The 144,179-nt window shown below is 36.3% G+C and overlaps 4 protein-coding genes across 5 annotated transcripts; all 4 read right to left on the bottom strand.

The window, feature by feature from the left end:
- Window positions 1-29,848: 29,848 nt before the first annotated feature.
- On the bottom strand, window positions 29,849-85,738 carry LOC131063183 (uncharacterized). Of its 2 annotated transcripts, none has more exons than XM_057996973.2 (14): window positions 85,395-85,738; window positions 74,457-74,568; window positions 74,208-74,320; window positions 58,985-59,107; window positions 58,686-58,876; window positions 54,879-54,954; window positions 53,166-53,252; window positions 52,959-53,039; window positions 52,802-52,834; window positions 37,933-37,986; window positions 37,797-37,838; window positions 31,944-32,022; window positions 30,605-30,675; window positions 29,849-30,336 (listed from the first exon to the last, which is right to left on the bottom strand). In XM_057996973.2, the coding sequence occupies exons 1-14, from the start codon at window positions 85,602-85,604 to the stop codon at window positions 30,187-30,189; spliced, it is 1,422 nt and encodes a 473-aa protein (XP_057852956.1). In that variant the 5' UTR covers window positions 85,605-85,738; the 3' UTR covers window positions 29,849-30,186. The 2 variants fall into 2 exon arrangements, with proteins under 2 accessions (XP_057852956.1, XP_057852957.1); XM_057996974.1 differs by lacking the exon at window positions 85,395-85,738 and adding an exon at window positions 76,907-77,815.
- On the bottom strand, window positions 38,001-50,162 carry LOC131063184 (uncharacterized). The gene is made up of 2 exons (XM_057996976.2): window positions 40,441-50,162; window positions 38,001-38,723 (listed from the first exon to the last, which is right to left on the bottom strand). Exon 1 carries the CDS (start codon window positions 45,159-45,161, stop codon window positions 44,208-44,210), a length of 954 nt encoding a protein of 317 aa, XP_057852959.2. The 5' UTR covers window positions 45,162-50,162; the 3' UTR covers window positions 38,001-38,723; window positions 40,441-44,207.
- On the bottom strand, window positions 77,325-77,745 carry LOC131063185 (uncharacterized). The gene is made up of 2 exons (XM_057996977.1): window positions 77,665-77,745; window positions 77,325-77,573 (listed from the first exon to the last, which is right to left on the bottom strand). The coding sequence occupies exons 1-2, from the start codon at window positions 77,743-77,745 to the stop codon at window positions 77,325-77,327; spliced, it is 330 nt and encodes a 109-aa protein (XP_057852960.1).
- Window positions 85,739-117,530: 31,792 nt separating the features above from the next.
- LOC131063127 (LRR receptor kinase SERK2-like) lies at window positions 117,531-118,532 on the bottom strand. The gene is made up of 2 exons (XM_057996892.1): window positions 118,273-118,532; window positions 117,531-118,089 (listed from the first exon to the last, which is right to left on the bottom strand). Exons 1-2 carry the CDS (start codon window positions 118,530-118,532, stop codon window positions 117,531-117,533), a joined length of 819 nt encoding a protein of 272 aa, XP_057852875.1.
- Window positions 118,533-144,179: the final 25,647 nt, after the last annotated feature.

Here is a 144,179-nt window from a genome sequence, read left to right as displayed (position 1 = left end):
AAGATTGGATTCTAAATGAGTTTCAACGGTTAAGACATCAAGGATACCCTCTTTTGTAAAGAATGTAGATAGAAAGATTGAACTAGGAATGCATGTAAAGTAGGAAAGATTCGCTTATAAACAGAGATAGGGATATGGTACGAAGCTGCGGACCTGGAATTAGCAATAAAATGTCGAGACGGTGCTGTTCTGCAAATTTGAGTGAAAGTTGACGGGACGATGGCGCCCGGCATGCACACGGTCCTCCGAAAAATCCGCGAAACGAAGGGGGATCTGTTCGTCTTTGCACAAGGATTCCAGATCTTCAATTACAGCCGCGTACCTGCAACCTACAAACAGAAAAGAGAGGACGATTGGGGGGTTAGGGATGAGGAGTTTGCCTTTAGGTCAAACCCTGGTTTTGGAATTAACCAAGAAATGAGAATGCTGTAAATGTAAATGTTTGTAATGTAAACAAGTATTGATACCTTGTTGTAAGAATGTTTGTATTCTTACATGCGAAGGTGTAATGTATGTAGTATGTTGATTGTTGTATGTGATCTCCTCTTCAATGGTTGAATCCTTGTCTTGAATGCAACACTTAGCCTTGAATGGAGACTTAGAATGCTCAATTGCTTGAAGGAATGCTTGAATGCTTGAATGTTTGAATGTTTGAATATTGCTTCCGCCTCTTGTACACATATGTCCTTCTCTTTCCGACCTCCTCAAATGGGAGAGGAAATGTAGTTTATATACTTGTCAATTAGGGCTGATAGACTGATTTTCCTGACCTTAGGCCGACCAGGAAATATTATTTTCCAATTTGCAAACTTAAAGACCCGATGCCCACAAGAGACCGGGCCCAAAATAGGGCCAGGGACCAGGGCGCTGGGCGCCATGGTCTTGGGGGATCAGGGCGCTGGGCGCCCTAGTCCTGAAGGACCAGGGCGCTGGGCGCCATGGTCCCACCTCCAGGGACAACAGGGTGCAAGGAGGATCAGGCCAGGGTGCTGAAAAATGCAGTTTTTGATGTCATGAACAAGTTTCGGGGTCTCCATTCAGGTTCCGTGTTGCATCGCCATTGTGAAGACCCAAATGCGGTCAAAATTGCAAGTGTCAGAATTTTAGGACGCTACATTTAGCCCCCACTTTAGCGGGAGTATAAGCTTACGCTCATACTTCCGGTAAAGTACAAGGAAACAACATTGAAAAACTTTCACCACGTCAAGGAGGCAAGATACACCAAGCCCCCAGTGGTCTAAGGATCTTACGACTTCGATTGACAAAGTAAAAGGGAAGATCACGAGGGAGAACCATGACTGTCAGTAGTAAGGTTCCCTCATTGAGTCATGCAAGAAAGATATCAAAAATTTTCAAGGCAAAGCTAAATTTGTCAAGAAATTTTCAAGTATCTTGAAAAGATATGGACAGGATGTATGCCCCCCTACGTTAAAGCGATCGCACATGCCTCACCGGGGGTGATTGCTTTAAGGTAGTGATACATATAAGAAATGAGAAAGGAGTACGTTATCACAAGGATTTAGCCCCCAAGTGTGAGATAAGCCCAAGGATAATAGACACAAAACACAAAGGACAAGGTGACGTCGCTTTCCTCGGGGTCAGTATGCTGTATGATAATTCATGTATATCATATGTATGTATGCATAATTGTTCTTCATTCCCCAATCAAGGAAGGTCACCTAGAAGAAGGGAACACATGTGTCTTTTGAGTCAACATGAGAGAGACCAAAAGAGATCTCAATGTTTTGCATCATCCTCAAGTAGACAACACTAAGGACAACAAATAGAAGAATGAGAATAACACATAGAAGAAGTCACAAAAGAGAGGAGGAGAGGGTCTGCTATGCTAATGAACTAGTCTAGCACGTCATCTACCCCCCGATCTTGCTGATCAATATTTCGGGAAGGTAGGAAACACGCTAGAGGAGGAACATCCAACACAGCAGATGGAGCTATCACAAGATCCAAACAAGGGCTATGTTCATGTTCCGAGCCACGTTGTTCTTGTCTAGGAGCTAGGATAAGTGCTTTAGAAAATGCGTTAGATAGATGGTTATTAACATCAACATATTCATATTCACTATCAGAATGAACAGGAGTAACATTTTCATCATGAATAACATTTTCATCTATATCATCATCAAGATTTATAAAAATAGGATCTTTAACTCGCACAGGATCAAGACCATCATGCATCTTATGTTCAGGAGATTTCGGCTCAATCGTCGGCTGAGGAGAAAATGGAATAATACTAGCTGAAGGTGTTTTTGGGGATTGCAAAGTTTGAGAAGCAGCTGCATGAGCTCTAAGACGACGCTTTCGTCGGCATTCACGTGCAGAACAATTTCGTCTAGTCTTAGTAGGAAGTTGAGAAGATTGAGGAGGGGGAATGTTCTCATCCTTATCACTTGGGTGTTTAGGTTGTGGTCTCTTAGGTTGAATAATAGGAGAAGAGGAAGGTCTCTTCTCTCCATAAGAGGAAGGAGGAGGAACTGCTCCATATAAGGGAGGAATATTTGGTTTAGGAAGGAGACCAAGTCCATCATGACGAGGAGGGATAGGTCTACTTTTAGGAAGTTTATTAGATATAGGCATAGTCACATTCATAGGAATGGGTTGGGAATCTTCTTGAGGAAAGACATTAGTTTTATCTTTCAAAGGAAGAACTTCCTTCTCAAGAACGATAGGAATGTCAAGTTTGGGTGTTCTAGGTTCACTTAGAGATAGGATCATATCTTTTTTCCACTTTTGATAAGATTTGAAAAGATGATCACTTCGCGGAGGAAGAGATTGGAATTGTTTAGGCCAAAAGTAATCAATAGGAACGCTAGAAGTTCTTTCAGCTGGTTTAAAGAGGCTATGATTGACAGTAACAACTTCACCATTATGGGGAAATTTCAAACACTTGTGAATAGGAGAAGCAATAGCTTTCATGGAAGATAGCCAAGGATAACCTAGCTTCACACAAAATTGTTCGGATGATGGAATAATAGCAAAGTCCACATCAAGGGATTTGTTATGGACCTCAATAGGTAATGTAATAGAACCAATTGCAAGAGAAGAAAATGCATCAAATAGTTTCACAATCACATTTGTTTCATCATAGATGACTTGATTCAATTGCAAAGTAAAAAGAAATTCTTCAGTAATGATATTAACCATACAAGAAGGATCAATAAGCACTCCACGACAAGGTGTATTCTTGACTTTTGCAACTATATATAAAGGACCATCAGGTGCCCTGATAGTTTCACTGGAATCAAAGGTGATGGAAGGTTCTTTAGGGATTTTCTGCTGCTCTACAAAGTTAATCACATTCGGAGTCATGGACACAAGATCATCAGGTGAGACAGAGGAATCATTAGTATCAATCGCATTAGAGGTATGAGAAGAAAATGGATCAGTAAAAATCTGAAGATTTTGGTTAGAAGGAGCTACAGATGTGTTGCCTTTGTCATTCACACCAGAAACAGAGATAGTATTATTATCAATCAAATCTTGAATTTTACCTTTTAAAGCAAAACATTTTTCAGTATCATGCCCAGGTTGACGATGAAATTGACAAAAAGATTTGTTATCAAAATAGGGTGAATTAATCTTTGCAGGATCTATTTGCCTTATAGGAGGAAGAGTAAGCACATTTTGTTCCAATAACTTATTCATAATACTATGCAATGATTCATTCAAAGGAGTAAACTTTCTTTCTTTCCTGAAAAACGTAGAAATAGGAGGCACACCTGATGCCGCATTCACATTGTTGTTGATGTTTTCATTGAATTTAATGGACTCTCTGTTCGGTTTAAACTTCCCAAATGGTTGTTGACTACTATCACCCTTATCACTCGGAGCCATAGGATTTGCTTGTTCCATTTGACTCACAGTCAATTGATAATTGTGAAGAATTGCGCACAACTGTTGGAAAGAAGTAAACTCAGAAAACAGAAGTTTTTCTCTAATATCTTTTTGTAAATTAGAAATAAAGATTCTTTGAATATCATTGTCAGGCACTGGAAAAGAAATTTGAGCGTACAAATGCTTATATCTACCAATGAAATCAGTCACTTTTTCTTTAACACCTTGTTTACTATGCATTAAATCAATCAAAGTAACTTTAGGACTTATATTGTTTTGAAATTGTTGAATAAAAGCATTTGCAAGTTGTTCGAAAGAAGTAATAGAATAGGAAGGCAACGAGCAATACCATTGTAGGGCTTTATCTCTTAATGTTCTAGTAAACAGTTTTGCAAGCAACCTTTGGTCATAAGCAAAATCAGTACATATTGTTTGAAAGGTCTTAACATGTGTTAGAGGATCACCCTTACCATTATAAAGCTCCAAATGTGGAATTTCAACATGTTTAGGGGGGATAGCTCGAACAATGTCAAGAGAAAGTGGGCTCGCAATATCAAATGTGGGCACACTAAACTTAGATTGATTCATAGAGACAATTTGTTGCTGTAAAGAAGAGACAGTTTGTGCAAGATTTTTAATGGTCGCTTCAGTCAAAGAGTTCATATTAGACGTGTTAGATTGTGATGGAGGTGTTATGTTATTGAAAGAAGGTAGAGAGTAAGGTGGTGGGACACTATGATAGTTAGTCATAGGAGATGATTGGAAAGGAGGAACACTACAAGGAGGAATGGAATGGTTAAATGAATTGCCCCCTTGTGTCATGTTCATTTGTGGAGATATAAGAGGAACACTCATTGAAGGAATGAATGAAGAAGTTGGATTGAATGAAGGAAGAGGGTTGATTGAAGAAGAATGATTGCCCCCATGACTAGTGATCATAGGAGGAATGTCTTGTATTGAAGTAGTCATTATGTTTGATGTAAAAGTAGGTATACTAGCAATAGGAGTTGTCAAAGGAATAGAATGATTAACTTGAGTAGGAGGTTGTGTATAACCTAAGGTTTCGGCACAACTTTTCATCGGCATCACATTCAAATCCACAATGTGTGCAATACCGTGCAAAATATCAATTCCATTCTTATCACTTTGAACCATACGTTTGTAAAGCGGAAAAATCGAACCCTAGTTGTTCTCCCCTCCCCAACTCCAAGGAGAGAGAAAGGGAGAGTCACTAGGGTTGATGGTTTTCACTTAGGAGAGACTTTACATTCAAAATAGGGGTTGAAACCCACAAGATCCAATCCCACGCAATGCAAGATTGGATTCTATATGAGTTTCAAGGGTTAAGACATCAAGGATACCCTCTTTTGTAAAGAAATGTAAATGGAAAGATTGATTGAACTAGGAATGTATGTAGAAGCAAGAAAGATTCACTTGTAAATAGAGATAGGGATATGGGATGAAGCTGCGAACCTGGAATTAGCAGTAAAATGTCGAGACGGTGCTGTTCTGCAAATTTGAGTGAAAGTTGACGGGACGATGGCGCCCGGCGTGCACACGGTCCTCCGAAAAATCTGCGAAACGAAGGTGGATCTGTTCGTCTCTGCACAAGGATTCCAGATCTTCAATTACAGTCACGTACCTGCAACCTACACACAGAAAAGAGAGGACGATTGGGGGGTTAGGGATGAGGGGTTTGCCTTTAGGTCAAACCCCGGTTTTGGAATTAACCAAGAAATGAGATTGCTGTAAATGTAAATGTTTGTAATGTAAATAAGTACTGATACCTTGTTGTAAGAATGTTTGTATTCTTACATGCGAAGGTGTAAATGTTGTTGTATGTTGTATGTTGTATGTGATCTCCTCTTCAATGGTTGAATCCTTGTCTTGAATGCAACACTTAGCCTTGAATGGAGATTTAGAATGATCAATTGCTTGAAGGAATGCTTGAATGCTTGAATGCTTGAATGTTTGAATATCGTTTGCGCCTTTTTTCCATCTATGTCCCCCCCTCAAATGGGAGAGGAAATTTAGTTTATATATTTGTCAATTAGGGTTGAAAGACTGATTTTCCCGACCTTAGGCCGACTAGGAAATATTATTTTCCAACTTGCAAACTTAAAGACCCGAAGCCCCAAAAGAGACCGGGCCCAAAATAGGGCCAGGGACCAGGGCGCTGGGCGCCATGGTCCTGGGGGACTAGGGCGCTGGGCGCCATGGTCCTGGGGGACCAGGGTGCTGGGCGCCCTAGTCCTGAAGGACCAAGGCGCGAGTCACCATGGTCCCACCTCCAGGGACAGCAGGGTGCAAGGAGGATCAGACCAGGGTGCTGAGAAATGCAGTTTTTGGTGTCATGAACAAGTTTCGGGGTCTCCATTCAGGTTCAGTGTTGCGCCGCCATCGTGAAGACCCAAATGCGGTCGAAATTGCAAGTGTCGCAATTTTAGGATGCTACATTTAGCCCCCACTTTAGCAGGAGTATAAGTGTACGCTCATACTTCCGGTAAAGTACAAGGAAACAACATTGAAAAACTTTCACCACGTCAAGGAGGCAAGATACACCAAGCCCCCAGTGGACTAAGGATCTTACGACTTCGATTGACAGAGTAAAAGGGAAGATCACAAGGGAGAACCATGACTGTCAGTAGTAAGGTTCCCTTACTATGAGTCATGCAAGAAAGATATCAAAAATTTTCAAGGCAAAGCTAAATTTGTCAAGAAATTTTCAAGTATCTTGAAAAGATATGAACGGGATGTATGCCCCCCTACGTTAAAGCGATCGCACACGCCTCACCGGGGGTGATTGCTTTAAGGTAGTGATACATATAAGAAATGAGAAAGGAGCATGTTATCACAAGGATTTAGCCCCCAAGTGTGAGATAAGCCCAAGGATAATAGACACAAAACACAAAGCACAAGGTGACTTCGCTTTCCTTGGAGTTAGTATGCTGTATGATTATTCATGTATATCATATGTATGTATGCATAATTGTTCTTCATTCCCCAATCAAGGAAGGTCACCTAGAAGAAGGGAACACATGTGTCTTTTGAGTCAACATGAGAGAGACCAAAAGAGATCTCAATGTTTTGCATCGTCCTCAAGTAGACAACACTAAGGACAACAAATAGAAGAATGAGAATAACACATAGAACAAGTGACAAAAGGGAGGAGAGAATCTGCTATGCTAATGAACTAGTCTAGCACGTCATCTACCCCCCGATCTTGCTGATCAATATTTTGGGAAGGTAGGAAACACGCTAGAGGAGGAACATCCAACACAGCAGATGGAGCTATCACAAGATCCAAACAAGGGCTATGTTCATACCCCAAGCCATGGTGTTCTTGTCTAGGAGCTAGGATAAGTGCTTTAGAAAATTCATTGGATAAATGGTTATTAACATCAACATATTCATATTCACTATCAGAATGAACAGGAGTAACATTTTCATCTATATCATCATCAAGATTTATAAAAATAGGATCTTTAACTCGCACAAGATCAAAACCATCATGCATCTTATGTTTAGGAGATTTCGGCTCAATCGTCGGCTGAGGAGAAAATGGAATAATACTGGCTGAAGGTGTTTTTGGGGATTGCAAAGTTTGAGAAGCAGCTGCCTGAGCTCTAAGACAACGCTTTCGTCGGCGTTCACGTGCAGAACGATTTCGTCTAGTCTTAGTAGGAAGTTGAGAAGATTGAGGAGGAGGAATGTTCTCATCCTTATCACTTGGGTGTTTAGGTTGTGGTCTCTTAGGTTGGATAATAGGAGAAGAGGAAGGTCTCTTCTCTCCATAAGAGGAAGGAGGAGGAACTGCTCCATATAAGGGAGGAATATTTGGTTTAGGAAGGAGACCAAGTCCATCATGACGAGGAGGTATAGGTCTACTTTTAGGAAGTTTATTAGATATAGACATAGTCACATCCATAGGGATGGGTTGGGAATCTTCTTGAGGAAAGACATTAGTTTTATCTTTCAAGGGAAGAACTTCCTTCTCAAGAACGATAGGAATGTCAAGTTTGGGTGTTCTAGGTTCACTTAGAGATAGGATCATGTCTTTTTTCCACTTTTGATAAGATTTGAAAAGATGATCACTTCGCGGAGGAAGAGGTTGAAATTGTTTAGGCCAAAAGTAATCAATAGGAACGCTAGAAGTTCTTTCAGCTGGTTTAAAGAGACTATGATTGACAGTAACAACTTCACCATTATGGGGAAATTTCAAACACTTGTGAATAGGAGAAGCAATAGCTTTCATGGAAGATAGCCAAGGATAGCCTAGCTTCACACGAAATTGTTCGGATGATGGAATAATAGCAAAGTCCCCATCAAGGGATTTGTTATGGACCTCAATAGGTAATGTAATAGAACCAATTGCAGGAGAAGAAAATGCATCAAATAATTTCACAACCACATTTGTTTCGTCATAGATCACTTGATTTAATTGCAAAGTAAAAAGAAATTCTTCAGTAATGATATTAACCATACAAGAAGGATCAATAAGCACTCCACGGCAAGGTGTATTCTTGACTTTTGCAACTATATATAAAGGACCATCAGGTGCCCTGATAGTTTCACTGGAATCAAAGGTGATGGAAGGTTCTTTAGGGATTTTCTGCTGCTCTACAAAGTTAATCACATTCGGAGTCATGGACACAAGATCATCAGGTGAGACAGAGGAATCAGTAGTATCAATCACATTAGAGGTGTGAGAAGGTAAAAATCTGAAGATTTTGGTTAGGAGGAGCTACAGATGTGTTGCCTTTATCATTCACACCAGAAACAGAAATAGTATTATTATCAATCAAATCTTGAATTTTACTTTTTAAAGCAAAACATTTTTCAGTATCATGCCCAGGATGACGATGAAATTGACAAAAAGATTTGTTATCAAAATAGGGTGAATTAATCTTTGTAGGATCTATTTGCCTTATAGGAGGAAGAGTAAGCACATTTTGTTCCAATAACTTATTCATAATATTATGTAATGATTCATTCAAAGGAGTAAACTTTCTTTCTTTCTTGAAAAACTTAGAAATAGGGGGCACACCTGATGCCGCATTCACATTGTTGTTGATGATGTGTTCATTGAATTTAATGGACTCTCTGTTCGGTTTAAACTTCCCAAATGGTTGTTGACTACTATCACCCTTATCACTCGAAGTCATAGGATTTGCTTGTTCCATTTGACTCACAGTCAGTTGATAATTGTGAAGAGTTGCACACAACTGTTGGAAAGAAGTAAACTCAGAAAACAGGAGTTTTTCTCTAATATCTTTTTGTAAATTAGAGATAAAGATTCTTTGAATATCATTGTCAGGCACTGGAAAATAAATTTGAGCATACAAATGCTTATATCTACCAATGAAATCAGTCACTTTTTCTTTAACACCTTGTTTACAATGCATTAAATCAATCAAAGTAACTTTAGGACTTATATTGTTTTGAAATTGTTGAATAAAAGCATTTGCAAGTTGTTTAAAAGAAGTAATAGAATAAGAAGGCAACGAGCAATACCATTGTAGGGCTTTATCTCTTAATGTTCTAGTAAACAGTTTTGCAAGCAACCTTTGGTCATAAGCAAAATCAGTGCATATTGTTTGAAAGGTCTTAACATGTGTTAGAGGATCACCCTTACCATTATAAAGCTCCAAATGCGAAATTGCAACATGTTTAGTGGGGATAGCTCGGACAATGTCAAGAGAAAGTGGGCTCGCAACATCAAATGTGGGCACACTAAACTTAGATTGATTCATAGAGACAATTTGTTGCTGTAAAGAAGAGACAGTTTGTGCAAGATTGTTAATGGTCGCTTCAGTCGAAGAGTTCATATTAGACGTGTTAGATTGTGATGGAGGTGTTATGTTATTGAAATAAGGTAGAGAGTAAGGTGGTGGGACACTATGATAGTTAGTCATAGGAGATGATTGGAAAGGAGGAACACTACAAGGAGGAATTGAATGATTAAACGAATTGCCCCCTTGCGTCATGTTCATTTGTGGTGATATAATAGGGACACTCATTGAAGGAATGAATGAAGAAGTCGGATTGAATGAAGGAAGAGGGTTGATTGAAGAAGAAGGATTGCCCCCATGACTAGTGATCATAGGAGGAATGTCTTGTATTGAAGTAGTCATTATGTTTGATGTAAAAGTAGGTATACTAGCAATAGGAGTTGTCAAAGGAATAGAATGATTAACTTGAGTAGGAGGTTGTGTATAACCTAAGGTTTCAGCACAACTTTTCATAGGCATCACATTCAAATCCACAATGTGTGCAATACCACGCAAAATATCAATTCCATTCTTATCACTTTGAACCATACGTTTTAGACCCTCAATTAATGAGAGAGCTTCACTATCAGGGTATTCTTGAGACATCCATTGTCGAAAATCATCAAATTGGTTATCCAATTTTGAAAGTTGTTCTACAGAAACCTCATGGAGAGCTTCTTCATCATTAAGAGGATTAGAGGAATTACCCATGTCCTCATTAAAAAGGCCATTCAAATTAGGTTCCATCTCCTCGGTAATTACACCTTGGAAAGACTTAATTCTAAGGCTTCGTCTAACGGGAATAGTGTAAGTAGGGCTTATTGTTGTAAAAATCATGCACTAAAGAGAGAGAGAGAAGATTTTGAATTTTAGAGGTAGCAAATTTCAATAAAACCAGCCAATCTCCTAGATTTAAGCTGTTAAATGCAATCAGGACAATCTCCCGAAATTTCAGAAAAAATGTCCGGGACCGTGGCGAACGGAGTGCACACGGTCCTCGCAACTTTTTTCAAAATTTTCAGGGATGAAAGTTATGATGATTTTAAAGCTAATCTGAAAAATTGAGTGATTTTACGATCTGTAGATAGGCCAAATTAAAGTTGCAATCTCAAAATTGAACCCTACCAAGATTGTTGAAAAATGTAAAATTTGAATTTTGAAAAAGAGAGGGAAACTGAAATTTTGAATTTTATGATTTTAGAGGGAATGCTGAAAGCAATGCAGGCTTTGAAATTTAAAAGTTGACTCCATTTCATGCAAAATTCGATTTTGAAAGTGGAAATCAAGTTTGTTGCAATTAAACACTTAATTTCAAAACTCACAAACTGCAAAAATTTGAATAAAACACTGAAATTTTGAATGAATGCCAACACTGTTTTCAGATTTAGGACTGTAAGAAACACAATTTTGATATGATTTTTAATTTCAACAATTTTTGAATGATTAGAAGCCTCAATCCAAGCAATCGCTAGACCAACTTTGACTTTAATTTTGAAAGTGTTAAAATTGATAAAATCAGCCAAAATTCTGGATTTTAGCAGAAAAATACAGTAAGATCTAGCTCCCGAAATTTCAGAAAAAATGTCGGGGACGATGGCGCTCGGGGTGCACACGGTCCTCACAACTTTTTTTCAAATTTTCAGGCATGAAAGATATTGTGATTTTGTTGCGGAATCCAAAGTTACAGCCGATTTGGAGGTGTTTGATTAGTGAATTTATCAGTCAAAGGTTGAATCAAGAAGGTCTTAAAAATTAGGGTTTTGACATTTAACCACTTAATTTTCAGAATTAAAGCACAAATATGAATTGACAATTTGCAATAGAAGGGTAGATCTGAAACAAGCATTAACAATTAAACATTTCACAAGTTCAATTACTAAAAAGAAAATTTTAGGGTTTTTATGCAATTAACCTCTAAAATTTGCAAAAGATCAAACATGGAAATTTAGGAAAGCAAAATTTTCAGATCTAACCATGAATAATCAGAATGAGGATGTTCACGTCGGGTTCACCAAAATGTAAAGTGGGAAAATCGAACCCTAGTTGTTCTCCCCTCCCCAACTCCAAGGAGAGAGAAGGGAGAGGTCACTAGGGTTGATGGTTTTCACTTAATAGAGACTTTACATTCAAAAGAGGGGTTGAAACCCACAAGATCCAATCCCACACAATGCAAGATTGGATTCTATATGAGTTTCAAGGGTTAAGACATCAAGGATACCCTCTTTTGTAAAGAAATGTAAATGGAAAGATTGATTGAACTAGGAATGTATGTAGAAGCAAGAAAGATTCACTTGTAAACAGAGATAGGGATATGGGATGAAGCTGCGGACCTGGAATTAGCAGTAAAATGTCGAGACGGTGCTGTTCTGCAAATTTGAGCGAAAGTTGACGGGACGATGGCACCCGGCGTGCACACGGTCCTCCGAAAAATCCGCGAAACGAAGGTGGATCTGTTCGTCTCTGCACAAGGATTCCAGATCTTCAATTACAGCCGCGTACCTGCAACCTACACACAGAAAAGAGAGGACGATTGGGGGGTTAGGGATGAGGGGTTTGCCTTTAGGTCAAACCCTGGTTTTGGAATTAACCAAGAAATGAGAATGCTGTAAATGTAAATGTTTGTAATGTAAACAAGTACTGATACCTTGTTGTAAGAATGTTTGTATTCTTACATGTGAAGGTGTAAATGTTGTTGTATGTTGTATGTTGTATGTGATCTCCTCTTCAATGGTTGAATCCTTGTCTTGAATGCCACACTTAGCCTTGAATGGAGATTTAGAATGATCAATTGCTTGAAGGAATGCTTGAATGCTTGAATGCTTGAATGTTTGAATATCGTTTCCGCCTTTTTTCCATCTATGTCCCCCCCTCAAATGGGAGAGGAAATGTAGTTTATATACTTGTCAATTAGGGTTGAAAGACTGATTTTCCCGACCTTAGGCCGACCAGGAAATATTATTTTCCAACTTGCAAACTTAAAGACCCTGAGCCCCAAAAGAGATCGGGCCCAAAATAGGGCCAGGGACCAGGGCGCTGGGCGCCATGGTCCCACCTCCAGGGACAGCAGGGTGCAAGGAGGATCAGACCAGGGTGCTGAGAAATGCAGTTTTTGGTGTCATGAACAAGTTTCGGGGTCTCCATTCAGGTTCAGTGTTGCGTCGCCATCGTGAAGACCCAAATGCGGTCGAAATTGCAAGTGTCACAATTTTAGGATGCTACAACGTTTTAGACCCTCAATTAAGGAAAGAGCTTGACTATCAGGGTATTCTTGAAACATCCATTGTCGAAAATCATCAAATTGGTTATCCAATTTTGAAAGTTGTTCTACAGAAACCTCATGGAGAGCTTCTTCATCATTAAGAGGATTAGAGGAATTACCCATGTCCTCGTCAAAAAGGCCATTCAAATTAGGTTCCATCTCCTCGGTAATTACACCTTGGAAAGACTTAATTCTAAGGCTTCGTCTAATGGGAATAGTGTAAGTAGGACTTATTGTTGTAAAACTCATGCACTAAAGAAAGAGAGAAGATTTTGAATTTTAGAGGTAGCAAATTTCAATAAAATCAGCCAATCTCCTAGATTTAAGCTGTTAAATGCAATCAGGACAATCTCCTAAAATTTCAGAAAAAATGTCCGGGACCGTGGCGAACGGAGTGCACACGGTCCTCGCAACTTTTTTCGAAATTTTCAGAGATGAAAATTATGATGATTTTAAAGCTAATCTGAAAAAATTGAGTGATTTTACGATCTGTAGATAGGCCAAATTAAAGTTGCAATCTCAAAATTGAACCCTACCAAGATTGTTGAAAAATGTAAAATTTGAATTTTGAAAAAGAGGGGGAAACTGAAATTTTGAATTTTATGACTTTATAGGGAATACTGAAAGCAATGCAAGTTTCGAAATTTAAAAGTTGACTCGATTTCATGTAAAATTCGATTTTTGAAAATGGAAATCAAGGTTGTTGCAATTAAACACTTAATTTCAAAAGTCACAAACTGCAAAAATTTGAATAAAACACTGAAATTTCGAATGAATGCCAACACACTTTTCAGATTTAGGACAGTAAGAAACACAATTTTGATACAAATTTCAATTTCAACAATTTTTGAATGATTAGAAGCCTCAATCCAAGCAATCGCTAGACCAACTTTAACTTTAATTTTGAAGGTGTTAAAATTGATAAAATCAGCCAAAATTCTGGATTTTAGCAGAAAAATACAGTAAGATCTAGCTCCTGAAATTTCGGAAAAAATGTCGAGGACGATGGCGCTCGGGGTGCACACGGTCCTCGCAACTTTTTTCCAAATTTTCAGGGATGAAAGATATTGTGATTTTGTTGCGGAATCCAAAATTACAGCCGATTTGGAGGTGTTTTGATTAGTGAATTTATCAGCCAAAGGTTGAATCAAGAAGGTTTTAAAAATTAGGGTTTTGACATTTAACCACTTAATTTTCAGAATTAAAGCACAAATATGAATTGACAATTTGTAATAGAAGGGTAGATCTGAAACAAGCATTAACAATTAAACATTTCACAAGTTTAATTACTAAAAAGAAAATTTTAGGGTTTTTATGCAATCAACCTCTAAAATTTGCAAAAGATCAAACATGGAAATATGATTAGGAAAGCAAAATTTTCAGATCTAACCATGAATAATCAGAATGAGGATGTTCACGTCCGGTTCACCAAAATGTAAAGCGGAAAAATCGAACCCTAGTTGTTCTCCCCTCCCCAATCTCCAAGGAGAGAGAAGGGAGAGTCACTAGGGTTGATGGTTTTCACTTAGGGGAGACTTTACATTCAAAAGAGGGGTTGAAACCCACAAGATCCAATCCCACACAATGCAAGATTGGATTCTAAATGAGTTTCAAGGGTTAAGACATCAAGGATACCCTCTTTTGTAAAGAATGTAGATAGAAAGATTGAACTAGGAATGCATGTAAAGTAGGAAAGATTCGCTTATAAACAAAGATAGGGATATGGTACGAAGCTGCGGACCTGGAATTAGCAATAAAATGTCGAGACGGTGTTGTTCTGCAAATTTGAGCGAAAGTTGACGGGACGATGGCGCCCGACGTGCACACGGTCCTCCGAAAAATCCGCGAAACGAAGGGGGATCTGTTCGTCTCTGCACAAGGATTCCAGATCTTCAATTACAGCCGTGTACCTGCAACCTACACACAGAAAAGAGAGGATGATTGGGGGGTTAGGGATGAGGGGTTTGCCTTTAGGTCAAACCCCAGTTTTGGAATTAACCAGGAAATGAGAATGTTGTAAATGTAAATGTTTGTAATGTAAACAAGTACTGATACCTTGTTGTAAGAATGTTTGTATTCTTACATGCGAAGGTGTAATGTATGTAGTATGTTGTATGTTGTATGTGATCTCCTCTTCAATGGTTGAATCCTTGTCTTGAATGCAACACTTAGCCTTGAATGGAGACTTAGAATGCTCAATTGCTTGAAGGAATGCTTGAATGCTTGAATGTTTGAATATTGCTTCCGCCTCTTGTACACATATGTCCTTCTCTTTCCGACCTCCTCAAATGGGAGAGGAAATGTAGTTTATATACTTGTCAATTAGGGCCGATAGACTGATTTTCCTGACCTTAGGCCGACCAGGAAACATTATTTTCCAATTTGCAAACTTAAAGACCCGATGCCCACAAGAGACCGGGCCCAAAATAGGGCCAGGGACCAGGGCGCTGGGTGCCCTGGTCCTGGGGGACCAGGGCGCTGGGTGCCATTGTCCCACCTCTAGGGACAGCAAGGTGCAAGGAGGATCAGGCCAGGGTGCTGAAAAATGCAGTTTTTGATGTCATGAACAAGTTTCGGGGTCTCCATTCAGGTTCCGTGTTGCATCGCCATCGTGAAGACCCAAATGCGGTCGAAATTGCAAGTGTCGCAATTTTAGGACGCTACAATATATAAAAAAGGCATGTCTGCCAAGTCAATACAAGTATTACAAAAATGTGGCATATGCCATGCCCAAATCGATATACAATAAAAATGTAGAATATATCTACATGTATTGGTCATTTTATGACCAAAACTAACACTATATGATCCTAAACTTCTAGTGGATCATCAAAATCAAGCCTCTTCGGCACAGTACGCGGCTCTGTAGATGGCTGCAAAACCACAATTCAAAAGCCAAGTTAGAATTCTTTTGTAGAAAATAGTTCACAATTGACATCATAACTATGCATTTAACTTTAATTCCTTTTCAATTCAAATGTAGATTACCTCATCGGCTGATCCAGGAGCTAATGTCTTCGCTCTCCTCTCCTTGTCACTCTTAGGTGTTTTCTTGAAGACATACTTAAATGGATCCACGTTATGGCCGTACCGTGAACAAGTCTATTGTAGATTAAATGTACAATTAATACAATGTACTAACATAAATATATCAAAAACACTTAAAAGCTATAATATAGAGAACAATGACGTACCTGTGCCTCAGATGCTTCTCCAATGGACTGAGGATGGCTCACCATCGATGTAGAAACGGTCGCTATTACCTATACAAAAAATGTACAAATATTAAATAAAATTAATATAATGACAAGTATTGAAGGTTAAAAACAATTAATTTTACATATCAAACAAAAGTGTACCAGATCCTGATATGCTTCTCCAGTGCAAGGAGGAGGGTTCGCCATTGATGAAATAGGTATGGATATTTGTTGTATGAAAAAAATATAAGATTATAATATATCACAAGTTCACATGTATGTGTGCATATAATCATGAAATCAAGAAAATAAAGTAGAGATACATACCTCCGCCCTCTCTAGATTCGCGGGCGAATCAGGTGCATTCAACATATCCACAAAGCTCAATGGCTGTTGTACATGTAAAATAGACAAAAAACACTAATCAATCTACAAACTCCAACTAATACTTGATTTCAACATTTTCAAACAATTGTACAACTAAAAATGTGTTCAATTACCTTCTTCACACGTTTTGGCGTCTTCAAGATATTCTTTTTCTACGGACGCGCCCTAGACATGGAGGGGGTGCCCTAAAAACAAAAAATTAACATGAGATATTAGTATAGATAATAAATTAAACATAATTTTAAAAATCTAAAATGAAATGACTTGCATATTCCATCAAAACAATACATAAAAAGAGTTGTACAAAATATGATACTGTATAGCCTTGTAGGCCAAAATCGATCGCCGACAACGTGATGTCATCAATCTGGGACATTTCGTCCCTAGTCAACACCTACAAACCAGAAATTGGACCAAGCATTAAAGATAGTTAGTATATCTTGTATTTTTTTGAATTCAAAGTGTACTATTCTATTTTAACATGTTACAAAATTTATACCTTAGGCATCGAAGTTGCAGCTGTGGTAACTGGGGGAGGTGTATGGGATACCGCTGCTGCATCCTAAAATGCATATTATTTGTCTCAATTTAAATCGATGTATAAATGAACATTCATTTATGTAATTACAAAATTAAAGTGACTGATAAATAAAATGTTATTAATTCAAATCAACACACCTGTGTCTGTGGCTCATGGGCAAACACCATGTCCATCAACTCATCTGTTAGCGCGACATCCTCAACTGTGTGAGCCTGACATCTACAACTGCAAATCATGCATAGATGATATGAGTATCCATCTACACCGACTGCATCATCTATCCCCGAGCATATCCCCGAGCAACTGACACACATATGATCGATGGGCTCTCTGTCGCCCTCAAACGACTCATCATCCAATACAATAGGGTGTGCTAATGATGTCCCATGCTGGATGATGGCACCAGTCAATGATGTGGCCACCTGAAGAGTTTGTAGCTCCATCGACTCTTTCAGCTCTAATGGGACAGCCTGATGCACCTTGGGTTTGGGTGCTAGGAGGCGGCGACTCTCCGCGGCTAATCACCTACGGGCTCCAGGTCTATCTTGGGCAGAGCCACCACCTCTACCATGAAACTCTCTCATGTCAAAATAATTTGGGCGCACATTGAGCACAAACTCATAATATATTTTTCTCAAAAAATATAATGGCACCTCATAATTATTACAAGGTGGATCGTCAAAGACCATCCACCACCTCTGCTAAAAAAGATTCTTCATCTGCACATTGGTACATCAATGTATGGGAAACCTCTTTGCATTAGGAGGTAATGACTGACCAGTTTTGGGGTCAACAAAAAGGGTACATATTTGTTGTTTAGAAATATTTTTGTTTTTAACTCCATCGTATGATAGCCTATTGGCATAAAATTGACAACACCTATCCCTAAAGCTTCCCCATTTGGTAATCTCTGTGGAAACAGCTATGGCACCACTAGCTAATGTTTCTAGGCTAGTGGCGAGGGATTGATGATGGTCAAGTTCAGAAGTTTTCAATTTTACAATTAGTCTATTGATTTTGGATGTATTTTGCCCTAATTGATTAATTAATTCTTCCTATGTTTCAGGTGTGCGGTCAAAAGGAGGAATTGGGGGTTGTTCTTGTGTGTTTTTAGGAGGTGCATTTGGTTGTTCTTGTGGGTTTTCAGGAGGTGCATTTGGTTGTTCTTGTTCTAGATTAGAAGAATCTGGTTTTTGAAACAAAAAATGAAAAAACCTAATCAAAATTAATGAAATTAAATTCAAAATGTAAAACAAATTGCATAAACCAGAAAGAAAGACAAAAAAAAAAAAAAACTAACCTTGATCCATAGCTTGAGGACAAATTTCGCACCCCATTTGCGGTTTAGGTTAGAAAATGGGAAAAAAAGAAAGTAAAAAATGCGCTTTTCGGGTAAATGAGGACCCAGTTTTTTTTAAAAACTTTTTTCATTAGGTACCGTGTACACGGTTTTACTAGGATTATTAGCGCGTATGCGCTCATTTTCCTATAAGCAGCGCGTATGCGCTAATTTTCCTAGGCGTAGCACATACGTGCTCAGTTTCCTAAGCTCAGCGCATACGCGCTACCTTTTCTAGGCTCGGGAAGAACAAACCTAAGCTTGTACGCGGGAATTTGAAATTTTAAAACCGCGTACGCACTACCTATTTTTCCAAGTTTTTTTTGGGTTGTGTCCACTTTTTTGACCACCATCTTTGTGCACACACCCATTAAATGAACATTTCAAATCTACATCATAGTTCCTTCGAGGCTATAGTGTCAATATCATACTTGCCTTGAGAACATCAATGGAAGGAAATGTATGATTGATATGTGGAATACCATCTTATGGACATGTCAGAATATGAAGTTATTGTTTATTACATTAATCATACTCATTCGATCTAATCTAAGCTTATATCATGATCTTCATGTATGTAAGGTTGGCAACCAACAAGATTAACATGTTCCATATCATTTTGTCTCAAGATCCCAATCATGATATCAAATGTTCATTGATACATGGAATAAATATTATTTTATATCTGCTACTTCGTGGCTTGGTATCTTTAGACTGCTCCTATGAATGTGTGAATAACAATTAATCACTTTCTCTTATTATGGCAACACTCCAACTTATAGTCTAGGTGTTTACTTGAAGATGGTGGATGGGAAAATTGCCAAGTCTTATAGATAAGACTATTTTCTTTGATAGGATATTTATGTCGAACATAATGCAACTATCTATATTGACGCAAAACTAACTACTTGAACTTCTAATTGTTATCTACAAAAATGTCTATATCTATTTCCTAACAACTTGGAAGTGTGAACAAGGTCTACCACCCCTTGATCACACACATATTTTATTACTAGTTTCCTTAACATGATCTCATGGTCCCCAAAGCGAGTTTACATCTACACTAACCCAACTATGGCTGACACAACGAAGGGAAGAGAATCCATATTACCTTAGGGAAGTAATAGAAAAAATATATTAAGAGTTGGGTTTTTAAGGCAAATGAAGTAGTTAAGGACCATGTTATTTTGTGAAGAAAATTGTCACCTTTCAAAAGAGAGGCTCTTTCCCAAGGGACACATCATTCCAATGATGGAAGGAGCATATAAAGAGAGGAAGGCATCAATGTCAAAGGAACATAAAGAATACTCTGAAAAATTAAATTGACGCCATTAGCTAGATTCCGAATAAATCTATGTATATGTTTGCATTTGTTGTTTCAATATGATTCCAGGTTTCAGACCTTGAACTACACCATTCAGGGATATCAATTCATGAGTTGACATTCTAATATTACTTGATTGCAAATGTGATTTTAGGGCAACAAAAATGAGGGGACATTACACATGTAAATGATGGCGACATCTAAATCTAGTAAGCATATTGCAAAAACACTTATTCTCATCTATAACTTAGTAATCTATTACAGATACAATTCACATAACACTTGGATATGATTCAATTTATTATGCCATTTTCTTTTCTATTGCTATTGTCATCACATTCATGCTACTTTACCAATGCAAAATTATTTCTTCATACAAATCTATTAAACCCTATAACTGAATTCAAAAAACCCTAAACAACAACAAAAAAAAATTCTCTCAATTTCAGACATACCTACTTCTTATTTTGGCATGTTATGCATTACCTTTTAAGATTTTTCTTTCCAATGTGTCGTGTTGTCTCTCCTACTGTTTTCTTACATCATGTTTACCTACCCTACAAAAAAAATTGCATCCCCAAATCTATTAATTTTAACCCAATATATAATTAAAAAACTACTAAAGTTTTTCCCTCTTTTGCACTTTAAACCCTATAAATATAATAAACCCTATGTAACTTTTAGACCACCAAAAGAAATGCCAATGATCTCCATTTCATACACACATGCTTATTTGGTCGCCTTTTGTATGTCCTCCTCTATTTCAGGAAACTGTGCCATTTGGGCCTTTCCTATTTCCCTTTGGTCTTGTCCTACATTGTTTCATGGTAACACAACATGTTCGTTAGTCAACCACTACTTCACATATGTCGTGTTATGCATTCTTTTTTCCAACGCATCGTGTTGTCTCTCCTACTGTTTTCTTACACCATGTTTACCCACCCTGCAAAAAAAATTGCATCCCCAAATCTATCAATTTTAACTCGATATATATTTAAAAAATCCACTAAAATCCTTCCCTCTTGTGCACTTTAAACCCTAGAAATCTAATAAATGCTTTGTAACATTTAAACCACCAAAATAAATGCCAATGATCTCTATTTCATACACACCTACTTAATTGATCGCCTTTCATATTTCCTCTCGTGTTTTCAAAAACTACATCATCTACCTTTCCTATTCCCCTTCGGTCTCGTCCTACACTATTCCATGATAACCTGCCATGTTCATTAGTTGACCACTGCTTCACAAACATTGTGTTATGCACTCTTTTTTCCAACGCATCATGTTGTTTATCCTGCCGTTTTCTTACACCACGTTTACCACCCTGCAAAAAAAATTGCATCCCCAAATCTATCAATTTTAACCCGATATATAATTTAAAAACCTACTAAAATCCTTCCCTCTTTTACACTTTAAACACTATGTAACTTTTAAACCACCAAAATAAATGCCAATGATCTCCATTTCATACACACCTACTTATTTGACTGCCTTTCGTATTTCGTATTTCCTCCTCTATTTCAAAAAATCGTGACGTCTGCCTTTCCTATTCCCCTTCGATGTCATACCATACACCGTTTCACAATAACACAATGTGTTTGTTAGTCGACCATTGCTTCACAAATTTCATATTATGCACTCTTATTTCCAACGTGTTGTGTTTTCTCTCTTGCTATTTTCTTACATCATGTTTACCCACCTTGCAAAAAAAATTGCATCCCTAAATCTGTTAATTTTAACCTGATATATAATTAAGAAACCTACTAAAATCCTTCCCTCTTTTGCACTTTAAACCATCTAATAAACCATATGTAACTTTTAAACTACCAAAAGAAATGCCAATGATCTTTGTTTCATACACACCTGCTTATTTGGTCGCCTTTCATATTTCCTCCTCTATTTCAGGAAAAAATGACATCTACCTTTCTTTTTTCCCTTCAGTCTCATCCTGCACTATTTCACGGTAACACGATGGGTTCACTAGTCGACCACTGCTTCACAGACATCATGTTATGAACTCTTTTTTCCAATGCGTCATGTTGTCTCTCCTATTGTTTTCTTACACTGCATTTACCCACCTTGCAAAAAAAAATTGCATCCCCGAATCTATCAATTTTAACCATATACATAATTAAAAAACCTACTAAAATCCTTCCCTATTTTGCACTTTAAACTCTACAAATCTAATAAACCCTATGTAACTTTTAAACTGCCAAAAGAAATGCCAATGGTCTTCATTTCACACACACTCGCTTATTTGGCCACCTTTCGTATTCCCCTTCAATTTCCTCCTTCTCTGGTTCAGGTAAACGCGACGTTTGCCTTTCCTATTATACTTCGGTCTCATCCTATACTCTTTCACGGTAACAATGACGTGTTCATTCCTCAACCATTACTTTACAAGCGTCGTGTTATGCACTCTACTAATTTCACTTTATGGTCGCCTCTTTTATTTTCCCACGTCTTCGTTCCTTTGTGCCCTTCCCTCCCATTCGCTGTTTCTACTTGTCTTTTTTCATGGCTCTTTCCAACCAACTTCCTCTATTTGCCACAAATGGTTTGCACTTTTGTGTCACACGGTTTGAACTAGTCGTCCCACAATTCCGATGACCATATGCCAACTTGCTTACATCCGCAGGGCCACTTTTTTGATCACCCAATGCGAACTTGTCGACATCCGTGGGGATGGCATGCCATGCCAGTCCATGGATTTAATGTATGCCTTTTCTATACAGGAATGCCATTTTTTTGATTGGATAGCGGACTCTAGAAAAAGATGGGTTAATTGATCTCAACATTACATATGAGAAAAATGAAGATGTGTACGAGTAATAATGTAGAAGTGCAATAATCTCCCTCTCCTATATATATAGAGAGAATTTTAAACTTATATAAATCAATAAATGTAAAGAAAAATTGTATTTTTATAATTATTTGAAATAAAAATAAAATGTAGTCTTAAAATTTATATTGGAAAATTTTAATTTTATGTATTTATTGAATTCATTAATAAATAAAATAAAATAAATTAATGAATGCCATTATTTGAAAGGAACGACCTGACTTCGGCTATCAACGATGTGCAATAAAGGTGAGAGAATGCAAGACGGTCCAAACGATCGTTGCGGTTGGATTTCTCGCAAATATTTCGTTTTTGTTTTTCCTTTCTATGGGTTTCATCATTTTCCTCATCAACGTTTCTACCTTTATCGAGTGTTTTATTACTGTCGTCATTTTATTTTTTGTGAACGATAAAATGAAACGACTTACCAGAGTTTTCATTTTTTTGTTCCTTGCCTTACTAAATACATTTATGTGCATCTACAAATGGAGATTGATGGAGATTGCGTATCAAACACACCAATTCAAAAAGTTATGACCAAAGACAATTTTGATTTTCAAATTTCTCTCGCCCAATTTTTTTGTAAGCAAGTAGTGCACCCGTATAACATTAAAAAAGAGAATATATAAAAGTAATCACTTTTTAAAAATAAATAGAAAACAGTATTAATAATTAGTGTGTTAGTTAAAATATGTATATATATTCGTTGAATTAAATCAATAAATAAATAATGAATCTATTTTATTTTTTTAATTGATTTAATTTTTTAATTTTTTATATTTGATTTTATTGTAATTTTTAATATAAAAGTTAAAATTTTAATTTATCAATTTTAATATGGTTTGTTTTTATTTTTTATATTTTTTAATTAAAGAGTAGTTTCAATTTTTAAAATTTAATTTGTTTAATAATTTAATTATATTTATGTTTAATCTTATCATAATTTAATATTTGTTAATTTATTTAAGAAGTTAACTATATTTAGCATTAATATTATAATAATTTTATAATTTACTTCACAACTAGATTATGATTAAACTCAATTAATGTTAATATTGTTTGTAGCATATTAATTAAAAATTTATTATATTTTAATTTTAATAAATTAAAGAATTATGATGGCATAGTGTAATTTAAGACTCTTAAAGATAGAAAAACTTCAAACAAGAGAAGAAAGAAGATATATTCGATCAATTGCAACAAAGTCAAACCAATAAATATTTTGTAACATCATACATACTCACTAAAAAATAACACCTCCTATGCAATTTCTAGGTAGCTTCCTTGCTTCCCTAGGATGTATTTTGTCTTGAGAATTATAAGAGGATGACGACACTAAAGGATAGTGCATATGTGACAAAAACTAAACAAAATGAAGTTATGCATGTTGACTACAAATAATTCAATATTTTTTAAAACTATTACCATTTTCCAAAGATTTATCAAAAGTATAGCCACCATATTAGATGTCAATGTATGGCCTACACATATCCCTCCACCTCTCCCTCTAGATCTCTATTTATCTTCTTTTTATTTCACTCATGTTTGATTCCCTGAATGCATAATTGACTTGAAGTTCTTCTTCATTGGTACCATTGTTGCCTAAACAACATTATTTCCTAAATTAAAGTGGCTGTTTTAGGTTCAAAAAGACCCCAACTACATTGCCCTACACTGAAAATAACCTTGTATTATGGAGCCCTTCTGCCGAACCCACTACCAATTGACCTCTACATACAAAAAACCAATATTTTTCCTAATTGACCGTCCACGTCCACACCTCTTCTGCATACCCATTGCACACCAAGGTGCAATTGCTAGTTTTATGGAGGTTAAAATTTGCAAGAGAATGGGGGAGTGGTGTGTGTGGACAGAGTAATGCTTTCAGGGGAATTTATCTTTGGCGGCGAAGTGATTAAAGAGGGGAGGAAACACACAAAGAGAGAGGGGGTAATGAATTTATTTCTCTAATTTTGAGAAGGAATTCCTTTGCATGGAAGGGAGAGCTCTTGGTCGAAAAAGAGGAAGCATGTGTTTGGAATGAAAAGAAAGGGAGGATGGTTTTTGTACAGATTCATATGCGTATGAAGGTAAGTGATCCGAGTTTCAATCATGGTATTTTCTAATTGTAATGTTCAAAACCTTCTTTTATTTTTGACTTACAATAGGAATATTGATATATTCTCAATTTATCGATATATTCTTTTTACCTGAAAAAAGAATATATCCTTTCTTAGTTCTGCTCTTCTTTAAGTGTTTTGAAACAAATCCAGGCTTAGTAGAAAACCTTGAAACAAAAAGCTCTAGTTTGAACTGGTAGAGAAACAACATTGATAACATTATTACAGTAAATCCTAGGGAGGCAATTATTGAGGTGGATATTTTGACGATACTTGCCAGGAGCAAGGCCGGACTGGCTAGAGGCCCAGCAGCAAGCAAGTTAGCAAATATCGATCAAGATTTCCAGAAGTTAGATAAGAGTTGTTATTTCTATCAACATAATATGCTTGTGCTTTGTATATGTCTTGTGAAACATTGTATATAACTTATTGGTTTGTTTGTATTTGATCTTGAACTGCTAATTGCAGTATACAAGATTAGAAATGGAAATGGAATTGTATCCTTTTGTAGTCCAGGATATTGGGCATCATGTTTATGAGTCCACACATGGCTTACAGTAATATGGGATCCCCTTGAAAGATTTGAACTTGTGACTTCTTTTTCAAGAGTACAACTTCTCCACAACTAGGCCAACTCAAATGTACATTAGTCACAATGACATGTGACAGATGTTTTTCCATCAATTTTATAGTGTAATAGTTACAATGCTCCCCAAGGATGTGTCCCTAGAGTAAACTCACATAATGGGGTAAAGGGATTTCTGGGAGATGGTGGAACAGGGATGAAATGTCATTAAAAAAACATACTTGATCTAAAAAAACCCTAAACCTAGTCTAAAAGGGAGCCCCACCAATGCCCCTGTTGCAGTTGTTGCCCGCAAAACCCCACACTAGTTTCCCATTTAATTGAATTTCATTTATTCATGTGGTTTATTGAGCCAATCTCGATTGTTAGTAATGCTACTATGTTACAATTTATAATGTAATTAATGATCTTAGTGAAGATGCTTGGATTTCACACATCTAAATTGGCATTGCAACTTCTTGTCAAATTGTTTATGTAAATGATAAAATGCAATTTCCTTGCATATTTTGTAATTCACTTTTATATAGTATTTTCACTGCTGCCCCTTTTCACGCACACCTCGCATTGCCAAATTTTGTGAAGAAAGTTGTTGTCCCTGCATCTCACAGGCTCTGTGGAACACAAATAGATTAAATTATGTAGAGTGAAAGCTAGGTCTCTTTGATATGGAATTCGCAAGATTCTATTCTAGGTTAATAGTTTTGCTGCTTTTGCACCCACCGTGCATAGTATAGTTATTAAGGGAAGATATGAATTGCATTTAAAGAATGATAGAATCTTATTATTCATTATGAAGCAAGTTTTAGTGATTTTGTATACAAATTGGATGGTTCACAAGGCTCTAAAAATTAAACCTGCAGTCTTACAATTTCTACATGCTTAATCATTTGGTAAATGCAATATCTTATTTTTGTCACAACCCTCCTTCATCACTTTTTGATTTAAATGCAATTCTATTATATTTTTGGTTAAGCTATTTAAAATGATTGAATAAATGTTATAAAAGAATAAAAATGAACACACACACACACACTTGGAGAATATAATTCAAAGACATTATTTTTCATTTTTATTTATTTTCCCACTCCCAATTATGGCACATGTTGTAGGAAGAATTAGAATCTTCTAGATGAATCTCCACCACCTTGTATGTAACTCCCCCCACTAAGTTTAATCAATTTGCATGAGTCCAATATTGGAAAAGAATCTCTTTTTTTTAATTAAATTTTCTAGATAGTGGAATTGAGGGATTTTTCTTATAAATAATATGCAAATTTTCAAAAATGGGAGTTGGTTATTCCTTGAAGAAATTCTTTTCTCAATTAATTGTTTTGGTAGTCATATTTCATTTTGGAGAATAGCTAAGGTTGCTTTGGAGAAATCTTTCCAAGCTTGAAGGATCAAGGAAGACTAATTGAAGGATTCATAAGGGATTCTACATCAAGTTGCAAGTATCCAGGTTCTTTTAATTTAGTTTATTTTATTTTACTTGAGTCATGCTTCTTATTCTTGCTGTGAATTAGATTAGATCAATCTTGGTCCAATTCATTGCTGAAAATTAGATTAGATCAATCTTGGTTCAATTCATTGTTGGAAATTAGATTAGATCAATCTTGTTTCAACTCCTTGCTGTGAATTGGATTAATTTAATAAATCTTGTTTTAAATACATGCTTTGAATTAGTTTTGATGAATAAAATCTCGTTTTCAACTCCTTGCTGTAAATTGGATTAATTTAATAAATCTTGTTTTAGATACATGCTGTGAATTAGTTTTGATGAATAAAATCTCGTTTTCAACTCCTTGCTGTAAATTGGATTAATTTAATAAATCTTGTTTTAGATACATGATGTGAATTAGTTTTGATGAATAAAATCTCGTTTTCAACTCCTTGTTGTAAATTGGATTAATTTAATAAAATCTTGTTTTAGATACATGCTGTGAATTAGTTTTGATGAATAAAATCTCGTTTTCAACTCCTTGTTGTGAATTAGATTAATTTAATAAAATCTTGTTTTCAACTCCTTGCTGTGAATTAGATTAATTTAATTAAACCTTGTTGAGATGCACGCTGTGAATTAAATTCGAGGAATAAAATCTTGTTCATTTTTTTGCTGTGAATAAATCAAATCCTCCTGTATGAATAAGTTAACTTCTCTGTGAACAGAAGACGTCTGATAACAAAATATAAATCTCAGTATATCCATTATTCTCTGAGAAAGCGAAATATAAGTCTGTCTCTGTGAATTTTAGATTGAAAAAATAGAATATAAATCCCCCTGTGTGAGCTTTGTATTCTCAATATAATCATTTATCTTTCAATTATCTGTACATTGCTAGGAACGAATTAATCTCCCTGGGTTGTTTTATCTCTGTGATTAAATTCATATTCACATAAAATATTTCTTTTGTTATATTTATATCTCTCTTATATTGTAAATAGACTAGAAATAAAACAGAAATATTTAACCACATATAAATTGTATATATATATATATATATATATATATATTATTAAATTTATATCAACGAAAATGAACATCTTAAGCATTTTAAATTTTGAAATCATGCCATTTATGAGTGTCGGGCGGCGTGCAGACTAGTGGAGGCGGTTTAGTAACCGCCGGGGAAGTGGTACCCTCCACTTCCCCTGCGGTCACTGTCACGGCAGTGGCCGCAGGGTACTGGAGGGGACCACGGGGTCCCCTCACCACTGCGGGCCTGCTTCCGCAGTACCCGCAGTGGTGATGGGACCCGTGGGTCCCACTCCCTCCATTTCATCCTTTTTTTTTTTTTAAATGCAATTTCAATTAAATCCATGGCAATTTGTATAATGTTAATATTTTATTTATATAAATTTTGGTTTAATAAAAAAAATTTAAACTTAGGTAAATTTTTAGATTTATAATTAGTTTTAGAAAATTTATAAATTGTAAATTAAATTATACCTTCTTAAATCCACTTAGCAATTTATCCATGTTAATATGATTTGAAGCTAAATTCTATTTTTGGGACTAGTGACTTTATAGGCGATATTCTTGCATGTAACTTACACTACCTTCGCCTCATGCAAATTCCTTACATTGATTACATTTATTGGCGTCTCCATCTCCATGCAAGTTACACGTTTAAATATTATTATGCAAGTTTCCTAATTTTTATTATTATGCAAAGTTATATTTCAAGTTTTGAATAATATATAATGTTAGTTATGGTTTTTAATCCATGTAATTCATCAAGTAGATATTTCAATTAATTGAGCTTTGCAATGTCTAATTATATGGGTTCAATTCATAATTATTTTCCAAGCATGATGTTTATCATAAGTTAGAAAATTAAATAAAGGAAGTTGGAAAACCAAAACCTAGTAGCGTTTGGTATATAGAGTGCCTCTGGGTCACGCTTACGGGTAATGCCGTCGTGTTGAACTACTACACTTAACGCCTAATAAAGCTACATCAACGACGTCTGTGGCATCATCCCTATAAATCGTCGGGGAGTAATAAGGGACACTTGGAAGTTAAAATCCAAGGGGCTGGTAAGCCCCCTTGGATCGATAATTTAATAAGATAATTCTAAAACGATCTTTCATTTGCTGAGTTAAACTATAGTAAACCCCTATAGGGATGATGAGTGAAATCTTTTTATAAAATTGATTTAATCTCAAAGAATTGTTGTCGATTGACAATTGGTCAAGGGTGACGCTTATGATAAGAATTAGGATCTAGTTGTTTTAGGCCACAAGCAATAGGCCATCTTGAGCCTTCGCTTAAGCGCTACCATCATGGGTAGCAATTACAGAGAAACTATCTGGGACATTGACCCTAGAAAGGGTTGCGTACCCACTAATCAGTTTACATCAAACCATAGAGTAGAAAATAGAACTACATACTTTACGCCTTGATCCCGTGCTGAAGCGGGAATGTAGGCAGTCTTGGGACAGAGTTGTCCCTCGTATTCAGGGGTTCGTTGGTGGGGTCTAGGCTTGGTATAGAAGGATTGAATAGAATCATAATTTGAAAGATAATTAAAATGGAAAAAGTAATTCAATGCATACTCGGAAGGAATCCTGTATGGATTCGCTTGACTTCCCGAGGCTTTTAGCCAAATTCCAAGGTGGAATTCGAGCTTCTATTATGTTATTTAATTACTCCTAAGGACAGCGACCTCGGTGCACTTCAGTTAGAAGAGTGTAGTACTTAGTGAGTGGCTCAGGACCTGAATGGTCCCGATGAGTCTAAGTCTCTGGCCAGAGCACCTCCTATCCCGTATGGGTAGATGCCTACCCCGTATGGGTAGATGCCTATCCCATATTGGATAGATGAAATCTTATGTCCCGTATAGACAAATGCCTAACCCGTATGGTTAGATGCTCATCCTGGATGGATGAATGCCTAATCCAAATGGATGGATGCCCAAAGTATGCAATTGAATCAAACACAATGATTAAATTAAACAAAAAAAAAGAATGGTCAATTTTGTTGAGTTAATTATGGTGGGTTATTACAATTTATTGATGTGCATAGTTCTTTTGAATGGAATAGATAAAAGAGCAATTTTTACAATAAGACTTTGATGCATTTCTCAAAAATATTTTTCTACTAAGAAAGATATATAATGGCAAATAATGCAATAAATAGGAAACTTCCTTTAATACTCCATTACTAGAGTTGTATATTGAATGGAAGTGGAGAACTCTCCATATCAAGCATGTCTTAATCCTGAATGCTTGTGAGGTACAAGGAATATTCGTGTTATAAAATAAAATTTGTATAATACCCAAATTTTTAATGTACATATATTTTTTATATGACTTAAAAAAAAATTGGAGGGGAAAAAGTATAAGACAAAAATTGTCCACCTGCATTTCTTTACATTAGTAGGACAAAATATATAATATATAATGATAATGACATGGCGTATGCATAGATACAGTTAGATGGTTTTCTACAACCACTTCATTTGCTCAGGTAATTTGGTTGCTAGAAGGCAAAAAAGCTGTATTCAATGTCGCTTGCTCCTCTTCAAGGCTCAATACTTGAATATAGTCACTACCTTCTACATTTGCTATTGCAGGAGAAGGCTTCATAACGCAAGCCTGTCCAAATGCTATCATCTGCGTGGAGAAAACAATCAGGTTGTTCCGATGAATAACTTTGGAGAGTGCTTGAATAAAAGTTCATGGGTTCAGTTCGTTTTGAACAAGGTGGTCTGGGGGTAACTAAAATGAAATTTTTTAATGAAATAGAAAGAGAAAAAGAATATCGGAGAGAAGCAGAAAGAAACTATATACATGTCCATGGATTACTCATTAGTCATTACTATAACCAAAAATGACAGCATTCAAAAAGGAGTCTAAAAATTGAATTGGGGGAGAATTCTACCATTGCAAATGCAGCACATATGAGACTAAATCCTTGACACTTAAATGGTGCTTTCTCCGACAAGAATAGTGCTGCCAAATCACACATGGAAAGAAAATTAGATCTGCTATACTTTATTGAAGTGGATTACAGGTTATTTTTCTCTAACTTGTAAACCCAATTAGGCAGATTAAACTTCATATGTTCATTTCACAATGCAAAATAAGTTTAGCCTACCAATTTTTTTCCTTGGCACTGAACTAAAAACAAACAGCTTAAAATAATGTGTACTTGGGAGCAAGCAGAATTTACTTGGTGTGAAAAGAATGTCTTGGACACAGTTGCCATCTTAAGAAAAACAAAGTGAACAAAGAAATTTTGTAACTCCATTACATTTTTTCAAACAGAGAATCTCCTTCCTCATACCGGGTGCAACTTTGTTATTAATTATATGATTATATCCAATTCTGATCTGATGGCACTGAGCATGGTTTTGTGTTAGTTGATTCAAGGCCGAATTTGCAGGGATGATACTCCAAAAAATATTTTAATGGAAAGAAAACTGAATACAAAAAAAGCATAAGCTGCCAATGGCATCTATTTGCCAGCAACTATATTCCTTGAATTAGAAAATTGAACAATGGAGGACCTGGGTCATACAGAAGCCTTGTTGGGAGAACAGAAATACAGTCCAATGGAATAAGTATGATGTAAGTGAATGATCTTTTTTTCAGTAGTTTAAGAACCCGACGACAATTAAATGTGGCCACATTTTGGAATTAAAGATTCTATTGAGAAAGATATTGAAGCCACAGTTAGTCTCAATATCGAAAATGTTTTGCATGCATATTATTTTGGATGACAGATTTTACTTCGTCTGTGTGAAGTAAATATACAACCATCCATGAAGAGACTCCACATAGATAACACAAACTCTACATATCATAGTCAACTCAGAAAATGTTATCCTACAGGATAATTTGTATTAATTACATCCATCCTTGAACAAGTTTATCAGTAACTTGAACTTCATTTGTTTGTGTTTTGTAGGCAATAGTCATTACCACGATAGTTCACAGTAACAGCTCTTTCATACATTTCTACTCTATATATAGATATAATTTATAATTTCCAAGACAACCATTCTCCACCTCACAAATACTTCGAACATTATTTGCAACCTTAAAATTTTGAAATAACCCCCCAATAGACAGTTTATAATAACTTAATGTTATAGTGAAGAACAACAAAATAAGACATTATGCTTTTTGTAAGCAAGCCCGCTTCTGACTTATATAATGATTGTTTGACTACCATTCAAAAGTGAAAACATACAAGGGGAAAAAGAGCAAAAGTGTACCTGTTAAAGGACTTAATACAAGTGGAGAAATGATTGTTGCGAAAGAGCGTATACCAGAAATGCAACCTTGCACTTTCCCCTGTAAGAGAATATGTTAAGTTGTTAACTTATTGGATTAAGAATTTTGTCCAAAAAGTTTCAGATTAATCGAATTAAAGTGAAAACATGTGAATATATTAAGTATAAACAGATTGGATTAATCATTTTGTTCAAAACTTCACTAAAAAATATTATTTATTTTCAAATAAATCAATTTAAACTCAACAAATATAATCATATTATAATCTGCAACTCTACAAATAACTACACAATCTAAGTAATGATATAGACATTCAATCTATTAATCACAAAATCAATCAATATCAAGTTCAACTTATAGGCTACACTGACGAATAGATATGCATGAAATAATTATGAAATTCTACATTTCATTATTTTTTAATACTTCATTAAATATATAAGCCTTAGTGGTAACAATAGGATCACTTGGACCACCTCTGCATGCACAAAATGCTAAAGTAAGTATAATCACATTACCTATCTATTCTTAATGGTGACAGCTAAGTCCTATGCGTTAGTCATTTGATCAAATCAAGAATAAAAGCTCATCTACCAATAATCTGCATGATTGATCTTTACTATTTAGAGACTTGATATTACTCTATATTCATCTCTTGTGCCATTTTATCTATTACATTTAGAATTATTCAAATAAATAAATGAACAAACATGAACCTACCATGATATCAGTTGTAACAATGACCATATAAGAATACAACCAAAGGTGATAATTAGGAGGATGGAAGTAAACAATAGATTCCAAACCTTCTCACAAGCCAGGTATGCTCATTGGGTTGAATATGCTCTAACGAGAGCTTAAAAAAGGTAAATTGGGAATATCTTTGACAAAATTCTGCTCAACTTTGTTTTCACTATGGGTCGAACAGACTAGATATTAGTACTTTTATGATGATAGTCAATGATACTCCCACATATCCTTTTCTTTTAAAAAGGATCTTCGTCAACACAATCTGCCAAATTCCCATCTCTGGTCTATCTTATGGCATAGGTTTTTGGCAGGGACTGTAAGCTGCAAAAGGTGAAGACCAGCTTATTTGTGGAGCTCCTTAGTCACAGTGTAATTTTTATACTGGCGTCAATTTATGCACAATACTTTGTTAACGGGAAAAGTTTTGACATAGACATGCACATAAAAGAAATTCCAGATATATATTGTCTTGAAGCAAGGCGATAAGATAACAAGAATAAGGCAAAATGTGTATGTGTAACACCTCACTCTCTTGGTAGCAATCAATTAACCGACCGAAAATCAATGTTCCAGCTAGGACTAGAACCTATAACCTACCATCAGCATGTTGGAGATCTACCATGAGCTAACATATTTTTTTGGAAGTTGTGGATTAACCTTCCAATATAGCCAAATTCTTGGTTTCAGAGTTCAGTCTTTCTTCATTTTGCAACATAGTCTAACTATTCCACTAGCCATTGGACAATTTAAAAACCTACGGTATAAGATATTTTCTCAGGAGAAATTCATGTTTAATATCCTTTTTTGAACTAATAAACAGTCAATTATGCCATATTCGACTAAGGAAATGTCTTACAAAACTCACTAACATTTGTTCATTAATGCTTATGCCTGATCTTCTTCCATAGTTTTTAGAGAAAACCAATAAGTCAATCCAGAATTATGATTTTGATTCTACATGGGACATTGTTTCTAACTTTTAGTTTTCTAAGACAAGATAATTTGCTAAGATCACAACCACCTATACATGTGATTTCAATTTACTAGCCCTGTATCTCAATCAGAAGCCTTCTTCGCAATCATGTCTTTGAGAGGAATATGCCTCACTCTTTGTTTTGGAACATCAACTCTCAATATATCCAATATATCCCCTCAAAGGAACTCCTCAATATTATAATAAAGCTACAGTTCTTTATGGTTAGAGGTTTGGGGTCCCAAATAGGACTTTTAGAATGGAAATGTATTGAGAGATACAAACATTATGCTTCATTTTATGATGAATGGTCAACTACAAATAGATGAATTCAGAATATATGGTCTGGGCCAAATTTTCTGCCCAACACCTTCACCTCATAAGTGTCTTCTCGTTCATTCTTTATCTTCACAAACTCAAGAAATTTGCCCACAGGTCGTGAATGATACCCATATTTGGTACTTTATCCTTACGAAAGAATTGCCTCCTTCAGCCTCACTAGGTGTAGATGATGTTGATATTCTAGGAATAGTTTGTTACTTCAATCAATCAACACATCCGTTGATCAATTTCCTTCATTCAAATACTCCCTGAATACCATTCTTTACCTTTGCCCCCTAAAGGATGTGATCGAAAAAGACGTATACTAATAGTACATTCAAATTACTTGGGCATTTCCGCCATAGACCCTTAGATCAGATATGCAGTCTATTAACACCTCCATCGATCAACAAAGACACAATGATAGTACATTCAACTTATTTCAACATTTCCACCTAGCGCAAAGATGCTTTCTTTGTCAAACATCTCATACAAATTGCATAGAGTGTTGCTGCCAAATAGAGCAAAGTCTACAATTGATTTTGGAGGAAAAAATCTTATAAACCTCCTCAACTTGTCTATTGCAACTTACTGAACTTGAATAGTCTTTGTACAACATCCTCACCAGCTTGTGATTGATGAAATTTTGTGAGACATGCAAATCACTATAGTTTCGCCCTACACTGATTGACAAATATCTTAATATTATTCAATGTAATAACTTTTTTCCTTTGTTAAAATTTATTGTCAAGTCATCTAGCATGTCATTTGTCATATTAGTCATTTTAAATTCAAATTATCATAATTTAGATTTAAATAATTATTTATTGTTGTATTATTTTGTATTTTCCCGAACTTTTAGAATTATATGGCTTACTAGTGCTTAATAGAGAGGATTTTCTCATTTAATTGCTATTCAAACTTTGAAGAGAAAATTCACACTCCTAAAGCTATTATATATGGTATTTATCCATCAAGTTGGCACTATTTTCCTTTGGCCATGCATTTTTTTTGTGATATAGACAATGGTACAAGGCAAATGCGTAAATATAGATAATGTAACTTTAATGGCAATTAGGATTATCAGTCTTACGAGTTTATCCCATAGTGATGGAGTAGTACCATATATAATTAACAATTCAAATACAAAAAAAGCCCAACAAAGTGGAATACAGCCATATGGAACAGATAAAGCTTAATTAATGGTAAGAAAATTGAAAGATCAAACTTGATATTCATCATACCACTGAATTCATGTGACTAAAATGTTTCTCTTACAATGGAACTATAGAGATAATTATACTTCACCTTTATGCGGAAATAAAGAAGATTAGAATCCCAATATTAAGTTTAACAAACATTATTTATGACAAACGAAATTGCTCCCTAGAAATTGTTGGGAGCTCTATGTTGAACGGATTAATGGGAAAAGTTTGAGAGAATTGGAAGACACACACTTCATTGAGTGTGGCTTCTATTTATTATTGAATGGGGAAGTTATAAGATGGTTGTAATTTAATTGTAAGTTACTTGTTACACATAACACATGTGATGTTATTATGTCATTAACATAAATAATAAATGCCTATATGTACAAAGTGTATTCTAACATTGTGTCTAGCATTGTATTATAGTAATACCCCCCTTAATGACTAAACCTGAAACAATTCCACTTTTATCCCAAAATTTAACACAAAGAATAGCACCAAGAGGTTTAGTCGTTAGATCAGATGGTTGTTAGAAAGAAGTGTAGTGATAGAGAGAAATATCATCAATGTCAACCACTTGGCATATGTCATAGTGATGGAACTCAATTGGTGTGGGAGTGATAAACTAGGTTCGTCACTAACTTCAAGATTGTCACAAAACCATAGATGGACTACTCGCTGATTGCTCATCAAGTTGCAAAAAACTCGCGAGTTTTTTGGCTTGGTGAATAAACTTGTCATTAACTCGCCCAAAAACTTGGCTGCATAAAAGAATGAGGCCCAGACACATCAAAACATTATGTAAATTTTTTTCTTCAAGTCATTCTCATTCTATTCATCAAAATATATAGATGAAATATAACATTTAAGTATAAGAAAGGAAAGTGACTTATACTTTAAGTTATATTTCATGTATATATTGGTAGGATGTTTGAGAGTGGTTTCAAATCTCTAGGAGTTATAATGCAAATTCTAGGTTCTAGAAGATCTTATAAATTTTCAGATTTAGTCAAATTTCAGTAATCAATAGGTTCCCATCAACATTCTATTTCTCTTTGTGTCTCACTCATTTTATCTACCTTGAATTCTAGACCTATCTATCACTCTTCCTCTATCCCCTCTCTCTACTGCTCTCTATCTCACTCTCTCCTCTCTCCCCCAAGATCGAGACTTCTCTCTCTCTCTCTCACCCTCAAACCCCTGCGAGGGGTGCTATCCCTAACCTCATTTTGGTGAGGTGGAGCCACAACGGACTCCGAGGACTAGGCCTTCTAGTTCTAGCTCTCCCTTAGTTTTCACTAGAGCTGGGAAGAGGAAGATATAAAATGTTTTGATATAGTATTTATATTTAGTTTTACAAAAACACTTTGTTATTTTTACTTTGTTTCAGACTATCAGCCATCAGCATTCCACATGAGGATGCCATTTTGTACCCAATTTGCATTTAAATCAATCAAATATATCCATACTAGTGAGAAAAAAAGGCATAAAAATTTATATCTGTATGTGAAGGGTTTCAAGTGCCCTTCAAAACCTGTTTTTCTGTAATAGTTAATAAAAAACAGTTGCAAAGTGTTTTAAAACAATTCACTACCCAAATACTTGTGAAAATCAGCCCTTGATAACAGTCTATTTTTCTTCAATCAGTGCATGACAGAAAACAATCAGCCCTTAACAACAGACTTAAACCAAGGAAATGCAGCAAAATAAAGAATCAGATAATCCATCCTTTGGGAAAAAATTGTATACTATCACTGTTCATCTGTAGCAATTGTCACCACCCATCCACATCATTTGTCTTTGTTTATCTGCACCACAATTTTGTTTCCTTGAATGATGGGTTTGACAGCAGATGTCTTCTCCTTTTGACAGCGATTTCGATCAGTGATTTCAGGATGATTGGACAAACCTTTGATAATAATTCTCCGCTCCCTTCAATCTTTGTCTCAATCAATGCACCTTTTCCAAGGAATTCCTTGCTCTGGAGCAGCATACCCTTCCTGGGCTTCCTTGCTATGATACCAAATGTTGGAAGAATTAATGCATGGATTTTGAGAGAATCAGATGACACATGCTTACATGAGTGCAGCTTCTATTTAGTACAAGGTGGTTGTAATTTAATTGTATGTTACTTTATAGAAAAAATTAGAGTGGTGTTATTAAAATTTAAATCATTAACATAAGCAATAGATACCTATGTGTAGAAAATGCATTTTAACATTATGGCTAACATTATTATTATATAATTTATATCTAATACTCTGTACAAAATTAAATGTGCCAATGTTCCAAATTATAATAATGTTCATATTTTATCTAATTTTTGTATTAACTAGGAAACAATGGACCATAAACGTAAAACAATTGGAAGAAACATATTTTTTTTAATTTTGAAAAGCACCATACAAAATCAATTGTGTGAATGGTTCAGTAACTTGAATGCCATTTAACTATTTTTGACTCAAGCCACGAAGTAGCATCATCGTGCAATTGGAACATCACATCCTTTTGTTACATCGGTCCTACATGCAACTCTCTTATGTGAATTTCGTTGTAACAAACATGATATATTTATGACATACCTGTTCATGGACTCCAGCTTCTTTGGAGACAATGCTTCCAATCTAAAAAATGCCAAAACCAAAACCAAACGGTTATTTTTTTCCATTGAAACCAACATAGTAACAAAAGTGGCCACAAACTAAGTTTCAAACTTACACATGGAAAGACGAAAACAAATAGAACTCCAGCAAAAGCTGCAATATATGGAACCTGTGCCATAAAAAATCAAGACAAAGTTCAATAGAAAATGATGAATGCAACAGTAATGAAATTTAAGACTAGAAACTCTAGACCATACACTTAAGAAAAAAGATGCAATTTTCACACGCCATCGCTTAGGAAACATACATGCAGACAACTTCGGAAGTATACGGAGCAATGGAACAAATGGATAATAAGTTAATACTAATTCTGCAAGTTTCATTCATTTGTAAGCTAGTTTTGCCTCTTTGAAAAGGCTAATGTCTACTGTAAATTGGAATTAGAATGCTTATATTTCCTTTAGAAATATGCATGCATGCACTTTGTACTTAAATTAGCATTCAGATTCTGCCTCGACAAATATTCATCATGCAAGATGTGTATGGAAGAAACCATTAATTCAAAATTAAGCTGTTATCTTTTAGATTTAGTTAAGGACTCTTCAAATGTTAGCAGGATGTTTTGAATTCAGTTTGTTACACATGGTGCCTATTCCTTCTTACTTTGGATTTTTGCTTCTATCTTTCCTTAAATCTATCAAAATTTGATTGTAAATAACTGTATTCTTGTCTAACATATTCCATTTCAAAATGGATTTGTTTAAAAAAGTATGTTCAGAGAATAAGCTACGCTTAGTGGAAAGGGAAGGATAAGTTACATGAAAATTCAACAAGATCAAGGAGAATGCAAAAAATAAAGCTAATTTGACAAAGAATATAAATGTGTTAGCTTTCAAGGATTTAAGGCTCTTCTGTAATGTCCCCATTTTGCGAGCATCAGAGTTTGTAAGAATTAGCCTATCATTTGACCCTCGTAGGCTAATAATTATTGATAGAGGGCCTCGTGTGGCAGTTACTTGGTGATTTGAGACATTACTCTTCAACTGGATTCAGGTTTTGGCCTTTGCACAGGTTTTTTGACTCAGATTGGCACACTTACTATTTATAGTAAGTTACTATTTTGGGAGAGTCAGAGTTCCTATTAATAGAAAGACACCTGAGCAGAGCTTATTGGCAGTGTCAACCTTGATTGGGCCTTTGCAGCTATTTCTAGACTCAATTCCACATACTTACTATTTATAGTAAGTCACTATTCAGGGTTTCTATTTTTAGACAGGCATCCAATCACATGGAGAATAGGGAGAGTCGACTCCTGGCTCAGACGGCTTAGCAATCAGACAAGTACATCAAGAGATATTAAAGTTTAAGTGACTTAAGTGATTTATTTAATATTTTAATATTATTATAAAGTTCTAAAGTAACTTTATAATAATAAAGTCACTTTAATATAATAAAGTGCATTAAGTGAATAATTTAATGTGGGAATAAATCTTTTATCCCACATTGGCCAGGAAGGTGTTTGAGCTCTCTTAAGGAAAGAATAAAAGGAAAGGCAAGAGTTCATTCTCGGCATCCAGTTGATGAATAGTATTTTGATTGATTTTTATTGTGGAGCCTAGGGCTTTCGCAATTTTCTTCTTTGATCATAGGAAACGAAAACTTCCTATTGATAGCAATTTTGAAGGTGTGAAATAACACCTGAATTATTGCAGTTGTGGGAAAGAATACTTCAGTTCTTTCATTTGTGCAAATTGGTGAAGTTTTCTACAAGGGTTTGAAGTTTATTGTTGAAGAACATTTATAGTTGGTTGTGAATCATCCTTCTTTGGCACATGGAGTTATATCATTCTTGTTGGGAGAGATTATCAACAAATTATTCAAGGTTTTAAGAGCAGATTGCAAGTTTGTTCTTGCTGCTACAGTGCGCATGAACAGTGCCGTGAACAGTGCGCTACAGTGCGCATGAACAGTGCCGTGAATAGTGCGCTACAGTGCCGTGAACAGTGCACATGAATAGTGCGCTACAGTAGTTGGAGTTCTATAGAAGGGGATTTAGAGAGGTTGAACAGCTATATATATGTGACAAGGGATTTGCATATGAGGAGAATCAAACCAATATATCAAGGCAGCCATTGAAATACCAGGTTTTCTATCTATGGTCATTGTATTAGAAAATCATTACTTCATTGCATCATTTTCTATTATGATTATATCATGAAATATTTGGAGGTTGCATATGTTTAATGGAGATATAATTTGCATATTCCACATTCAACATTGATCAGCCATTTAGCTTTCATGCCAATTGTTTGCTTAAATGCCTAATGGCTGTAGGTGTATTTTGGGATGCATGACAAGTGTTTGTCTTAATGTCAACTAGCTGTACTAGTTAATTTCAGTCATTACATATGTGTGGAAAGGTCTAAAACAGCTAGTATATCATTTCTATAACAACTTTGCATTGTTAGAAGCTTTCCATAACTTCATTTGCAGCCTACAAACCCAAAGAAGACAAAGAAAGAATTCACTACAGCGGCTTCAAACATTGTATGCCAAATGTTTGACAATATTCCTTGGTGTTCAAATAAGCAAAAACAAGGTCAGATTAGCCAAGGGATATTACATCTTCCACTAGAACTTTGTAGGTAAATTCCCTTTAATACATATTGTTTACCCTCTCGGGTGAATAACTTAAAAAGCACAGATAAAACACGTAATGCAAAATAATAATGCCATAGATATCAGATGCAATATATTAGATGTTATATCATTCATAATTCGTCTCTTTACAAGTTACATTTTGAAGTATATAAAGATACCGAGGGGGTGCGAGCGCCAACCATTGCACCGCAACTGCCACCCCTCGGTTGCCAACTAACCAACACAACAACTTAATTTACTATTTTTATTTTCGTGTACAATATTGCCGCCAACATCATCCCCCCAAAAGAAAAGAAGTCGTCTTCGGACGACTTAACACAAAATAGAGATGACATTAAATAGAACTGCTGACGCCGGTCGAGCCCGAAACTTATACACTTGCTGCGTCCTCGCCTGAAAACCCTTTTCTGCTACCATCTGATGCTCAAGTGCGGATTTCACCATTATTGCTTCTTTTGACATCAAAGTCCTCCTGTGCCTAAACCAAACTTGTCTGCAAAACATGCTTTTCAGTCTCAGCCTCCACCAACTGCTACTCAAATGATACTGTCTCCCTAGCCAATTTGTCCTCGATAGCCACCGGCGTTGCCCTCTCGGCATCCAACTCCTGGGTACGCTGAGCTACGTCTCACGCTAGTACTACCTCCAACCTGGTGGTCAGCTCCTCTCGAGCCCTCTCTGCATCCACCAAGGCAACCTCACGTCCAGCCGAGACATACTCCAAGTTCCTCAAAGCGTACCATTCATGCCTGGAGGTGGCCACAACCCTCTGTCAAAAAGGCTACGAGACACCTCAAATCCTCCATCACACTCCCCAAAGGCTGATAACTGAACTGAATAACTCTCTAGTGTCGTATGACTTCGCGTGTCAGCAATGCCTTCCCTCAAACTCTGTTTGTTCGCAACCTCCAAATCCGTCTCCCTCTACGGCTTATGGCTTCCCCGCCAATGCTTAGCTATAGGCTTCTTTCTCACAGTACGGGACAACCCAACACTTACCGTGCCTTCTTTGATGCCCTTTGCCCAACTCAAAAAGTGTATTGTAGCTCAAAAATAAACTGGGGGTCTGGGGGTAGTGCCCCCAGCGGGGTCGAGGGGCAGTGCCCCTCGTGGGGTCCTGGCTCCGATCATTTCTGTGATATTTTATGATGTCAAAACCCTTCTTCTCCACTCTAATATTTTCATTGTCTTGGCTCCGATGTCATTGAAATTTTTTTTTCACTCTGGTCGTCATCATCGTCATTTTTCCCCACCGCCAACACCAATTTACAACCCTCAGAACCACACGAAAGTCCATGGCACGCATCATTTCTGTGATATTTTATGATGTCAAAACCCTTCTTCTCCACTCTAATATTTTCAGCGTCCTGGCTCCGATGTCATTGAAATTTTTTTTTCACTCTGGTCGTCGTCGTTTTTCCTTGCCGCCAACACCAATTTACAACCCTCAGAACCACACAAAAGTCCATGGCGCGCATCATTTCTGTGATATTTTATGATGTCAAAACCCTTCTTCTCCACTCTAATATTTTCGGCGTCTTGGCTCCGATGTCATTGAAATTTTTTTTCACTCTGGTCGTCGTCGTTTTTATTTTTTTTAAAAGTTTCCTTTGTAATGTCCCTGATGGCACCCCAGCCATACAATCTCCTCATACGGTCAACAACAGCATTGACACCTCCAATCGTATGACCACCTTCCCATGCGGTCAACACCCCTCCACCGTATGGCTATGTGTTTGTTTGTGTGGGGGCTACGTGTTTGTTTGCGTTTTCTCCGCGCCTTTATTCCTTGCGCCAACGGTGGTTTCCACCGCACGGTGGTCCACCGTCGGTGTTGCCACCGTTCCACTGCACGGTGGGCCACCATCGGTGTTGCCACTGCACGGTGGGCCACCATCGGTGGTCACACTGACGGTGTTGCCACCGCCCGGTGGTCCCACCGCCAGTGTTGCCATCGCATGGTGGTGCTACCGTACGGTGGCTCCACCATGGCTTTCTCTTTTTTCTTTTTCTTCTTTTTTTTTTTTTCTTTTTTTTGTACGGTCGTCATACGGACCGCACTTTTTTTTTTTTCGAATTTCCCAATTTAGTTGTCTAGGGAGTCGTCAGCTCGGGTGCCCTGTCTTTGGGATCGCCCTTCATCCTTCTCGGTTTTCCTCGCCCAAGAGTCTCCCGCGTTGGTTCTGTGCCTCTCAAGTCGCCTGCCCGGCCTCTCGAGTCCCCTTCCATCCTATTGGGTCCCCCTCTGGACTCTCGGGTGTCCTTCCGGCCTCTCGAGTCCCCTGCGCGCTTCTTGTGGTAGGGTTTCAATTTGGACCCGTTGGTGGCAAGTCTATTTTCGATGGCCATCCGAAGACTTGGAACCACAAATTCTACAGGGACCACAGTCTCCTTCCCGTACATAAGAAGAAGAAGAAGAATAAAGATTTTGAAGGTTGTGGCCTTCCACACAGGGTTCCAATCGTTGCTGACACAATTGATCTTCGGATTATCTACGTCACTGAGGTTTGGGGCGTCTCCCTTCCAATATTCTATGTATTCTGGCAGGTACACCTTTGTTACTTGCTTTGGTTCCTCTACTTCGAGCCTGTAGCTCTGGAACATTTCATAATCCTCCATCTACCAATGGAAGAGCCCATTCAATGACCTTGTCTCATCCTCAGAGCACTCTCCTAGTTTGAGAATCCCTTCGTCGTTGGGCTCCCTGCAGTCCCATCCTTCGTCCCTCGGGTCGCCTTTTTCTTCATCCTCTGATTTCGAAGATGATGCCAGTTCCTCGTCAACAACCTGGGTCCTCAGATCAATGGTTAACTTCCGCCCCCCTTTCTCCATAGAAAGAGTGTTCTTTTTCCAGTCGTGGTTCACCTTTGCTGTAACCAGCCACCCTCTGCCTAAGATGGCGTCGTACCCCTTCTTCTTGATTGGGATTACCACAAAATCTAGTATGAAAGGTTGCGTGCCGATGGTGACCGGCTGGCCCATCAGGGTGCCGAGTGGCTTGATGCCGTGCTGGTCTACACCTACCAAGTTGAACGTGGGTGGCCATAGTGTTGGCTTCCCCAGCCTCTTCCACGTATCCTCTGGCAGTACATTCACCCCCGAACCTCCGTCCACGATGTTGTCTTTGAGGATAGCCTTGAGAATTCCCATCTCTACTACAGCAGGATGTCGACCACTATTTAAGGCCAACAACATTGGGTCAGCCGAGGGGCTGACCGAAACTTCCGCCCGTGTGGCACGCAAAGGTGCCTGCGTAGTGGATTGTATGGAACTAAAAATGGCGGTTTTTAACTGTGGCATTGTTTCTAGAAGGTCCTTTACCCTTATAGGTACTTCCATCTGCAATACTTGCCCAATGATGTTATTTTCCGCTTCTGTACGGGATGATGTACTCGCCACCTCGTTGTCCCATTGTTCAACCATCATCTCATGTTCAATATTGGCCTTTGCCTCCCGTAATCTCTCCTTCTCCGTACAGGGGTCGGGATAAGTGGCCTTTTTCGTCTCGGCACGGATGATCGCCAGTACTTCTTTCTCACCAGTCTTCTCAGCCTTCTCAATGTTGAGGAGATTAACCCCTACCTGTGGGCAATTTGCGTCCTCGTGGTCGCCTGGCCCACACCATCGGCAGAGGTGCTGAGGGGTGACTTCCTTTGTGCAATCACGGGCGAAGTGCCCCCACTGATTATAGGCCCTACATTGGATAATTGGCCGGCCCTTGGCATCATACTAGATATGGCTTCTGTTATTGTTATTGTTGCTATTCCTTCCGCCGCCGCGTCTGTTGTCTCGGTAACCTCCAGATGATGCCGTTGTGTTGGTTTGTTGGGCCGTACCCGCTGGTGCGAACGTTGTGGCTTGCTCCGTGAACAACACTTGGCTCATTTGCGTACTTCGGGTTTTCATGTTGTATGGGCACTCCTTGGTGGAGTGTCCCATCAATTGGCAAATCTCGTAGAATGCTTTCTTCGGGCAAGTACCCTTTGTGTGCCCCTCCTCTTTGCACTCAGTGCACCATATGTCCCCTTCGGTCCAAGTGGTGCTTCTCATTGTTTTGAATTCCCTCCTCATTCGCTCCATGTCTTTCTGGAGTGCTTGCACCCGTTTGCCAGCCTCGTTGTCGCTGCTGCTTTCCTGTGACGAGTCATCCTCCTCGGACGAGCTATCCTCCTCCTCCTTTTTCTTCAATGTCTTGGTCTCGCTCTCGAGATCCATCACTCTATTGTATGCATCTTCGTACGATGTAGGTGGAACGATTTTCATCTTTTTTCGGAGGGAATGCTTTAGTCCCTCCACGAACCATCGCTTTTTCAACCCATCTACTGGTTGACTCTCCATTTTTCCCAATAGTTCCTTTAGTCGCCAACTATAGGCTCGGATAGTCTCGTTCTTGTTCTGCTTCGTTCCATAGATCTCGGCGACTATTTCGTTGTCATCTCTCAAGAGGCGGAACTCTACCCCAAACTCTTCCTTCAGGTCGGGCCATGTGCCGACTTTGGCCTTGTCCATATCTGAGTACCAGTCTATGGCCACTCCTCTCAAGGTTGCTGGGAATTGTGTTACCCATTCATCTTGGTCGGTAACACCGTTCGTTGACCATATGGTTTCGCACGTTCGACAATGGCGAACGGGATCTTCCTTCCCATCGCCGTTGAACTTCGGCAACTTCTGTTTACTGGCCATCCCACCGCTCGGTCTCGCTCCTTTGGTGCCTTGTGTGCTTGTACCTGGTGATCCTTCGCCTCCACCTCCTGCACCTGACCCTCCACTCGTGGGTCCTCCGGAGAAGGTTGTTGACCCCGAACCGAACAGATTGCCTCTCGTACGGTATCCTTGTGCTCCCTTGGCACCGTCGGCCGTACCATCACCTTCGGTCGTCTCCCTCCAGTTGTCCTCCAAAATGGACAAATTTTTTAGTAGGTTTCTGGTAGCGTCAATCAAGTTTAGATTTCGCCTTGTTTGTTCCACCAACTCTTGGCGACTTCTTACCTTACGGTGGTGGTATTCAGGCGAACTGTAGAGGTCGCCTTCGGCACCCTCCGTGACTCCTAGGTTTCCTTCGAGCAACCCTACGACAGTGTAGAGAGTGTACTTCTCTCCGTCTATCTCTGCCTCCGCAACCTCCGTGACACCTCCTAGGTTCCTTTCGAGCAACCCCTCGGCCGGTCGTCCCTCGGCAAGCTGCCTTAGCCTACGCCTTTGTTCTACTTGCTGCTCCAGAATCAAGGCCCTCTACGCGACCTCCCACTCGTCCGTTTCTGTTTTTTATTTTATTTCTATCTTTATTTAATACATTGGGCATAAATCACTTCTGTACATAGCAAGCGCACGCCATGTACACAAAAAAAAACTTTAATTATTTTTCCTTTCGGCCACAATTTATCTCAACATTGTGCCGGGATTATTACAGGGTTCAATTTCCCCTTCGCCTCTTGCCATCACGCTCTGCATCCCATGATGATTTTTCCGTTTGCGTGTCGTCGGCCTCTGGGTTAATCTCACCGACGGGTAGGCCCATCGTGTTTGTGCGCCATCTGCGTTTTCCATTCCTGAGTACGTCTAGGCAACGGCACCGAATGTTTACCCTCTCGGGTGAATAACTTAAAGCACACAGATAAAACACGTAATGCAGAATAATAATGCCACAGATATCAGATGCAATATATCAGATGTTATTCCATTCATAATTCGTCCCTTTACAAGTTACATTCTGAAGTATATAAAGATACCGAGGGGGTGCGAGCGCCAACCGTCGCACCGCAACTGCCACCCCTCGGTTGTCAACTAACCAACACAATTACAACTTAATTAACTAGTTTTATTTCCGTGTACAATATTGCCACCAACACATATCACTATTAGGATCACCATTTTAGACTAAGGAATTTACACAATTGACTACATTATGTTCGTGACTAATTAGAAAGAAACAAATATTCTTTAAATAAATTAATGGAAACTAGAACCCTACATACATGTGTAAAACATAAAAGGAAGTTACCCATAATGAAAGAAAAAAGACAGAAATGCTGGAACAGGAATTTTCTTGTTATACTCATCAGCAATATGTAGCATCTTCAATGAGTATAGGCCTTCTGAATCAATGGATAGAGCTCTCTTAATCATCAGTACAAAATTTGATGTAGACTGATTACATGACGGATGCATCAGAAGTAAAAAACACAACCAACAAGGTTAAATATAAATAAGAAATCAAGTAAAGGAATATGCACATAATCATTCTCATATGATCATAAATGTATTATCTATCATATCTAGTTACAAGTATAACAAAATGCCAAAGCATCTGCCTACATCTATCTCCTCACTCTTACACTAGTCAATGTCCTTTCCTACACTACTGAAGTACTAGGATGAGGCAAGTAGTAATCATCTCAGATCACTCGTTTATACTGAAGCATATACAAGGAATAAAGATAACATCCAATAATAACTTGGTACTTGGAAACCAATTGAACCCACAATAGTTAGAGAATCAAGATAATGAAAATGTACCAAGCCCCTTCTGTGACTATTTTCTCTACAAATCTAATAGTTTATAGTCTCTTTGGACTCTCCATGTTGCTTTAACTATCCTTCAAATCATCTCTTTACTACACTGCAAATCATCCGAGTGCATCTCTCTTCTGTCACGGCATCAGATTTTACTTGATGCTGACGCCATTAGCAAACTTAGAAGACTGTATTCCAAAATTCATTTTCAATTGCATAGATCTTGACTTTGCTTCATTGATAATCTGTTAATAAGCTTATTTTTGTCCTGCTTGGTGATATCAACAACTTGTTTTGTTGCTTCATTATCACCGAACTATAATTCTTTAACATATTACTTTAACTGATATTTGAATTTCTTGTATATCTATTTTGATGACACTTGTCAATCATCACTGCCTGCAACTTTAATTTATCATGCATATATAAATATCACGGAAAAGTTTATGAGCTGAATTTCTGCTCCACTTCGATGATATGTATTCAGTTTGACTCCCCATCATTGTATAGAAGAGCTGATCAATGGCTGCTGTAACAGCTGAATTATGCATATTTTTGGTTGGAAACACTACCATCAATACCCACAAATGATCATTTGGTTTCAGTCGCTAGGCTTGTAGAAAGTATAATAATGATGCTATAACCATTTCACCATCCTTCGGAAACTTAAACAAAGTTTTAGTGTCCTTTGTTGACTTTGTTGAATGTTACTGCCATCATGCAAAATATGAACATTAAAGCTGCTCTATCAGTCAGTTGTATATTTCCCTCAATCTTTGATAATAGTATCTCCCTTCGTTTCTTGAAATCCTAAGCCACTATCTGATTTTCTTCCTCAGAGTATGGATAAGATGCTAGCTATGCGCTTTACACTGAATATACCTTCTGTATATGAGTCCCTGGAAATGCTTGAGCCAAAAAAAATGAGCTTAGAATCAGAGTATGGATAGAGCTAATTATGTACTTTAGGCTGAGATCTTACCTTCTGTATTCCAATCTGTGATCTGAAAATGCTAGTCGTAGAAATGAGTTTACAATATGGCTATATATGCTACTCACTAGAAACTATCAATTCTTCAAATTTTTCTTCCATTTTGTTCAAACATGTCGATCAACATAGATATCAAAGAAGATATGTAGTGACAGTACATTTCTGTAACTTCAAAATCTATTTCCCAGCTGCCCTTCTATGCTCAGGATTTCTTACAAATTTTGGATTGCAATTTCATACGCCATAACCATTTTTTAACATATTGGACACATGTATTGAGGATCCCACTGGGTCAGCTGATTATTTTGCTATTAAGAGGATTTAAGAATTTATTAGGCTTCTCATTTACAGATTGTTGATGTCATACATGGAAAGTTTCTATGCAAGAAACAATTAATTTTCATGGATCCCTAAAATTTGTTTTCTTCATTGTGTTCTCCTCAACTCCATTTCATGCAACACAATAACCTTACTAGGATCTCATTCTAATATAATCAAGAAGTACTACGCTCATCAGGATAAGAGTTTTATGATTATCTAATTTGCACACAAGTGCTCAAAAATAGTATTCTTATTCCTCTAGGTCAACATCGACCCATGAGGAAGAAAAAAACCATAAACATAATGAAATAGTTAGGAATTCACAAGTCTTTTATGTCATAAATTTAGATCCACTTATATCAGCTAAGAAAACCGGTTCAAATGGCCATAATGTTTTTTTTGGCCAACTACATTGATCTCAAAGAAATTAGAGAAGGAAAAAGCTAAGTACTCAAATGAGAAAACAAGACACAAGATGATGTAGACATTAGTGAATTGACAGACTATTATGTGGTCTTGTGGACATAAGAGAATGTAAAAACTAGTTCAAAGGGCCATATTCTTTTTTTTTCCCAAATATATTGATCTCAAGAAAATTAGAGAAAAAAGAAATGCTCAAAGGAGTAAACAACGTGCAAGATTATGTACACCATTGAAATGACAGACTACTGTATGGTCTAATGGCATAAGGCAATGTCAACACTAGTGAAGTGAGAGACTATCATATGGTCTAGAAGACGTAAGATTATATAAACGCTACTGAAATGGGAGATAATTGCATGCTCTTGCAGGCATCAGTACAGGTAAGTTCTACTGAAATAAGAGACAGATTTATAGACTTGAATTCCTTGTTCCTCTCCTCTCCAAGTTTCAAATTAGTGTAGCTCTCAGTAGCTTTTTGCACTATGGATGCCTTATGGAGGTTCAAGTTTGACAAATGATTGTTCTCAAAATGATATGCAAATGTGAACAAAACTAATTAGATATGCTATGAAATGAACTAAGATTTATTTTTGTCCAAAATGACAATATATGTTATTTATGCTAAATGCTCTTTCTCTAAAATTCACTATAATGTAAATGCATACAAGTTTTCAGGATTTGGATTATGAAAAAATGGGCTCTATTTATAAGAAAAATGGAGCAATGGATGGTTGAGATTGAGTAATCTCAACAAGGGTCAGGATCCATGTGAGGACTTTCAACCCAATCCCAGGATGACAAGTGTCAACATGAGATGAGTTGAGATGAGAGGGAATAAGCATTAAATGCTTGACATGACCTGAGAGTTAACTTGGGAGGTAAGGTTAAGGTTGGGTTGAGTGAATAAATTCATTATCCAAAGAATAATGCTTTTATCCAATAGATAAACTCTTGTGCAAAGGTTAAAGGGATAACCATGGTCAAAGCAATAAATGCTTGAGGACACATGGGTTATATGAGGGTTAAGTTAGGGGTCAAAGTCCCTAACCATAGGTACAAGTGGATTTAACCATTAATGGTCATGTAAGAGCCATGAGTGGTTTGGAAGACTTTAGAGGTTAAATTGTTGAACACACAAAACATTTAATGCTTTTCAAATACTTTGAGTCTTTGAGAAGTGACTCCAAGTTGCTTAGGAATGTGACAATATTTAGGGAATGGATTAGACTAATTAGGAAGGGGTTTAGAAGAATCTAGAAGGGGATTAGGATTGCAAGTGGGTTTGGTGGGTGAGGAAAAATAGGATTTTTATTAAAATAAAATTCATTTATTTCAACATATAGGTGCAATTTGCATTTTTAGGAGAATGCAAGTGGGGTGGGGAGGGGGGGTTTAATGATTTAAATAAATATTTTATTTTATTTATTTAAAAGAGGAAAGAGGATTAAATTGAATAAATATGATTTTATTCATTTAATTGATAATGAATTTGGTTTAATGAATTAATTAAAAATAAATTGAATAATTTATTTAATTAATGAGAGAATGCTTGAAGATGAATTAATTAAATGTTAATTTAATTATCTGTTGGCTAGTGGGTTTTTAATCAAATAAATAGCAAAAATTCATTTAATTAAAATGGACAGATTTATGTGACTACATAAACTTATTTATATTCTCTATTGTATATAACTTCTTGTCATAAGGAGTTTTCATTATGAAACGCTTCAATGGCTTTTTAAATATTATAATTTCTCCCTCTAACCTATAGCTTTTTCAAGGCACATAATGACAGCCCACCAGGAAAGATAATTCCAAACTGTCATTGCATCAACAAATTTAGAAAGAATGTAGCAAACTACCATTGCATCAAGTAATGCATAAAAAAAGCAGATAACTACCATTTCATGAAGAAATAGAGAAAGAAGGTAGCAAACTAGCATGACAGACAAAAAAGGCCAACGGACATATCAAAATTTGGTAGCCATCCGAGGCTTCTTGTAAATCAGCTCCACTAGTTGCAAGCTAATGTTAACAACAGAAAATATAAAGAATCTACTTTTGACTCAAGTTGGGAATGCAAAAAGCAAAAGGGAATCCATGTAAACAGGTTTTCAAATATTTAATCCATGTTTAAATTTATTTGTACTTACAGTAAAATTGTTAGAGGCATAGTAGCATTCCATGTACACAGCATTTACACAACAATCTGAAACAATTAAGTGAAATTTATTTACTTGGGTTTAAAATGGGAAAAGCTTGATAAACTAAAACAAACTAAAATATTGGTTAAAAGGGGGAATAAAACACTGTTACTTTTTTTTATACCAAAGATAGTGCATAGAAGTGGAAATAAACAAGGCATAAAAATGGAAATTTGTTCAAGATTGTCAGTTACAAATTGTAAATCTTGTCTCAATCCAAGATTATCAATAAGTCTCAAATTCTCAATCAATTAAAATTTCAATTTAGAATCTTTGATTTGCAAATTCTAATTATTTGATGTCCACAATTCATCAAATCTTTGATTTGAAAAGTCCTTAGTGCACCTGTACTTAAAATGTTTTTGAAGGCAAATTAAGAAAAATAACTGGTTACAGGAAAAAGATTTTATTTGAACACTTGTCAACTATGTATGTGTTTTTTAGAATTTTACCCTGTTTTGGGAAGAATATAGGGTGCCAAGTTGGATTGGCATGGTCTAAGTGCTGCTCAGTGATCAGTTGCAGTTTTTTGCTGATTTTTGCTTCCATGATTAGTGTATCTTTTTGCACAAAACACAACCAGGATAGGATTGGCAAGACTAATCTTGTGTGGTAGTTTTAAAGTGGCTAAAGTACAACCACATATGAAAATATATAAATAAAGAGTTATCGTCAATAAACAATGCTCTCATTTTTGTGGTCATAACATGCAAATATGACATGGTGTCATAGCACTTAATTTCTTGATTCAATGGAAGAAAAGATGTTATCACTGAATGCCATCGAGCTTTAGCAGACAAGGATGGTGTTTCAACAATAATATCTTGCCTTATTCATCCAGATCAGGAAGATGCATTACTGTATGTGGAGAACATCAGTAGCAAGAGCAAAGGCCCATGTGGAGGATTTTGGAAGAGAAAATTTTCTTGAGGAGTTTAATCATATGGTCATGCATCTATATCCATGCCCAAGAGGATAACTGCTCCAGTTAGTTTCTCATCTTTCTATTCAAGCCATGATTCATGTGTTGGATTTCAGTGCAGTATATCATTGTGGATGCATTTGGCAATTTAACATAGGAAAAAAAATACTTTTAATAAGTCCCAGTATTGACTCTTTGAGAAAACAAAACTCCTTGAAATATTTAACAGGTTAACTTGCTGTCATAAACATTCTCAATTAATTAATTTTCCATCATCAATCACCACAAACATGTTAATTGGCGGAGTCACATGCACACACTTTGATAACTATTATGATAGCCTAATAACATAGGCTCATCCCAGATCAAAAAGTAGGGATTACTTGTTTCATTTGTTGTGGATTCTTCATATAAGGCTTAAGTGGCTCAACAATGCCAAAAAAGTGGAATGCATAAGAGATTGGAAACACACAGCTGATCAGTATTTAATGCATAATCGATTTACAAAAAGTTAGATTTTGACAAGATATGAAAGAAAAGTTGATTTTTTTTAACATACAATGGTCTTCAATATTTTTTTATGTTGATTATCAAAGTGATGCAATCAAGGGAAATCGTGCAATCAAAATATTTGGAAACAGATACACCACCACATGAGGTAACATGCATATTACCCAAGTAATGAAACTAAAATAGATATTAACCAACTATAAAGAGATTCCAAGCTCAATTATAGGACAATACATGATTTTCCTTTTCAGCTATATGAGAGGGAGCAATTACTCAACTTGATGTGAGAAAGGTAACTTATTTGCATCGTACATAGATAGCAACTCATATACCTTATTTTAAAGTTCAGCTTATCATTGTCTTTAATCATGTGAAATATTTATAAGTACATATAAAATATTGCAAGAGGAGAAGAAAGAAATAATGACAGAAATATTACCAGAGGGGACCACGCAATGCCATACAACAAAGTCTGTGGCAACATGCACAATGGTTAATAGATTTTCAATATTATAGTCCTCTACAAAATAAGAGAAATTAATAAATTGCATTCAACCAGAGAAGTAGGAGATAGATGAGCTTGAAATGTAGCATACATGTAGGAAGCTGGCAAGCAACCCCACACAAAGGAGCTTCTTCTCTCCAACATAACGTGTCAAGAAGGGCATTAGAAACAACTGTAAAAACATCATAAATATCAAATTTCCATAGCAATATTCTGCATATGTTACATATGCAAGAATACCCAAAAATGGTTTGCTCAAACCATAAACTACTAATCAAACAAGAGCATTAGCATTAACCTGTGATACTGCGCCTGCAACTGCAGCAATCAACATTAGATCTGCAAATTGATCCTTGTCAAAGGAAAACTTTGCTTTCAAATAGTACTGCAACCAAAAAACAAAGATCTGTTGAGACACTGTAAAATATATCAACCAAAAGATTAGCAGAAATATTTTAATCAAGGATTAAAACAATATGAAATGTGTATTGTCCTTTTAGTAGCATGGTTTGCCATGATTTTTACTTCATCACCTATAGCCATTACACTCAGGATACAATTCCCTTGAAATATCTCGTAGTGGAACTAAATTTATTCAGCTTTGCTTTGGTTTTGTGTCATACAATGATATGTGCCATGTAGGGTCTCTTAACTTTTAGCCATATACACTATGAAATGAAGACACAACGTAGTATAGGAAACACCACATCATGCAGAAACTCAAAATAAATGAGAATAGAGTCTTTCCAATTAATAGTTTTCATAATGTACAATAAAATCTCTAGGCCTGAACTATGATGATAGAAATAAATATGTAATCCAATGCATCCAAGTTATCTATAACATTCTTTCCATGAGGAAGTATGATAACTGGGGACAACTACGACCTTCATAAATCATCTACATAAATGCCCAAACTTAAACAACTCATGCTCGAACATCATCAATAAATGAACCTTTTATTATATCTAAAATAGAGGTTCATTTATTATATCTAAAATAGATTTTATTCTGTTTTTTTTATGAATATTCCTACTTTACTTTATATTAAACTAAAAATAGTATAATAGTCACAAAAAAGGTAGGGTGGTAGAAAAGCACACCCACAAGTCTAGTGGGACATAATCTAGAACAAAGACAATAATAACAACATTAAGCAGCTATTGCTGCACCAGTATTAAGCAGATCTTTTATTAAAAAATTATGTATGGAGATCATTTTTCCTACTAAATCCCTATATCCACATAAAGCGATCAGATAATTACTTCCACGATATTCATCTAGCACAGATCAGAATTATGGTAATTACTAACTGCCCTTGCATCCTTGGTTAAACTTTTCTTATAATGTAAAATAACCAGATACAATAATCACTTATAAAGCTGCATTTCTTGCCCTCAAACTGTCAATTCTTACTTTTTATCTGTTTGCTAAGTTAAAGTATTTATTATCCACTCCAAACAAAATGCATTCCTTATACTCCAGAACAAGGTGTAAGATGAAAGTAACTTAAAAGAAAAAAGGAATAAAGAATTTTGAATTTTTAAAAATCCAAGTTATATCAAATTTCAACAGTATTGATCACACTTCCAGTGAAACCTTCTGAATCCCGTCAGTTAAATAGATGATTGTCTGCACAATAAACAAAACATTGACATATCGTACTGCATTTGGCATTTAAAATAAAAATTCCGGAGGTTTATTAATCCAAGGTGATGTCAAATTGGTCATAAATCTGCAAATGACTTAGTGTGCTTAAAATTTCAATATTTAAAGACCAGTTTATAACAATATTGTCTTGCTAAAAATGTGTGAAGAAGATAGCCCTTCATATGTCACTATGTAAAACTCAGTTAAGAAACAAAGTTGGCAATACTTGTCAATAGCTTCTTATGCTCTTATGGAATAATAATAAATGCATGCCCATAATTGTTTCCTCGTAAAGCATACAAAAAATGACATTTTTGGATGGAGTACTGAGAATGCAGAAGAAAGTCAATACATGTCATACCAGCAAGGAACCCTGTAACCCAGCCTCACCAAGGTTGCTGAAGAATGTTATAACTGAGACTTGTGCCAAAATCAAGCTACACCAACAGTGAAAAAAAGATCAGGAAAAACAATTTCACCCAAGTGAAATATATCTTAAGCCTATGGAATTAAGTTAATATTACCATTGTTTTCTGCAAACAATTCTGATGAATGTAAAAAACATTAGGAGAAAACTGATGCACAGAATATGTTATTACAGTTAGAATGCAAAGACACAACAATCCTTTAATCTGTTAAACAATAGTTGAAAATGGGTAAGAAAACAATTATTTATCTCTTTAATTTTCATTGCAGACAGGATAATCAATGTTCCTTTGTTCCAAAGGCAGAAGATTTATCTGTTCCAATTGCTTCCCTATTGTTTTTGTATGCAATATTCAGCAAAGAAAGATACCTGAGTTTGAAAGACCAATACCACATCCACAAGTACACAGAAATAGTTTAAACTTATATAGAATAAACAAAGCTTTAAAAGGCACAATTTCTTTCTCACAAACTCTAGTAACTACTTTCTCTATGACATAACCAAACCGGCTTATTTACATTACACCTTCAAACAATTTTCATAAGTTATATTGGTTTATCCTAATAGTTAAGTTGCCAGTTTGGGTACAGGTTTGGGGTTCTGGTTCATCAATTCAGAAGATTTTTTTTCCCTGGGTTTGGTACAACGAAGTACAGCCAAACACAAACACGTGCACACGCATATTAGTTTCTAAAAGTTAAATTAAGTCTAAAGAGTTGTGATCAAGTAATTAAAGTAGTGGGTCCTAATTGTGTAGACCAAATTTCAATTCTCCAAAAGTGACATTTAAGGTCAAATTCTTGGTGGAGATTGTTTGGCTTCAAGTGGTAATTTCTGAAGTTGTTATCAATGTGAATCATATAAAACATTACAATGCATGGAAATCAATAATGTGTAACACTTAAGATAGAATTTGAAGATCAATGCAATGCCCATCATTACGATACGAAATGCAATACAAGCTTGAGTTGGAGGTTGGAAATGCATAACCATGGTCCACCTTCATATACTTTTTAGGTGACATATGTCCATCCATAAAGTCATTAATCTCTTTAGATATTTGTAGGCATTACCTCACATGTCCTCTACTTAGTAGATATCCAAGCACCGATTCCTTATCTTTCTTTGTCAAAGTAAAGCCAAGCTATGGAGGAGCATGAAATCTTATCTACAAGAAATGTTTGTTGGAGACAAGACATTCAAATGCCAAATGGTAATAGGCTCATCTGTTAAAACTTAAAATTACCAGTCCTCAAAAAACATTTGCATGTTAAAAGGAAAGTAATAGTAATCTTAAAGAGAAGTTAAAGGTAGAGTTTGCAATCCATATAGAAGCAGCCAGGGATTTTCAAAACTTGTCAAAGCCAAGCATTGGATGCCATTTTAGTCACGAATGGGACACAACATTCATTCATCCTTCATTAATCTCTTCTATCGTAATTTTTTATTTTAAATTCCATGAAAACATCTTTTGGACTAGGTTGGGATTGAAATTATTTGGGAGAAGTATACATTGGGTTTTCTATATCCTTTAATATTTGTGATGATGTTGATTTTCCTTTTGGTTTAACAAAAGGTTTGGCCAGGATTGACCCACGAGAAACCCATGGTGCCTAAATTTAAATTTATCTTAACATAAATTTAAATGACATTATTGTTAATTTAATTATAGGTTCTAGTTTGTATATTGTAAATTGCTATGTCAACTTGTAATTATTTATGTAGCAATTATGTGTCTATGTTGGTTTTAAAGTAACAAAAATCTCGTTTAATAATTTAGAAAATTGTGTTAAATATGTGTATGTGTTTTTTTATGAATGTCAGATTCAGCTGTATCTGTATTAGGTGTCTTCAAAAATGGCCGCATCGATATTTAATACTGTATCTGTATTTGTATCTGTATTTGTGTCCACGCAACTTTGATGCAAATAAAATATTATCATATAATGATTGATGGCTGGTTACACGGAAGTTAAGCATTATGCTGTTCTAAAAAATAGTAGAGATTTACTGGATTTGCATGATTTTTTCAGCTACCTAGGACTTACACCTGACCTTAACCAGATAATGTGTGGCCCACTGGGTTTGAAATTTGTTTCTATGAAGTACTGGAAGATAATTTACATGTTTCAACTTTTTTAATTTAGCAATGAATGCCACTTGAATGTTTTTCAATGTTGTTTCCTTGTGCTGACTACATAAAAATATTAGTGGGTGCTTCCTTGGACATTTGAATTTTGTCACGAGCAGCTGCAGGTGTTAAGGAAAGAGGTGACTGATAAAAACCACGCAGTCCTATTTCTTATGAATAAGAGAGCTAAGTATATTGAATTGTTAAATACCTACATTACAGTATAAGAGTAAAGTTATTATAAACTATTTTACTGAAGAAGTACAAACTTTTTGGGGTGAAGTATTAGTAAAAACAGAAAAGTCTAACATTTGATAGAAATGAACCTAATGCATTGTGTAGAACTACTGTTACTAGATGGCGCCAATTTTCAATCTTTGAACACTATACTACTATAATATGAAACCACCCTAATAGATTTTGAGCTTCATCTTAGTAGGCTCTTCTTTACCCCAAAGTATTTTTGATAAACAAAGTATTAAATAATCATCTATTTTTCGAAGATTTTATTGATTGTTTATTCTCATATTATTGATTTCTCTACTTTATTATTTCCTATAAATAACTGCTAAACAAGCTCAATTTATATTGTATGTATTCATGTATCTCCTTCCTCACTTAAGCATTCTTGTTAATACTCCATTCGACATCTCTCTTGCTTGGCATAGTGATGCAACTTTATTGAATATGCAATAAAGTATTAGTAAAAACAGAAAGTCTAACATTTGATAGAAATGAACCTAATACATTGTGTAGAACTACTGTTACTAGATGGCGCCAATTTTCAATCTTTGAACACTATACTACTATAATATGAAACCACCCTATTAGATTTTTAGCTTCATCTTAGTAGGCTCTTCTTTACCCCAAAGTATTTTGATAAACAAAGTATTAAATAATCATCTATTCTTCTTAAATTTTCTTGATTGTTTATTCTTGTTACTACTCCATTCGACATCTCTCTTGCTTGGGATAGTGATGCATCTTTATTGAATATGAAATTTCAATTTGCAATATTCAGAATGTCTGTCAGATTCTATTCTCTTTTCTTGCAAACGTATATGTATTATGCTGTTTAAACAAATAGGCATTACCTAATAACTGGATTACTGTGGGAAATTTCAGGCTTTCAACACAGTACAAAAGAAAATTTCAAAAAGAAAACTGCTTCTGAAAACCAATCAATAAATTGTTTCTGACATGTTAAAAAGTTTCTCAGCCATGGTTCAAAATTTAAATACATCGTGGTTTATTTTCTAATGAAACACATAACAAAACATAATACTACTTTCATCAATTTAACTACCAGTCTATGAGTTTATAGCCAAAAGTTAGCAACCTTTCTCAACTGATTTAGTAATGAATGATCTCCTTTTAATGAATAATTTTATACAAGTGGTGATCTTTAAATAACTTAACAGTTGTGGTGCAACTGCACAACATTTCCTAGAAATGCAGAACACTATATCAGGTAACAATCTTGATACGTGATAACCTTTTTAACATTATCAGGCATAAACAGCCCAAAGAGATTTATTTGATCAATTGAACAAGATATGCTAAGGACAGAGAGATTTTTGTAAACTAGAAAAATATTCAGAAAAACTAACCTTCTTTTGAACAATTTTGCAGTGTCTTGTATGGATGATGTACTACGAATAAGCCTTGGTCGGGACCAGAAACTTGTTGATTTTGTAGGACAAACCGGCTTACTTCCAGGCAGACTAGTTGACCTTAGATTTGGTTCAACTAGAAAAACTCTCAAATATATGGCAGCAGATGCTGCTAGAATAGTTGCCACCTAAGTATAAATTGCAGTTATATCAGGTGAATAGTAACACACAAGATATGTACTAGAGCTGTCAACAAAATAAATGTGCTGGACTGTCAAAGAAAATCCTAAACATGCCTGGAAAATTAAGTATTCGGGAAGAAAACGTGCAGTAACTAGCCCAGCAACAAATGCAGATGAGACAACTCCTGTTAATACTCCAAATGCAGAGGGACGGGAGTGTTCTGGAATGTTGTCTGCCTGCACTCACAATCGAAGGCAGCAATGACTATATGCTTATAAATTACTATTTACAAACAATATTAACTATCATGGACTGTGGGAATATTATATACCTTATTAACAATATTAACATTAGTTGACATTCACTCAACATTCCACTGTATTAATTTTGCAATTAGAGACAGCAAAACTCATGGCTGCAAAAGTTCTTGCCAGTCAGCAGTAAGGCAATAAAACATACCTTGAATGTATGTTACCATGAATGAACTTTATCTGCCACCTATAAGAGTTCGAAGAATATCTATAATAATTTATTTTCTCATTTTGAGAGAGAAAATACATTAATGTCCACAAAGTTAGCAAAACTGATTGGAATTCGAAAGCGCGGCAGGTTGCCATAGCATATCAGGAGTAATGAACTTGAACATCTAAAATAAAATAGATCTAGATCTAGGAAAAAAAAAAATCCTAATAATAAAGGTTAACCTATACATTCCTCATCATACAAATGTCACGGGCTGTGTCTATTTTGAGTGATGATTAGCTTGAGGAAAGAAGTCAAGAGGAACCTCCCAAAAAACATAGGAGAAAAATATATATTTTAGCATGACTATCAAAAGGAAATTATTCTACAACAAGCTAAGAAAGGTGGCAAAATAAGCATCAACATTCCTGGAGATAATTTGAATCTTGTTGTGACAAATGTTGGGAAGTATCAAGGAGAAGAGTAAGATAGAGACAAAATAGAGCAAAATTTAATAAAGAAAGAATATCAAGGAAGCAACAATGACAGATGATAGTCTCTGACCTTAAGGATCAGATTGTTCCCTTGTGAGAGAAGCAAGTGAACCTCTTGGAGTAAGGGGAGCACCAAGCAACGGAATCTGCTAAGAATAAGATCTTGAGACTCTCCCAATCATAAAATCTGTATCCTGTACATTGTATTTGGATTCTTCATGTTGGAAAAGGCAACCTACAATCAAATTTCGCTGAATCTAACTCATGAAGGAAAATATCATACTCAATAAGATCATTTACAATTGTCTAGTGAGTCCTAGTGTGAACACTAAAACTTCCTATAAGAATGATGTCACAAAAGAAGAGTAACAACAGAAATCTAGAGATAGGTCAAGAGATCAAAAACAGAATATCTGACACTGGGGAAAGTAAAAATCTATGAGGTTGATATCCCAAAGGGAAGGTTGCTCCCTTCTCGACTTGAAGTCATATGTTTCTAGAGTGTTCATATAAAGCAATCAATGAAACCTTTAAAAAGAGGAAGTCATCAATAAGGTAGGACACACCAATAGAGGCATGAACATCACTCGATCGGCAAGTCTCAAGTACGAAATTCGACACCTAATGATAATTTGTAATAATAGGGAAATATTGTTAAAGGTTCTACTTCTCATGCTTTTAGTCAGAAAGATAGACAACATTAGAAGTTAATGAACAAGGCCACATTGCAGCATGACAATTTCAACAAGCAATAAGAAAAACTAAATATAGTCTACAAGAACCCCATTTTCCATAATTTTTCGAGTGATGGATTAAAAGACCTTGAAGGGGATCACGAATCATTGCCTTCTATTTGCTTATTGCTTCCCAATTGGTACCTATCCTTGCAACCATAACTTGAGCACAAGCATTTTGAAGTTCCTCCACATGGATTCCCATGTCATTATCATTTAGATTCCAAATAAATCGTTTTTGGAGGAGAGAAAAAGTTCTTCAGTTCTCAAGCCATGCAGGATAATTTCAACAAACTAGAAATGATAAGAGTGATGTCTTTGCGGTCCAAGGCTAGATGGATGCAAGCATGGCCTGCCTCAACAGCATGATCCCAAAGGCAAAGTTTCTTAGCTTGTCATAATTTTTCCTCTTTGAAATCTATTGGTTCAATAAGTTCAATGATAGGGGAGTCTTGTATATTATTTGGAGAAGGCATAACATATCATCCAAATTTTAAAGAAAAATTCAAATAAAGAAAACAATTTTATAAATATAATGAACATTGCAATGAACAAAATTTCAAGGTATGGTCTATGTGTGATAGCTCTTTAATATAGAGTGTAAGGAGTAAGAAGTTAGCTTCTCAATCTAAAGAACCTGACTAGATTGAAAAAAAAATATTTGCCAAGTTGCATATGCACCAAACACTCCCAATAAACACACTCATAATTCATGTTTTCTTGTGTTGAAATGAAATTGAGATATATGTTTGATCAGCTTTCTATCCATGACAAAGAACAATTATAGCTGAAAATTGAATGATTTTAATTAGTTCAAGACAAGATCTTTGAGGTCTCCACAAAGCACAAAATAATGCTATGTAGAAAATTGTCTTTCGAAGATGTATAAGGCATTTAGATATCAATCTTGATGGCCCCACACATTTTGAGGTAAAATATTTTTCAAAAATGGAGATTTATATATTAACTACTTGCTTCCTACACTTCAGGAAGTTTGTGTGTATCAACCACATAGATATAGTACATACTATATCCTATTAAAATGTTACATATTAACTACTGATATATACAATGTTTTCTATAAATCAATGGGGTGAATGGTTTCCACATCCCAAATTTCCCATAGGCATCTCAAAAGCAACATAAATCATATGAAGCAATATATGTTTGACAAGTGGTCTAAACTGAGGATTTTCCTATTGTGTGGGAAATACTGGGAAATACTAAGTTAGCCCACAATGCATTCTCCTAGAATTGAGATTTGTGTGGGATCGATTGTGAGACATTCTCTATCCAAATGGCATAGCATTAAAAAGCATAAAATGATTAGTTGGTTCTAGTTCATGGGATCTCAAACTCTTATTTTTCTTCCCTAGATCGTTCCAACATCAAATTGAAGCCCCCCACTAACAAGAAAATGGAAACTAAATTCTGATGGGAATATAACATGTTTTATTTCAATCAAGAGATCGATCAAAATGAAGAGCATCATCATAATTGTTACAAGTGTGATTGACGATAGTGGAATTGGTAGTTCATATCATTTGATAAATACTCTCCCATTGAGGAGTTACTCTATTTGCCTGTTAAAGTGATTTTGATTCTTTGTGAGATTTCATTGTTGCCATTCTCAAAATTATTTTTTATCTTAAACATTCCCAATACTCTAATAGTAACCCATGGACCCTTTATTTCCAATTGGGAGGAAAAATAAATAAGATGAATTTCCTCAGCAAAATTACAGAGACCAAAATGAGAAGGTTATTCTTCTTTCAAGGTGGTGATGTGTGGAAGCAATTCAAGTGGTGCAAGGCATTTATGTTATACAAGGAGCAACAAGACACCAAGTAAGCTCTAATATTTCTTCCATGTTTGTAAGCAATGCTTTTATTATCATATGTATGATCATATGGGATAAGGGATAAGGCATTAACCAAGGCACTTGGAAACTATTATGTTTAGGACAAATTCTGATTCGGTGTGATTGAGGTAGTGGATAAGGCTACACCAGTTAACTTTTCTTCTCTTCGTTGCACAGACTACAAGTTCAAGGAATTGGTGTCTTTGGGTGCAATCAAAGGAATAGAATCAAAACTAGAGGCCCTAATAAGGAAGGTGGATTCCATTCAAGGTTTTCTTTAAGGTGGTGTTGGTGCTAGTCCATACATCCCATCAATGGAAGTGTTCAAATTGTGCAAGCTAGTTAAATCCTCTTCTTTCCAAAAGTGATTTAATCTAGCAAATGCAAAGAAGGTGATAAAATTTATTGTGTTGAGTTGGCATGGTCAAGCAAGAAGATGGCACCTATTCATCCAAACTCATCTGCATGTGATAGTCCTTTACCTGGTTGGTTCAACAAGCTTTTACTATATGGGAGGGTAATAGAATGGTAGGTTTTACATAAGCTATATGTTTTGGGATCAAGATTGTATATCTCAGTATCTACATTCTTTCTAAGGGTTGGTTAGGTTATTTTGTTTATTAGTGTTTACGCTACCAATGTATGTAATCTAGATACAATACCAAACACCCATACAATGTTGTAATGTTTTGGTATCCTCCCCAAACGTCATGGCAGGAATTTTGTATATTTTTCATAAATGTTAATAGAACAGGGAGTGGGTCCTTAACCCTCACTTGATTAATGAAAAAAAGATGACTATCTGATCCAAGTGTAGCAATGTTAACAACATTTTTCCTACATCAAGGATGGTCAGATTATTTTTGTCTTAAGAGAGATAAATAGTGCTACCTAACAAATGCCCTAATAAAAGGTTCTTACTGTCATTTACACCTTAACCAAGCTCAACTTTAGTAACCCCACTCCATTAATTTCGTTTTTCACACTTCTCATACTAGAATCCATTAATATTCTACAACACAAAGCCTTCCTAGGATGCCTTTACAAAGATGAAAAAGTAACCAACCAAAAATGATGGTTAGCTCGCCATTGTATTGGATCAAAAGTATAAAGATGAAGATGCTTATCTTTGCAAAGTTGTTCTTGCACAATAATCTAACATTAACAGTGACATTTCAAAAAATCGAGGGTAAGCTTATTATTAATTTTGAAATTTTGAATTTGTACCAGTTTCTAAGATTCTTTGTTGTGCATCCCATATAGGCTTCTCACACTACTGATTTTATTCCCATGTATATTTACAGTGTGCATTCCTTGTATTTTCCCCCTCCAATATTCTATGCTAATATGCCCACCTCTCTTGGTGTTGAACCTACAACTGCACTCCATCACCTTCAACTCCTTAAATCTAGTGCTCATTTAAGGCTATGTGATATACCCTCAAAGCTTGTATGTCCATCACCTAATACTTGCAATAAGAAAACATCCAAAGTCACTGAGAATCACTTAGCTAAACCATCAACACCCTCCAAAACAACTATCTACTTTTCCTTGGCAAATATGAACAATACTCTAAACGGCTTGATGGAGGTTATTTAGTTGCAAAATAAGTAGCAAGGATTAAGTCCAGAAAACACCAATCTACTATAACAAACCTTCAAAACATAAAAAGGAATTGATGGACTCTCATCAGACATCTCAACAAGAAGAAAGTTTTGTCATCCTTACACATTGCTACTTGACTATTCTCCATAGAACCGAAGAAATAAAATGAATTCTAACTGCTACAAAGGTTTTAGGGAGATGACACATTTTCCACTAGTAACAATTTCACATCTCCAAGAAGGACCACCATATTCAAAGAAGTTTTCTATCAATAATCTTGTTGGAACTGCTTAACTATGCAACATACATATGGGAAGCCAAGGTGAGAGGCATTTCAGTTGGCCTTGGAAATTTAATAGCCACCTACCAACTAGAACTAACAAATGGGAAAAGACCTTTCAACTCTAATCACTTCTCACTAGTTTTCTTAGTTAACTATCATTCATCTTGATTTGGAGATATACAATAAATGGAAGGCAGGAGAATGATTTGTGCATATGGTAGTAGACATAACTTTTTTAGGACATCTCTATGAAAGTTTAGCAATGTGATTTTCAAGACGTGATTTGGACTTTAGAAAAGACCAAAATAAATATATCATTATGTGCAGTTTTGTGCTATGAATTTGTCAATCTAAGGGTAGTCAACTTCGATTACTGCCATGCAAAGAAGTTAGAACGTTCAAAACAATCAACAAAACAAATGCAAATTTTTTAAGGAGACACTGACTATTAGTGAGAAAGCAACTGACATAAACTAAATGTAGTGAATGTGAATCAAGAATGTGAGAAAACACATGAACTACACCCTACTATGAAAACAATTTACAAATGACATGGCTTATACCCTAACTCAGAGAAAAAAAGTGTTGAACAGATTTGTGTCTCAAGATATCTTTCTCACACATTCAACATTGGCCACTTATGGCAATTCCAAGACAAACAAGCCTAACTCCAATAGCATACACTGGGAAATCTAACATCATGAAAGAATAACCATCTAGAAGGGTTCTAGATGGCTATTCGCAACCTGAATTCAAATGCAGATTTGAAACACATTATCAAGTAGATCATAGTATCGAATGCAATGATGCATTTTAGGACAAGGCAGTTTGACTATGAGAAAGAGGTATTGGTTTGGAATGATATATGCTTCCAAAGGATTACTTGGGTTCCTAGGGAGTTGGCAAGGAAGAGGGTATGATTAAGAGGGTATCAATATGGCAACATTCTCCCTATTTGTTCTCATGCAACTATAGTTGATGCCCCCCTTTTGTAATAATTATAGTAGGGCCCACCCTAAAAGAATATGTGGGCTAATGATTCCTAACAATACCCATACACCCATTGGCAATGCCTATTGTGGATAGAACTAATTTTTCAGTTCGTTTGGTCCTCCCTCACCTCGACACTATAGTTGATAGCAGGGGCAAGGAGGAGAAAAGGAAAAGGTCAAGTGGAGAGAAATACTACCATTTTGTGACTTGTGAGATCAAATTAAACCCACATTATGAGGGAAGCAAGTGAACCTCTTGGAGTTAGGGAAGCAACAGTCTGTTAAATACTAGAAACTGTGGCATAATTGGAATAGGTATCTATTGTACACTTTGATTACATTCTTCTCATTGGAAGAGGTTCTCTACCATCTAAAATCCACTAAATCTAACTCACAACAACAAACATCATTCTGAGTAAGATCAATAATAGGTGTATAATGAGTCCTAATGAGAGGATTAAAAATTCATAGAAGAATGATATTTTACGCTCTTTGAGCATATTTTACTGTGGCAGAGGGAAATGCTCAAATTCCCTAACTAAGCATGTTTTACACTCTTCTTCAAAGTTTTGAGAAATAAGACTTGGATACAGGACATGAATCTTATCAAGAATATTGGGCCAGGTCTGGTTACTGCAATGAAAGATTAAGACACAAGTAACTATACAAACCTACAAAAGATAGTGCATAGAGGAGGTTGTTGGAGAGAGGAAAAAATAGAAATTGAGGGCAAGAAAACTTTCTAATCCAAATATCAGATGAAAAGCTCGAGGAAATTTGACCCCATCACTGATGCAGAGAGCACAGCAGGAAGTGTCAAAATGGTCTCATAGGTTACCAAACTCAAAAGGTGCCTCTCCAACCTAACCCACCTTACTCACACTGGACAAGGGTATGAAGACTCCCCCTCACTCAACCCTTAGACCTATACAAGGCCAAACCCACCCTCTTATGGGTTACACAACTTAGACACAAAAATTGATTCAGAGACTCAATCCCCTAATGAGACTCAAATAGGGCAAATGACACAAATCTGTTCTCTGATCCAAAACAGCAGTAGGGACACCTTTAAGGACCCCAAACAACCAAGAATCACCCACTAGTTTGATTCCCCAAACCTCACAATACCAAATTCACTTATTAGACCTACTAGGCTACTAGGTCTCACAACTAGAAATCGGTTAACAAAGAACCAATTTCTCAAACAACCTAATATTGTTTTGAAGGTTTTAGAACCTCTTCAAGGTGACCACACAGCTCCCAAGAGGGCAGAGCCTCAACCCACTCCTGCACTGCCAAACCCTACAAGGCTCACAAGTCTAATTGGCCAAGTTAGGCGTGGAACACAAGCACAAGTTTGATGATGGGTTCATGAGACTGAGGCAGTGGTTTGGGAAGATGTATCCACCTCTTTGAGACACCACTCAATGGTTTTCACAAACTTCCTTGCTGCTGTCCGTGACTGCTACCTCGATTCACCAATCTGCAGGCTGAATACATGAGGATATTCAACCTAACACTTGATCATACACCTTGAGAACGTCCATGCCAGACCCTGAGCCATTGGGATCATAAATTACATATGGACACCTTGTAAATCCCAAAGGGGTATAAGTTAGTACCTTTGGGAATGCAAGATAATGCCCATTAGGTGACAAAACCCTTAAAACCCTAGGTTCTGAGACAGTTTTTAGAAGAATTGCTATAAAATGCACCAAACAGATCCAAATGAAGTCACTCCAATTCCAAATGAAAGGTATTTCACATGCCTAAAACATCATGTGCCTGGTGCAGGTCTGTCAGGTCCGTACCACGTCCGTACAGGTAGTAAATGCTCAGAAAACTGGTTTTTATTCAGAAATTTTAAGTATATTCTCCTTACAAACTTTTCCCCACACCTTGGGCATCAATGTGAGAGCCTAAATAGGCATCCCCCATCAGTTTAAACTGACTTGAGGGGGTTGGGACAGTTAGAACCACCATTTAACAAATTTTCAAAAAAGTTGTCAAAGTTGCAAAATGTTGTCATAGCAACTTTTTGCAACTTTTGCATTTTTCCATTTTTTGACAACTTAAGACTTAGAACTCCTAAAACAAGTTGAAATATGAATGAAATGACCCCTAAACACTTCATCCATATCACCTAATGCCACAGTATGAAAGTCAAGAAAAATTCCCTTAAAGGCCTAGAAAGGATCCTAGTGGACTAAGGTCAACTCCAGGTTTATAGAATGACCATAGAGCCCCCTTGACCACACAAAAAGGATCAAAACACACCTATGGATGAAGGACTATCATCCTTATTACATCATGCAAACTGAGAAAACTTAAATGGAAAAAACATGCCTAGGTGCCCTGCACCATACTCCACAAGTTCAAAAGAACTCAAGTCCCTTGAGTGGGAATGGACTCAAACTGAAACCCTGCCTTTTCAATGGCCTCCTTAGTCATCCATGTGGCTTCCTCTAGGGGTTGGTGTTTCCATTTGACCAAGTACTCATAATACACCTTCCTCCTTGTGTGTTTGATCACCCGCTTGTCAAGGATGCTCTCAATCTCTAACATGGATGGCTGTGATATCTCCTTGAGTGACTCATCATGCTGGACATCTGATTCACCTGCAACAAAAACATCATCTACAGATCCTTTATAAGGATACAGGTCAGCAACATTAAAAATAGGTGACAAACCAATAGAAGAAGGTAAGTTCACTTTGTAGGCATTGTTGCCACACTTCTTGAGGATCTTGCAAGGACCAAGCTTCTTCATCAGCAACTTGGTATATTTCTCCTTAGGTAATCTCTCCTTCTTCAAATGTACCATCACCAAATCACCTACCTTGAATTGCAAACCTCTTCTTTCCTTATCTGTTGTTGCCTTATACTTTTCTATGGTATGTTGTAGACGATTCCTCACTTGATCATGCACATCCTTCATTACTTCTGCAAAATCTTCAGCCAAAGCACTCTTCTTCTCCAAATGACTAACATCTCTGAGTTCCATTATCCCTCTAGGGTGCACACCATAAACAACTTGAAAAGGTGTCATACCTGTACTCCTATTAATAGAATCATTATAAGAAAATTCAGCTTGTGCCAAGATGGAATCCCAATTTGAACCATATTCTTGTGTTAGGCATCTCAAGAGGTTTCCAAGTGACCTATTTATGACCTCAGTCTGTCCATCTGATTGGGGATGATATGCTAAAGATAAGGCAACATTGGTGCCAAGCTTTTTCCATAGGGTCCTCCAAAAGTGACCTATAAACTTAGGATCCCTATCCGATATGATTGACATAGGTAATCCATGGAGTCTAACTACCTCTTTAAAGAATAAACCTGCAACATGTGAAGCATCATGAGTGGTCTTGCAAGGGATAAAGTGAGCCATCTTGGAAAATCTGTCCACAACCACATACACACTGTCATAACCAGATTTGGTTCTTGGAAGACCAAGCACAAAGTCCATGCTTATTGAATCCCATGGCTTTGAAGGGATAGGCAAAGGAGTATAGAGCCCTGCATTAGATGTTTGGCCCTTGGCCCTTTGACAAACAAGACAAGTCTCCACAAACCTTCTTACATCAGTTTGAAGCCTAGGCCAAAAATAAAATCTTCTAACCAATTCCAATGTCTTATCTACCCCAAAGTGACCGGCTAGACTCCCACAATGCTTCTCCTTGATTATGTTCTCCCTTATTGACCCCTTAGGCACACAAAGCAAGCTTCCTTTGAACAAGAATCCATCTTGCACCAAAAACTCAGAAAATTTAGTATGATACCTTGCTGCCATATCAACACATACCTTGTAGATTTCCTTGAAATCATCATCCATAGCATACATGTCCTTTATTGTGTGTATACCTGCACTTTCAAATTGAATTTCTTGGATGGTCAAACTCCTCCTGCTTAGAGCATCAACAACCTTATTAGCAACACCTTTCTTATGATTTATTGTGAAAGTATAGGATTGCAAGAATTCCATCCATTTAACATGTTTGTGATGAAGTTTCTCCTGCTTATTTAGAAAACTCAAAGCATGATTGTCTGTAAAAACAATAAACTCCTTAGGAAGTAGGTAGTGCCTCCATTTCCTCAAGGCTTGAACCATAGCATAGAGTTCAAGGTCATAGGTGGAGTACTTTTGTTTAGCCTCATTCAACTTTTCACTAAAGAAGCCTACTGGCCTCCTTTCTTGGCTTAGGACTCCTCCAATAGCCCTATTGCTAGCATCACATTCTACCACAAAGACTTTATGAAAATCAGGAAGTACAAGGGTGGGAAGTTCTGCAATCTTCTTTTTCAACATCTCAAATGACCTACTCGCTTCATTGGTCCATACAAACACACATTTCCTTCCGCCTTTTATGGTATCTATGAGTGGAGCACAAATTCCACTAAAGTTTCTAATGAACTTTCTATAGAAACTACATAAGCCATGAAAAATTTTTACCTCAGTTGCATTGGTAGGTGCTGGCCAATTAAGGATGGTTTCAACTTTGGATGGATCCATTTTCAAATTTCCTTTTGAGATGACAAATCCTAGGAAAACCAACTCTTCTTGCATGAATGAACACTTCTCAAGGTTGATTTTCAGTTGCTCTTCATGAAGTTTCTTGAGGACCATGTCTAGGTGTTTGAGGTGCTCCTCCTTGCTACTACTAAACACCAAAATATCATCCATATATACTACAACAAACTTGTTAATGAAAGGTGCTAGGACTTCATTCATCAAGCGCATAAAAGTGCTAGGAGCATTAGACAAACCAAAAGGCATTACAACCCACTCAAACAAACCTTCATTGGTCTTGAAAGCTGTTTTCCATTCATCTCCCTGTCTGATCCTTATCTGATGGTATCCGCTCTTGAGGTCAATTTTTGAGTAGTACTTAGCCCCTTCTAAACAATCCATGAGATCTTCCAATCTAGGCATAGGAAACCGGTATCTAATGGTTATCTTATTGATTTCTCTAGAGTCAATGCATAATCTCCAAGTTCCCTCTTTCTTAGGTGCAAGGACTGTTGATACAGCACAGGGACTAACACTTTTCCTTATGAAACCCTTCTCCAACAATTCTTGAATCTGCCTTGCTATTTCTACATTTTGTTCAGGGGTGAGTTTATAAGAAGCCTTATTGGGCAAGGTGGCTCCTAGAATCAGATCTATACAATGACTTATCATCCTTTCAGGGGGCAAGGTATCATTGGTACCATCTGCAACAATTCCTTTATACTGATCCAACAAATCAGCGACCTCCTTGGGGCCTACATTTTTCAACAAACTCTGATTTTTCTCTTTCTTAGGTATGCTGTTCTTAGGCTTCACCACAACAGCAAAACAAGGTGTCTTCTCTTCCCTTAAGCCTTTCATGAACTCCTTCTCTCCGACCAGCATCACACTACTAGTTGAGGTTTTCTCCTTAGCATCATCCGGTAAGGAAGTCATTGTGAAATTTTCACCATTCTTCTTAATGTGATACACATTCCTCTTGCAATCATGTTGAGCACTAGTGTCATATTGCCAAGGTCTCCCTAGAAGAAGATGGCAAGCATCCATAGTCACCACTTCACACAAAACTTTGTCTTCATAGTCGCCAATTGAAAAACTGACCCAACATTGTTCATCAACTAGTGTTTGCTGCTCCTTATTCAACCATGATACTTTATAGGGGTTAGGTTGAGGTATTTTCTTTAATCCTAACTTCTCAATCATCTCAGTAGAAGCCAAGTTCTCAGTAGAACCAGAATCAACTATTACCTTACATACTTTACCATTCACCAAACATTTGGTTCGGAACAAAGACTTTCTTTGTGGGGGCTCCTTATTGATTGGTGTCAAAAGTGTTCTATTGAACATGATACATTCTCCACTTATTGGATCAGCAAGTCTTGATGAGGTGGTGTGATATGAGGTGGTACTTTGATGGTCATCATCTTGGGCTAGTTGCACTCTTCTTTCTCCTTGTTGGCCTAAACTGCTGCTTGCTTTCTCAGGACACCTAAATGATTGGTGGCCTACTTGGTTACATGAGAAACATCTCCCAGTGAATACATTAGGGCCTCTACCTCCCAATCTGCCCCTTCCATTGCCTCTTCCACCTCTAGGATTGCCTCTATGACTTGAATCTTTCTCAACATCTTGCTGGCTGCCCTCACCTTGTGGTCTTTATGATGAACTTCTGCCCTGAAATCTGCCCCTTCCTCTAAAGTTCTGATTACCTCTGCCACCCCTATTGCTTTGCTCACCTCTCTTTCTTTGTTTTTCTTCTATTTTCAAAGCCATATGATGACACTTATGGACTGGTTCAGGATTAAACAAACTTAATTCATCTTGAATACTATATTTCAATCCATTCAAGTACCTAGCCAACTTCTGATTTTCAGTTTCAGATATTTTAGTTTTCAAGGTAAGTTTGTGAAATTCCTCTATATAGGTACTTACATCCATATCTTTTTGTTTCAGGTTATGTAGCTTCTTGTGGAGGGCAACTTCATAGTCTTCTGGTACAAATTGCTTCTTTATCTCAGCCAACATCCTCTTCCACGTGGTGATAGGTGCCTTGTTGTTCTCAACCCTCTCATTTTGCAGGAAGTTCCACCAACTCAATGCTAGACCCTTCATCTTTGATTTGGCTATCTTCACCTTTGAACTATTAGGTGTATCATCACATTCAAAGTAGTTTTCAAGGGCTTCCACCCAATCCATGCATTCTTCCACATTCATCTTTCCCATGAACATTGGAACATCTGGTTTGCTGTCCTTTCTTCCTACTCTTTCAAGAGCCTCCAAGAAATGTCTTTGATCTGCTGGTATGTTCAACCTCTCCAACCGAGACACAAGTATCTCTTCCTCTTCTTCCTCACACTCCTCTTCCTCCCTTCTTCCTTCTTGTCTCTGCTTGAGTCTCTCCAACTCCATATCCATCTTCTTGCTCTTTGCAAGGTGCTCCTTGAGCATTTTGGCTAACTCCTTATTGGTAATGTTTTGAGGGAATTCATCCCCATCATTGCCTTCATTTTCTGACATCTTTCCACCACCAGGGATCTTAGTAGTGCTCTGATACCACTTGATGCAGAGAGCACAGCAGGAAGTGTCAAAATGGTCTCACAGGTTACCAAACTCAAAAGGTGCCTCTCCAACCTAACCCACCTTACTCACATTGAACAAGGGTATGAAGACTCCCCCTCACTCAACCCTTAGACCTATACAAGGCCAAACCCATCCTCTTATGGGTTACACAACTTAGACACAAAAATTGATTCAGAGACTCAATCCCCTAATGAGACTCAAATAGGGCAAATGACACAAATCTGTTCTCTGATCCAAAACAGTAGTAGGGACACCTTTAAGGACCCCAAACAACCAAGAATCACCCATTGGTTTGATTCCCCAAACCTCACAACACCAAATTCACTTATTAGACCTACTAGGCTACTAGGTCTCACAACTAGAAATCGGTTAACAAAGGACCAATTTCTCAAACAACCTAATACTGTTTTGAAGGTTTTAGAACCTCTTCAAGGTGACCACACAACTCCCAAGAGGGCAGAGCCTCAACCCACTCCTGCACCGCCAAACCCTACAAGGCTCACAGGCCTAATTGGCCAAGTTAGGCGTGGAACACAAGCACAAGTTTGATGATGGGTTCATGAGACTGAGGCAGTGGTTTGGGAAGATGTATCCACCTCTCTGAGACACCACTCAATGGTTTTCACAAACTTCCTTGCTGTTGTCTGTGACTGCTACCTCTATTCACCAATCTGCAAGCTGAATACATGAGGATATTCAACCTAACACCTGATCATACACCTTGAGAACGTCCATGCCAGACCCTAAGCCATTGGGATCATAAAATACATATGGACACCTTGCAAATCCCAAAGGGGTATAAGGTAGTACCTCTAGGAATGCAAGATAATGCCCATTAGGTGTCAAAACCCTTAAAACCCTAGGTTCTGAGACAGTTTTTAGAAGAATTGCTATAAAATGCACCAAACAGATCCAAATGAAGTCACTCCAATTCCAAATGAAAGGTATTTCACATGCCTAAAACATCATGTGCCTGGTGCAGGTCTGTCAGGTCCGTACCATGTCCGTACAGGTAGTAAATGCTCAGAAAACTAGTTTTTATTCAGAAATTTTAAGTATATTCTCCTTACAAACTTTTCCCCACACTTTGGGCATCGATGCGAGAGCCTAAATAGGCATCCCCCATCAGTTTAAACCAACTTGAGGGGGTTGGGACAGTTAAAACCACCATTTAACAAATTTTCAAAAAAGTTGTCAAAGTTGCAAAATGTTGTCATAGCAACTTTTTGCAACTTTTGCATTTTTCCATTTTTTGACAACTTAAGACTTAGAACTCCTAAAACAAGTTGAAATATGAATGAAATGACCCCTAAACACTTCATCCATATCACCTAATGCCATAGTATGAAAATCAAGAAAAATTCCCTTAAAGGCCTAGAAAGGATCCTAGTGGACTAAGGTCAACTCCAGGTTTATAGAATGACCATAGAGCCCCCTTGACCACACAAAGAGGATCAAAACACACCTATGGATGAAGGACTATCATCCTTATTACATCATGCAAACTGAGAAAACTTAAATGGAAAAAACATGCCTAGGTGCCTTGCACCAATCACCATGTGTTTGGTTAGGGAATTCGAGCATTTCCTTTTCTGTTTCAGTAGATTACCTAAAGTTTGAAAGCACTACACTAAGAACAATATGCATATGGAGATTAAGAACAATATGCATACGGAGATATCATGTGCTGTACAAGGGACTTAGGCTGAAATTACCTTCAAAACCTGCTTAGATACAATTATAATTTATTTATATATACAGAAGAAAATACCAAAAAACATAGAATAGTCAATAATTGAGGAGGACAAAAAAGTACCACAAATGCTAGAGAAAGGCAATGCAGGCCGCCTTCACTAACAATTGCAGCAGCTGTTTTCAACACAAAATATGCATATACAAATGGCTTTGACCTGCTGTATGCCAACACACCTGCCATGTATTCTTTGTTAAAAAAAATGTAAAAACACAAATAGCAAACAAGTAACAACTAATTGTTCTTATGTCTTCCCTGTTCAAAGGGTTAATAATCATGTACAATTCCAAAAGGTGTTTTCCTTGGCCTTACCCAAAGGAATGACTGCAGCAGTCATCGGAATCATAAGCAGAGGTTTCCGCCCATATTCATCCGAAAGATCTCCAATGATGGGTGTAACCAGCACTGTCCCAATTCCAGAAATCTGTTAAAACATTTTCAGTCAACAATCAAATTGCTTAAGAAAGTAATTTTAAGTTTACATGGCAAGCTATAAACGTGAATTACAGAACAAAATCTACAAAACACCCATCAAATGTATCGCTACTGGTACCTTAGCAAAACCAGTAAACTTTACAAACATTCAACCACAATCAGTTGCAATTCAAGCATAGTCAATTAAATATTTTCACCTATTTAATCACCCTACTAACTGCAATTATCTATGAAAAGGAATTGGTTTACAAAGTCAAGAAGAAAATGCAATTGCCATTTAACCCCACTCTTTCACCAAAGCAATTATATATGTTTGTGTCAATTAACTTGTTGAATTTTATCATAGGGCTGGGAATACTTACAAATCTTGAGCCCCCACAAAAAGCTACAAGAAGTAATACCCCTATTACAAAAACTCGTTAAAATGTAGACAGCATAACCTAGAAACAATTAGGAATGCGACAGGCAAAGATGTAAATTTTTGGAAAATATAAATAATTTGTTATTAATATTTCTGAACTTACACTACTTTCATTTTATAAAAAAATAAATAATTCCTAAAGCCTCCAGAAAATTGAATCTGTTCTTGTGAGTGGGAAAGAACAGAGAAATAAAAATTATTTACAATTACTACTAAAATTTTAAATATAGGTTCTTAAAATAGTTTTAAAAAAAAAACAGAAATCAAATTCCCCAAAAAGGTTTCTTCAGAATATAAACCCCTCCCTGCATAGTATTGCAGCAACTGATTGCAAACTATGTGACATAGTCAAGAGTCAGTAAAGACTCAAGATACAAAGTACACATATAAATGTTTGAGTAATTTCTTATAAAAATAGATAATTCATTATTTTGTTTCTAAATTTTTAACTAAAATATTTTTATTGATGTTTTTCGAATTTAGTTTCTAGAATATTTCTAAACAAGATTATTAAATTTCACTACAAATTATAATTTTGAAATTTTATTTAGAAGAAAAATCTACAGCTTTTGAAAAATATCAAAACATATGGTTTTTTTTTAATGTTAGTCAATAATTTCTCCTCTTCTGAGGAATATCTCTCTCATTTTGGATGGGGAGAGAGAAAGAAGTTATTAAAGACACTCCATTAAAGCTGTTCCCTCTATTTGTTCTGGAGGAGAAACTTCAGGGTTGGAACAGGGGACCTCACCTTATTGGAGGCAGCCTATTGATGATGCATGGGCAACCCCAAATTTCAATCGAAGGACATAGTACTAAATCTAAATTTAATATAAAATATAAATCATATTCATGATATTGTAAAAAAAAAGGAAAAGGACAGAAAGAACCAAAACCCAGTACGAAAGCTAACAGTAAGTTTTTATAACATTTGAGCAGCAATAAGAGCTGCAAATTAGCAGTCTGAAAATAGAACAGCTTGACGTGCTTTGATTCAAAAAATTCTGAAGTATTTATCAAATTTGGAATATAAGTTTTAAAGTGGAAAAAACAAGATAAAGAGCCCTTGCATACATACATAGACATCCAATTGGCTATATCTCTTATAATATCTTGAGCCTAATTTTTAAAATAGACTCAATGGTATAACAGCATCGAGGCTGTAATATTCTCTGCGCAACATAAAAATCTCATTGCAAGCTTCGGCATAATTCACACAGAGTAATGGAATATAGAGGATGTATGTAAATAATAGTATAAATATAGAATCTATCATAAATATAATCATAATTTCCTATATATCAGTTTGTCTTGTTCGATTCCCAAGGAGCCGGCTTACGTAAGATGTGCGGGCCTTAGTGATTGCCTAGGAGTCGGAGCCGCCTAAAGTCTTGGAAAATATAATCTCTGTAAATACACAAATATTTAGCCAATTAACGAAAATTTAGTCCCTAGAAAATCCAGTGGACTAAAAAGAGGGATTCCTACATCAAAAAGTTCCCGAGATGAGATTATCAGATGAATGCATGGTACTGTACATTTCTGGAAAGGCCGGTAGTATACTTGCGCCATTTTATCACAAACTCGAATATTTGTAATATAAGTAAATTTTTCTTACAGCTTGCCATTGGCTTTGATTGAAGACTCTAATGACCGGACGAACGAGCTAAATCCACCCGGCTCTACAGGCGTAGAGCAAATATTTGAATAAAATTCTAAATAAACTTTAAAGTTTGGAATAAACTCAAAAGTTTCTTTTCAGGGACGCTTGACAATGCGGCGGCTCCAAACCACCCAAAATTGAGACACAATGATATGCTTTGCAATGGATTCCAAGAGTTAATCTGTGCAAATTCAAGCTCGAATAATGTAATGATTTAACAAACAGAAAGAGAAAAAAGCTCACTGTTTGTTGTAGTCCAGTGATGAAAATAGCCTGACTGCACTGGTCGAGGCCAGGGCACAGAGCAGCCATTGTAATGTCTGTAATAGGAGGGACCGCCATGAATATGGCTGTCCAGTACAAAAACGTTGCCACCAACAGATGACGGAAAGGAGACTCCCTAAAAACACTCAAAAACCTTCCTTCACTCATCTTCTCAATCACTACACCACGCTGCACTTCTCAATAATCCTCTATATGCAAATAATCTGTTTGCCTAGACAAAACTTCCTAAGGAAACTGTGCAGTCCATAATTTTCATGTCATGTGATGTAGACAAACCGCAAGAAAAAGCAAAGCGCTGGAGCGTGCAGAAACAAAGCCAGGAACATTTGCTTTTTCACGGAGTTTGTGAGAGTATGTTTCCCCTTGGAATAATTTTTTAACTTTTGCTGTCACACCACTCGTCCAGAGACTTTTTGGTAGCAAATGAATATGCAGCAACAATTGCACTTGTTACAGCACTACAAATTCGCCACATCTCTATTGTCTGGTGATGCGAAATCCGTGCATAGGAATATCCTCTTCTGGAATTCAACTTAGTGAAAAGTCGCGAGATCTGAATACGTGGCTCTACCTTTACCTTTGAACAGAGAAAAAATCCACTAAATTTTTCGATCCATTTATAAATCTGCTTGTCCAAACAGAATTAAAGTCAGTTTATAACAGTCGCACAATTTATTTTCGATGGAATCTATCGAAGCTCTCTAAGTCAGACCAACCTTAATTTGAATGACAGATACAGAAAGAGTTGATGGAAAATAGGCGAGAAATAGACAGCCAACTGACCAGGTCCGCACCATCACTCGGCATTAAAAGTAGGTTTGTCATCTCTTAATAAAAACTCTTTGGCTTTACATCGTATCAGCCAAGGTTCCAATCACTGCAACAACTATTTAGAAAATTTAAAGTAATTTTCAAGGTGACTTCATGATTTTATATTTTTATGTGTTTTTAGTTCCTGCCAACAGGCAGGTAACTAACGCGTTCGATAGATTCAATTAATTTTATAAACTGACCAATCATTTTATAGTATTTAAGAATATTTGGTTGCACTTCTATAGTTTTGATTTTTTCCATATTTTTATAATAACAAAAAAGTTATTTATCAGCCACTGCATAATTAATTTTTCTTATTTTATTTTAAATTTTAAATTGTCACCTCCCAGCTACATTATTATGACTATGTATAATACACAGAAAAGACTTCGATCCATTTTCAATTTTCTGAACCTGCCTGCCACAACATGAGAAGATTTTGCGACGATATGTGTGGTGGTAGGCTGCAAGAGAAAACCAAAAGTGAAGGCAAAGACCAAAGGCAAAGGCTTTTGTTGTTAAGCGAAAGTTTTAGGCATTTCTACAGAGGAGTTGGGGGCAGCATTTTCACAGGTTTTTCCTTTTCCATTAAACGTTAGAGCTTGTATTTCACAGACGAAGTTGCAGAGATGTGATAATTATTTTCTTTGCGGCTGGTCACATGATGGCGCCAGAGGGCGGAAGAGGAGTGGATTATGTGGAGTTTTTGGGGTGAGGTCGTATGGGCTCCGGATTTGGTTTCTAGGGCACGATCTGTGGAAGGGAGGTTGTTTATTTGTTTTGGCTAGGGTTTCAGGATGAGGTTTGGTGAGAGGAGAAGAGGAGTAGCGGGGGGAATAAAATGCTCGGCTGCCGGTTTGAATGGCGGACGGAGACTTTGACGTGCTTGGTTAAAATGGGTAAAACGCTCCAGGCTTTGTTAAAACGACGGAATACTCGCCGGATTTTGGAACATAGGGTGTTGAAATAGTAGGTGTTATTACAGGAGAATTAAAAGAAAACGGCTGTGAAAATGGCGAAGAGGTGGAGAAACGGCTGTGATTATGTTCAGGGTTTGAGGAAACAATGACCGTAAATGTATTGGCAGTTTGATGCTTTTAGGATTAAGAGGATTTGTTGTTTTATTTATTAAATTGTAGCTATAAAGTTAAAAGATAATAATAATTAATTTTTTATATAAATATAAATTAATTTAGATAACTGTTCATTAATATTAGTTATAATAATATAAATATTTTTATATTAAAATATCTTATGTAAATTCAATATTAAATAAAATTTTAATACATGTAATTTTTTTTATATTAATATTATATTTTTCAATATAGTAATTAACTAGAATATTTTGAAGATAATTTACTAAAGATAATTATTTAAAAAAATAATAATTACAAAGCATGAATTTTAAATTTTGAATATGAAAGGTAAAATTTATAAACTAGTTTAATCAGCTACTTTATTTCTAATATTGTAGTCATCTACATTTTTATAATTATTAGTAATCATGAAATGCATTTGGCACTGAAATCTAAAGATTGCACTCTTTAAAATTTGTAAAAAACTATTAGAATCTTGATAAAAATTAAACCCACTTTATTTCAATCTTATAGACACCTAAGTTTTGTTGTTCTTTACCATTATACCTAGCATGTACATTAACCTTTTCGAACTCCCCTCTAACACCCATACATTTTCTATTCTCCTCTCGGCAGGAACATGACGCTTTGCGTCTCTTGTTTCAGATAGCTCCCAAATATTGAAAGATTTTATTTTTTTTCAAATAAAAAAGTCAAGAAAAAAATAAATAAGAAGTTAAAGATGAATATTTAAAGAAAATGGTGTTTTAAGCTAATACAAAAGGTTAAGTAGTTTCAATTTTCAACTAAGCAATGAGTAAAATTCATCGTAAAGAATAATAGCTTTAAAATACAAGAAATTAAAAAAAAAACATTTATATAAAAGATTAATTAAATTTATGAGTCCACCTTTCTACTCAAATTACAAAGAATACTTTAAGCAGGTCTAGCATGGAATGTTGGACCATAAGTATATTTTAAACAATTCAATATAAATTATTTTCCCAAATATAATAGTAATAGTGCTCGTGGAGGAGAAAATTATATTTTATTTGTATTTTTTATTTTTATCTTATTATAAATGAAAAACCTTACATTTAATTTGACTTATTTTATATGTAAATTATTATAAATTTAAATTTAATCTTCTATCAGTTTATCTTAAATTTGAGTCGATTAAGTCAACTCTTACCACATCTATTCTTGCATCTTCAATTAGATTTTAGGTGTGATTGTGATCCCTACAAAAAATCAAATCATGTATGTGACCTCCCCCCAATTTGAATTTTGGAAGATTTGATCATTGTCGATGAGGTTATATAAACATCTAATTGTTTGAATTCAACATCTATGGTTGTATAAATAAAGCTAAAACTTTAAAATATAATGTAATTTGGAGAACCAAATCATCAAGTCATTTAAGCATCAATCGGTTAAAGAAAATAAATTAAGACCATATCATGTACAATTTTGCACTATAAGTACTACACTTGAGCATTTTGCATTCCATGCATTTTGTGTCCTCTAATCTAGTGAAATTGGTGACAGGGTATGACAAGGAGCTAAGGAAGTTTCATATTCCAATATTCCAATCCTCACATAATTAATCCCCTGAAGGTTCTTTCAATGCCACATTAATTCTAAAGACGTATATATCTATGTAGGTCTATGGATTATAGAACTCTATAATACTTGAGGACTAGATTGCAATCATGGTAACATATATGTGGTGCCCCAAAACTTGAGGACTAGATTGCAATCATAGTAACATATATGCGTTGCTCCAAAACTTAATAACATGTCACTGTGTCCTTGACATACAAACATGATGATATAATCAAGTTACCTAAGATCAAATCATGTGTGATAGTATCCAAAGTTCCAAACATAGAGCAAAGAGTAAACATGGGTTTGTGGCAATGTTTAAAGCAAAGATTCAATCCTAGATTATTAGATATATTATCAAATGGATTAAACAACTACATCTTTGACATTGACAACTCCAACTTAACAAAAAAAACTAAGCAATTTTTTAACCCTTTTTCATTAATCAATCACAATTTTGTTGTTTATGGATTATTTTCTTATTATGGTAGATCACTAAATTAATATGTAGGGTGTGATATTTATCCTTTTAAATTTTTTATTTGTTAGAGTAATTATCTTATATTCTCTTACAATTTAAAATTGATATAAATTTACATAAGAAACATGATATTTATATAATCTATCTCAACAAATCAAAGATACATGATTTTTACATCAATATTTTAAATCATAATCTATAATCTATCATATAAATGAAAAATAACATAATATATAACAAACTATAATCCAAAATTTTAAAATAAAATTAAAACAAAAAATATTTATAATTTTTATTTTTGATAGATACCCTACCCTTTTTGGGATTTGAACTTGTGACCTCTCTTTCAAGAGCACAAATTCTCGACCACTAGACCAACTTAAACTGTACAAAACAAAAAATAATTATAATTACAAATTGAATAATCCCAATAATTTTAGAAACCACACATCTCAAAAATTACTCAAGTGGCCTTCAGATCTTAAACCACCTTTCCCAATATGACTGTCCTTGCAAATTTTTAGCCTTACAAGATGCATCACTTGACCATTTGTTTATAACGTCTATGTTAAAGTTTACAATATGGCTAAACTTGAAATTGAAGGAAATGTGATAGCCAAAAACATCTTTTTAAGTAAAATATTTTGGCTTATCTCTCCCCTATAATATCTACTGAAATGACACATATACTCCAATCAACTTCCAACATAGGGTATATGTGTCAATTTTGAAGCTTTTGCTAACGAGGAAGTTCTACCCTATTTTGGCTTATCTCTCCCCTATAATATATACTGAAATGACCCAAGGAGGACAAGTGAAACATTTATAAAAACTAAACAAACAAAGGTGAAGACATAGGAAGGGACGTCCAGTTAACCTCAATCAAACGTCGTAATACCTAGTGTCATTTCTAATGCTCCACGACCTTGAGTGGATTCCGGTGCTTTGATTTTATTTGGAAAACGTGGATTGCCCGTTATGTGAAAAGTAAAATAACGATACTTCACACGCGTCATGGAAACATACTTCACCACTAAAAAAACAAAGTGGCTTTCCTTTTCCTCCTCGTTAGTGGGCATAAATTTCCCATCAATTCACAAGGATTGATGTTTACTCCTAAATAGTACATTATGATATTGATATAAATACCTTAAGTGATTGTTTAAATACAATTTAAAATTATTTTAATTAATTTAAGAATTGTCTTAAAATTTGAATTTTTAAATTTAAAGTCAAATTTCAATATATATATATATATTAAATAAGGTCATGATAGAACAATAATTGAAATTAATGTAGAATGTCTTATCAACATAATAGTGTCATAAATTAATACATTAAATGATGGCTCTCTCGCTTTTCTCCAATGGCTCTCTCGTCTCTCTCCATTTGAACACTGTTGTCAGTGCCTCTGGTTCAACGATGGTTTTTGCTTCTACGGTGTTATTTGTTGTGGATGTCTGTGGCGTTCCCTCATCCTCTGACTCCCCCACCACCCCCCCCACCCCATTCCTCCTCGCAGGGGGGCTTTTGTTCTTGTGATCCATGGTATGTTTGATGTCGTTGGTTGTTGTTTGGTCTTATGCTCCTCGGGTGGTTGTTGTTGCAGCTCCCCATGTTCCCCATGGGGATTTGTCTGGTGCAACACTCATGCCCCCTGGTTCTCTGGCTGAGGATCCTGTTGTTGTTGGCTCTCTGGCTTTTGGTGATGCTTCTGAGCCGACTGTTGTTGATGTTGTTAGTTTTATGCCCAATTCTGTTGGCAAGCGTAGCTTTACTCATGTAGTCAGATCTTCCGCCCAACCCTTGAAGGGGATTCATCTTCTTCCGTGTGCCAAATCCTCCTCTGTGGTGATTTGTGGAGAGGATGTCGTGGACAACATTGGGTTCTACCAACACTGTGCTCTTGTGTGCAGATTCTCTGAGCTCTGGCCTTCTCTACTGAACCTTCATCACTGGGTAAGTGACTCTTGGCGGCCTTTGGTGGCTCACAATATTGAGTTTTTCCCCGGTGCTAAGGGCTTTTTTGTCGCTTCCTTTATATCTTCCACAGATCGGAATTTGGTATTGGGCAAGTTGTGGGCTTAGGGAGTGCACTCTCTCTCTGTTTAGCCTTAGACAACTTCTTTCAACCCTCTCACTAAACCACTTAATGTGCATCCAGTTTTTGTCTGCCTCATCAATCTCCCTCTTCATTTTTGGGAGCACTCTTGTTATGAGGCTATCGATAACTCTATTGGTCATTTCTTGAAGGTCGATGAAGTTGCGTCCTCAATAGACCACACTACATTTGCTTGCATTCTTGTGGACATTGACATCTCATTTCATCTCCCAAGAGATGTGGTTCTTATGGTGGGGGATAGGCCTTGGTCTCAACTACTAGATTTTGAAGGCCTCCCCTTCTGCTACAGGAGATGCTTCTCTATGGGTCATCTTGCTTCAGACTGCTCTATTTCACACCACAAAGGTGATTCTGATCGGTGGAAGAATGCTACTGTTGATCACTTAACAATCAATGCTCTTGACTATTCGTCTGTTGGCTCCTCTCATGAGGATGATGTCAATGTCATGCCCCTCACGACTATTGATGCTTTTGTTGCTACTTTTATGGCTTCATTTCCTGAGGTCCCCGCTCCTGCTTCTCCTATTATGTAGCCACGTTCTTTTATCGTTGGATCTGCTTCTGCTGTTGTTCTGTCATAGCCTGTTGCTGCTCTACAACAACCTACTATTGTTCTATTGCAACACTCCATTGACACCACTGATTGTAACCCTGTGGGGTCCCTTCCGATTGATCTCTCTTTTGATGGACCTAATGACAACATCGCTTGGACTGTGATTACTCGCAGGCAAAAGGGGAAGTCTTCTCCCTTGGCCCAAACCCCTTGGTTATATAGGGCATGGTGAGAGATGACAAATCTTATTTTGATATTTAATATAAAATGAGTGAATAAATTTACTATATATATATATCAACATTGCAAATGATGTGTAGCTTGTACATATATGAGATAACTCAACAAGACCTAGCCCAATAACCTATCTACACCTTGCCTCCATCTTACTTTATTTTTTGTCAATTTTTGGGGTATGGAGGGGCAAGATGAGGTGAGAATAGCTCAATGGACGATTGAGTGGGATGAAACAACCCATTTGCTAGGTAAATCCAACCAGCAAGAGTTGAACCTTGGACCTACATGGGAAGAACCCAAAGCCTTAGCACAACCTTACAAACCATTTGATCTATAATATATTGTCTCATTATTAAATGCTTTAATAAAAAGTTAAATTTGACGCTTAAAAATAAAATTTTGAAGAGTTGAAGGTAATTTGCATTTATTATGGTTTAAAAGCAGAATAGAAATAAAAATTTATGTGCATTGATGTTACAAAATTAAATGACATTTTATAAAATAATTGTTTCTTAAAATAACATGTTTTTGTCAATATGATGAAGTTGAATGATTCTTAATGAGCTCACCAGAAATCTAATCTTGCTTAGTTTAAAAGTCACCAAAGATCCAATCTTGTTTAGTCCAAAAATTTGACATGTATGTAATCTCTTTCTAAGGTGAATCCAATAAAAAAAATGGATAAGATTAGATCGCGTAACTTTGACTTTGACTTTTGTCTAGCTATTTTTATTGGGCTTTTTAATAAAATAACTACTTTGGCAAGTAATTGGGCTTAGAGAAAAAATTCTTTGTATTTTTTATAAAATGACTATTTGGAAAGCCCACATCGTGACTTTAACTTTGACTTAGGTGGTTTAACAACTGCATACATTAGAATTTTTTAAAGGTAAAAAACGACAAGCCCTTCTGCAATAAATGCTGATATTCTAGAAAAATAGTCAGTAATTGACTGAACCACCTGTCTACTCTTTTGGACTTTCCAGAAACTAAAGTGCTTCCAGATTTCCACTTATAATAGTTCAACAGAGACATCAAAATTAATTTCAACCCTCCGCAAATGTAATATTTTGTCAAATAAATTTTAAAATGATATGGTTACAAAGCAAAGTAAGATTGCTAACAGATCGCCTTAAGAGATTTTCCCCATAATAATTCTTCCTCTACATTCCAGTTTATACTGCTTAAGTATGTATTACAGTCACAGAACAGAAATAAAAAAGCTTATGCATAAAAAAAGAGTAAACATTTTTCTTTAGTTCATAACTTAATATATGTCTTAAACTCTGGTTTTGGAAAACAGAGAGGAATATTGGAAAAAAGAAAGCAGAGAGAGACTTTTAAAAAGTAAACTTTAGCTTAACAGTATATTTTATGCTTCTAATTTTTAGGCGATTCACATTAATAGATAGATTTTATGAAGGAAAGTAATGTGATTTCAAATGAACTACTTAAACAATTTTAAACTTAAACTGCGTTGTTTAAATTTGTCGATTAGATAAGAAAGAAAGAAGCCATTTAACAGAAAAAGAGTTTGCAGAGAAGTAAAAGAGAAATACCACTTGCTGTAGTCCAGTGAGATAAATAGCGTGACTGCACTGCTCCTGACCAGGGCACAGAGCCGCCATTGTTACGTCTGTGATTGGAGGAATGGGCATGAAAACGGCCGTCCAGTGAAGAAACATGACAAGCAAGAGATGAATCATAGGCTTCTCACTCATACTTCCCCACACCCTTTTCTCACCACCCATCGTCATCGTCATCGCCATCGACCCAACTAAACTTTCTGCTCTACTCTTTACAGTTTTTCTGGTTCAAGTCAATTGTGGGAACGCCATTAAAGCAGCTTATTCAAAGCATTTACCACGCGTCCAAAGGTGGCAAATGGGAGAGCACATGGAGTTGCCACAGCAAAGATTTTGGTGTTAAATTACTAATGGCATTGATGAATGGTGTATCGGGTGAGCAAAGGAATATCCCATTCTTGACTTGCAATGCACTTCAAAGTCGTAGTCTACGTACGTGCCTTGTTTTCTTGGAGAAACCTACTCTACTCGATTCCCCATAACAATTTTACTTTGTCTTTCTGCTACCTCTGCATTGTAGAATAAGTATTTTCGCCATCAGTTTCTGTGCTCATCTACTTTCTTTAATAATCTTTCGGCTGTGCTGTCGCATTTTGGAAGATTCATTTAGTCAATGTTACTGGGGATCGAACTGAATTTTCATCCAACTCGAGAGATTTCTTTTTTGGGTGGAATTTGATGGGCCGACCCGTGACAGACCTTCATTTTCAATCTCCTCCCGAATACCTGATTTTTTTGACATTTGTGTACAACGGTGTTGCGTCTACAGAAGCTTACCTAATAGAAAATCTTGATTGCTAACTAAGTGGAATATTTTTGCTATAGAAATTTCTATCATGAACAGACCAAATTTGGCAATAATGATTAAATAATATATCTAGTCCACTTACCATTTGGTGCTGGTAATTCTTTTCTTGGTTTAGATAAAGGTGTCTATTCACAACCTTGACTTTATTGTTCCACAAGTGTTACTATGAGGTACAAGACAACGATCAATTGAGGTAAATGTAAAACGATTTTCAATTTAGGCAAAAAATTGGAATGATGTAAATAGAAAAGGGTATTTGGAAGATGAAATGTATTATATTATGAAGATGGGGTACACGACAATGATTTCTTAAGGTAAATGAAAAATGGTTTTCAATTTAGGCAAAGATTGGAATGGTATAAATAGAGAAAGGTATTTGGAAGATGAAATGTATTATATTATGCATATGAGGTACAAGACAATGACTACTTAAAGTAAATGAAAAATAATTTTTAATCTAGGCAAAGATTGGAATGATATAAATAGAAAAAGGTATTTGGAAGATGAAATACATTATAAATTATTGCTCTTTTAGTTGAAAGTTTCATGTATATTGTAATTGTTTTTTATAATTGATATGAGAGTGTGAATTTAAGTCAATATTTTTAATTTGTGAGTTAAAGATGGAGTAGCATTTAGTCAATCAAATCTTTTCAGAACATGATCTTAACGTCATCATTTATGCTATCACGAGACTTGTACTCCACACAACATGACCCCCTAGTGGGCATATTCTAACTTTCAACTTCACCAGCAACATACAAAAAATTATTTTAATAAAAATAAGTATAACTAAAAGTAATTGTATTAAAAGTTAAAGTAAAGAATAAAAATATATATTATCTTTATATAATCATGTAACAATAAGATTAGACTTGATATGGGTTAAGGTGGTGACAGGTTTGTCAATGCATAGGATGCCAAATTATGATGGATCAATTCGTAGATTTATGTTTAGGATCATGTAATGATTACACCTAATATGTTGGCAATGGAGGATGCGGTTATCTACCTAGGTATTTCACACATAGTTGTCATTTGTCACAAATTGTATTATCTTCAAGGTTCTAGTTGGGGGTTAAAAGTATAACAAAGGTGTCAAGGGGGTGTGATCAACAATCGAGTAGGAGATGGAGCTAGAGGAAACATAATTTTTTTAGGGAAGAGATGTTGGTGGAATTCATATCTTTTGTTGATAAGGAGTTAGTAATCGATATTGGTGATAGTGGGTGGCGAGAATCTAGGAGCTAGCCAAAGAATTGGATTGAGCTTTATCAATTGATTTGAGGGATATTATGGCTAATATGATGTTAGAACCTTGTCGTACTTATGGTTGTCATAATGTATTTGATGTTGCACAATCATTGAGTTGCATGACACTGCTCTTTCAAGCGCAAGGGTCACATATCTTCCATGAAGATATTGAAGACACAATTCACCAATTAGAGGTCTATTATGATGTTTTGGAACATTTTTGTACTTCTAAGTGGCATTAGATGTACCTTCAAAACATTGTCTCGAGGTCTTAGCTAAAGGTTTGATTATCTTTCTTCTTGAGGATGTTATCTCCAATTATTACAACAATGACATGTCTATGAGTTTCAAGTAGGTTTCATCAATTGAGGATGTAGTGGAGTGTAAGAAATGTGGTTGTAGTGTCATAAATTGTACACCCTTAATTAGGGTCGTACAATTCCATGCTTAGGTTAGCACCCACCTTAGTGTGTTGCATTTTGCATTTTAATTAATTCCTTTAAGCATTTAATTATTAATTTAATTAAATTTAAGGTCCTCTCTTATCATTCTACACATTATAAAATTGGGCCCTTAACCCTGAGTGTGTCCCTTTTTGTTTTATCTTCTTTAACTAATTAATCAATTAAACCCTGATAAGGTCCTATTTTGACCTTCAAGACTCAATTTCGCATATCTAAACACCTTAGATTGTAACATAGAGCCAGGATTAGTTTTGTAATCATGAAACCTTGCATTCCTAAAAATTTGGAAAAAAGTCGGTCGAACCATGGTGCAGGGGTCCCAACTTTTTCTCCCTAAAATTTGGGATCCTGTTTTGGTTGTATTATAATGTTTAAATATTTCTTTGTGCAAAATTATATCAATTATGGGTCTGCCTATGATCAAAAATAAAGTTAGCTCGGTTTCTTATATATAACCTTTCATTTCCTCATTTGAAGGATCCATCTACAAGCAATTGAAGGAAACCTCTTATGAAGTGAAAGAAAATGTTTGTGTGGATTTTACAATCAACAAATCAAGCATTCATCAAGTCTTCATCAATCTTCTTGATCATCAATCGAAGCTTAGGAGATATTGAAGAATAATAAGGAGATCACCGACTATTGATTGGCTTGTACCTCTCCCTTACGGTTTGGTATGGTTTCATGTTATTTTTATATATCTCTATGTGAGTTTCACATCACTCATTTTCAGATTTATGTTATTTCTTTAGATCCATATTGCATTTGTGATTTGAAGCATTTACATTAACATTATGTTCATTTAGTGTTTTTACTCCAAACATAGGGTAGAACTCTAGTTTTGCATTTTCACTCATAGGATTCTTACAAACACATGAGATTATAGGGAACACACACTATTCAATATTACATTGGTTGTTTGTGGAGGTGGAAATCACCAAAACAAGGGATTTGACTAAGGTAAAACCCTATATAATCACCCATACACCATTTTTTCAAATTACAGGTGTAGGTACACGATTCCAACAGACCTACAAACTTTCGGGATCTTATAATTTGTAGGTATAGGTATAGATTCAGAGGAAGGCCCCAAATCCATGGGACCGGGGTGCCCAATGCCCTAGGTAGTCTTGGACCAAGGTGCCCAGTGCCCTGGTCTGGCTCAATCAGGCTCAAATTTTAGTGACAAGTGCACATCATAATTCCCTAGTTAGATCTATAATTTGTGTCTCAGTTTCATTTTTGTATCTTTATGTTACTACGGTTAACATAGTTGTTTTCATACATTTCACTAGCTTAGCCTATCATTACTTTGCATTTGGCTCATTTGCCTTTCATAGAAGCAAAGCAATAGAAACCCTAAAAGTATTCCTTGACTCTCTTTCACAAGAGGAATTTGAAGTGAACTACTTCCTAAGGGTCTTTCGTATTCCAATGTATGAATGATAGTGGGATTAGATCCTAATTTACTTGATCCCATTGTCATCCATCACAGTGATAGAAAGAGCAATAAAAATACATTAGCACCTACTTATGTTCCCTTTTGTCTAGAATGTCACACAACTTTCTATTATTTTTTTGGTGTGGAAAAGTGTTAATTGGTGGATTTGGGGATGTGCCCATAGCTGATGTGTTTGGTTGTTTTTTTCATGGTTGGGTTTGTTAACCTTATTTGGTTTTGTGTGTTCTATGATTTTCCTATTTGCTTTTTATTTTTTACTTCTACTTTAGTTATGACTAGACTAGTGAAGCTTAATAATCTTAATTGTTTAGCTAGTTATATTTCCTTGTAATGATTGTAAACATTAATATGATATTGATATTTAGTTGTTAGTGTTTCTATGATACCAATATATAATAGGTCTTTGGTATAAGTGGTTGATTCGGACTTGATGGTGTTTTCCATCAAAATCTAAGACTTGAGCCCTATTTTATATATGTTTCTTAGATACTGTAGACACCTATTTATGTCCACTTAATTAAATGAATTTTATTTGTTTAATTATCACTTATCCAACCATTAATTAAATTAAGATTTAATTAATGTCCCCTTTCTGCTATTCAACCATTAATCAAATTTAATATTTGATTAATTAACTTTTCTTCTGTTAATTGAATAAATCCTATTTATTTGATGAAATACCCCTTCCACATTAATTGAATTTATATTTAATTAAATTCATCTTCTGATATAAATAAATCAATATTTATCTATAAAATCACCCCCCCAACTTGTGTTTTCCTACAAATGCAAGTTGCACATTTTAGTTGAAATAAATCATTTTATTTTAATTAAAAATCCTAATTTCTCCCACTTGCATTCTCCTACAAGATCCACTTGCAACCTAATCATTATTCTAGAAGATACCAAACCCCACTTAATTAGCTAAATTAAGCCTAAACATTTGTCAATTCCTAAACAAAAGGCAAGTCACTTGTCAAAACCTCAAAAGTCTTCAATAATCATTAAAGGCTTTATGCCTTCAAGTGGTTAACCTCTAAAAGTCTTCCAAACCATTAAAGGCTCTTACACAAGCCATTGAGGGTTTTTTTCCTTCAAAGCAAGTTAACCTCCAAAGTCTTCAAAAAACATTTAATGCTCTTACAAGACTTCACTTCTTCAACACATCACTCTTTGCACAAGTGTTTAACCAATGGGTAATATCTTGCACTATTGAATAATAGCTTTATCCAATGACCTTGCCCACATGGATTTAACTCTCAAAGTCTTATCAAGAATTTAATGCTTATGCCTCCCCTCTCAAGCCTTCTCATGCTGACACTTGTCAACATGAGATTGGGTTGAAAACTATCACATGGATTGAAGATCATTCAATTCTAGCCCTTGTAAAGATTATTCAATCTAGACCATCCAATTCCCCAATTCTTCTATAAATAGCTCCCATTTATTCATAATCAGGATCCCAATGATAACTCAATGATGAGCAGTGAGCACCAAACCGGTACTGAGGGGGGGGTGAATCAGTACAGACACAAAAAATTTTCCTGAACCGGTTTGACTGCAAACAGTGCACTTGACAGACAAACACTAATACCGGTCTAAACCAGATTACTACCGGCTAAACATAATGAGACTGTGAAAGATATAAACCGGCAACACTTAGCTTTCCATATAGTCTACTGCCTCATTTCCACTTTATCCTTATGCATAAACATATAATCTATCATCAGAGATACAATAATTTAATAGAACAACATGATTCACCACTAAACAGGAAATAACAAAACATCACATGAAAGAGGCATCACACATGACACACATATTTTTCACATGGAAACCCAACTAGGAAAAACCACGGTGGAGATGAATACCCACAAGCTGTTTTTGAACTCTTTAGAAGTTCGTTCTGTTAGGAGCCTAGTCTAGTTAAAGACTGTTACAACAGGTTCTGTTAGGAACCGATCCTGTTAGGGATCACCCAGTTAAGGGATGGCTAGAATACCCGGTTAAGGGTTAAACCTTGCTAGAGGATTTTATGAACTCAATGGTTTTGAGTCACCCTGTTAAAGGATTTACAGCAAGCTGGTTAAAGCTACCCTGTTAAGGGATTTTCCAACTGTTGAAGTGATTAGAGATCAACAGGTATTACAATGATATGGTAATAGCACTTAATGCCAATGCAGATCCGTTTTAGTTCCTTCCTTCTGCACACACACTTTGCAGGTATCAATTCTCTTATTTGGTCTGGCAAGAATCACATATCTCTGCACTTAGATACACACACAACATTTTCCAACAACCTCAACATGAAACACAACATCGACCTTATAGGAAACAGATAGGTCAGTAGCATAAACTCTAAACCCTAAACATTTAGGTTGAGCAATTCAGTTGGTTCAATCCTGACCATTGAACACTTTGCATTTGAATACAACGGTCTTGAACAGATCTCAAGACATTCTCCATCATCCGTTCTTCACTGCTTCTTGGAGGCGATACCCCATCACGTGTTCTTCACCATTTGCAAGGACTTCACACATTCTCGAGGTAGATAGGATCAATCCCCTTCATGCAAGATCCTTCACGCACATGAGGCTGATGTGGCAACATGATCTGATCTCCATTACAATGCTAACTCATCACACAATGCCATCAGTTGAACCACACAGGCTCAAAACACTTCAACCAGAAACCCTGAGGCTGGGACTACCAACCGGTAGTCATACCATATTAAACATTGATAGAAAAGATTCCATATACCGGTTCACTTGGACAAACGTACCACTTCACCTTTTGCACATATACCAGTTCACAACATTATACCGGTTCACTTTGCCTATTGCTTAACTTCAACAAACTGGTTCACTCTTCAACATATTACCGATTCACTCTTCAGCATATTACCGGTTCTCTCTTCAGCATATTGACATCAATGACAACACAATATCATCATGTCAACATACTCTGCACATATGCCAACAATCTCCCCCTTTGGCATTGATGGCAATATACAAAGATATCTCTCTTTCTGCATCACATCTTCTCCTTAATATTGCAGATATCTTCTCTACTTCACATCTTCTCCCCCTTTGACAACAATGTCAAAGTGGAGGCACGAGCTTCCATATTCCACTATGCTGCTCCCCCTGAGGAGTACCATCCTTCAACACATCAATCCTGAAAAGATATAGCAAAGTAAGATCTAACTGATGTGGAGCAAAACCTTTAGTTTACTTCTTGAAGGGGCAGCACCCCTAATTAACGTCTCAGATAGGTAAAAGTAGCCTTTAGTAGAGGCTTGGTGAATATGTTTGCTAACTGCTCCTTACTGGAAACATGTTCCAATACCACCTCTTTGTTCTGAACCTTTTCCCTCAAGAAATGATACTTGAGTTCAAAGTGCTTGGTTCTAGCATGTAAAACCGGATTCTTGGAGATGTTAATTGCACTTGTATTGTCACAAAATATACTTACCGGTTCAGATACAAGAACTTTGAAGCCATTTAATACATGCTACATCCAAATAGTTTGGGTGCAATTCATAAAAGCTGCAACATAATCTGCTTCTGTTGTAGACTGAGAGATACAAATCTTCTTTTTACTCATCCATGAGACCAGTCTACCACCGAGAAAGAATGCACCACCAGTTGTGCTCTTCCAGTCATCCACATTACCAACCCAATTAGCATCTGTGAACACTTTTAGGTTGAAATCATCATTGTATGGATACCATAATTCATAGTCAATAGTTCCCTTCAAATATCTAAGAATCCACTTGACTACTACCAAGTGGGATTCTCTTGGGCTTTTCTGAAACCGAGTGGTAATACCCATTGCATGTGCAATGTCCGGTTTGCTATGCACTACATAATGCAACTTACCAATCATTGATTGGTATTCCTTCTCATTTACCAATGCTAAGTCATCCTCTTTTGATAGTTTACAACCGGTCACCATTGGTGTAACAACCGATTTGTTATCTTCCATGCCAAAGGTCTTCAACACCTCTTTGACATACTTGGACTAAGTAATAAAGATTCCATCTTTCATTTGTTGAATCTGCAATCCAATGAAGAACTTAATCTCCCTTATGAGTGACATCTCAAATTCCTTCTTCATCTCATCTGCAAAGTCATGACTCATCTTGTCATCTCCACCAAAGATTATGTCATCAACAAATACTTCACAGATAGAATCTGATCTCCTTCTGATTTCAAGTAGATATTGCTATCTTCACTTGTTCTTTCAAATCCAATCTTCACAAGATGGGAGTGCAAGCGTTCATACCATGCTCTAGGTGCCTGCTTCAGTCCATACAAAGCTTTATGTAGCCTACACACCATGTCACTGTCTTCTGATAGGGCAAACCCATCTGGTTCTCTATATACACCTCCTCTTCAAGTATTCCATTTAGAAATGCAGATTTTACATCCATTTGGTGTACCTTGAATCCTTTAAAAGCTGCATATGCAAGAAGCATACGAACTCCTTCCAATCTTGCTACTAGAGCAAAGGTTTCTCCATAGTCTTCTCCTTCTTCTTGGGCATATCCTTTACATACTAGTCTGGCTTTGTTCCTTACCACTATGCCATCCTCATTCAGTTTATTTCTGAAGACCCATTTGGTTCCAATGGCATTTTTATGCTTTGGTCTGGGTACCAAAGACCATGTACCATTCTTTTTTATCTGATCAAGTTCCTCTTCCATTGCCTTGATCTAGTCTTCATCTTTATGTGCCTCTTTGAATGATTTAGGCTCAAATTCAGAGATCATACATGAGTTTTCTCTGACCTTTCTTCTTGTAAGAATTCCTACATCTTTGTCTCCTATGATCTGCTTTGGATCATGATTGAGTTTTACATACCTAGGTATATTCTTAATAGATTCCTCTTTCTTTTCTTCTTCATCCTCATCTTCATCAGCATCAGCATCCACTGGTGTAGGAGCACAATTACTGGTACTGGGCTGATTTGCAACCGGTTCCCAGAAGGTTACTACCGGTTCATCTCCTACATGTTCTCTGCCAGTTTCCTCAGGTTTATTAGAGTTTTCATCAACCCTAACATTGATGCTTTCAACAATTCTCTGAGTCCTATTGTTGAAACATTTGAGAGCTTTACTCTTGGTGGAATATCCCAAGAATATTCCCTCGTCACATTTTGCATCGAATTTGCTCTGATGTTCACTCCTCTTGATATAACATTTGCTACCAAACACTCTGAAGTAGCTTACTACTAGTGTCTTGCCAGTCCAGTACTCATAAGGAGTCTTATCCTTTCCTTTCTTGATGAGTACCCGGTTCATTGTGTAGACTGCAGTGCTCACCGCTTCTCTCCAAAAGGTGTGAGCAACCTTTCCTTGGATCAACATAGTTCTAGCCACTTCAACCATAGTCTGGTTGTTCCTCTCTGCTAAGCCATTCTTTTGTGGAGTCCGGGGGGTAGACAACTGCCTCTTGATGCCATTCTCTTCGTAGTATTTATTGAATTCACCGGAAGTGAATTCTCCTCCTTGATCACTTCTTAAGCTCTTAATCCTCTTACTTCTTTCTTTTTCTACAAGTTCTCTGAAGGCTTTGAACTTTCCAAAAGCTTCAGATTTGTCCTTCAAGAATGTGACCCACATCATTCTTGAGAAATCATTAGTAAGAATCATAAAATACCTATCTCCCTGCACACTCCTAGTTTTCATAGGACCACACAAATCAGTATGCACAAGATCAAGTAAATTGTCTGCAGTGAAAGTTTTACCTTTGAAGGTTGATGAAGACATTTTCTCCAGTTGGTACTCTATGCACAAAGGATTTTTTGGTTCACTCAACATAGGCAATCCTCTAACTGCCTTGATCTTACTGGCCTTCATAATATTGTCAAAGTTTACATGGCAGAGTCTCCTATGCCATATCTAGTTGTTCTCAAACTTATCCATAAGACATGTACTGACATTAGCATTTAGCTGAAATAGGTTACCTTTGGTCTGCATACTAGTAGCCATCAGTTCACCACTCTTTCTTTTGATTTTGCACACTCCATTTTTGAATTCCAGAGTGAGTCCATTATTATTCAGTTGAGCAACACTCAAAAGGTTGTGCCTTAGACCTTCTACCCAATACACATTGTCAGCACTGCTTCTTCCATTCAAAGAGATGGACCCTCTGCCTTTTACCATACATGGTGCATCATTACCAAAATGAACCACACCATCATCATACTCTTCCAGAGATAGAAACTTACTCCGGTCACCAGTCATATGGTGAGAAAAGCCACTGTCAATAATCCACTCATTGGAATTATCAAAGTGGAGACAAGAGCCTTCTTGTCTGACACATCTTCCTTGACTGCTACAAACACAATATCTTCATTTTCTTCATCTTCTGATTCCTCATCAGTGACACCTTCATCAACTGCTACAAAATAACTTTTCCGATTTGTCCTTGCTATCACCATTAGGACAATTTACAACAATGTGTCCTATCTGGTTACAATAAAATCATTTCAAAGGGAGCTTACCTCTGTATTTACTGGTTCCCTTAGGAAGTCTCTTGGCAAGAAGAGATTCAAATTCCATCAGGATCTCCTCATCATCCATTTCTCTATTTTGTCTTGGTTCACCACTGGTACTAGCTTCTTTGCCTTTTCTGGATGGTGCAGCAGATGCTCTGAAGGTTGATTCAGTCTTCTAAATACTGCCATCATAATTATTTATCTCATAAGTTGTTAGCTTTTCAATGATGGATTCCAGGGATACCTTTGTCTTGTCTACAGACCTCAACTCCTAAATAGCTGCAACCCTTATTGCATAGACTGGTAATAAGGATCTCAAAACTTTGCTAACAACAGTGGAATCTTCCATTTTACCACCTGCACTCTTGATATCTCCAACAACAATTTTGATTCATATTCCATATTGTTGAATGGTCTCTCCTTCAACCATCTGCATGTCTTCAAACTTTCCCCTACGGCTTTCTTCCTTAGCTTGTTTCACATGCTCATCATCACCATAGATATTCTCAAGGGCATCCCATACTTCTTTGGGATTCTCTTTATCCTGAACATCAATAAACTCAATGTCAGATAAACTACTAATTAGGGCTTCCATGACTTGCCCATTCTCTTGAATCTCCCTCTTTTGGCCATCGGTGAGAGTACCAGTAGGGATACCATAAGCATTCTCAACATAGCTCCAATGTTGAGCACCCATGCTTCTGATGTATATCTTCATTTTGTCCTTTCATATTTTAAAGTTATCTCTGTTGAACTTTGGACCTTCCCTCTTCATCATTACAATAGGATATTTCCCTCAAGCAGTTAAGCTTACAATACAGAGGACCTGGAGGATGCTCTGATACCAATTGATAACTCAGTGATGAACAGTGAGTACCAAACCAGTACTGAGAGGGAGGGGGGGTGAATCAGTACAGACACAAAAAAATTTCCTGAACTAGTTTGACTGCAAATAGTGCACCTGACAGACAAACACTAATATCAGTCTAAACCAGATTACTACCGGTTAAACATAATGAGACTATGAAAGACATAAATCGACAACACTTAGCTTTCCATATAGTCTACTCCCTCATTTCCACTTTATCCTTATGCATAAACAAATAATCTATCATCAGAGATACAATAATTTAATAGAACAACATGATTCACCACTAAATAGGAAATAACAAAACATCACATGAAAGAGGCATCACACATGACACACATATTTTTCACGTGGAAACCCAACTAGGAAAAACCACGTTGGGGATGAATACCCACAAGTTGTTTTTGAACTCTTTAGAAGTTCGCTCTGTTAGGAGCCTAGTCTAGTTAAAGACTGTTACAACAGGTTCTGTTAGGAACCAATCCTGTTAGGGATCACCTGATTAAGGGATGGCTAGAATACCCGGTTAAGGGTTAAACCTTGTTAAAGGTTACCTTATTAGAGGATTTTATGAACTCAATGGCTTTGAGTCACCCTGTTAAAGGATTTACAGCAAGCTGGTTAAAGCTATCATGTTAAGGGATTTTCCAACTATTGAAGTGATTAGAGATCAACAGGTATTACAATGATATGGTAATAGCACTCAATGCCAATGTAGATATGTTTTAGTTCCTTCCTTCTGCACACTCACTTTGCAGGTATCAATTCTCTTATTTGGTTTGGCAAGAATCATGTATCTTTGCACTTAGATACACACACAACATTTGCCAACAACCTCAACATGAAACACAACATCGACCTTATAGGAAACAAATAGGTCGGTAGCATAAACCCTAAACCCTAAACATTTAGGTTGAGAAATTCAGTCGGTTCAATCCTGACCATTGAACACTTTGCATTTGAATACAACAGTCTTGAATAGATCTCAAGATATTCTCCATCATTCGTTCTTCACCGCTTCTAGGAGGCGATAACCCATCATGCATTCTTCATCATTTGCAGGGACTTCGCACATTCTCGAGGTAGATAGGATCAATCCCCTTCATGCAAGATCCTTCACGCACATGAGGCTGACATAGCAAAATGATCTAATCTCCATTACAATGCTAACTCATCACACAATGCCATCGGTTGAATCACACAGGCTCGAAACACTTCAACCGGAAACCCTGAGGCTGGGACTACCAACTGGTAGTCATACCATATTAAACCTTGATAGAAAACATTCCATATACCAGTTCACCTTGAAAAACGTATCGCTTCACCTTTTGCACATATACCGGTTCCCAACATTATACCGGTTCACTTTGCTAGCTGCTTAACTTTAATAAACCAGTTCACTCTTCAACATATTACCGATTCACTCTTCAGCATATTACCGATTCTCTCTTCAACATATTGACATCAATGACAACACAATATCATCATGTCAACATACTCTACACATATGCCAACACCCAAGTTATTGCATCCAAGTTATACGTAATCTTTCTTGTGTAGGTTATCGAGGAGCTCCATTGACCATCTCTTAGCAATTAGATCATTTAGTAGCATTATAATCTTAGAATAATCATGTTTATCATATCATGGCATATCATGTTAGTAGTATATCATCTTACTATTATCTTCATGCTAGCTTAAATATCATCCTAATCTCATCGGGTGAACTCACAATAATGGTTCCCACTTTTTTGCCACTTTTGACACTGAGATGAACATTTTTAAAATAATCTTCAACTTTCGAGAACTATAAATTTTAAACCTTTAAAAATTTGAAGATGATGTAAATTAGTGATTTGTAGCATTTTATCCATAGATTATTTTTATTTTTTTTCTATTTTTTTTTGAAGTATTTTTTTCTTAATTTTTCCATCTCCCTCGAAAAGTAGTGTTTTACAACAAACTACATTTTTTAAGAGTGATGTGCCTCCCGAAATGCATAATTTTTTTCTATAAATGATAAAAACTCAATTCTTTCAAATTTTGGTTTGTAACATCAATATACAGGGCTTGCAGTTGGTTTGATAGTGATATGTTGAATATTTTTCATTTTATTAAGTTTTGAAGTCCAACTAGCCATAATTTAGACATAGGTTTAAGTTTGAACACATAACTTGTTCTATATATATCGAAATTCTATTTTATTTTATTAAGAAGACATCAATACCTGAGGCATAGATATTTTTTAGAATTTTTTTGAATTAGTTTACTATTTTTCCCAATGCGTTGAACAAAGAAGTTCATGTTCGGTGAAAAACCAATATTCCATAAAATTAAAAAAACAAGAACATAATAAAGTCACAATGTAATAAAATTATACTCGTTGGAAAGCTTGCTCCAAGTACTACCATATAATATTTTTGGGTTATCAAGATTATTTCATTTGTGCCTTCAACCAGAGGCTCAAAGGCAAAAATTCCTTAGAACTCTGAAATGTTTTGGGGGAGACCTCTACCAAGAGGGTTCGAATGAACATGGGTTCGAGTGAAGGGGGGTCTGCTCGAACCCCTTTTCAAGTGAAGGGGGGTCCGCTCGAACCATAAGGGGTTCAAGCGGACCCCCCTTCGCTCGAACCCCCATGCTAAATTATGACGCGCACATTTATGTAACGGCCAGGTTCGAACGAACCCAACCTTTTCTAACTGTCAGCATTCGTTCAAACCCTGGCCGACTCAATTTTTTTTATTTTTTTTACATTTAAGTAGAGTCGTAAAAATATACATAATTTTTTTCATTTTTTAACACACAAATGATCAAAACAATTTGCATTTTTGGATGAAAGAAGACATTTGAAAATTATTTTGAGGGCAATACTTTGAAGATATTTGAAGGTTTTTTTAAAAGCATGGGAAACAAGAAGAGAAGGCAAAATAAGAAGGCAAAGATATCATGATGCAAGTATGTATTTTTATTTTTATTTCTATTTAATTTATATGTATTACGTACCAAAAATTGTGTTTATTTGTTAGTATTAATTAGTTAAATATTTTTTATCTAATATTTTTAATGAAAATTAATTTAAATAATATTAATTTAATTTATATAATAATTCTATCTTAATTAATTCTAAATGATATTATTTTTTTTAAATTAATTGGAAATATTAGGATTAAAAATAATCTCATTTTAATTGGAAAGCATAATTAATTTGAAATAATGTGTATTTGCAAATTTTAAATTCCATTAACTTGCTTGTTGTGTAATTGAGTTTTTCTCCTATATAATTAAGTCCACTTATAATAGATCATGGTTTTAATTTAAAATTTAGATCTTTAGGACCCCTCTCTTTCCCATTTATTATTTATTATTTATAATTTAATTTAGATAGTCTATAAATATATAATTTAATTTAGATTTTGAAACCATGTGTCTTTATAGTTTAGCAAACACTTCAACTGGTGCTCTAAAATTAACAAACTTGTCTTTTGTTTCTTCAGCAATAGGCTCTTTTTGTTTTATCCTTAGGAAGGGGCCTCCCTCCCGACTAGCCCTTAAGGCTTGGTGAGAGGGAATGACCCAAAGTGGTAGCAAGCTAAAGCCAAGCTCTTCCAAGCCACTATAAATAAATGTGTTTGTGACGAAAGTTGCAAGCAACGGGTGCTACATGCTTCTATAATGATGTTATGACTCCCCATAAACCCTATAGAGCGCAACCTCTATAGGTTAGGAGGCCTTCCATTTAACGGAGCATAACACTCTGTTGATTATAGCCACCCGAACGGATGGCCTTACTAGACCCCTTTTGTGTTAGAAGCCAAAAACCTTCTAGTTGTTGGCGCAGGAGGTCGAACCTCTGAAGCGGCTCACATTCTTACAGTTCTTAGTAAAGATACAAAGTTCGCCACAAGGAGTTTTTGTGGGGATTGGTGCTTGGCTACCCCAGAGAAGTGAGTGTCGTGGAGGGGAGCCAGTGGGGTCAAGCACCTAAGTATCTGCTCTAAATTGCGTATAGCTCGAGGTAACCCCCCAAGTGAGATTCAACAACTATTGTCTCGTCCAACCCTAGGATTTGTGCTTGCATGATCAAAACAATCAAACACTTTCAAACAAACAAACATTGTGTCTTCTTTGTTTTCAAGTGTATGCAAAAATATTTCACATTATACTTGAGTCCCCTTAAAACCTATATTATGTGATACTAGGACCTATTATGTGATATTAAGACCTATTATCTGCATTAATACCTATCTTAAATATGGCATAATAGAACCTATTATGACTTAATAGGTCTTATTGTGACTTAATAACATGATCATGTATGGACAATTTAAACATTTCACATTATATACTTGATTCTGGGCCTTAAGAGGTCTATATTTATGATATATTAGGGCCTATTATGTACATGTGATAAATTAATGACCTATTATTGCATAATTTAGGTCCTAATATCACATACATAATAGGTCCTAATATTTGCATAATATCTAGGTCTTAAGGGGATTCAAGTATAATGTGAAATGTTTTTGCATATGCAGTCTTGTATTAAGTCATAAAATTAATAAGACCTATTATGTCATAATTTAGGTTCTAACTTATATCATATTTAAGACAAGTACTTAATTTCATGTGATAGGTCCTTTAATATCACATAATATATATGTCTTAAGGGGAGTCAAGTATATTAATGTGAAATGTTTTTGCATACGTGGTCAGATTAAGTAATAATAAGGCCTATTATGTGATATTAGGACTTATTACATTGATTATAGGTCTTAAATGTGACATAGATTTAGAACCTATTATGTCATAATAGGTTCTATTTATATGACTTGACGTATGCAAAAACATTTCACATTATACTAAAGAGTCCCCTTAAGACCTATATTATGAAGATCATATTAGGATAAGTATTACATGTGATATTAGGAGGTCTATTATGCAATAATAGGTCTTAAATACATGAAATTATAGTCCACCTATTATGACATAATTTTTAATCGTTTTACTAAATGTCTTGAAAATTTGGTTTCAAATTAAACGTGGAATTTCGTTGCATTAAAAATATTCTCTGTCATCTTAAATTATGTGTAGAACAGGCTCGAGAAGAAGGGAGTTCTAAAGAGAGAGTCGAGGCAAACGAACATGTTGAAGAACACAATATAGTTGATGAACATAGGGAGGAGCTTGTCCAAGTTGAATCAATGGAGGTTGAAGGAGAGGGGTCAGGATCCTTACCTCCTACCACTGGTATGGATGAGCATATTGTGGATCTAGCTAAATAGGTAAAGAGAAATATTTCTTATAAAAATTTAGATCATTTACTTGAAATGGATGTGGATGAGTTGAAACGTCTCAGTGAAGAACCTAGACATACTAAATGGAGGTCAATGAATAAAAGTGCAAAAGAAATAATGTCTCATTTCAACAATCTTGATACTACAGTAGAGAAAGCTCAATTGTTATCAATTGTACTTACTCGTAAAGACTTAATAGATCCACTAAAATTGTTGGGTATAGATACAACAAGTCAAAAGAGGAAAACTTCTCAGGTACAAAAATCTATTGTTGATAATGTTCAGAAAGGTTTGGTGAACATTGGTAAAAAATCTTGAACAATAGATAAGACCATTTCAAGAAGAGTGATGTTGACATCTTTAGTAAATGAAATATTGCCTTAAAAAAGACAAATCTTTTCATTGTCATCTGAGTTTGGTTTTAGTAGAAGGACAATATCAAAATATGTTAAAAGGATAAAGAGTTTGGATGATACTACCTCAGAAGGGAATTGGGAAATTATGTGTAGAGTTCCTCGTTCTGATAGAATTGAAGATGTTGTTAGGAACTTTGTGACAAGTTTTTTGAATGATAATACTCATCCTTCATCAAACAGTAGATATGTTATCAAGCAAAGGATTGGTCCTCATCATTATGATCTCCATGTAAAACATTGGATAGATACAACAAAACATGAATTGTATGTGTTGTTTACTAAAACAAACCCTCATATAAAGATTAGACAAACCATGTTTGAACGGTTAAGGCCATATTATGTGAAGGTAAACAAAGTTTTTGAAACTTGTTGTTGTCGTTATCACATCAAATTTGATCTGTATTATCAGGTGTTTCGAAAGATTAGAGAAAATAGTGATGGTTATGAAAAAGCTCCTCCTAAAAAAACAAGTCAATTCATAGCATCCATCTTATGTGATAAATCAGATGATAATGCAACTGGTCAAATAAATTGCATAAAAGGAATTTGTGGAACATACGAGGACTTGGCTAAATTGCCTTTGAGAGATGAAGATACTGACATGAGGAAGATGGTAAACTGCAAGAGTTACAAGTACAAAAAATTTGAAACAAAATTTGGAAAGGAATCTACAAGGTTAGATTATGTAGAAGAGGAAATACCTATGGGAAAATTTATGGAAATTTTTCATAAGTTGATAAAACCATACACCTACCATGGTTTTTTTGCCAAGTGGCAAGCAGAACAATTTAAAAGATTAAGAGACACTTTCCCACTTGGAACTATTCTATTCGTAGTGGACTTCATAGAAAATTACTCTTTTGCACATCAAAAAGAGATTCAATCAGAGTATTACTTTTAAAAGAAAATCACTATTTTGGTGCATGTGTGTTATCAACATGCACATATGGATTTGGATGGTGTTGATAGTAGTATTAAGGCACAAATTTGCACCCTACTAAACTATAAGTTTAGCAATCTGGCCTAACATGGGATTCACTTCTGCATGTGGGCAATGCATAACCTGAAATGAAACCTCCGGTTCCTAGGCCGGTTCCTATTGGATAATCACCTGATACTCTCTAGTATTGGACTAACTTTGCAGGGTAAAGGATAAGAAATTACAGAAATGGAACTTAAAACTGAACTAAACTTGACTAGAACCTGGTCATACACCAAAATGTGAGAGATAAATGATAAAAACCGATCTCAGTCTACAATATTCTACTTTAATTGATAAACACTTCTTTCCTGTTATAAGTTTGCATAAGTATTTCATAATAAGGTCTTGAGATGAACCAATGAGGAATAATAATGTTTCACTCAAAAAATTTGAACTTTAAAACACATACTATGACCTGCAAACATACACACATTCCTATATTAAGGTACTGACTGAGACAAGTAAACAAGGAGCAATATAACTCACAAATTTAGCTTCATCAATCATGCTTGTACACAAAAAATTGGAAGGAAAACAAAGGTTTTATTCCATAGAAAATCGCTCCAAAAGATGCTGTCACATATATAATATCTCTAAATCTGAGTTACAGAATCCATGCAAAAGAAATGCTAAGGACAAGAAAGCTGTCTCTGAAAACACTGTTCTTGCATAAATCTGAACTAACTCCAAATCAAGTGTCTCCAGGCACTAAGTACAAAAACTCTCCAACTGATTGGGTCGGATGCAAGAAAAGGGCCTCAAAAAGAGGAGTCTAGAAGACACCAAAAAGGGGTACAAACATGGAAAAGTCTTCTTTAATGAATAACCAACCCAAAAGACCACTAGAAACAGCCTTAAAAAGCTCAACCAAGTAATAAAAGCTCCCCAAAATGGTGGAAAAGTCCAACTTCGACCCTTTGCCTAAAAGTGCTCCAACCTCCCTAAATTCACTCCATTTGATTTCAAACAACCTCATGTTCCTATAAAAACGTTCTTGTCTCCAAAATTATCTCAACTCCTTTTGAATATTTCCCAAGTGGTTATGCATGCTCCTATATGCTCTCCTTATGTCTCCAAACTGAAAAGATTTCTTCAATGAGAGCCTTATCTCTCCAAAATTAACTCATCTTTCAAAACTAAGTCAAAAGACTTAGTCTCCTTCTTGCACATGGATACACCTTTTACATTTTAAATAATAATATTTAATTACAATTTATAATTATATTGTAATTAAATACCTTTTACAAAGAGATACAGTTTTTAACAAAGAAAGAAAACAAAAACATATAAAAAAGAATAAAATAAAACATATTTGATAAATCGATGAAAAATTTAGGCATTTATTTTATCAAATATGTTTTATTTATTCTTACTTTGTATATTTTTGCAAAGCCCAGCGGACTTGAGGGAGAATATAAAAACTACAAAAGGCTTTTTATGAAAACCCTAAAAGCTTTACTCTCCCATCGCATATGTCTCATTTTGCAAAATGAAAACAACTTAAGAAACTCTTCGAGGGTTTGAGACCCTTTGGTGCCGCCATTGATGTCCTGATTTTTTCCATCGCTCTGTGAAGTCTTTGATGAAGGATATATGTTTTTACTGGTGTTGCCGCCCAAGACAAATTTGATTGCAGATTTTTACAACAACCCAGGTCGCAACTGTGCATTAAAAAACTTTTCTTGAAGGCATGCTGGAGTTTTCTGAATCTTCCTTTAAAACCAAGTCCCATTTTCTACAGGTATGAAACGGCTCCTTAGCTGCTGCATTCTCTGTCAATATGCCATTGTTGGAAGTACGAAGAGGGTTTTTTTTTTTTTGTTATAATACATCTTCTCTTTTGTTCCTTCGAGATCTCAAATCTATGTAAAGCCCTTTTTAAAAAAAACCCATTTTGTGTATAGCTTACAATCATTGCATTTCGTGAGAAGACATTTTTGTGAAGAGTATTGTCAAACAATTCACGTCACCTATCTGTTTTTCACATTTTGCATACATATTTACCAGGAAAATAACGTGTTGTGTCTGTTTTTCACATTTTGCACGCACATCCATCAGGAAACTTGCAACTACAACATCCGAGAAAAATTATCGGACTATACCCTTGTTCTAAAGCTCCCATTTTGGCACAAGATGGGAGCACAATGACAAAATGTGAAGAGCCTGGCCATACACCCGCCAATTGCATTTGCTAATAATATTCAAGGCATTTCTAAAGAATCCATTTTGTCCATACTCTGGAATCATCGCATTCCATGATACCGCATCTTTTTGAGGCATTTTATCGAACAGTTCCAGCACGCTTTTATATGCTTCCACATTTTGTATACAATTCTACCAGGGCATTTAACGTGCTGTGTCTGTTTTTTCACATTTTGGATACATGTCTGCCAGGAAAGTTGCGTGTTGTGTTTGTTTTTTACATTTTGCACGCCTTTCTGCTAATACTTGGGGATGTTCATATCTATTTGAAGGTCCTCCCTCAAACATCTCTTGCACTATTTTCTCACTAAAATCATCTATTGCAAGCTGCAATTCATGCCATGAAAACCTCTTCAACTGCCCAAAAGAAATCTTTCTGTCATCCTCACCAGAAACATCCTCTTTCCTGTAGCGCAACCACCAACACTTCCACAAAAGGAAGATAAAGCATGTCAAAACTACAACTGTCCCTCCAATACTTCCAATCAGGACTCCAACTATTGATTTGGAACCACCTGAATTTGAATTGAGAGTAGAAGCACATAGGTGCTGTAAATTTGAACCATAATTAAGTTTATTACCCGAGAAATTGTATTCAGGTCTTTGAAATAGGGCTTCTGGGATTTGTCCAGTGAGATCATTAAAAGACAAGTCCACTTCTATCAAAGTTGAAATCTTTGTTATTGAAGATGGTATCTCTCCTGTGAGATTGTTGTTTTTTAGCACTAAGTACTAAAGATAAGACAGCCGACCCAATGAGCTAGGGATATCTCCAGTGAAATCATTGTTTGACAGATTCAAATTTTGTAGATTTGTCATGTTACCAAGTTCTGGTGATAGGATACGAGATATGTGATTATCCTCTAGTCCTAAGATATTGAGGTACGTCAGCTCGCCAATATCAGGGGATAAGGTACCTAAAAATCCCATAGATTCCAAGTGCACAGCTGTAACATGTCCTCCACTGTAGGTAATGTGAGACCGACTAGTGCAGGGTTCCACTAAATTTGGATCCCAAGTTCCGAGTAAGTCTGTAGATTCATTTAGTCCTGCTTTGAGTTCAAGTAATGCTTGACCTTCAGCATTTGTTGCAGCTATAAAGCATGGACAGTATAGAAGAATAAGAAATACAAGCCAGTTCGCCATAGAATGCATATTTCAGATAAACCATCAATTTTTTAACAGCTATGTATAATCTCCAGAATGTTAGATTATTAGCTGATGAAGTATCCACATTCTTTCCTTGAGAGAATTGTACTTTTCCTCATAGCAATTTCCAAAGTTACTTAAGTTCAAAAGGATCATGCTTGTACTGGTTATCAAGCACACATTCTGTGGAACCTTATGATAGTGGGGTGTCCTTGAACTATGAATGCCTTGCTCCTTAGTATACCACTAACATCTGACCTGCAAAAAGCTTTGTAAGTTGTGGTTCACCCATCTTTGATATCCTTGATGTTTGGTAATTGTTATAAACTTTCTCTTTCATTCATTACATCCTCTAAGAACAGTCATTGATATTGCAGCACTTGTATTGTCTAGGCATTTGACTGAACTTTCTTTTCCTTCACTGTCATTGCACTCTTTAATGAGATTGTGTTTTATCCTTGTTAAATTTCTGACTTTGGCACATGCTAGGAGTGCGCTGGCAAATGTGAAATGATTCGTTTGGAGACCTATTAGTTGCATTTGGTAAAGTAATGTGACTGGTTTGTGAAGGTACCCATGTCTTCTGTATGCTGTAATAACTGTATTCATTTTACAAGCTTCTCCCAAACTTCAACATAGATTGAATAACAGTGCAGATTTTCCTTGCTCCAATTAGTCATAAAATGCCATTGCTACCTTATGTCTCCTGACTGTGCATTTTGATCTTATGTAGAAATGAAGTTCGAGCATGGGCTCGTGACACTCATTTCATTACCAGTTGATTCTGATTTCATTGAAGTTTACTGTTTGAACATGCATTAAAAAACTCAGATACTCTGTTTCTATACCAACCTGTTGCATTGAATTGTTTATCTTCATTATGTGGTATTGACCCTTTTAAATACTGTAAGGTTTCACATTGAAATAATATGTCCCTTAAAACAGTTTATCCATTAATGTTTTCTTTTTATGCATATCATGAATAGTAAAGTAAAAGGTTTCATATTTAAAACAAACATGTCCCTTTGATACTTCAGTTGGTTTCTTCATCATTCCACTTTGATATTCTGAGATTAGTTACTCTAAAAGGTATGTCGGGCTCATACCCGAAGGGAGCCTCGGTCAGGGGCACATGCCAATTAGAGTAACTAATTATCTGCACATGAAACAAACACATTAGCATAAACATTTCTTTCTCCTGAAGCAGTGATTTGTGTCTTTATCTTTCCCGCCCTTTCAAAATAGAAATAAGATAGGATATGATAAATGATATATTGTAGGATAATCTTTCATTGCTTAGATATGTTGGATCTAACACCTCTTCTCTTTTGTGCAGGAAAGTAGGGGTTTTTCAAAATTTGAAGATCGAGAAAACAGTCATAAGGGCAACGGGACAGCCAATAACCAGTCAAAGCAACCCAAGGCAATGACTGGTTATCCTTACACTCACTATTTGATTCTATCCTTTTCTGTTTTGGATATGTAGGAAAGATAGAAATGCTAAGCTCACAGCTTGTGTGAGGTTTTAAGAAATTCAGTGCATGTATAAATATGCTTCAAATGCATGAACTCAATTTGTAATCTATCATTGTTCAATACGAATGAAAATACCCCCCTTTTCTTTTTAACACTGCAATGTACCTTTTTGTAAATGCAATCATTTGATAGAAATGCATCCTTTGGCTAAAATTACATGGGTAATGAAATTTTAGGTAACATTTTGGCGACTTCTACTGTATGTATGCCTACTATACAGGACCCAATAGCCTTAGAAATCCATTGGGCAGTGAGTCTTTTAGGAACAACTCTGGACTAAGGTAAATAGCTGAGATAAAATAGTGTAAGATAGAATTCTGAGTACAGATTTATGGCTTTGGATAGCTTGGCTCCCCTATCCTGAGGGATAGGTGTATACTCAGAATCTTATAGTGGACTATTTTGTTTGAGCTATCTATCAGATTTGAATATTTACAACAGCAACTCGTGTTCAAAACACTTATTGAAAACAGGGAAACTAAAAGTTAGCTAGACATTAGAGATACTAATAATAGGCAAGGTAGTATGAAGTAAGAGGGCTGGGTAATGAGGTTTTTCATTATGTATGCATGTTGAGTACACTCCAGCATATAGAATGCAGGATTTGATTACACAACCCTCTTAGTTGGTATGAACGTACTATTATTAGTATTCCTACTGCCTAGTCAACTGCTAACTGTGCAACAGCACTTAGGAGCACCAAAACTGAAAGTAAATAGTGCAGCAGCACTTTATTCAACCACTAATCTATTACTTATAAAATAGGATAGACCTCAAAACAAGGTTTGAGGTAAATACCGTTTACCGGTAATGGCAAATTTTCCCCTTCCAGCGTGGCCAGCTGAAAAGCATTGTGTTCCTTGCATTCTGTTATGACAAACGGACCTCCCCAAAATGAATCAAACTTGGTGTGCTTTCTTGGTCTGCTCTTGAGCTCATCCCACTTGAGTACGATATCTCCCACATTGAATTCCCTGGCTCTAGCTTTCCTATCAAAACTCTTCTTCACCTGCAACTGTTGAAACTCCATTGTTTGTCCCGCCCTTCTCCTAATTTCCTCCAATTCCATTAACTGTGCATAACGCACTTGCATAGGATCTTCTTCCTCAAATAGCACCATTTGAGTGGCCATATCTAGTGCTGGCAATTCTGTTTCTATTGATAACCTTGCTTCCTTCCCATAAACCAACCAATAAGGTGAGTTTCCAATAATTTGCTTTGGTGTGATTCTGTCCACCCACAAGGCTGCCTTCAGCTTTGAATGCCAATCACGCTGATTCTCTTGCAAAGTCCGTTTGATGATTCTGATTAAGTTCTTATTCGTGGACTCTGCCAATCCATTGCCTTGAGGATAATAATTTGAGCTAGTATTGAGATATATGTTGTGTTTGATAGCCCAATCAGTCACCCTTAAGCCTACAAAAGCGAGTGCATTGTTTGACACTATGGAGTTAGGAACTCCAAACCTGTTCACAATATCATCATAAAAATTAAGAACAGCCGTCTCATTAGCATCCTTCAGTGCTGCAGCCTCAGTCCAACTAGAAAAATAATCGGTTGCAGTGATTATCCACCGGTGGCCTGCACTTGACGGTGGGTTAATAGGACCAATGAAATCAACACCCCACCTGTCAAAAGGTTGTTCTGCTTTTATAGGATGTAACGGTAATGCTGGCAGTCATTCTTTCCCTGCAAACATAACACATTTAACACACTTCCTTACATATGCGTGACAGTCCTTGAAAACATCTGGCCAGTAGTAACCAGCCGTTAGGATTTTATATGCAGTAGTCCTGGGAGAGAAATGACCTCCCGAATGGCCATCATGGAATTCATGCAAGATTTTTGTAATCTGATTTGAATCAATACATCGAAGGAGGACACCATTGTGATCTTTCCTATACAATATATCATTAATCAAAACAAAAGGAACTGATTGTAACCGATAGTACCTTCTTTTTGCCTTATCTAGGTTTGCTGGACACTCACTAGTCTTTAGAAAGTGAACCATATCCTACAACCAGCTTGATGTACTATTATCATCAGCCATCAAATCAATCACCAGAGCTATTTCTACTCCTTCTTCTTTTCTTGAAATTTCATTTGTAATAATCTGTTCACACAAGCCTCTTCCTCTAACTAATTTGGTGACCTGAATGTCTAAGTCGTATTCCATAACCCGTGTTATCCAACCAGCTCTTTTCTCACTGAGATCCTTACTGAGGAGAAACTCTTTTACACTTGGATGAGCAACCTTCAGGTGTATCCTGTTATGAGATAACAAGTGCCAAAACTTTTTAAGGCTCTTTACAACAGCAAGGACATGCTTTTCAACAAAGCTATACCTCTGCTCATAATCTTCCAACCCTTTGCTAAAAAACGCAATAGGCTGTTCCAATCCTTCTGTGTTTTTCTAGACCAGCATTGCAGAAATAGCCTCATAACCACCATATGCATACAAAATGAAATCTTTGCCAAAGTCTAGATTTACTAGAGCAGGTGCTGCCGCAAGTGACTCCTTAATAGTTTGAAAATTTAGCTTTGCTTCTTTTGTCCAGTGGAAAACAACATTCTTCTTCAGCATGGCTGTAAGTGGTTTCAATAAATCTGCAATATTAGGCAAGAAATGCCTAACGAAATTAATCCTCCTAATGAAAGATTGTAATCCCTTCTTATGATGCGGCAGGGGTATCTCCAAGATTGTTGCTATTCTTTCCGGATCCACTGTGACACCTTGCTTAGAAACAACATAACCCAACAAGTTTCCTTCATGAACAGGAAACATGCATTTCTTAGGGTTAAGTGAAACACCAAACTCCTTGCAGCACTCAAAAATCTACCTTAAGTGCCCAAGATGATCTACGACCTTCTTAGAATAAACTGTGATATCATCAAGATAAACCAAAACAAACTAGTACATCAGATTACTAAATGCCATATCCATGGCTTTCTGGAATGTTGCCTCTGCATTGGATAAACCAAAGGGCATTCTTTTGTAGGCCATGGTACCCCATTTAGTGGTAAAAGTTGTTTTACACTGGTCTTCATTTCTTACCAGAATTTGGTTATATCCCGAATAACCATCTAGAAGTGAGAATCTTTCCGAACCAGCCACATACTGCAATATTTGTTCCATTGAAGGAAGGGGATGCCTATCCTTCAAGGATGCTCTATTCAGATCTCTGAAATCGACACATAATCTAAGCTCTCCATTCTTTTTCCTAACAAGTACAAGATTGGACACCCAGCTGGTGTGTTTGATGGGAAAGATAATGCCACTTTCAATCAGCCTAAAAACTTCCTTTTGCATTAATGGCTCTATCTTTGGGTTGATAGGACGTTGCCTTTGTCTCACTAGCTTAGCATTTGGTTCTAACTCGATGGTATGCTGTGCTAATTCAGGATTGAAACCTTTCAAATCACCATATTCCCATGCAAAAATGTCTGCAAACTCTTGAAAAAGCCGAACATATGACTCCTTTTCAGTAGGGGAATTCACTTTACCTATCTTTAAGCTTTTCCCAGGTGCAACCTCCAACTCTTCATAATGCTCTTGCGGGACCATCAAACTGGTCTTATTCTTTTTAGCTTGATCATCCGAATTAAAAATTGACTCCAAGGTAACAAGACCCTTGGGCAATTTATTTGACTTCAGTTGAATGACTTGATCCCCATATTGTTGCTGAATTCTGTTCTGATTTGAGGTAGCGAACACATCTTCCTCCAATAGGAATTGTAAAACTTGTTCATTTGATTCAAACACTTGCCAATTAATATTATTATCCGGAATTGAGGGCCGGATAATAATCTTGATATGCTGCTGATCACAGGTCCCTTTTATACTGTTTGGTATATCATATTAGGCTCCAACTGCAGCTAACCGATCAGCATGTTGATTTCTACTTCTTGGAACAGCTACAATATTAAATGCATCAAAAACTTCAATGGAATCCCAAACCCTGAGCTTATATGCTTTTAAAGTATCATTTTTTACTGCATTCAAACCTCTAACTTGGTTAACAATTAGCTCACTACCACCATGCACCTTCAGGTTTTTAATTCCACGCTTTCTCGCCCACTCTAAACCTTGAATCAGCCCTTCATACTCTGCTGTATTATTGGTACAGGCAAAACCAAACTTGAAAGCTGCATAATATTTCTCACCCTTAGGTGAAACAAGCAGAACCCCACCTCCTGAACCATTCCTGCTTCGTGACCCATCAAAGTACATCTCCCAAACATCATTTTGAGATTCAATATTAGCTTCTTGTCCTTTAACCAGATTAGGCATAATTAAACCAGCTTCTTGAAACATATAGTTTCCCAAACCAGCATCCACAAGGATACTAGTTTCATCCTCCAAAACATTCTTTGCTGCCCATTCATCTAACAGGACATCTGGTATTTCACTGACCTGAGTTACAGGCTCATGAACAACTGTATACTCATCATGCTCAAAAATCATACAATTAGCATTAATGATGTTAGGCGTATAAGGCTCTATATGATTCTTAGACAACAATTCGGATTGGATAGTCACTTTGGTTCCATATCTAGTTCAGAACAGCATGTGTGACCAATCAGATGATAAATATCCTCCTATTTTGGCAATAAATTCTCTTGACAAACACAGGGCAAAATATGGGGGCAGATCTATGACATAAATATCTTGAGATATAGAGAAATTAGGACAAGCATGTAAGGTTAAACTAGCATCTTTGATAAAGCCTATAGTCCTAACAGCCGAACCATCAAGCTGTACTACGCCTTTCTCTAATAAATCATATTTCAGACCAAGTTGGTCAGCTATCTTTTTAGGCATAACAGAGCATGTAGCTCCACTATCCACCATGCAGTTGTGTACCAAATTATCACCAATAATAAGAGAAATGTAAAATGGGGGGGGTTTCACGCTCTTACCTTGGATTGAAGTTGCTTCTCTATTGTTGTTCCCCTTTTCATCATTCTGGACAATAGTATTAGTCAACACAGCCTCCTTACCAGCATCAACAAATGTCACCTTAGGAGGAATTTCTTCGTTCAATGCCTTCTTCAAACTATTAACTTGTCCAGGAATAGCCAAAGAATCCCACATGCTCATGGTAACATTCATCTTTTTCATGGTGTTCACAATGCTGTAAGGTACAGCTGAATGTACTTTCTGTTGTGTCTTGACAACAGACGTATCTGCATCCTTTTGAAACTGCTCCTTAGCTGCTGCAACAGGTACTTTCTTTAGAATGCTTGGTATTTGCGTGGATTTGAATGACGATTCTTCGGTTGCAGGTCCTTTACCTCTCTCTGATGTTTGGCCTATATCAAGAGCTCTTTTCTTAGCTCGAGTATTGGCTGCAATCGGTGAATCGCCATTCATACCATTGAATTCTTCACCTTGCCAGTTAAGAAAACCAGTTTCCATAGTATGCATATCCTGCTGTTGTTCAGGCGCAGCAGGAGGTATATCCGGTTGTAAGCTTGTAGCATTTTGTACCATGAGAGCTTGATTTATCATGCCATTAGAGCATGTAGACTGATTATGAGCTTGGTTGCAGGGATAACTCCAATCTACCTCTGATATTAAATTGTTTTGAGCAGGTACAATGTCTCTTACTGCATTTGCAGCATTCAAAGGTGTTGGATTGTAAGGCTGATAAGACCTTTGATTAATATTTTTCCTCGCACCTTGGTAATTATTCTGATAAGGCTGTCTATTCTGCTGGTACTGCTGATTGTAGCCTTGACTTGGTTGCTGAAAAGTTGGCCTTGGAGATTGGTAATGCTTCTTAATACTTGTCAACTCATTTCCCAGAGTCTGCAAAATATTTTCTATCTTTTGCTGGCTGCTCCTTATCTCATGTATTTCATTTGACGTGCCTGCTACTGTTGTCTCTTGAGGAGCGGCAATAGGTATTGTTGGTATAACAGGCAAAGAGGCAAGAGGTGGTATATTAATTGGCATGTCAGGTTGAATAGCCGGAAAATAAGGCATTGGAGGCCTAGGTGCTATCTTACCAGCCTGTATGAGGCTATTCTCTACTCTAATAGCAATGCCAAAAGCTTGGGGCAGCGAAGTACCACCCATCGATTGAATCATTACTGAGATATCACTATTCAAACTTTTCAGAAAATACAAAAATGCATGTTCTGCACTTGGTCTTACCGCTGCTGGTATTTGTTTCCATGTCTTTTGAAAACAAGAGTTGAAATCTATCATCTGCTCCTGAGGAGCACGCTTGATAGTTGTGAGTTGTTCCACTAGGGACAAGTGATCAGACTTGTCTTCAAAATACTTGGTTAACAGATCCCCAAGCTCATCCCACGAGTTAACTGACCCCACAGCCAAAGTTCTGAACCATTCTAAAGCTTTTCCTTTCAAGGATGCTGCTAACAATTTTACAACAACATCTTCTTCTGTAACGTAGTGCACATTACATAAACTTGCCACATCACGGATGTGGTCTATTGCCAGTGTTTGGCCTTCTCCAGTGAAATCTGGTAAGCCTTTTAGTGCCGCCAAAGGCACATCATGATGCTGGGCGAAATTCAATGGGCTTCCTTGATTGAAAGGCACGAAAGCAAAGGCTCTTGGTAAGGCCATAGCACCAAGCTGAACTGATGTACTTGCTGCAGCTAAGCTTCCTCCTATAAAAAATGAAAAATTAAAAGGAAGAGGAGCAGCAACTCTACAAGTAGGTGAGGCTGAATGTCTATCTCTTCAATTTCTGTTTACAGCTTTACCTCTTCTTTGATAAACTCTTGTAGGAGGTAATGACTTGCCTCTTTTTGTATATATAGTTCTTTTAGCTGATCTTCCTTGTCTTTTCGGTTAAGGCACAAATTTGCACCCTACTAAACTATAAGTTTAGCAATCTGGCCTAACATGGGATTCACTTCTGCATGTGGGCAATGCATAACCTGAAATGAAACCTCCGGTTCCTATTGGATAATCACCTGATACTCTCTAGTATTGGACTAACTTTGCAGGGTAAAGGATAAGAAATTACAGAAATGGAACTTAAAACTGAACTAAACTTGACTAGAACCTGGTCATACACCAAAATGTGAGAGATAAATGATAAAAACCGATCTCAGTCTACAATATTCTACTTTAATTGATAAACACTTCTTTCCTGTTATAAGTTTGCATAAGTATTTCATAATAAGGTCTTGAGATGAACCAATGAGGAATAATAATGTTTCACTCAAAAAATTTGAACTTTAAAACACATACTATGACCTGCAAACATACACACATTCCTATATTAAGGTACTGACTGAGACAAGTAAACAAGGAGCAATATAACTCACAAATTTAGCTTCATCAATCATGCTTGTACACAAAAAATTGGAAGGAAAACAAAGGTTTTATTCCATAGAAAATCGCTCCAAAAGATGCTGTCACATATATAATATCTCTAAATCTGAGTTACAGAATCCATGCAAAAGAAATGCTAAGGACAAGAAAGCTGTCTCTGAAAACACTGTTCTTGCATAAATCTGAACTAACTCCAAATCAAGTGTCTCCAGGCACTAAGTACAAAAACTCTCCAACTGATTGGGTCGGATGCAAGAAAAGGGCCTCAAAAAGAGGAGTCTAGAAGACACCAAAAAGGGGTACAAACATGGAAAAGTCTTCTTTAATGAATAACCAACCCAAAAGACCACTAGAAACAGCCTTAAAAAGCTCAACCAAGTAATAAAAGCTCCCCAAAATGGTGGAAAAGTCCAACTTCGACCCTTTGCCTAAAAGTGCTCCAACCTCCCTAAATTCACTCCATTTGATTTCAAACAACCTCATGTTCCTATAAAAACGTTCTTGTCTCCAAAATTATCTCAACTCCTTTTGAATATTTCCCAAGTGGTTATGCATGCTCCTATATGCTCTCCTTATGTCTCCAAACTGAAAAGATTTCTTCAATGAGAGCCTTATCTCTCCAAAATTAACTCATCTTTCAAAACTAAGTCAAAAGACTTAGTCTCCTTCTTGCACATGGATACACCTTTTACATTTTAAATAATAATATTTAATTACAATTTATAATTATATTGTAATTAAATACCTTTTACAAAGAGATACGGTTTTTAACAAAGAAAGAAAACAAAAACATATAAAAAAGAATAAAATAAAACATATTTGATAAATCGATGAAAAATTTAGGCATTTATTTTATCAAATATGTTTTATTTATTCTTACTTTGTATATTTTTGCAAAGCCCAGCGGACTTGAGGGAGAATATAAAAACTACAAAAGGCTTTTTATGAAAACCCTAAAAGCTTTACTCTCCCATCGCATATGTCTCATTTTGCAAAATGAAAACAACTTAAGAAACTCTTCAAGGGTTTGAGACCCTTTGGTGCCGCCATTGATGTCCTGATTTTTTCCATCGCTCTGTGAAGTCTTTGATGAAGGATATATGTTTTTACTGGTGTTGCCGCCCAAGACAAATTTGATTGCAGATTTTTACAACAACCCAGGTCGCAACTGTGCATTAAAAAACTTTTCTTGAAGGCATGCTGGAGTTTTCTGAATCTTCCTTTAAAAACAAGTCCCATTTTCTACAGGTATGAAACGGCTCCTTAGCTGCTGCATTCTCTGTTAATATGCCATTGTTGGAAGTACGAAGAGGGTTTTTTTTTTTTTGTTATAATACATCTTCTCTTTTGTTCCTTCGAGATCTCAAATCTATGTAAAGCCCTTTTTAAAAAAAACCCATTTTGTGTGTAGCTTACAATCATTGCATTTCGTGAGAAGACATTTTTGTGAAGAGTATTGTCAAACAATTCACGTGACCTGTCCGTTTTTCACATTTTGCATACATATTTACCAGGAAAATAACGTGTTTATCTGTTTTTCACATTTTGCACGCACATCCATCAGGAAACTTGCAACTACAACATCCGAGAAAAATTATCGGACTATACCCTTGTTCTAAAGCTCCCATTTTGGCACAAGATGGGAGCACAATGACAAAATGTGAAGAGCCTGGCCATACACCCGCCAATTGCATTTGCTAATAATATTCAAGGCATTTCTAAAGAATCCATTTTGTCCATACTCTGGAATCATCGCATTCCATGATACCGCATCTTTTTGAGGCATTTTATCGAACAGTTCCAGCACGCTTTTATATGCTTCCACATTTTGTATACAATTCTACCAGGGCATTTAACGTGTTGTGTCTGTTTTTTCACATTTTGGATACATGTCTGCCAAGAAAGTTGCGTGTTGTGTTTGTTTTTTACATTTTGCACGCCTTTCTGCTAATACTTGGGGATGTTCATATCTATTTGAAGGTCCTCCCTCAAACATCTCTTGCCCTATTTTCTCACTAAAATCATCTGTTGCAAGCTGCAATTCATGCCATGAAAACCTCTTCAACTGCCCAAAAGAAATCTTTCTGTCATCCTCACCAGAAACATCCTCTTTCCTGTAGCGCAACCACCAACACTTCCACAAAAGGAAGATAAAGCATGTCAAAACTACAACTGTCCCTCCAATACTTCCAATCAGGACTCCAACTATTGATTTGGAACCACCTGAATTTGAATTGAGAGTAGAAGCACATGGGTGCTGTAAATTTGAACCATAATTAAGTTTATTACCCGAGAAATTGTATTCAGGTCTTTGAAATAGGGCTTCTGGGATTTGTCCAGTGAGATCATTAAAAGACAAGTCCACTTCTATCAAAGTTGAAATCTTTTTTATTGAAGATGGTATCTCTCCTCTGAGATTGTTGTTTTTTAGCACTAAGTACTAAAGATAAGACAGCCGACCCAATGAGCTAGGGATATCTCCAATGAAATCATTGTTTGATAGATTCAAATTTTATAGATTTGTCATGTTACCAAGTTCTGGTGATAGGCTACCAGATATGTGATTATCCTCTAGTCCTAAGATATTGAGGTACGTCAGCTCGCCAATATCAGGGGATAAGGTACCTGAAAATCCCATAGATTCCAAGTGCACAGCTGTAACATGTCCTCCACTGCAGGTAATGTGAGACCGACTAGTGCAGGGTTCCACTAAATTTGGATCCCAAGTTCCAAGTAAGTCTGTAGATTCATTTAGTCCTGCTTTGAGTTCAAGTAATGCTTGACCTTCAGCATTTGTTGCAGCTATAAAGCATGGATAGTATAGAAGAATAAGAAATACAAGCCAGTTCGCCATAGAATGCATATTTCAAATAAACCATCAATTTTTTAACAGCTATGTATAATCTCCAGAATGTTAGATTATTAGCTGATGAAGTATCCACATTCTTTCCTTGAGAGAATTGTACTTTTCCTCATAGCAATTTCCAGAGTTACTTAAGTTCAAAAGGATCATGCTTGTACTGGTTATCAAGCACACATTCTGTGGAACCTTATGATAGTGGGGTGTCCTTGAACTATGAATGCCTTGCTCCTTAGTATACCACTAACATCTGACCTGCAAAAAGCTTTGTAAGTTGTGGTTCACCCATCTTTGATATCCTTGATGTTTGGTAATTGTTATAAACTTTCTCTTTCATTCATTACATCCTCTAAGAACAGTCATTGATATTGCAGCACTTGTATTGTCTAGGCATTTGACTGAACTTTCTTTTCCTTCACTGTCATTGCACTCTTTAATGAGATTGTGTTTTATCCTTGTTAAATTTCCGACTTTGGCACATGCTGGGAGTGCGCTGGAAAATGTGAAATGATTCATTTGGAGACCTGTTAGTTGCATTTGGTAAAGTAATGTGACTGGTTTTTGAAGGTACCCATGTCTTCTGTATGCTGTAATAACTGTATTCATTTTACAAGCTTCTCCCAAACTTCAACATAGATTGAATAACAGTGCAGATTTTTCTTGCTCCAATTAGTCATAAAATGCCATTGCTACCTTATGTCTCCTGACTGTGCATTTTGATCTTATGTAGAAATGAAGTTCGAGCACGGGCTCGTGACACTCATTTCATTACCAGTTGATTCTGATTTCATTGAAGTTTACTATTTGAGCATGCATTAAAAAACTCAGATACTCTGTTTCTATACCAACTTGTTGCATTGAATTGTTTATCTTCATTATGTGGTATTGACCCTTTTAAATACTGTAAGGTTTCACATTGAAATAATATGTCCCTTAAAACAGTTTATCCATTAATGTTTTCTTTTTATGCATATCATGAATAGTAAAGTAAAAGGTTTCATATTTAAAACAAACATGTCCCTTTGATACTTCAGTTGGTTTCTTCATCATTCCATTTTGATATTCTGAGATTAGTTACTCTAAAAGGTATGTCGGGCTCATACCCGAAGGGAGCCTCGGTCAGGGGCACATGCCAATTAGAGTAACTAATTATCTGCACATGAAACAAACACATTAGCATAAACATTTCTTTCTCCTGAAGCAGTGATTTGTGTCTTTATCTTTCCCGCCCTTTCAAAACAGAAATAAGATAGGATATGATAAATGATATATTGTAGGATAATCTTTCATTGCTTAGATCTATTGGATCTAACACCTCTTCTCTTTTGTGCAAGAAAGTAGGGGTTTTTCAGAATTTGAAGATCGAGAAAACAGTCATAAGGGCAATGGGACAGCCAATAACCAGTCAAAGCAACCCAAGGCAATGACTGGTTATCCTTACACTCACTATTTGATTCTATTTTTTTTCTGTTTTGGATATGTAGGAAAGATAGAAATGCTAAGCTCACGGCTTGTGTGAGGTTTTAAGAAATTCAGTGCATGTATAAATATGCTTCAAATGCATGAACTCAATTTGTAATCTATCATTGTTCAATACGAATGAAAATACCCCCCTTTTCTTTTTAACACTGCAATGTACCTTTTTGTAAATGCAATCATTTGATAAAAATGCATCCTTTGGCTAAAATTACATGGGTAATGAAATTTTAGGTAACAAGTACATTTGAAAATCGTGTCATTAAAAAAGAGTACCACTTCTATATCTGTGATAATAAGGAGCATGACACACTTTTTGTACAACGTTGCTTTAAGAGGTTTTTTGAATATTTGAAAGAGAGAGGCATAACAATAGTTAAACATTTTGTTTGGTCTGATGGATGTGCGACACAATTCAAATCTTTGAGGCCTTTTTATACACTATTTAGATATCATCAAAATGACAAAATACCCATGTTTGGAGTTTTTTTTAGAGTGGTCATGGAAAGGGTGAACATGATGGTGTAGGAGCTTGTATCAAACGTTCTCTAAGAAAGCATCAAATAAATTACACAGGAGATCGTATAGACGATGCACACGATGTTGTTGAATGGTGTAAGAAACACTTTGAGAAATCTAATTATCCTAATGAATCATCATCGAGAACATACAGACCCATTCCATATAGAGTGTTTTGGGAGATAACCGGTACGTGTTCTCTTTTAGTGTTTTATTTTAATTTTTAATTTTTTTTTTTTAAATGTTCCTAGTTCAAATGCTTTAATTTAACAACTTGATCTACATGCATGTTCGTGTACACATGTACATTTTGCAGATGTGGATAGAAGGTCAATGCATGGATGCAAGAGAGTGGAGAGGACAAGATCTTTGCATTGTGTCATGAGTACAGATAATCGCCCATGGACATTATACACTAGGGATTATTCATGTTTTTGTTCTGATTGCATTTTGGAAAACTATGTTGATTGCAAGATCCAAGAGCTTGGATATGTTAGTGAATGGAAATTGGTGCCACTAGATGTTTCTGACACATACGAGGATTCAAATGAGGACAAAATCTTTGAAAACATTCCTTTGATTTCTGGTGATTATGATCATATTTCAGGATTGATTTAAAAAGGTATATGACGCATATATATATATATATATATCCTTAAAATATGTTGCGTACATGTAAATATTTCCTTAAATATTGTTTAAAATTTATTTAACTTGTTTCAAATTGCAGGAGATATTTTTGTAGTCATAACAGAAGATGGAAATATAGGTGTTAGTTATTATTTATTGCATTGCACAGAAGAGAGAAAGAAGTTAACAAAATCTAAAATGAGCAATGGAATGTCATTTCCCATAGGTTTGAATTGATTCATATGTACATAGATCGCTTAAGTGAAAATTTTTAATTTCTCACGTTTCTTATATACATGTACATGCAGGCTCAGTTGTAGTGTAAGGGACATATTTCAAACAAGTTAAAATTGTTCAACATGGGATTCATTTCACTGAATACCAAATTGACAACAAGGTATATCAGTATAGCCACTTGGTCATTGTTGTTGGCCTAATTCTTCAAACAGTTCCACGTCGTGGGCGGTCTCAAAAGTGGAGACTAGATAGTGAAGATCGTGACAAAATATTAAGTGTTATTGAAGAGCATTTTGAACCACTTGTTGTGGTCTGAACTATTTAGTAATCCAAAGTACATGTGGTTCAAACCATGAATTGAATTAATACTTAATAAATTAGAACTTGTTTTGAAACTTGGATAAATATTTGATATATATATATATATATATATGGCTTGTGTGGACCATATATTTTTTAGTTAAATATGAAAATTTTGATTATATCAAATTAGGATGTATGAAGTTAATTTGTATGTATGTTAAATAATACTTACGTGCACGTATGTAAAGTAAATTGGGACATGTGGATCAGTTGAAAATGTGTTAAGGCGGGCGATGTATGCAGTTAATTAGGATGTATATAGTAGATATCTAATTATAAAAGCATGTACATGCATATGTAATTTGTAAGTTGTTAAAATAATTTTAAAGCATGTATGTAAAGTAAATTAGGACATATGTATTTATTTAATTAAAAATGTATATTTAAATTAGAATGTACATGTATAAAATTGATATTAAATTAGGACATACATGTGTAATAATTGAAGAGGGGTCTAAACCACTAAGTGATGTGGTGTGAACTATTTAACTTGTATGTACCTACAAGTACATGGTGTGAACTATTTAGTACACCTAGAAGTACATGGACCTATAATTTAAATTAAATTGAATATGTTCATTAACTTTAGTTTGTTCATTTGATATGAACAAGTGTGATTTTTATATTGTTCATGGCTTGCACAGTGCAATGGATATATATTGTTCACAAATTCTTCTAAATTAATGCATATCTACTATATACATGTTACATGTAGTAAAATTTAAATTATAAACATATCAATCTTTTTTTAATCTATCTACATGTACATGTAAATTTAGTCACAGATATATATATATATATATATATATATATATATATATATATATATATATATATATATATATTTGAAAGTTTTAGAGAACATGTGCATTCAATCATATATATTTAAAGTGTGTAAGTAATCTAACATGTGTGCATTCAATCATATATATAATTATCTGAATACAAATGATGTGATATATTTAATCCAGGATCAAATGCACAAACTATACATATATATAAAGTATAATCTAACCATACATTCACATGATATATATATAATCTAGTGCATCAAACACAAACTATATAAAGTACATATAATCTAACACACATGCATGAAATATGTAATCTGATCAAACACAAACTGTATAAAGTATAATCTAGTCTAAACTTCATACATGCATGAGTATATATAATATGAAAGTCTAAAATGTACACGTATATATAAAAAGATAAACAAATGAGCTATAAAGTCTAGCAAATCAACATGCATCATGTCGGCCACGAATAGAGCGACCATCTGAGGGAGAATCCTGGTGAGAGTCTGGATGTCCAATAGACCCTTGCAAAAGTAGAATTTATTTAAATATTAAATATAGATCTCTAGACACATGTACATCAAATCCGGCTAGAGTTAAATTAAAATTAAAATATAAATTGTAATGCACATGCATACATGTACATATATACAAAAAAACCATAACTAACCTGTCCACTAACAACATCAAAAGAATCTCTCCTACACACACGCTCGGAGATCAAGCTAGGAGTGACATGAGCTAACTGTTATACATATACATATATATGTATGTATTTAAGGATTAGTCCACGATCAATTTAAATGATACAAATTAACTTAGAACTATTATTTATTAAATGATCTATATATAGATTTATCGTACATTACAACATGTGTACATGTCTTGTAAAAATTCAAACGCACATGTATGTACATACCTATGTATCAAGAGTAGGTTGTATAGTCTGCTCATGTCTTGTGATCATATCAACAACATCACTCATGCCTGCATATCTCTGTTTGGTTGTACGTATGACTGAGGAGTGTAAGGGGCTAACTATATGACTAGGCATTATGGATGAAGTGTCTGACTGTAGTAGCATACCCATAGACCCAGTATGGCTCAAACCTCACAGCTGCTCCTCAAATGAATCCAAGCCCTCATCTGTGATATGGACCTGATCAGCTCGTATCTCCTTCTCTGCAACAATAGAGTGATCTGTAGGTGGGTCAATGCCTAGAGCATGTGTAGAGTGATGAGAATGTTGTGACTACCTCAGGGTATGTGTCGATGCGGCGATAGCCTGCCCGTCTCTGAGAATCTCCTCTCTAAAATCAGCCAATGGTATCCCAATTTGAGATGAAATAAAACAGTAAGAATGCAGCAGGTCCTCGACTAAATACTGCGACATCTGTACATGTCTACTACCTCCGACTATAGATGTTACCTCATCTAGGGAGGGGATGCTAGTAGTAATATACTGATCATCTGAATCTGAAGCCACCTTGTGACTAGAAGATGCATGATCTGTGGATGATCTCGAACGTGGTCGGTCCATCATATATCTGCCCATCCTGTTAGATGATATGGTGGCTACTACTGATGCAATTTGTCCAATCTTATCAATTAATTCTCTCTGAGAAGCAATCACAACGTGATCCGCTATGGGGGCCAGGGCTGGGACTACTGCAGGAAATCTCTAGCCAACAAGGTCCATGTGTCTAGGCAGAGCTCTATCACGCCTACGATATGCATCTTTATCAGCAATCTTGCCCCTCCCTTGTCCATAATATACTCGAATATCAAGGTAGTTTGGTTTCATCTGATAATGAACCTCAGCAAATACCTATTATGCAAAGTATAATGGTATCTGGTCGTTATTAGGATAACGACCATGGGAAGCTAAGAAGTGTGGGTAAATCAATGATGCAACCTGTGGGTGGATACATCTTGTGACTTGATATCCTCTCACCTTACTCTTCTTCTGATACTGTGGAAAGCATCTCTCCTTGATGGTCTCCTTTGAGACCACCCTCACCACATCAGCAAAAGAATCAAGACTCCTCACCTCACTCCTCAACTGTCTATAAATATACTCTATAACCTCAGGTGAGAATGAGGTGTGAGAAACTAAGCAGTCCCTCAATGTTTGCAAACTATCAAAAATGGATGTACATATACTCTTGTACACACCATCAGTATGGGGGTCATCTAATATGACCCTCAACCTATGCAGCTCACGATCACTGTACTAGAAAATGGTAGCAATGTCGGGCAACAGGGGATCCTAGTGTGGAGGATCTATATCATCAATGTGTGGCTCCTGATCAGGAGCTTGTGTAGGTGGATCCTGGTCAGGAGCCTATGAAGGTATATCCTGGGATGCCATCTATCTAGGTATGTCATAAAGTTAAAATAAATATGTAAATGCACACACACATGAAGTGCATTCAATTTAAAACATTAAAAATTAAAATCAGTTAAATTCTAGAGAGAGAGAGAGATCATTTTCATGACAGAGAGAGAGAGAGATAACATATATTTCAGATATATATATATATATATATATATACAATCAAAAATTTAAATCTTTGAATACATCAAAAATTCAAATATATCAGAGAGAGAGAGAGATAACATATATTTCAGAGAGAGATAACATATATTTCAAAGAGAGAGATATATATATATATATTTAAATCTTGAATACATAAAAAATTCAAGAACATGATATGTATAATTTTTATAAGTCAATAACAAAAAAAATTAGACCTATATTTTATTGTAACGTATAAGTATTTGTGTGTATATAAAAATTATTATTTTTGTTTGAAACTAAAACATGGCCATTGATCTAAAAAATGGAATGTAACTTATCTAAATTTATTGACATTGTTTCTTATTGAACTCCATATCTCAAAAAAATAGAGGTCACTATATTTTTGTAATGGGCATATCATTATAAAATTATTAAATCTGTAATATGTGATCCTAAGAGGAATGTCTTATATACACTAGGATGTTATAAGGGGTCATATGTGGTCCTAAGGGGTCACACATGTGTTAACGCATGTGTGACCCCTTAGGACACTATGTGATGGACTAAGGGGTATGTCGTTCACAAAAGGATTTTATAAGGGGTCATATGCGGTTCTAAGGGGTCACGCATGTGCTAGAACACATGTGTGACCCCTTAGGATCACATATGACCCCTTAGAAAACTATGTGATCCTAAGGGGAATTCCATATGTACACTAGGATGTTATAAGGGGTCATGTGTGGTCCTAAGGGGTCATGCATGTGTTAACGCATGTGTGACCCCTTAGGACCACATATGACCCCTTAGGACCCTATGTGATGGACTAAGGGGTCATATGTGATTCTAAGGGGTCACACATGTGTTAGAACACATGCGTGACCCCTTAGGACCACATATGACCCCTTAGGACACTATGCAATCCTAAGGGGAATGTCATATGTACACTAGGATGTTATAAGGGGTCATATGTGGTTCTAAGGGGTCATGCATGTGTTAACGCATGCGTGACCCCTTAGGACCACATATGACCCCTTAGGACACTATGTGATGAACTAAGGGGTATGTTGTTCACACTAGGATTTTATAAGGGGTCATATGCGGTTCTAAGGGGTCATGCATGTGTTAGAACACATGCGTGACCCCTTAGGACCACATATGACCCCTTAGGACACTATGTTATCCTAAGGGGAATGTCGTATGTACACTAGGATTTTATAAGGGGTCATATGTGGTCCTAAGGGGTCAAGCATGTGTTAACGCATGTGTGACCCCTTAGGACACTATGTGATGGACTAAGGGGTATGTCATTCACACTAGGATTTTATAAGGGGTCACATGCGGTTCTAAGGGGTCACGCATGTGTTAGAACACATGCGTGACCCCTTAGGACACTATGCGATCCTAAAGGGAATGTCGTATGTACACTAAGATGTTATAAGGGGTCATATGTAGTCCTAAGGGGTCACACATGTGTTAACACACGCGTGACCCCTTAGGACCACATATGACTCCTTAGGACACTATGTGATGGAGTAAGGGGTAGTTCGTTCACACTAGGATTTTATAAGGGGTCATATATGGTTCTAAGGGGTCACACATGTGTTAGAACACATGTGTGACCCCTTAGGACCACATATGACCCCTTAGGATACTATGTGATCCTAAGGGGAATGTCATATGTACACTAGGATGTTATAAGGGGTCATATGTGGTCCTAAGGGGTCACGCATGTGTTAACGCATGTGTGACCCCTTAGGACCACATATGACCCCTTAGGACACTATGTGATGGAGTAAGGGGTAGTTCGTTCACACTAGGATTTTATAAGGGGTCATATGTGGTTCTAAGGGGTCACACATGTGTTAGAACACATGTGTGACCCCTTAGGACACTATGTGATCCTAAGGGGAATGTCGTATGTACACTAGCATGTTATAAGGGGTCATATGTGGTCTGAAGGGGTCACACATGTGTGACCCCTTAGGACCACATATGACCCCTTAGGACACTATGTAATGGACTAAGGTGTATGTCGTACACACTAGGCTTTTACAAGGGGTCACATGCGGTCCTAAGGGGTCCATTATGTGATCCTCTATGGTCCTAAGGGAACGTATAGTGTCATCAGAGGCATATGTGGTCTTAAGGGGTCATGTTGTGTGTGTAATAGGATGTGAAAAGGGGTCACATTGTAGAGGATTTATTTTGTCTAATTTGTTTAAATTTGTTATCTAAGTTTTCTAAAAAAAATTTAAAATTTAAATTTATTAATTTTCTAACATTTTAATTTATTATATTTAGATTTGTAACATTTTTCTACTTTTCTTTTTTTGCTAATTTTTTTCTAAGTTCTAATTTACTACCCTAGTTTTCTAAGTTTTTCATAGCATTTTTTTTTTAAAGTTGAAAAAAAATACATATACGGTTATGTAATTTTAAAAACAAATTGACAAATTTTAATCAAAACATTAAATTATCAAACTTTTTTCTAAAATGTGGAAAAATAATAAATATACAATTATTTAATTAAAAAAATAAATTAACAAACAAATTATTTATTAATTTTTGAATAAATTTAATAAAAAAAGACATTATTAAACAAAAAAAAGGGTTATTTTGTGCACCTAAAATAATGTAGGTCGAAAGCTAAAATGTGAGATGTGTTGGTTGCTGCAGATAGGGTATGGTGACATGGTGCTGACGTCGGGTTCACTCTAACCCCCACTAGACAAAAAAATACAAGTTTGAAAATGATACTTTAACTGTCATTTTCGGATTTTATAGAAGTTTGAAAAAAACAATTTTAAATAGGGTTCGAGCGAAGGGGGGGTTCAATCAAACCCCTTAAAATATTAATTTTTAAGGGGTTCGATTGAACCCAGAGGGGGGGCTCGCTCGAACCCCCCTAGTTCTTTTGAACCACCCCCCAACATAATTCTCCACTTTCACCAATTTCCCTCATTGGAAAAAGTGGGAACCATTAATGTGGGATAGCCCCATCATCTTTCAACATATCATAGTTGCATATCAATATCATCTTAAGATATTAGTTGCTTTGCATTTAGATCTTTGATCACATACCCCTCATTCTTTAGGTAGTCATCCTAAAGATTAAGTGCGCATCCAAGCTGAGAGCCACCTTGATTTAAAGGATCCTTGGAGATAGAGAACAATGAGACAATTTTAGGAGTTTGATTGACTAACTTGTTTGTTCATTTAAATCTCTAATGCAATATTTCATTGGTACATTTGAATGTGTTTTCTATCATTTGGATGACCCCTCTTATGAAGTGTACATTTATGGCACCCACCATGGGGCAACCGACTCATTCTAACATTTTTTTTCCTAGGTTCACAATCGAAAAATACAAAGTTTCAGCGCATATAACATTTCATGTGGAGCATGCACACCTTTTTCGAGCGCATACAAATTTTCTATTAGTGCATATACACATTCTTCTGGTGCATTTAGTCTGTCTTCTAGCGTATACAAACTTTTTGTTAGCGCATACACACATTCTTCTGGTGCATTTAGTCTTTCTTATAGTGCATATAAACTTTTTGTTAGCCCATATACACATTCTTCTGGCCCATTTAGTCTTTCTTATAGCGCATACAAACTTTCTTTTAGTGCATATACCATTTTATGTAGCACATATAAACTCTATTCTAGCATATACAGTCTCTGTTTTAGCACATTTAACACAGAGAGCAAGAAAAATTTATAACTGGTCAAGAAATTAGGCTTGTTAATCCCACCATCAAATTTTATTTTCTAACTAGTTGCTTATAGGTCTAACAATGGTTTTGTAGGAACAAGAAAGGAGTTAGTTTAGTTTTTCTTTACTTGCCTTCAAAGTTGGTAAAAATAATTCACTTTCCTTTTTGCAAAAAGCTCAAAAGAACTACATTTTCATTTGGTGCAACTAAAAAGGACCTCATTCTCATCGGGTGCTTAAAAAAAATCAAATCTTTCTTTCTTGCAAGGGTAAAAATAACAATAACTCAAACTTCATTTTCGCAAGTTAGGATCACATCTCTTTTTGGGCTCTAAAAAGAACAAGACAATTTTTTCAATTCTTGTAAGGATAAAAAGAACAATCCATCTCATTTTGCAAGTTAAAAAGAACAAGCCATATTTTCTTTTGGCACTCGATTTCTTTTGTTGACCAGTTTTTCTTTCAAGTTTAAACAATTGCTATGTGGGACTAAAATGAACACCATGTTTGTTGGAGTAACATCGCCAAATAGCAGTTAGATAATCATTGCAATAAAGGATTAAAAAGAACAAGTTGTAAGTCGTGTCTCGAAAGTGATAGGTATATGCTCTCCTCTTAATTAGGTTATCAAAAAGACAAACTCACTATTTAAAAGCTTTATTTCAATTCTTGCAATAAGATAAAACCTTTAGCAGGCTTTCCCTCTCGAGAAGCCCATAAGGCCGATGAGAGGGGAACGACCTAAGTGGAGAATGACTTAAAGCCAATTTTACCAACTCACTATAATAAAATATGGATGGATATGAAAATCACATCCAATAGTAGTGTGCATTGATAGCTTTCCCCTAGTATTCTTGATATACAAAAAGCCTTTGTTTTAAAGGTTGGGAAGCCTCTTGAGGGAGTTTATCTTTCGTCGTGTCGAACGAAACCCTTATTACAAGCCTTAGAATTAGAAGCTTCACTGAGTCAGTAACCAAACATTTGTAATATCATATTGCAAGGGTGGGGAATATTATATCATTTGATGCACTTAGTCAAATCAATAGGGACATATCAAAGCCTCTATTCAACTTAGTATACTTGAGTATCCAAACAAGGTTTTTTGTTATCAAATCAACCTATCAACAACATCAACTTTGATCACTTGTATGACCACTCCTCAACATTTAAGAAGGAAGAATCTCCGTCAAAAGACCAAGCTGAAAAGGAGACAACCTAGTCAAAAGGAAAGTCTCATAAAGAGAAGGAAGTCTCTCTACATAAACCATGAACTCTTCCTAAAACATTGCACTTTCTTGCACCTCTTTCATGTCTATCTACACAGTAAAGGAACTGAGTTTGATGAAGAATCTTTGAAAACACGTGCCTTCACACAAAAGTCGACATTCAACCAACTTATCAACAAAGGAGGAAAGATCAACTTAGCTTATCTATCTGAAGATCGAATCACTTATTGAATCAAATCAATCACATGCCTGTCTTTACACAATCTTAGAGAAACAAAGAACAAGAAACACAACCAAAATCAAGCATGGGTTATAGAGAACCTAACCCCTACTATAAGTACCTAAACATAGATGAGAATGATATAACAGATAACATTATCCAAGAGGCCCAACAAGACCCTGGCCTACAAAAACTCATGGAGAAACTCATTGAAACAGACAAACAAAAATACTTCCTCTTGCTATCTAGCAAAGGTGTTAAGATCACTTAGGATTTTGACCTGGATCACCGAAGCAAACTGGGCGCATAAATAGGACACAATCGAGAACATACACCTACAACATGACCAACCATGACAATACAAATGATCATGATAACACCAATGACAAAGACAACACTAATGATCGGGATAACACCAACAATAGTGGTACCAACAATGAAAACAATCCCCTTACTGCACTTATGCAACAACTATAAGCACTTCAATAACAAATGCGAGACATGCAACAAGGGACCACAACAAGATACTCTTTAGAGGATATGTGTCCTTATCTATTTGATAGAAGTTTAAATATGGTGTCATTACCACCAAACTCTGAAATACCAAAGTATAACAAACACAATGGTAAAAGTGATCCCCACAATCATGTAAGAGAATTTTGCACAATGAGCTTGGAGTTCGCCCACAATGACACCTACATGATGAGGTTATTTCCAAGAATCCTAGGAGGACAAACGATGGAATGGATTTCAAAACTCACACCTCCCATTAGATCATTTGAAGAGTTGGTGAACAAGTTTGTTTCACAATACTCTTGTAACATTAAACATGAGGTCACCATGCTTGAACTTTGCAACACGAAACAAAAGAAAAATGAACCATTCATGATGTTCTTATAGAGATGGAGATGATTGGTCTCTAGATATCCCTGGTCCGTACCTGAAAAGGAGAAAATGAAAATATTTGTAGACAATCTAAATGACAAGATGAGTTATCACCTTAAAATACAATGTCTACCTAGTTTTCAAAAGTTGATCGACAATGGCATCCAAATAGAAGAGGCCTTAATAAAAAAAGGAGTTTTGAAAGTTTCTAGGGAAGGTGCTAGTTCATCAAATAACAACTATAACAACAACTACAAAAAGAACAACAACAACAACAACTCAGACAAATTCAAATTTTGGAGGAGGAACAAAAATGTTGTCATTGATGGTGTAGTTGATGCTAACAATGTTAAATCAAAACAACCAGTGTTAAACTTATCAGGTAATAAACCACCAAACACCCATCAAGGAAACACCCATCAAGGAAACAACAATCAAGGAAACACCCATCAAGGAAACAACTATCAAGGGAACAACAATAACACAAAACCTGCATCATATCGAAGGAATTTCACACCTTGAGACAATCTCTTGAATCAACATTTCGAGAACTGTTGGCAAACAAACACATTACATTGCCAAACACAATGGATTTTGAAACACAAGTCAAACCCTCATGGTGGAATGACACACACTACTTCGAGTATCATAGAAACAAAGGGCATCGCACAAATGATTGCCTAAGGTTGAAAAACTTGGTCCAAGATTTACTAGACAAGGGTGACATACCGGTAGACGACCATAAAACCAACAATGATCATGAAGAATTCAAGAATCCCCTCCCCAATCATGACAAGGGAGGAGCATCAAACGACAAAGGGGGGCCCCACATAAACCATATTCATGATAATTCTATCAATCACATATCGGTATGTAACAATTGAGTGAATGCCATCAAGATCAAAGACAAACAAGAACATTTCTAGGTAAATGTGACTACGAGAGCCCAATCCAAATATGTATTGAAAGGGAGAACCTCCAAAGCAAAAGCACCTCCTAGAAATCAATACAGTTTGGTAGATCAACTACAGAAAACATCGGCCTAGATATCGATACTAGAGCTACTCAAAATTTCACCGGTACACAAGGATATCTTAGAGAGAGCTCTTGTCAACACTATAGTTCTGAATGACCTAGAAATTAATCGATTCCAAGGCATGGTGGGACATTTGACCATGTCTCATAACCTATCATTCTTGGAACATGATGACATCTCTTTTAATCATCCACACAACACCCTGCTCCATATCGAATTTTTGATCCATAAACATCGGATAAAAAATGTACTAACCGATGGAGGAGTTGGTCTAAATATATGTACTCTAAAACTTATCTGTTCCTTGGGCTTCTCGGAAAAAGCTATTGATCCTAAAAAGAAGATAACTATAAAAGCATATGATGATGAAGAAACAGAAACAAAAGGATTGGTGGTGCTACCCATTCAAGTGGGACCAATTCAAAAGGACACCATCTGTCAAGTCTTGGATATAGACTTGTCTTATAACATACTCTTGGATCATCCTTGGATTCATGAGATGCAAGCAGTACCATCAACATATCACCAATGTCTCAAGTTTCCATACAATGGGCAAGAAATATCATTGTCAGCGGACACAAATCATTTTCAGTATTGCAACAATCTGAAAGTAGCTTAGAATGTCCTAGTACCACATAACAAGGAATCTCTTTCTTCCACATCATCAAGCAATCTAGATCAGCTCACGTATTTATCCATAGATTTTGGAAATAAGATACAATTGCAAGACAAAGGCATGGTGGAATACTCTTTTGAATCTCTATGTCTATCACAGTTACCCATATCACCAAGGTCTCGTGGGAAACCATCAACATCAAGGCAAAAATATTCACAACCCATCAAAATGTTTGATGGTACATTTATCCAAGCAAGCACACTAGCAAATAAAATAGAGGACAAGAATGTTCTGAATTGGTTATACAAAGATGAAGAATAACCCAAAGCAGTAGCCATTGATATCACAATCCCGATAGAACAATATGGCAATGGATTTAGGATCATGAAACAGATGGCATACAAGGGAAAGGGTCCTATTGGCAAGCATTAGGAAGTTATCACAGAACTGATCCAACCTCATTCACAGGAGGCCAAGGACAAATTAGGCCTAGGATATGGACAACACAATCAACCACATCAACAGGATAAATAACAACATCATCAACCAAACAAAAAATCAGCACGACAACAGCAATCATCACAAGAATTGATACACCAACAAGAAACAAAAGAAGCAATCTATAAACAACAAGAAGAAGAGTATGAATGCCAACAAGAAGAACTTTCTATAAAAAGAGAGGAAGCCACTCAAAATCTCTGTGCACAAATCCTCAAACTACAAGCTAGTTCAAAAACAGATTCAAATGAATGGGAATATGATTCACCATATGAAGAATCTTATGAAGATAAGGACATTATTATCATACAAACATATATACCCACACCTGATGAAGGACAAATCTCAGGGTATAGATCATTTGAATTTGGACCACAATATATCTACGAAGCTAGGTGCAAGAATGATTAGCGTCGATATGAAACAAACAATCTTGAGGAGAGTATCATCATAGACTTCAATCTTGTTACTGACAATTTTGATAACATTTCTATCATGACCCTTACAGTTGTCGACCTAAATCCCCCTAACGATTCCTTACCCCTCGTACATCCTGAACTCATAAACTAGGAACAACCTAAACAACTCAATATACCTATCTTCCTAGATGATGATGCTATTGTCCATTACCTCTGTTCAGTAAACCCGAAAACATGCTCCACCAGTGTCTCTTAATGATGTCTTCAACTAGGAGAGTGCCAAGTCTTTTAGTCGCAGAACAAATGAAACACAAAATGGATCTTATGGTAAAAATCATCTAATGGAAGTATTAGATCACAAAAAAGTAAAAAGAAAGGGCGTATCCAACAGTGAAAACCTCTCTGAGGCACTGACGGATGAAAGACTTGACACTCTTCCTGAGCACTATCAAGAGAGATCACCAATATTGATTGAGCCAACACAATCAACAAATTTCGGCACAACAGAGACAACAAAGACATTACACCTGGTTGCATCCTTAACAGATCAAGAGAAACCTAATTTCACAAGGTTTTTAAAATATAAGAAAATCAACTTTACTTGGTCCTATGCAGATATGTTGGGAATAGATCCAGATTTGATCACACATCATTTATCCATAGCTCCAAGGGCTAAGCCTGTCAAGCAAAAGCTAAGAAAAATGGATTCACATGTGGCACTGCTGGTCAAAGTGTAACTCAAGAAACTATTGGATGTTGATTTTATCCGATCGATCAACAATGCAGAGTGGATCTCCAACATAGTACATATTTCCAAACTAGACAAAAGTATCAGGATATGCACCGATTCAGGGATCTAAACAAAGCTTTCCCTAAGGATGACTTTCCTTTACCCAGCATTGACACAATCGTAGATATAACAACAAGACATGATATGTTATCACTTATGGATGGTTTCTTGGGCTACAATCAAATAAAAATAGCACTACAAGACCAAGATAAAAAAACATTTACATGCCCATAAGATACTGTTGGAATCTCATGCCTTTCAGCTTGAAGAATGTTGGAGCGACCTATTAACGAGCAATGACCATAATTTTTCATGACATAATGCACACATTCATGGAGGACTATGTATATGACCCACTAGCCAGATCATTTACACAAGAAGGACATCTAGAAATTTTAGACAAAATATTTTAGTAGTTGGAGCAATTCAATATCTGATTGAATCCTAAAAAGTGTGTTTTTGGTGTAACATCCGACAAACTCTTAGGATACATAGTATCAAAAAAGGGAATCAAGGTGGACCCTACAAAGGTACAAGCAATCATGGAGATACCACCTCTTAGAAATATCAGTCGGTTAAGATCTCTACAAGGATGGATACAATCCATAAGAAGATTCATTTCTCAACTAGCTGATAAGTGCCTTCCATTCACTCATCTACTCCACAAGAATGTTCCTTTTAGATGGGAGGATAGATGTGCAGAACCATTCCCCCAACTAAATCAATATCTGATGAATCCACCTATATTGGTGCCATCAATAGTAGGCAAACCTCTAATTCTCTACATATCAGCTACAAAGGTATCACTAGGATCATTATTAGCACAAGAGGATTCAACGGGCAATGAAAAGGTAATATATTACATCAATGGGACATTGAATGGATACGAGCTTAACTACACATTCATTAAAAAATCTTATTTAGTTGTGGTGTTTGCTTCCCAAAATTTACGACACTATATTCTAGCTCACACAATAAAGTTGGTAGCAAAAATTGACCCATTAAAATATCGTCTCAGCAAAGGCACTCTCATAGGAGGGCTAGCTAAATGGGTGATGATTCTTAGCGAGTTTGACATCCAGTACATAGATAGAAAGGCTATCAAACTTCAAGCCATAACAAATCAATTGGCAGAAGCACCATTACAAGATGGTCATCTGTTTCATGTTCAATTTCTAGACACAAATATTCTTACAGTAACGACAAAACCATGGGTCTTATACTTTGATAGATCATATACACAACATGGATCAAGTGCAAGTATTTTATTCGTCACTCTAGAAGGACACACTATTCCAAGATCTTACAGATTGATGTTTCCGCACAAATAACATATCTGACTATGAAGCTCTAGTGACATGCATCAAAGTGGTTGTAGAGTGGAAGATCTCAGAGTTGAAAGTCTATGGAGACTCCCAATTAATCATTAATCAGGTGAATGATGATTATCAAATAAAGGACGATAAGTTGATTCCATACAAGAGAATGGTGGATGGCTTCAAGAAGTACTTTGTGGACATCAAATTTGAATAGATTCCAAGGTTGGATAATAGAGTTGCAGACGCCATGGAAACCATTGCCTCACTCTTTCAAATACCATAGAAACATAATCATTATGAATTCCTGGTGGAGCAATTGTTTTCCCTACCTACGACAATTCTGAATCCCAAGTCATCTGTCACCAGGTCAGTTTTGACTCACCCCTCTGTGGAAAGATCTACGCATACCTAAAAGATAATATACTTCCACCAGATCTATCCCAAAACCAAAAAAATAGCTTTATTGTCAAGTATCCTGTTACACCCAAACCACTAACAAAATTTACCATTGAGGTCTTGATGGTACTCTTCTTCAGTGTCTTGATCGTAACGAATTTGAAAGTGCCTTGCAAGAACTTCACGAAGGTATTTGTGGCACACATTCAAGTGGTCCTACTCTGTCCAAGAAACTTCTAAGGATGGGATATTATTGGTCGATCGTGGAAAAGGAATCATACCAGTTTTCCAAAAAATGTCCCAAATGCCAAATTCGTGGCAATATTATAAATGCACCGGCACAAGAGCTGCAACTGTTCACTACATCATGGTCATTCTGTTAATGGGGACTCGACCTAGTGGGAAAGATTCATCCTTCATCATCAAAGGGACATAAGTTCATCATCTCCGCCACTTATTTTACAAAGTGGATTGAGGCCATTCCATTGACTATGATTATCGACAAACAAATATCCTATTTTATCCTGAATTATCTCATTTGTCGGTATGGCATTCCTAATTCCATTATCACTAATAATGGAAAAACATTCAAAAATCAAAATGTGAAAGAACTGTGCGAATGATTCCATATCCAACATCGTTTCGCCACACCTGAAGGGAATGGCCAAGCAGAGGCCTCAAACAAAACCATCCTAAAAAGCCTAAAGAAAATAGTGAACGATGTTGGTCGTGATTGGCATGTCCAACTCAACCCGACATTATGGGCCTATAGAATTTAGCATCCGCACACCTACAAGAGCCACACCATACTCACTTGTGTATGGATCAGAGGCTATTTTACCTATTGAGGTCAAGATTCCATCACTCAGAGTATCATTGAAGGGACTCATTCCAAATGAGGAATATCAGGTAAACAGACTGCAAGAGTTAGAGTTACTAGATGAGCACCAACAATGTTCTTTTGATCACCTCAAATCATATAAGAAACACGCGTAAGAGCTATAACCACAAAATAAAGCCAACGGAATTTCAAATTAGTGACTTGGTACTAAAGTAAAATCCCTGCAATCAACATGATCGAGAAAAGAAGGACAAGTTTGAACCAAACTAGCTAGGTCATTTTGTCATCATATCAGCCTATGAATCAAGGGCGTATCAGTTATCTACATTAGAAGGGGATGTACTTGATGAGCCTATCAATAGCCCACATCTCAAGAGGTTCTACACATAAGTTATCCAATGCACAAATAAAGAAAAAAAAATCAAGAAAAATACAAAAAGAAATCATAAAATTAAAAAAGTGCAATAAAAAACAAGTAGTGGAAACCTAGCAACATGCGCTATTTGTGATACATCAACTCTTCTATCTATTAGGACATGTATCATATCTTTTGCATCCATCTAATCCAAGCCATCGACAAAGATTCACCAAACTTTTTAAAACGCAACACAATCTTGAACACACTTAGTGTTAGTCACTGTCCTTGATTATCCAAAAAAGTTATCTGCATCATAGCTCACCATGGCTTGGTAATCAGTGCACATATCCATTATCGAAAGTAGTGCCAAAGGCTAGGGGCAAAGAATCCTGACTTCGTTGGGAGAAACTCACCTTTTGGGCTAGGAAAATAGACAATCAAACACACAAACATAGATCTACTATATGCTAATGAAGATCGTGACTATCAATGGTAAACAACAACACATTAACTAGATGCACAAACTGATTTCTGCAACAAAACTAAACAAGGATACATTTGCAAGATATTTTATCTGAAAAATTACATGGGGCAGCATGCATGTTTACCTATGGTAGTTTTTTATTTTTGGGATCATATCTCCTAAGCGACTCAAGGATGTCTTAAACACTAGAGACACAAGGAAGGAGTTTGATCTTGGTCTGCTATTTGTGAGTGAAACCTTATTACTGTGCAAATTTATCTTAAAACGTGATCAAGAAACATATCACTGAGGATATTTTGAATTTGTATAGGATGAAGGTTAACTCGTGTCTATTTTATGCAAGCAACACTCAGGTCATCTTGGTTCAATTATATCTCAACGCTTGTGTCATCTTGCAATATCAAAATCCATATAAGTTATACTCAGGTCATCATGGTTCAAATATACCATGCTTCTTGTATTAACTTTCAACATTTCAAAAGCTCAATGATGGTAAAAAGGGAAGCACTACAAATTTGATCAAAAGGATGACTATCTTTGAGGGTATATTTCATATCATTTAAAGTGCATTTAGTTGCATTATCATATCATTTAAAGTGCATTTAGTTGCATTATCATTTAAAGTGCATTTAGTTGCATTATCATTTAAAGTGCATTTAACTGTAATTTTCATATCATATAATTGTAGCGTCGTAAATTGTACGCACTTGCTAGGGTGGTACAATTCCACACCTAGTTTAGCACCCGCCTTAGTGCATTTTACATTCTGCATTGCATTTCTCCTTTAGCACTTAATTAATCAAATTAATTAGGTCTAAGGTCCTATTTCATCGTCCTTTGCATCATAAAGTTGGGCCCTTTCACTAAAGCGCGCCCTTTGCATTTTATTCCTCCAATACACCACTCAATCAAAAACCCTAATTAAGTCCTATTTCGAACTTGGGGGCTTGGTTTCGGGGTCAAAACATCTCGAAATCACCTGTAACTTCGGGATTCTCTCTAAAATCATCATATCCGACGGTACTGAAAATTTGGTGAAAAGTTGTCGGGACCGTGGTGCCCGGAGTGCACATGGTCCCGGACATTTTTCCCGAAATTTTAGGAGCATGATCCAATCATAAAATAAATATTAACCCCAAGAAATTGGCGGGATATTCAATCTCTAGGTCGGCCAAAAGACGAATTTACGATCTAGGATTTCCTACATAAGAGCTCTCTTTCTTCATTTGAAGGGATCCGATTTTTGTTTTCAGGAACCTCATATGCAGCGAAAGGGCAGATCTTTGAAGACTTCAACAACATTCAACATCCTTCTATCAAGCATCTATCAATTTCATTCCTTCACTTAGGGCTTGGAAGACATTGAAGAACAATAGGAGATTACCAACTGAAGATTGGCTTGTACTCCTCCCTTGAGGGTTGGGTATGATTTCATGTTGTTTTCATGTCTTTGCATAAGCTTCAATACATCATTTATTCATGCTTTAGATCACATTGCATCTTGATTTAGAGCATTTACGTTGGCATTTACAAGCAATTAGGGTTTACTTTCTAGGTTGCTCTAGTTTGCTTTCTTGCATTTTAGGACCTTGCACACACACTAGGTCTGCACACACAATACATTTTACAAAACAACTTGGCTATTCGTGGAGGTGGAAATAACCAAAGCGGGGGTTTGACTAAGGCAAAACCCTATATAGCCGCCCATACACCCTTTTTCAGATATCATTGCAGGTTTCGGGATTCGGACGACGCCGCGGGGTACAGATCCGGAGAGAGAAGGTCGAGACAGCACTCTGTATCAAATTGCAGAGCAGAAGACTGGGACAGGGGCGCTGGGTGCCCTGGTCCTGCCAGGACAGGGGCGCTGGGCGCCCTGGTCCCTGGGACAGAGGCGCTGGGCGCCCTGGTCCTCCGGACAGACAGCTTCCCGACAGTGTTTTAGAGTGCGGAACGACAGTTTCCGGTGCAGTTTTCAGGACAGTGGCACCCGCGCCCCCGTCCCAAACATTTTCAGTCTGATTTTGACTCCGGGTACACATCTGCATTCTTATTTCATCCTTGTATTTACAGATGTTCATTGTTTAATCTCAATTCTGCAATCTTGTTATTAGTTCATACTTGCATTTGGGATTAGGGTTTGAACTTGCATTACTTGATCTTATAATTTCAACAAGGGAATAGAAATCCTAATAGATATCCCGTGGCTCTCTCTTTCACAAAAAGAAGTAGCCAATTGTGCGATATCTCTAGGCTCTTTTGTATTCCGTAATGTGTATCAAAAGGTAGGATTAGGGCATGTTAACCTAGTCTCGCTTTTTCCCCTACACATTTTGGTGAACCCGACGTGAAACTATCATTGCTTCCTCTTGCATTGCATTTGTTAGATCTAGATCTAGATTTATTGTGTTTTTATTTTATTTTCATTAAAAGAGAAAAAGAAAAAAAAAAGTGTGTTTCTTTGCATTGTGTGTTTAATTTTATGCAATCTTTTCAAAATGTCAGATTTTTATTTGCAAAATGTTCATGCTTTCGATGATTATTATGAGTATAGCCAAGATGAATTAGATGAAGCTTTAGATGAGTTTTTAAACCCTAAAGATGCTAAACCTTCATTTTACCAAAAACTCATAAACCTTGTTACTATGCCATTTAGGTGCGATGAGAAAGATAAGTCAAATGATTCCTCTCAAGGATACATTCCTATCCACTCTTCCCCTGAATCTAATAACATGGTTGTTTTCAATAATCCCCTCTATGAGGAGATGTCTCCTTTTGAATCAAAAGACAAACCTTTTAACCGATATGATCATGCTTTGTTGGATGATGCTCTTGATGACTTTGTGGCTTTGTCGAAATCTTTAAACAAGAACAAGACCTCTAAATTGGTTAACATGATAAACTTGAATGAACATAATAAGCCTCTCTTTGAATTCCAAGGTGCTTATCCTCCTCCCACCTTTCAAATTCCTAAATCACCTCTCCTTACTGTCCAAGGAGGGTATGATCATGATTCCTTTCGTACCCCGAATAAACCAATCATCACTGTGCAAGGAAGAAAACCTATAAGTCCTTACAGTTATGCTAAGCAAATAACTAGAGAGAGTTATCATGCGGTTGCCCATACTTATCATACTAGAAATAATAGGAAACCTAATCCTCCTCCTGTTATTCCAGTTTCTCTTCCTAATCCTCAACCAATCCTTCCTCAAGCTCCCCGTATTTCGCAAGTTATGGGTAAGGAATATGATCTCATAGAACAACTTAAAGTTACCCCTGCTAAGATATCCCTTTGGGATTTGATTCAAACTTCTTCCGCTCATCATGGAATGTTACAAGATGCCTTGAAAGATTTGAATGTTCCTCCACCGAATACATCTAGTAATATAGCATCTTTGGTTAACTCTGTGATGAATCCTAAAGCTCAAATTGTGTTTACCCAAGATGAGTTGCCTACTAGTGAAATTCAACAACAATATGATCCCTTCATGATTGTGGTTATCATGAAAGACACTGCTATAAGACGAACACTAGTAGATAATGGCTCTGGCCTTAATGTGTGTAGCATTAATCTATTGCATAAAATGAATGTGGATACATCTCTTATTGAACCTGACTCTCGTCCCATTCGTGGCTTTGACAATGTGGCTAAGACTTCATTGGGTATCATCACCTTACCTCTCACAGTGGGACCTGTTACTTTGCCTACTCCTATCCATGTTATGCCGAGAAATTTAACATATAACTTATTATTAGGGAGGCCTTGGATTCACAGCATGCAAGTTGTCCCCTCTACATTGCATAGACAAGTTAAATTCGTTAATAACAATAAGACATATACCTTGATAGGTGATACTAATTTTCAAGCTTGTCTACAAACATCTAATTCTAAAGGAGATTCTTCTAAGCCATCCTCGTCTAGTGATGACTCTTTAAACAAGAAACCTATGGATAAGTCTTCGCTCTCTGATGATCAAAATCCTTTGGATGAGTCTGGAACTCCTGAAGAAGATCCTTCTCGACTTGAAATTACACATAAAAAGGATTTTGATCCTAAGAAGGTTCTCGCAGAAGATGATTGGGGATCTCTTGATTTTAACCCTACTTTTGTAGGTGAATATAAGGTTCCTTCTAGAGAAATTAAAGTTGAAAAGAAGGAAGAAGCTGAAAATCATAAAGTTGAAAAGAAAGAAGAAACTAAAAATCAATCAACCTTACCTGAATCTATGAGTAACAATTTTGTGGCCGCTTCTCAAACTTCTCCTCACACCTCTAATTATGAAGAGTTTGATTCTTTGTCTTATGAAAAACCACCTTCTCTTCCTGAAATGGCTGATCGTTATGGTCGTGGTTTTTGCATTTTTGCTAAGCATGGGTATCATGGAAAAGGTTGTGGTGCTCATGAACAAGGGATAAGAGTTCCTCTAGAGACTAATTTTCACAATTATGCCTTTGGACTTGGCTATAATCCCTGCAGACGTACTAAGGCTTCTAAAAGACCATGCATTAGTGTTAATGCTATCTCTACATCTTTATCAATACAAAACCTTGAGTATATTGATGAGGATCCTTCGGGTGACTGTGCTTTGGATATCTTCCCTACTGACGATGCTTTAGCTGAGTTCTTGGGAGCCTATGACACTCTTCCTCATTATCATCACAATAGGGGACTCCCTTATTGTTTGAACACTGAAGCCTATTTTGGAAAAGAGATTGATAATGACGAGATTGTGAAAGAATTCCCTCAGTTAAAGGATACTCCTCAACAAAGTAATCTTCTCATAAGTGACACCACTGATGTTAAGATGGATCCTTGCAACAAAGAGAAAGTTATCAAAATTGGGAAATGTTTGGATGAAGAGGAACAAAAACAATATGAATATTTATTGCATGAATTCCCTGAGATCTTTGCTTGGACATATTCTGACATGCTTGGTATAGATCCTAAGATCGTTACTCATAATATTGTCTTAGTTCCCGATGCTAAGCCCGTGAAGCAAAAGATTCGAAAAATGAATCCTAAGGTGGCTCTGCTTGTTAAGGCTGAGATTGAAAAATTATTGGAGGCTGGATTTATCCGCCCTATTGACTATTCCCCATGGATTTCAAATATTGTCGCTATGGCTAAACCAGACAACAAAATAAGAATGTGTACCGACTTTCAGGATCTAAATAAGGCTTCTTTAAAAGATGATTTCCCTCTTCCAAACATTGACATGATAGTTGATTCTACAGCAGGACATGCCTTGTTATCCTTCATGGATGGTTTTTCAGGCTACAATCAAATTTTCATAAACCCTCAAGATCAATTCAAAACCGCTTTCACCACTCCTTGGGGTACGTTTTGTTGGATAATGATGCCTTTTGGACTTAAAAACGCTGGTGCAACTTATCAACGAGCGATGACCCTTATCTTTCATGATTATATGCATAAGATTTTAGAGGATTATGTTGATGATATTTTAGCCAAATCCTTTCTTCGCATGGATCATGTTAAAATCCTTCGTCAAATCTTTGAAAGAATTCGTAAGTATCACATGCGCTTGAATCCCCGAAAATGTGTTTTTGGTGTGGATAGTGGAAAACTATTAGGATTCATAGTTTCACATCATGGGATTGAGGTGGACACTAAGAAAATAGATGCTATTGTTAATATGCCACCTCCTAGAAATGTGTCTCAACTTAAAAGCTTACAAGGAAAGATTCAAGCTATTCGTAGGTTCGTGTCTCAACTTGCGGATCGTACCTTTCCTTTTACTCAACTTCTTAAAAAGGACATCACTTTTCAATGGAATGAAGAGTGTCAGCAAGCATTTGAAGATTTAAAAGTGTATTTGGCTAGTCCTCCTATTCTTCAACCTGTCGAACCTTCTAAACCCTTCCTTCTGTATACAGCTGCTTCTTCTCATGCTCTCGCAGCATTGTTAGCACAACGTGATAAAGAGGGTAAGGAATGTCCGGTTTATTACATAAGTCATACCTTACTTGATTATGAGACCCGATATTCTGCGATAGAAAGACAATGCTTGGCCTTGGTGTTTGCGACTCAGAAATTGAGACATTATCTTTTAAATTCAGAAGTCCACGTCATGGTAAAGTTTGATCCTTTGAAGCATCTTTTCTCTAAAACTGATTTATCAAGACGTCTAGCTAAGTGGGTTATGATGTTAACTGAATTTGACCTTAAATTTGTTTCACAAAGAGCAATTAAAGGACAAGCGTTGACCGATCACTTAGTTGAGGCCCCTTCACCTTTCTCCTTCCCCAACCCTGAGTCTTTTCCTGATG

The sequence above is a fragment of the Cryptomeria japonica genome, chromosome 11 (genome assembly GCF_030272615.1).
Source record: "Cryptomeria japonica chromosome 11, Sugi_1.0, whole genome shotgun sequence".
Lineage (NCBI taxonomy): Eukaryota > Viridiplantae > Streptophyta > Pinopsida > Cupressales > Cupressaceae > Cryptomeria > Cryptomeria japonica.
This window is presented reverse-complemented; position numbering and strand designations above follow the sequence as displayed.

Excerpts from the sequence above, each read along its gene's own strand:
- LOC131063184 (XM_057996976.2), bottom strand. The coding sequence starts at position 45,161 with ATGGCCAGTAAACAGAAGTTGCCGAAGTTCAACGGCGATGGGAAGGAA.
- LOC131063185 (XM_057996977.1), bottom strand. The coding sequence starts at position 77,745 with ATGGTGCGGACCTGGTCAGTTGGCTGTCTATTTCTCGCCTATTTTCCA. Across the intron at positions 77,574-77,664 it reads TATCTGTCATTCAAATTAAG|ATTTATAAATGGATCGAAAA; the intron begins GTTGGTCTGACT and ends TTGGACAAGCAG.
- LOC131063183 (XM_057996973.2), bottom strand. The coding sequence starts at position 85,604 with ATGGCGATGACGATGACGATGGGTGGTGAGAAAAGGGTGTGGGGAAGT. Across the intron at positions 74,321-74,456 it reads TGCTGCAGTCATTCCTTTGG|GTGTGTTGGCATACAGCAGG; the intron begins GTAAGGCCAAGG and ends AATACATGGCAG. Across the intron at positions 30,337-30,604 it reads TATGTGCTGCATTTGCAATG|ATGATAGCATTTGGACAGGC; the intron begins GTAGAATTCTCC and ends TTCTCCACGCAG.
- LOC131063127 (XM_057996892.1), bottom strand. The coding sequence starts at position 118,532 with ATGGCGAACTGGCTTGTATTTCTTATTCTTCTATACTATCCATGCTTT. Across the intron at positions 118,090-118,272 it reads CCTGATATTGGCGAGCTGAC|AGGAGAGATACCATCTTCAA; the intron begins GTACCTCAATAT and ends CAACAATCTCAG.